This window comes from Ahaetulla prasina, chromosome 6 (assembly GCF_028640845.1).
Source record: "Ahaetulla prasina isolate Xishuangbanna chromosome 6, ASM2864084v1, whole genome shotgun sequence".
NCBI classification, from domain to species: Eukaryota; Metazoa; Chordata; class Lepidosauria; order Squamata; family Colubridae; genus Ahaetulla; species Ahaetulla prasina.
Window position 1 is genome coordinate 31,872,183 of NC_080544.1, and position 132,643 is coordinate 32,004,825.

The following is a 132,643-nucleotide window of genomic DNA, read 5'->3' on the forward strand; positions in this document are numbered from 1 at the left end:
CCATCCTGTACAGAAATGAAGACAGAGATGGAGATGCAGATGGAGATAGTGATACATCGGCAAAAAAATGTTGCTGTGCAGCCTCACTGCCTAACAGGAATACTTCTTGGGATCTCTCCCTGTCTTAATATAATGTGTCAGATTCTTTATTATGATCCACAACCAGAAAGCCTTAGAAAAGCAGTTTGTAAAATAGGGGGGGGGGATCAAAAACTAACAATGGGGAAATGAAATAGGAGATGAACTGGCAACCAAGGAGTAGACCTAAGATAAAAGAGTAAAACCTCAACAATATCCCTTTGAGTGCCTTTGAGTATTCTGCAACATTTAAAGAGATTTTTTAATTGCAGAATTTAAATGTAGAAAATATGACTTCAATAACAGAGTTGTTAATGCCTGGAATGCACTACCTGACTCTGTGGTCTCTTCCCAAAATCCCCAAAGCTTTAACCAAAGACTATCTACTATTGACCTTACCCCATTCCTAAGAGGTCTGTAAGGGGCGTGCATAAGAGTACCAGCGGGCCTACCGTTCTTGTCCTAATGTTCCCATTGATTGTATCCAATTCGTACGGTTATTTCATGCTTATACTTATATATACTGTTGTGTTTGACAAATAAATAAAATAAATAAAGATTGCATCATTCTGCTCAAATGATAAATAAACAAAGATTAAAGGAATTGGTGGGGTGTGGCTATTCTGTCTCCATTCCCATGTGAAGTTGGCGTGAAAGCACTTTCTCTCCGTGTTATATTACTAATCCAAACATTCAAAACAAACTAGACACGCACCTTTTGACAAGCCAAAAGTCAATTTACAACACATCTTTATTGCTAAACCTGTTTTGGATTACAACACATATAAATAGCACAATTTAATACCAATGAAATAAATAATATGGCTTATACTATACCAATGGTTTTCAAATTGACAACCACTGTGTAGATTTCAACTAGCTGGCGAACTGTAGGAATTGAAGTCCACACATCTTAAAGTTGTCAGGTTTGAAAAACACTGAATTATACTCTTACAAACGTTGTACTTTAGTAAGACAATCATGAAAGTAAAAATAATATTTTGATGCTCACAGAATTGACCACCTCATTTTGATTTTATCACCCGTTAAACCTCCAGCAACAGGATTTAATGCAGTCTATTCTTTTGCATAAGCTTATTGGCTGCTTGATGTCACTTGAAATTGTAAAAGGAATTACATTTATCACAATGAATCGGCCCCATGGGTTGGAGCTTTTCTAACAATATCTGATATAATGATCTAGGAATCCTTCTTTAATATGTGTTCTATGTTGAGGAATTTTAATCTTCTTGCTATGTCCAACGGAGTCTCTCCATCCTGAAATAAAGAGATAAAATGAACAAAGGTGAAAAAAACGAATGAAGAAAGCATCAACATATATAAAATCTAACTTGGCCGACCCAAAGGTCCTTTTTCAAAAGGCAACTAGACTTGCTTGGTTTTCTTTGAAGACATTTCGCTTCTCATCCAAGAAGCTTCTGACAGGATAGTTGTTGTGGCCTGTTGGTGCCCAGCAGAGCTAGCAACAGATTTGGACAGTGAGGAGGTTGGGGAGGAACTTGGGCTAGTCCTAGGGGCTGGGGAAAGCTTGGATGAGGGCTCTGCATCGGAGGCAGAGAGGGGGCCAAGGCCATCTGATAGTTATATGCAGCCTCCGGAGTTATTGCATTGTAACTTATGCAGAATGGTTTCATTTTGGATAGTATCCAATAATGGCTTTTGAAGCAAATGTTACAAGTTCTAGGAGGAAAATCTTTTTCTTTCTTTCTTTCTTTCTTTCTTTCTTTCTTTCTTTCTTTCTTTCTTTCTTTCTTTCTTTCTTTCTTCCTTCCTTCCTTCCTTCCTTTCTTTCTTTCCTTCCTTCCTTCCTTCCTTCCTTCCTTCCTTCCTTCCTTCCTTCATTCATTCATTCCTTCCTTCTATCCTTCCTTTCTCCGCCTATCTAACCACAAGGTAACTCTGGGTTGCTTATAATCATGAATACTAAATATAAATATAATAAAACATAAATAAGTTAAAACAAGCCAAAAACTATGATCCAATTAAAGATGCAGAGGACAGGGGCAGGTTAGGGTGGGAGAGTGGTATCTTTTGTTAATCGAACAACTGCCTCCATTGTGGTTACATAATTATGTTAATCTACCATTAGAACTTTTCTCTATTTGCTTCAAAGTTTTGATAATCACTCCAGTGCAAATTTCAGAAGCTCGAGGAAAACTTTGTTTGAGAAATGTTGGAATCCATATAATCTGAAACCAGTGGCAAATGGTAATACAGGTAAGATTATCACTTGAAGTTAATCTCTTCAATGTTAGGTCAAACTAAAAGAATTTTGACCAAAAGGTGAGTGATGGTTGCTATTGGTATGACAAAAATTGACTGTGCCTTATAAGTGAGAAATAAAACTCCTTGTATAACGATTGACTTTCACATAGAGGAAACATCTGAATATTATTTTATGATATTTTTTTGGGGGGGGAGGAACATGTATGCATCTAAAACATCACTTATGTCAGAAAAAGACCCCAACTCCAAGTAAAAACTCCAAAGCAATCATCCTTCAAAGTTCTATTTACTAGGATACGTAAACTGACACATCTGAGAAAACCCAAATCTGAGAGATCCGGGTTTTTCCTCATTAATCAAAAACCCCAAAACCATCCCAACTCCGCAGTCGATCGCATGCTCCAATCTCCATCCGTCCCATCTTGAGACAGCACACCAACCACTCCTTCTCCAGATGCAGAATCGGCCTGACCTTAACCGACAAGAAGAATGCTATTATGTCTAAAGACAACCACCCCTACTAAATCCCCCCTCCTACTTTCTCACACACAAGAAAGTGGCAGTATGGAAGCCTAATATGGCTTCCAAAGCTGATAACTTACTTCTGCTAAGCTACTGCTAAACAATATTATTCTCAAATCATGGCTATAAAATGTTGTCTTCTGCTATCGCGAGACATATAGTATAGCCACATATAGCCACGGGTCACCAAGTTGACCCAAATACCACGTTCAGAGTTTTAGGGTGTCACAGGAATTCTTGTTTTCTGCGGTTCGCTGAAGCGGTTGCCATCAATCAAGTGAACAACTGTATGTCAATCTGCACCTTCCGTGGGCGTAAAGTTTCATCACTGGTTGGTGTTCACACACATTATATGTCTAAGTAATGCTCTCGCTGGACTTTATGCTCTATGTTGATTTTTAACTGTGTTATTATAAGTTTGGTCCTGACGAGTCAATACGAAATGCATTGCATCTACCGTAGTTCATATTTTAACTGCCTTGTTAAAATTGTTAAAGGGGACTAACTGCTTTCAAACTTATTCTCCCTATGGGAAACTTAACTGTAACCATCATAGGTAGCTGAGGTTGCTAAACTTTAATCTTCGTGGCAAATGATTCTGAGGGTTCTAGTCAAAAAGCTTAATGGGAAGTGCTGGATTGCTTACACATGATCTATAGTAAATAAATAAATCTATTTTTAAAAAATATTTATGGATGTTGTATAGCTGATTTTAATTCCTTTTTATTGTTTCTTTTATCCTTTTTGCTTTTTTTTTTCTTGCTACTATCCATATTGACTTTTTCCATGTGTCTTTAAACATCAACTGTTTCTGGACTACATAACCTGTATCAAAATCTCCAAATGTAATTACTTGTAATACATTACCACAAATATTCACAGTTTCCTCAATTAGCAAACTAGAAGAGGAAAATCTTGGAAAATGGTAGAAAAGAAGGTTTAAAGGTTCCCCTATTCAGTTGTGACTGACTCAAGATGTCAATTCTCATCTCCAATTTTCAGCATAGGGATCCTGTATTTTCTGAGAGATGCTTCTATCATCATGTGATCCACATGAAAGTACAGAACACAAAAACCTTTCCCACTAAAGTGGTACCTATTTATCTACTTGCATTTGCATGCTTTAGAACTGCTAAATTGGCAGGAGCTGGAGCGATGGTGATGAAAGCTCACCCTGTCGCACAGCTCTTGGGTCTTCAACCCTGGCTGTCAGCTTTCCAGCTGAGAAGCCCAGCATCTTAACCACTGAGCCAACATACTGCCCTGGTAGAAAAGAACCCCACTTATACTTTTTTCTTTTCTAAAATAAAAATAGATTCCTCTTTCTTAGTAGAGAAATAGTCCAATTCACAGAGGATGAGCTAAAGATCAAAACTGTACCCTGTTTCCCTGAAAATAAGACAGCCCCTGATAATAAGGTAAGCCTGATCAATCGGGCTTTTGAGTGCATGCGCTAAAATAAGCCTCCCCCCCGAAAATAACCTCTCCCAGAAAATATTTAAACGCAGAGCTAGAAATCAGGTAAGATGGCAAGAGGAACCCCATCTTGCTCCACGCGCCCCAAAATAATAAGACCTCCCTGAAAATAAGGCCAAGTGCTTATTTCGGTGTTCAAACAAATATAAGACAGGGTCTTATTTTCGGGAAAACATGTGTTGTGGTCTGCCAGCAGCTGTAGAGCTGGCAACAGAGTCGGACAGTGATGAGGCTGAGGAAGAGCATGAGCCAGTCCTGGAGGCTGGGGAAGGTCCGGATGAGGCCTCTGAGTCGGAAGCTGAGATGGAGCCAGGGCCATCGGGGAGTGAGGTGCGGATTCCGGAGCCTCCAGAGACTGACAGTAGTGAGACAGAGGAACAGGAGGAGCCTGTTCCTAATGCACACATGAGAAGAGCTGCCAGAAGGCAAGAGCAGCTCAAGCAAAGAGGACGACTCGGGAGTAGGGCCAAGAGATGATTGGCCCCTCCCATAAGGCTTAAAAGACCAGCAATGGCGTTTGTGCTCTTTGCCGGAAAACAACGTTGATAGCTTTGTCTTGTTGCATTTGTATCGGTGTCTTCTGAACTTTTGCCAAGAAAGGCTTTTGGCAGTTTGCCTAATTGGACCAAGATTGGTGATAGGACTGAGGAATTCTGTGGGAGGAATTTGCTTTAATTTAGTTGAACTACACTGAGAATGAAGTAATGAAGTAATTCTCAGGGTAGTTCAAATAAAGTTTGTTTGTTCTTACACTGACTGAGTTTCCTACTACCTACTTGGGCCTGGGTCACAACAACATGGTAATAAGACTACTTTTCCATACCTTGTCCTTTAGGGAAAGGTCAGCACCTGCTTCAACTAATAATGGAATGATGGATTGGTTTTTCATTTCACAAGCATAGTGGAGGGCAGTCCGTCCCAACTAGAGAAAAAAACATAATACATATTCTTCAGGAATAAGCTGTACCCTTACCCTAATATCTTTCTCAGTAAGTATAAAATTAAAAAGGGCATTATTTCTTGCAAACTCTTGAATTATTATATATATTTATACTTTTGGTCTATTGTTTCACTCACTTATAGACTGGACATTGATGTAGTGCAGATATCTCTATTCTATTGCAAAATGGCTCCATAAATAAAATAAGCTAAATTGCAAAAATTAAAAATAATTAAAAACTTCAAAACAAAATCATCATAATTGACATATATTACAGAATTTAAATAGTCTTCATTGGGTTGCAACAGTAAGAATAAAATTTAGCAACTTCTTCAAATTATGCATTAAATTGCAACCAAGGATGAATTTACATGGCCTGCCAACTCTTGGCAAAAGTTGGAGACAGGTGAAAGGCTGGCAAAGTGTAACATTTTAGTCTACTTGACCCTGGTTGATCTCATGTAAATTGGCTGGCTTGGGTACTAGACAAAAAGAAAGAAGCAATTGCTCCCAATTCTCTCCATATAAGGTACGGGTATCAAATCTGATCGTGTCACATGATATATTGTGATATATCACAATATTTTTTGCCACTGTGGAGCTGGGGTTGGCTTGACCTGCCTGTGACGCATCGGGCCCATGGGCAGCCAGTTTGACAGGCCCAATATGGGGGAAATCATAGGGGGAAAATGGTCCTGTCCTGCCTCATCCTTAGGAAAATGAAGAGATGTTTATGTGTCATATCCAGCTACCACCCAAACTGTAATCTAGATACAATTAGAGTATATGAATAGATGCACTTACATCATCTTGAGCGTTAACATAGGCACCAGCTCTAAGCAGCATCTTGATGAGGTGTTCATTCTGCTTACTTTTAGAAACCTGTTTAGCAGATTTTAGGAGTGAGAAACGGGAAAAAAAGGAATGTTATTGGAAAATGGATAACGTTGTCATATTAAGCAGTCAGGTAATAAAGACCTTCTCTTATAACTTTTATCCAAATCTGGCTGAGAACATCTAGGTCAGGGGTGTTGAACTCAATTTCATTGAAGGCTGTATCAGGTTTGTGTTTGACCTTCGGGGGAGCAGGGGGCTTGGCCAGCTTGACAGTTACTCATGTCAGGGGCACCTGTGATGGGCCGAGAACTCTGGAAGCAAAAAAGGGCTCTCAAGCTCCGTTTTCGGCTGCAACGGCCTCATGCAACCCTCTCCCGAGCTCCATTTTTGCTGGCAGAGGCATCGCGGGCCAGTCCTTTGCTATTTCCAGGTGGCTCCACAGGCCAGATCTAAGCACCCTGTGAGCCTGAACCAGCCCCCAGGCCTTGAATTTGAATAGAATAGAATAGAATTTTTATTGACCAAGTGTGATTGGACACACAAGGAATTTGTCTTGGTGCATATGCTCTCAGTGTACATAAAAGAAAAGATACGTTCATCAAGGTACAACATTTACAACACATTGACACCCCTGATCTAGGTGCTCTTAAGTTTCCCGATACTAAACGTACTTTAAGAAGAATTAGGAAATCTGATTAGCTGCCTCCAAAGTTCTGTCCTAAGAAACTATGGATTATGCTAAGCAGGTTCATAATGTTTGCAGGATCACAGGGTGAATGATGGAATAGCTCGCCCTGACTATGAATTGGGAAATTGCAATTAGGTACATGGGGAGTATCCATAGCGTGCATAACTACAAGAGTAAACATATGTGCCAGTTACTCAAGAGATACACTTTAATACTTAGACGGTTCAACAGTGGCCAAGAAGCAGCATTTCAATATTGGCTAACCCCATTTTTAGGAAGCCAAGAATTATTACAGGAAGAAAAGTAATGCACCATAGGAATGATACAGATGAGTTGCTAAATGACTTTTTCCAGCTTGGTATCTTCGAGATGCTGTAATTTCCCACATAGCTAGAAAGTCACTGCCACAGCACATCTAGAACACACCAAGCTGAAAGATAATGGTAAATAAACACCTCTTTAATTACTAATGTAGATAACATTCTTTAAGGGAGACATGGCTCTTACAGATAAAAATTAAAAGTGTTCAAATTAGAATTAAAAGTGCTCCTCTAATCAACGGATATGGAAAATATTAGACGGTGTAAACCTTTGAGGGCGCTCTTTGCTTCAAAGAAGATCTGAGCAAAATGTCTTCCTAAATCTGCTACGGAGGTGGGTTTCAGCAGGTTCTGACCAGTTCTGGAGAACCAGGAGCGGAAATTTTGGGTAGTTCAGAGGACCGGTACTAAAAATACTGACTGGCCCCATGTATTCTTTGCCTCCCAAGTCCTAGCTGATCAGGCAGAAATGGGGATTTTGCAGTAACCTTCCTCTGGATTGGGGAGTGAATGGAGATTTTACAGTATCCTTCCCCTGGAGTGGGGTGGGAATGGAGATTTTATAGTATCCTTTCCCTGCCACACTCACCAAACCACGCCCACCAATCCATGCCCACAGAACCGGTATTAAAAAAAATTGAAACCCACCACTGATCTGCTACTGGCAATATGACCCTACACTTGCTTTGTTTTGCCATCCTGTTTGGAAGATAGCTTGTGTGCACAGAACATAGAACATAGATTAATAGGATTGGAATGAACCCTGGAGGTCTTCTAATCAAGCCGCTGCCTGTGGCAGGAAATATACCATTCTGGACAAATGACTGTCCAGTCTCTTCTTGAAAACCTCCTGTGATGTAGCACCCACAGCTTCCAGAGGCAAGCTGTTCCACTGATTAATTGTTCTCACTCTCAGAAAACTACTTCTTAGTTCTAGGTTGGTCTCTCCTTGATTAATTTCTACCCATTGCTTCTTCTCCTGCTCTCAGATGCTTTGGCAAATAACTTGACTCCCTCTTGTTTGTGACAGCTCCTCAAGTACTGGAAGATTGCTATCACATCACCCCTAGTTCTTCTTCTCATTAGACTAGACATATCTTGTTCCCTAAATTATTCATTGTATGGTTTAGCCTTCAGACCCTTTCATCATTGTTGGTCTTCTTTGCATGCTCAGGAGCCTCTTCTGATTTTAGAGAGAGCTGGCTAATCAGTGGTGAAATCCAATTTTTTTTAATACAGGTTCTGTGGGCGTGGCTTGGTGGGTGTGGTGTGCTGGGGGGGGCGTGTCAGGGGAAGGATACTGCAAAATCACCATTCCCTCCCCACTCCTGGGGGAAGGATATTGCAAAATCTCCATTCCCACCCCACTCTGAGGTCAGCCAGAGGTGGTATTTGCCGGTTTTCCAAACTACTCAAAATTTCCACTACCAGTTCTCCGAACTGCTCAGAATTTCTGCTACCGGTTCTCCAGAACCTGTCAGAACCTGCTGGATTTCACCCCTGTGGCTAATTCTAAAAAGATGCTCTGGAGATGTTCTAAATTTTCTGGCACCTAAAAAACCTGGGAAGAGTGTGGAACTATGAAGCTCCTACCAAAAGCTTTTGGGTTTTCTTTGCCAGAGACAGAAGAAAGAGATAAGAGACCTTGGGAGGGCTGCATGGCAGATTTTACCAAGCAGAGAAGATTGTAACCAATAGGACAGGATCACTAGAATTCAATATCTTCCGATAAGAAAAATTAGAAAGTCATCATCAAGAATCCCTGCAACTTTCAAAAGAGGCGTGCATAAGCACACCCGCGTGCCTACCGTCCCTGTCCTAATATTCCTTTTTTACTTACTCTTTTCATGTATCCAAATTAAGTTTATACTTTTATCTGTTATCTTCTATATGACTGACAAAATAAATAAATTAAATAAAGAAAAAAATAAACTATATAAAGAAAAAAAATCCCAACCTCTCAGAAAAACTTCTTCTCATTCTTGTCCTATATTTGCTAGACCAATTCTCGAATACAGCTCATCTGTCTGGAACCCACGCTGCATATCGGACATTAATACAATCAAACAAGTCCAGAGATATTTCACAAGAAGAGTCCTTACTCCTCTGCTCACAACAAAATACCTTATGCTACCAGACTTGAAATTCTGCATTTAGAAAATTTAGAACTATGCCGCCTTCAGTATGATCTGAGCATAGCTCATCTCCTACAATGTCTTTTCTATCAGTGACTACTTCAGCTTCAACCACAACAATACACAAGCACCCAATAGATTCAAACTTAAAGTGAACCACTCAAATCTCGATTGCAGAAAATATGACTTCAGTAGTTAATGCCTGAAATGCACTACCAGACTCCGTGGTCTCATCCCCAAATCTCCAAAACTTTAACCTAAGACTGTCTACTGTAAACCTCACCCCATTCCTAAGAGGTCTGTAAGGGGTGTGCTTAAGAGCACTAGCATGCCTACCGTCCCTGTCCTAATGTTCCTTTTAATTGTATTCCTTTTATGTATTCAGTTCATGCTTATAGTTATATATATTATTTAATATGTATTTGACAAAATCAATCAATCAATCAATCAATCAATCAATCAATCAGATTATCTAGCCCTGTCCTTTGAGTGGACTGATTTGTTCCCATCTGTTCTTTGTTTTTTCAGTGCTATCATATAATTTTTCAGTACAGGTAGTCCTTGACTTACAACAGCGTGTTCGAAGCTACAACGGCGCTGAAAAAAGTGACTTACGACCGTTTTTCGCATTTATGACCTTTGCAGCATCCCCATGGTCACCTGAATGAAATTCAGATGTTTGGCAACTGGCTCACATTTATGACGGTTGCAGTGTCCCGGGTGTGTGTGTGTGTCATGTGATCACCTTTTGCAAATGTCTGACAAGCAAAATCAATGGGGAAGCTAGATTCATTTAACAACCGTATTACTAACTTAAGATCTACAGCGATTCGCTTAACAATGGTGGCAAGAAAGGTTGTACAATGGGCAGCATTCACTTAACAACTGTCTCGCTTAGCAACAGAAATATTGGGCTCAGCTGTGGTGCTAAGTCGAGGACTGCCTATATTGTGTAAGGACTAATTTTCACATGGAAACGATATGAAGTGTTTCATTGAGATGAATCACAGTTACCTCTTTGAATCAGAAAGAGAATTATGGTAACCCCTGGAGCCCAAAACTCCTTGCTGAGTTAAATCTAAACCTAAAACAACGTAACTGTTGTGACCCAGACCCAAGTAGGTAGCAACAAACTCAGCCCATGACAAAATAAACTTTATTCGAACAGCTGGGAATTATTTCATTCCCAGCGTCGTTCAACTCAAAGTAAAACAAATGCCTCCCAAACACAAATTCCTCAGTTATCTCACAAACCTTAGTCCAATTAGGTAAACTGCCGAAGGCCCTTCCTGGCAAATGCCCAGAAGCCACAAAAACAGAGACATACATGAAGCAGATGACGCAGCTACAATGTTGTTTTCCGGCAAGCTGAAACACCGGTGCTGGTCTGTTATTAAGCCTTATGGGAGGGGCCAATCATCTCTTGGCCCTACTCCCGAGTTGTCCTCTCTGCTTGAGCTGCTCTTGCCTTTTGGCAGCTCTTCTCATGCATGCATTAGGAACAGGCTCCTCCTGTTCCTCTGCCTCACTACTATCAGCCTCTGGAGGCTCTGGAGTCCGCACCTCACTTCCCGATGGCCCTGGCCCCACCTCAGCCTCATTGCTGTCTGACTCTGTTGCCAGCTCCGTAGGCTGCTGACGGACCACAACAGTAACTACAACAACCGTGGTAGAAAGGATAGGGCACACGGATATAACTGTAGGCATCATTTGATATTTGCTTGTCCTGGAACTTACCATGAGAAGATATCCTAGTAGCATAACAGGCATTAAAAGTATGATGAGCAAATAATCAAGGAAACCAAATCGTTTTTTGACTGCGTAGTGCAAACAGGTTCTTTCTTTCTAGAGAGAAAGGAAAGAGTTTTAAGGCAGTTTATCATTCCATCGACCATAAATTATTTGCGATTTGTTTGATGTCAGTTTGGAAAGGTTTTTCGATGCTTTCCCATTGCAGAAATTACCCTGGGGATATTCTCAGTTCCAGGAGAGTTACCCTCAGTTAAAAGGAAAGAAAGAAGGACTTGGTTGAGAAAATAATAATAAAGAATAAGGAATTGAGGAAAGACTAGAATGTATCTGAATTGTTATCAGCCTGCAGCAGGAATGGGACAACTTGCCACAGCCAACTTGCTGCGGCCAACTCACCATGGCCAACTCATCATGGCCAACTCGTTGCAGGACAACTCACCATGGCCAACTTGCCGCAGCCAACTCATCACGGCCACCTCACCATGGCCACCTCACCATGGCCAACTCACCATGGCCAACTCACCATGGCCAACTCATCATGGCCAACTCGTTGCAGGACAACTCACCATGGCCAACTTGCCGCAGCCAACTCATCACGGCCAACTCACCATGGCCAACTCACCATGGCCAACTCACCATGGCCAACTCATCATGGACAACTTGCTGCGGGATAACTCACCATGGCCAACTTGCCACAGGACAACTCACTGCGGTACAATTTAACAATTCTATTTAATTATTTAAAATAAATAAAAATTATTTTAATTTTTGCCATTCACATTTCATTCTGTCCCTCCTTTTGCATCCTTTCTTTAATGATTCTATTGCACTATTTCTTCGGTCTTAGTGTAACTCTTGTCCCACAGTGAGTTGTCCTGTGGTGAGTTGATCATGGCAAGTTGGCTGTAGCGAGTTAGCCATGGTGAGTTGAGAGTGGCGAATTGTCATAGACTCGCCTGCAGCCTTCTTCTTTTTTCATAATTTATACATTAATAATGTATGTATAAATTATAATTTTGTGTGTATCGGAGAAATAAAATCTACTATATGTTGTATTGATCCTTACCTCACATGGCTTTTATCTATTTACCAGAAAGCTTTGGGAGTTGGCCGGGTAAACATTATTAATACTTCCCTGAGGGAGGGGAGGTTTCATCCTTTTTAAAGCCATCTTCAAGAAGTCTTCACTTAATCTCTTAAATAATGTAATTAAGATCAACTTCTAAAGTTTCATGCTTTTCAAAGCAATCAAAGGTGGTATCTCCTTAGTTTCAGGAAGTGCTAGATGGAATCAATTATATTTCAAACTAGTTTTAAGGCAGGCAATGGGATTCAGGTTGCCTTAATCATCTTGAAGTATGATGCTCATTTGGAGGGAGAGAGAAAGGAAGAGTACGATTATGTTGGCCCATCTAGCAGCTTTTTTCAGATCTGCCATCAAACCGCTTCAGCCCAGCTTCGCTTCGCTTTGATGGCAGCCTGCCATAAAATGTGTGTGTGTGGGGGGGGAAGGAAAGATAGGGAGGGGGGGAATGACAGGATCCAGAGGTGCCATCCAGAGACAACATTTGAACGATCCAAGGACACAAGCCTGGAAATGGAATGTGAAATGCCCATTCAAAGAGGCACCAAATGTGGAACTGTTACCAAAACACCTAACTGGAACCTTATTGGACACAACCAAGATGACCAAAAGGGGAGGGCCTGGGAGAAGGGAAAACTACCAGGGTTATGCGGGAAATCCTCAGATCTGGCTTTGCTACATTGTAACCACTTGTCTTCAGTAAAAATTATACCTTTCACTACAAAGGGAGTCGAGGATCTTTCTTTCCTGAATATTCAAGCTGAGACAGGCCTGACAGCTATTTTCTTCCTGATATTTTGAAACGTATAGTTCATATGAAACTGCTGGAGATAGCATCAGAAGTTTGAGCTTGAATAACATTCAAAGCAATGTCTCTTTCTTGAGGCAATAATGTGACTTAAAAATCCTTTTTTTAATACTAGACTGGATGAGGGGCAATACATTGGATCTAGAAAGGATGAAGGTTTTATTTGTTTATATTTATTTGTTTGTTTGTTTATATTTCATGTTTCTTAACCACCCATCCCCCTCAGAGATCTATTTATTTATTTATTTTTATCCCACCCTTATTACTTTTATCAAACCTAATTCAGTGTTTGCCATATAACTGCCCTTTCTCAATGGGATCACACTCTCTTAAAAGATCACTTGGGCAGTAATTCTGAATCTAGATCTCTCCTAATCCCCCAGAAGGAGGTAGAAGACTCCCTGGCTGATAGCTGCACCCATTCCTAGATACAACTGGCTTTAAAACAGTACTACTTTATACAGATAACTTCCAAGCTTTATTTCTCTAATGTGTTCTACATGCATGGAACTTCAGCTGGTACACAGTGTTGCAGCAGATTGGTCTCCATAGAAACCATGTTGCAGCAATTTTGATATCTTTATGTAGTTATTATTATCTAAAAAGCCTCAAACAATTTGAACCAAGAACCACTGAAAAATACCTTCTCCTTGCAGATTAGCACCACCCACTTAGATCCTACAAAGTTTAGCTCCAACAAGTCACCAGAGCCAGGATTTCCCCATGGTTACTCCACATTCATGCAATTTACTTCTCAACATAGTACAAATATTACCTCAACTTTTAAGGAAGCTTTATAAATGCCTCTCTTTCACATTTTTAATCATTTCCAATCTTTGTGATCCATCATAATGTACAACAATTTTAAATAATTCTTAGAAGCAAAAGCCCTCTGCCAATTCTTGGAATTTTACTAAAACATTTTGATGTCATAACCAAAAGGAAGGCTAAAACTTTATTTATGTATTTATTTATAAAATGTATTGGCCACTCATCTTATCATAGGGTAACTCTGGGGAGATTACAGCCATAAAAATACGTCTATACATATACAATCACACATAAAGTCAATTGAAATCAAACATTAAAATCTAAGGACATGTGGGAAGGGCTGGAGGGAAGGCAGAGTATGGGGAGATGGGATCTATTGTTTGATTGCTGTAAATAGAGAAAGAGGCTCAGTGCTCTGAGAGAAAAAGAGTCCAAAGCTCCTCTATTTTTATTTTTTATTTTTTTTAGAAATGCTCATTGTGTTGCTAACTGCGTATAAAACATATAATGAACAAACCCTAATCAGTTATTCATTTTTTTGATATGAAAGTGCAGCACTGTGTAAAAGTTGCAATAAAACTATTTTCATATTTTTTTTCTGGGGAAAAAAAAGAGAACTGTGGTGGCTCAGTGGTTAGAATGCAGTACTGCAGGCTAACTCACTGCTCACTGCCAGGAGTTCGATTCTTACCAGCTCAAGGTTGACTCAGGCTTCCATCCTTCCGAGGTCAGTAAAATAAGGATCCAGATTGTGGGGGGCAATATGCTGACATTGTAAACCCCTTAGAGTGGTCTGTAAAGGACTGTGAAGTGGTATAAAAGTCTAAGTGCTATTTCTATTGCTATTATTACTTGATCAACCATCTCCACTGTGTTGCTCCCCCACTGGGGCTCCAGGCAGAATCTGGTCTTTACGCCCTTATAAAAGAATACAAGGGTTGGAGCCAAGCAGTGAGTTGTTACCAGTTCGCTACCAGTAAGAATACAGCAAAGAAAGAGAAAAAAAATGACTTTCTATAAAGAATTTTAATAGCCTTCTCTTAAAACGAATTTTAATAACCTTCTCTTAAGGGCCTCTGGTGGCTCAGCAGACTAAGTCTGTCTGTTATTAACACAGCTGCTTGCAATTACTGCAAGTTCAAGTCCCACCAGGCCCAAGGTTGACTCAGCCTTCCATCCTTTATAAGGTAGGTAAAATGAGGACCCAGATTGTTGAGGGCAATAAAAGTTGACTTTGTATATAATATACAAATGGATGAAGACTATTGCTTAACATTGTGTAAGCCGCCCTGAGTCTTCGGAGAAGGGCGGGATATAAATTAAAAAAAAAAAGATCTCTTCTTCTCATTATCTTATCTATAAACAAAGATATAGGTTACAAAAAACACTAGTTACATCTCCTCCATGTCTGGAATTCCTGCCTCACCCTTCAGAATTCAAAAAGGAAATCTACATGCCTCCAAAGCTTAGAGGTGATTTTAAAGCAGTGTTTTTCAAACCTGCCCACTATAAGATGTGTGAACTTCAACTGCCAGAATTCCTCAGCTAGCATATCCTTCCTCTATTCCAGGGGTCTCCAATCTTGGCAACTTTAAGCCTTGGCGGACTTCAGCTTTGCTGGCGGGGGGATTCTGGGAGTTAAAGTCCACCAAGGCTTAAAGTTGCCAAGGTTGGAGAGCCCTGCTCTATTCTCTTTCTACATCAGTCCTGGTTTTATCAACCTATTGCAGTAGCTGCTCTCACCTTATTTTTTATGTTTACATCAGCATTCATTTTCAGAAGGTAACTGACGATTCTATTGTGCCCTTTTTTGCATGCACAGATTAATGGCGTGTCTCCACCAAAATAGTCCTGGATATTCAGATTATTTCTGTCTTCTTCCAATAGGAGCTGAAGTTCATTGAGGTCATTATTATAAGCTGCTTGGCAAATGGGCTGAGGGAAGGAAAGAGAAAGGCAGGAGAACCTCAGTAAGTAGTTTCAACAACTTTTGATTTAAGACAAAATGATAAATGCATTGTGAGTTGTTACTTCATCACATACACCCACCCTTTTAAATTGTACATCCACAAATCTTTTTTCAACGCACAGGTAGCCCTCGATTTCCAACCGTTTGTTTAATGAGTGCTCAAAGTTACAACGGCACTTATGACCATTTTTCACACTTACGACAGTTGCTGCATTCCTATGAGCACATGATCAAAATTCAAATTCTTGGCAACTGGCATATACCGTTTTTTTCAGAGTATAAGATGCACTTTTTTCCCCCAAAAAAGAGGGTGAAAATCTGGGTGCATCTTATATTCCGAATGTAGCCCCACCCAGCTTCTCAATCGGAGGTTTTAGAGGCTGAAAAAAGCATCAGAAACTAAGCTTCAGACAAAAAGCCCCAAACAGAGCTTCAGAGGCTTTTTTTCTGAAGCTGTTTCGGAGGCTTTCAGAGGCAGAAAAAAGTTTTTTCTGAAATAGAGTTTCAGAGACAGAAAAAAAAGCAAGGCACAGAGCTCACAACCAAGGAACCTGTTGCTAAAATTCACCTCTGAGAAAGAGCTGATTGGGGGTATTCCGGGAGGCCAATCCACCTGCCAATCAGCTTTTTTTCTTATTTTTCTCCCCAAAAACTAAGGCGCGACATATACTCCAGTGCGTCTTATACTCCGAAAAATGCGGTATGTATGATGGTTGCAGTGTCCCCAGGTCATGTGATCCCTTTTTGTGAACCTTCTGACAAGCAAAGTCAAATGGGGAAGCCAGATTCACTTAACATTTTAAATGGGGTTTTAGTTTATTATATATTTTAAACTTTTTAGGCCAATTATAAAATAAGTTTTTTAATTTGCATTTTAAATTGTACATTGTATTGCCTGTTTTTTATTTTTGCCTGTACACCGCCCTGAGTCCTTCGGGAGAAGGGCGGTATAAAAATCAAATAAATAAATAAATAAAATAAAATAAATAAATAACAACTGTTTTATTAACAACTGTAGTGATTCACTCAACAACTGCGGCAAGAAAAGTCATAAAATGGGGCGAAGTTCACTTAACAACGGTCTTGCTTAACAACAGAAATTTTGGGCTCAACTATGGTCATAAGTTGAGGATTACCTGTACTTCTAATGCAGGCTAGGTAAATGAACTTTCACTGATAGATGATTACTGTAAGTTGAGAGCAGCCTGAGATCTCTTTCATGAGGTAAAGCACAAATTGGTGTCTCCAGTTCTATAAATTTAATACACATGGGTCTTATCATACATATACAACTTGTTCTTCTGAAAGCTCTTTACTATCAAAACCCTGATACCAGCATTACCCCTCTAAGATGCCTCTTTCCTAGGGCTAAGAGAAAGTGACTCAAGCTAGCTTTTGCGCCTAAGGCAGAACTAGAAATCATAGTCTCCCAATTTTTAGCCTGATGCTTTAACCGCTACCGCCAAACTGACTTTCACAGAGCATAACTTAGGATCATCCTAAACTATTAGAGGTAGACAAAGAAACCAAGGAGAAGAGAAAAGGAATTGCAGCAATGCAGCATTCACCAAACTCTTGGTGAAACCAAGAACACATTTTTTAAAAAAAAAAAAAAGTTGCAAACATCCCTTATTTTTATTTCCAAAGAATGGCTCTTGGGTCTTTGTGATATCCAAACACTCTCTTGGAAATAAAGGCAACGGGCTATCAACGTGACGTCTTCCATTTCATCGTTTTGTTTCATCATTTCATTGATTTTGTTTTATTGTAAAATCAAATTAAATCAGCACAGCACCTGGGGAACACTCTTGGAAACATCATAGGAGATTTAACATACAGTATATAGGCATCACACTGGATATAAATGTGTAATGAATAAATTTCATATATATGTTAAAAGAAAGTAAAATAGTTTTTAAAAGTGTGCAATTTAGGGACAACTTGAAAAAGTATTGCATCAAGGCTGCAGTTCTGCATTAAATCCACAAGGTGGTGCTAATAGATTAACACTTAATCTAAAAGTACAGGTGTGACAGCTTCAAGGACTGCTGAGTTACCAATCACTCTTGTTTTTTCCCTGAATCATCCCCCCCCTCCCCCCGTAAAGCCCAATAGGCAGGATACACTGAGATCTCCGTGCTTTAGCATCCCATTCTTCGAATAAGAATTCTTGAGTCATTTGGTACATAATTGCTATTGCAAACTATAAAACTGATTATGGTATGAGATCCATCATAGTTAACCAAGGCAAACGGCAGCACTTAGATGACTTTGAAAAAAAAGATACCTAAGCAAGGTTAGTTCCAGGGGTGAAATGCTCCCAGTTTGGACCAGATTGCCCAATCCGGTAGCGATGGCAGCAGATGGTTCGGAGAACCGGTGGCAAAAATCTCCGCCCACCCCCACCCCAGCTGAGCCGCGCGATCATCAGAGGGTGTTTTTTTACTTTTAAAAGCATTTTTTCTTTGGCCAAAAAAATGCTATTAAAAGTAAAAAAAAATCTCTGATGATCGCGTGGTGCAGCTGGGATCGTCAGAATCCTTTAAAAGCATTTTTTCTACAACCTCTTCAATCAAAGAAGTTGTAAAAATGCTTTTAAAAGGTTCTGGCGATTAGGCAACTCAGCTGGGATCGTCAGAACCCTTTAAAAGCTTTTAAAAGGCTCCTCTGGTGATCCCAGCTGAGTTGCCTGATTATCACAGGCTTTCAAAAGCATTTTTTTACAACCTCTTCGGCTGAAGAGGTTGTAGAAAAAATGGTTTTAAAAGAAAAAAAAAGTTGGCCACGCCCATCCAGTCACATTACCCCCCCCCCAAGCTACGCCCACAGAACCAGTAGTAACAAATTTTACATTTCACCCCTGGTTAGATCTGGTTAGTATTTGGAGGAGAGACCACCCATCAAGAAATCATCAAGAGTGTATGCTTGATTGGGAGTCCCAAAGATAAATTGTTTTTGTAACTCAGGCATGCAGTCATCTGGAATCAACTTAAGGGCAACTATTTTTTCAAAGATCTAAAACAGGGAGGGATTTCAAAGAGGGATCGACAACATTGGCAAGTATTGCGGGCCCAATTGGTAAAAGAAAGCTCAGGACCATATTGGTTGGAAGCATGCAGAAGAGGCCTTCATCCTGCAGTGGATAGACAATGGCTGAAAGGAGGAGGAGGAGGAGGAGGAGGAGGAGGAGGAGGAGGAGGAGGAGGAGGAGGAGGAGGAGGAGGAGGAGGAGGAGGAGCAGGAAGGGTGGGATTCTTTAAAGTATGCAGCAAGCTAGGCACATGAACTCTCAGGGCTTGACATGCCATAAAGAGATCTGCCCTTCCCACAAGGCATAATCTGGCCAACGCATGCCATAAAGAGATTTGCAGTCTCCAATTCATACACATAGACTGTTGCGTCAAAGATCTCTAAGTCTAATTGGCTGTGATGTAGAGAGCACTGACTTCTACTTTTAATGAATACAAATTGGCAGTCCTCTAAGGAATGTAAACTGTTTAACAAAAGGCTAGTGAAAAAGTCTGTAGGTTATGTTAGAACTGTTGTTGTTTTATCATAATGAATCAAAAAGTAAAAGTCCATACGTCCTTTCCTTCTCCAAGCCTAGAATACTTAAGTTTCAGAAATTGCGTAATTGCAATCCAAAATGGACTATCCACCTGTGTGAAAAAAAAGAAAAGAGGAAACTGCTGTGGTCCGCCAGCAGCCTGCGGAGTTGGCAACGGAGTCGGACAGCGATTAGGCTGAGGAAGAACATGGGCCAGTCCTGGAGACTGGGGAAGGCCCAGATGAGGGCTCTGCATCGGAGGCAGTGGTAGGGCCAAGGCCAGGGCCATCTGGGAGTGATGTGCGGACTCTGGAGCCTCCAGAGTCTGACAGTAGTGAGGCAAAGGTACAGGAGGAGCCTGTTCCTAATGCACATGTGAGAAGAGCTGCCAGAAGGCAAGAGCAGCTAAAGCAAAGAGGTCGACTCAGGAGTAAGGCCAAGAGATGATTGGCCCCTCCCATAAGGCTTAAAAGACCAGCAACGGCATTTGGGCTGTTTGTCGGAAAACAACATTGATAGCCTTGCTCCTTGTCTTGTTGCATTTATTTCTTGTCAGCGTCTTCTGCTTTTGAACTTTTGCCAAGAAAAGCCTTTGGCAGTTTGCGTAATTAGATTAAGGTTGGCGATAAGACTGAAGAATTGTGTTATGAAGAATTTGCTTTGATTTAGTTTGGACGACGCTGAGAATGAGTTTAATTCTCAGCTTTTCTAATAAAGTCTGTTTGTTTTTGAACTGTCTACTACTACCTACTTGGGCCTGGGTCACAACAGTAACTACATAAAGGCAACTATAGAGATCAGAACGGTTTGACTCTATGAGTTATTTCAATTCAAGTTAATTGTCATAATAACTTTCAGTTCAGCCCTAATGCCGGCAATTATAAGATCCCACTAAGTAGGAAGAACTTGTGTCTCGGTTTTCTTGTTTTCTTTCTCCATCCTCTTAGCGCAGGGTTATTTCATTTTGAATTATACAGATAGTCCTTGACTTACAACTGTTCATTTAGAGATGGTTCAAAGTTACAACAGTGATTTATGACCATTTTTTGCACTTACAACCATTACAGAATCCTCGTAGTCACATGATCAAAATTCATATTTATAATTCATATAAAGAAGACGGTTGCAGTGTTTCAGAGTCATGTGATCCCCTTTTGTGACCTTCTGATAAGCAGTCAATGGCACAGCCAGATTCACTTAACAACCGCATCACTAACTTAACAACTGCAATGATTTACTTAACAACCGTGGCAAGAAAGGTCATAAAATGAGCCAAGATTCACTTAACAATTGTCTCACTTAGCAACATCATTTTGGGCTCAAATATATTCATAAGTTGAGGACCACCTGCAAATCCAAGGGTAGCCAACTTTTCTGAAGGATCAGCTGTAAATACTCTAAATCAGGGGTGTCCAAACTACGTCCCGCGGGCCAACTGCAAATTCTGAAAATATAATTGAATATGGCCCGCACATGGCGCTTGAGCTCAACTCTGTAAAACCCCGTTAGCATCTCCTGAACACGCTGGCCAGCCCTGCCCCCCCTTCCCCAAGCAGGGCAAGGTCAGGGCAGGGGGCCCCACTCCCCTGTGCGGGACCCCTGGACCCCGCAAGCTCCTTACACAACCGCTCGGCTTGGGTCGGGTCTGCGCGTGGGGCGGGCGATTGGCGTTCCCACGCGGGCTCCACATGCTCGCTGGCTGGCTGGCTGGCTGGCGCGGCCCCCACCCCGCCACCTACCCGCCCCCCACCCCACCCCACTCGGGCGGGCATGCTTCAGCCGCCCGCATTAGGCTCCGTTACAGCCTGGCAACTCCCTCCCTGCGCAAAGCCGGAGCGGCTGCCAACGGCTCCATTAGCTGCGAAGCAGCAGCGAAGGCGAGCCAGTGTCGGCCGCGGCTGAGTACCTGGCATCCCGCCTGCCTCCCGCGGGCCGCCCCCTCGCCCTTCGCCGGTGCCGGATGGGCAGAGGATGAGGAGAGATGGGCCAAGCTTGCGGGTACTCCATCCTCTGCCGGAGCCAGCAGTACCAGCCCGCTGCATCTGACCTGTGAGTTCGGCCGCGGGCATCCCTGCGCGGAGTTGGGAGACTTCGGGGGAATTGGAGGAAGGGGCAGAGGAGGAGGAGGAAGGGACGCCCGCAGGACCAAGACTGGGAGCAGCCTCGTCCGGAGGGGGTGGGTGGGAGCCGGCAGGGAGGAAGAGAGGCGGGTCGGAGCCTCCGCGAGCGAGGCGACTTAAGCAAGGCAAGGAAGGAGTTGGGGAGACGCGGCGTGGAAGAACAAAAGGATTTGCCGGAGGTGGGGATGGGGACTGAAGCGGGGTGGGCAGCGAGCAGCCCGCGCCGCTTTTCCCAGTCAAGAACGTGCCGCGCAAGAGGCAGCAAGGAAAAAAAGTTTTCCCGTAGGCAAAAAGACGACACAGGACGCGGATTGCCGCCTGGAGCTGTCATGTGGCCCAGGTGGCCAGGGACACCTTCCCACGCAGACCAGGGTCGCTCTAAAGCGGCCTGGAGAGACCCACTTGGGCGCGCGGTCAAGAAAATCAAGAAAAAAAGTATTGTACGTTACTTCCTTTATCAATCACCTTGCTGACATTTGCAAAGAAAAGTATAATCAAAAAGTATAAAACAGTAGTCCGTAGTGCAATTTTGTGACTGGATCAATTGAAGTGCCACTGAAGGTGTCTTCTTACTCTTGGTCTACAGAAGCCACCTTCTGAGGTCACACCAGGGTCTCTGAACATGGGTTTTTGTAAGGCTGACACAGGGCTGATAGCGGGAAAACTCAGGCAAAATTGTCTTTGCGTGGTAAGCGGTTGTGTGACTGCAGAAAGTAACCCCCCCCCCATTTCATATTCCTGTAAAACACAACATCCGCAGCTTGCAACAGGGTGGACGTAAAAGTCCGTCTTGACTCAGACACAGCAAATTGAGGATGTAGTTTGGCATCAGACTACATCAGACTGTGTTTGGTCCTACACAGAGTTCTTGATCTCTGTTAGAAATACACACAGTAATCATGTGTCAATATGTCACCTCTTGTGTGTGGCCCGGGCCACACATGAATTTACTAGGCTTATATACTGCTTGTTGTCCAGCCGCATGCCTTTCTGAATAATTATATTTAAAAATATTACATTAAAAATCAACATAACACAAACACACACGTACACAAACATAGAGATACACACGCACATATATATAACTCACACACATATAGTATACTTAAGCCTAAACTGTGCATAGGGACTACCCAGACGGCTGAAAAAAGTGATTTCTGACAGGTTCTCACACTTTTGACCAGTCCTCACACTTATGACCGGTCATCATTTATGCCTGTTGCAGCATTTTGTGCATAAGGACTACTCAGAGGGCTGAAAAAGTTATTTTTGACCTGTCGTCACACTTTTGACTGGTCCTCACACCTACAACTATCTTTACATTTTGCACCCTATCTTGTAACCGTGGTGAAGGGAAGCAGTTGTGAAATGAGTGATATGGTTGTTAAAAATGCTGCAATGGGCATAAATGTGAGGATGGTCATAAGTGTAAGGACTGGTCAAAAATTACTTTTTTTAGCCCTCTGAGTAGTTTCTATGCCCATAGCCACATCCACTCAGTCACATGAGCAGTTAGCCACGCCCACCAGTCACATGACCACCAAGCCACACCCCAAAATAAGCCACGCCCAAAGAACTGGTACAAAAAAATTTCAGGCCCCCCCCCCCCGGTGGCCCGGGCCTTTGCTTATTTTTCTGTATTTGGCCCTCACTCAAAAAACTTTGGACACCCCTGCTCTAAATGAATCGGTGACACTGCTTAGGGGTAGTATTTTTCAATGGTGTGTTCTTACAGAAAGAAAAAGAGAGGTAACATTTATCCTGGTTATTTTCTGATACCATGATATAAATATATATTGGTGGCATGGGCATCGGGAGAATGGGAGAGAATGGCAAAGCCAGGAAAGGAAAGGAAGGGAAAGGAAAGGAAGGAAAAGGAAGGGAAGGGAAGGGAAGGGAAGGAAAAGGAAGGGGTGTGGTGTGGTGGAACAGAATAGAACAGAATAGAATAGAATAGAATAGAATAGAATAGAATAGAATAGAATAGAATAGAATAGAATAGAATAGAATAGAATAACAGAGTTGGAAGGGACCTTGGAGATCTTCTAGTTCAATCCCCTGCTCAGGAAGGAAACCTTCAGACAAATGGTTGTACAATCCCCTCCTAAAAACTTCTACTGGAATATCCTAACGATGCGAAGTAAACTCCATTCCTTATGTTTTAGTGTGCATGGTCATGACACTAATATGAAATGGTGGAGCTTGTATTATGATGACACAAACCATGTTTCATCATTCTGGCGTCTTCATGACAAGGTGTGGGCCCCTCTAATTTAGAGGGCACGTGTATCATCCTAACTTTCTCCTTTGCCTGAGAATGTTTTATAGACAGGAGTTTCATTAGCATGGATTGTGCTTCAGTATCACCACATGTCTACATTTTGCAATTCAGGACAGTGGATGAACAAAAGCCACAATAACCCAGGTGAAGGATTGATTCAGAAATCCAAATCATTTCTGAAATGGAATGCAGTTCAACTGGATATGCTTATACTACAAACCCGTGTGTTTATAGATTTAGTGGGTTTGGAATCCAAATTGCATTTTCTCTATTTACTTTTAACAAATAGGGATTTCCCCCCCCCCTCAGTTGCAGAGTTTTCATAAGAAGTTTTTAAATGTAAAATTATTTTTTCTTGAACAATGACAGAGAGTTGCATCCGTTAGCCTTGTGCAGTAATCCAGGAAAGAAGCACAGCCAAGAATTTTAGCTTAACCTTTATTGTAAAAATGCGTTAGCAGAATCTTGCAAGTGTGAAAGGACCTCTTCCATCCCTCATTTTTACTTTCCTAAAAACTACATATGGTTCCTTCTGAGATTCTTTTACTATCCCTCCCAGTGGTGAAATTCAATTTTTTTTTACAACCGGTTCTGTGGCTGTGGCTTAGTGTGGCTTGGTGGGCGTGGCTTGGTGGGCATGGCAGGGGAAGAATACTGCAAAATCCCCATTCCCTCCCCACTCCTAGGGGAAGGATATTGCAAAATCTCCATTCCCACCCCACTCTGGGGCCAGCCAGAGGTGGTATTTGCTAGTTCTCCGAATTACTCAAAATTTCCGCTACCGGTTTTCCAGAACCAGTCAGAACCTTCTGGATTTCAACCCTGATCCCTCCTCTTTTTAGACTAAAACTTCATTTATCAGGCTGTGGCTCTTCCTCATGTCTCTCAAGATCATTGCCACATACTGTATCATTACAAAATCCCAAAATATACATATCGGTTTACTATTCTTTAAGCTTGGAATTGTAAGCCGGTTTGATGTAATCAGTAAAAGCTCTGTGGAAGTGAAAGTTGGATTTTGAAGAGGAAGGATACTTGTGAACTATATTATTGGAGAAGACTCCAGGGAATATCAGGGATAGCTATATAAATGTAATTATAAATTATATAAATATAGCTATAGCAAATATATCGTGAATAATCAGCGTCCTCACTTAAAGCGCAAATGACCAGGCACCAATTATGAAAATATATATTAATATGAAACATATTATGCAAAGACATAGCTCTGGATAAATCTATAATTCTGGGAAAGGTAGAAAGTAAGAGAAGAGGACAACTATTCACAAGGAGATAAGGAAAGACTCATTAAAGCAATAATGGGTGCACCATTGGAAAACCTGAAGGATCAGGAAGAAAATAGATCATTGTGGTTGATAAGAGTGAACACATACTTGAGTGAGTGAGCACATAATCAAGTTTGGAATTAAATGTAGACATAGGAACTTAGAAGAGGTTTTTGCAATATACCTATAACCACGGAGGAAAGTTTCTGTTTTAGATACTGTACATACTTTCTAATGTAAACTGAAACCTTTAGTTAGGGTGATGAAGCAAGATATTTCATTATCATGTTGACACATTTTTCTTTGCTAACTCAAATTCAACATTCTGTTCCTGGTAGAGAGCTTTTGAACATGTTCCGTCCTTATTGGACTATTTTAGAGACTGGCAGATGCTTTAAATAGTCATCTAGATTTAAATAAATCTAGATGACTAGATTTGTCATTAGAACATTCACTAATTTATACAGATACTGGGGAAGTAAATCTATTTTTTTTTCTTAGTGGTTTTTTTTTTCTTAGTGGTTGCAAGCAGGCACTTGATAGAACATTCATTGCTGTTGTTGGAGAACATTCTCCAACCACCAACTTTAACCAATAGCTCCAAAATCCTTGAGTAAGAGGTCACACACGGGCCACTTTTTCTGATTTCCATAAGCCACACAACCCTGTTGTGTTTCCCTCTTCTAACTTCAATTCAATTCAATTCATATTTTAATGGGAAACTGTTGATTTTTCCACTAGCAACTGATTCCCCATAAAGATGCAATTTCTCAGACTGGATAAGAGTTGCTTGAATTTGATAAAAGCAAAATCAACCCCTTTGAAAACATATCAGACTGCTGTTGAAGGTCATTTAAACAGTAATAAACGGCTACAGAGTACTTACCTGTGAATACAGTATCCCCATGTTTTTCCTTTTGATGCCGCTTGAAATCCTTTCATTAAATTTCTTTAAAATGTGATCCACAAAGGCTTTTTAGCGGAATTTGGTGAAGAGCAAACTAGCCCAAAGACTTTGCATTTTCCTTAAGTTCCCTAGGTACTTCCCATGCTTGGTGTAAGTGCTTTCTTAATCAGACAAAGAACAAGAGGCTCCACCCGGTGAAGTAGAAGTATGTGTTCACTTCCTGCAAGATCTCACAAATCTGTACAAGTTACAACAGAGAAGGTATTGGCACACTTTGTCAGTGAAGCAATAAAAAAAGTGGTTGGCTTAAGGAGGTTTGCAAACAGCCACAAAGATAAATTAACATCCATACAGTTTAACTCTATCTCTAAAGAGAGAGGAATGAAGCCTCAGAAATGCTGAAATACAAGACTGTGCAGGTAGGGAGTTTAAAAAGCTCTCACTTCCTACATAATAATACCCTAATCCTTCTTTATATGAGTCCTATGTTTAATCTGTCTACTTTTATAGAGGGATGAAAATGAAGTCATAACATGTTAACAGCAGGTCAAAGCCCTAATGGCAGTTGCAACAATAGTTCAACAAGGGAGGGAGGGAGGGAGGGAGGGAGCGAGATGAACAGTAGAAAAATCAAGTCATGAAAACCAATACATTATTGTAATGTTCCAACTTTAAGATATCCCAATGACAGATCTTAAAGGTAGGTCCATCTAAAGCATTATTTTTGCAAGGTTACCTTTGTCAAAATAGTTGGGATTACAGCTATCCACCCACCCATGTTATCTATATTGGGGTGGGGAAATTTTGGCGGGTAGGGGTGTGTCTGGGGATTGACATGTGTGTTGGGCTTGGTCTCTGGGTGTTATGTGAATTTTGTTATATGGGTATACTGTGTATATATGTAAAATGACAATAAATTATATATATATATATATATACATATATATATACATACAATACAATATTATATATATATATGTGTGTGTGTGTATGTATAATATAATAATATATATATACTATGTAGTTGAATATATAGTATGTATATATATATATATATATATATATATATATATATATATATATATATATATATATATATATATATATATATATATATATATGTAGGTCTTTGGTTGTTCGGGTTTTCTCCGTGTAAAATTGGAAGTGTCTTGGCAACGTTTGACGAAGTCTCATTCGTCATCTTCAGGCTTCAGCCGTGCTTCTGGGAGCAACATTGCCAAGACACTTCCAATTTTACACGGAGAAAACCCGAATAACCAAAGACTCATAAACACCCGTGAAAACCTCAGAAAACAAATATATATATATATATATATATATATATATATATATTTCCTTAGGTTTTCGTGGGTGTTTGTATGTAGGTCTTGGTTATTCGGGTTTTCTCCTGCGTAAAATTGGAAGTGTCTTGGCAACGTTTGACGAAGTCTCATTCGTCATCTTCAGGCTGGTGTTTACAGCTTCGTGCTTCTAGGAGAAAGAAAAAGCTACAATCACACATTGCCCCAAGAAGCACAAAGCTGTAAACACCAGCCTGAAGATGATGAATGAGACTTCATTGAAACATCGCCAAGACACTTCCAATTTTACGTGGGAGAAAACCCGAATAACCAAAGACCTACATATACATACATACATACATACATACATACATACATACATACATACATATATATATTTGTTTTCTGAGGTTTTATATATATAAAATTATATATATATATATATATATATATATATATATAAAATTATATTTATATATATATATAAAATTATATTTATATATATATATAAAATTATATATATGTGTGATCGCAGCTGTTTCTTCCTTTTAACTGCTAGTGGGGGTTTGAACTGATTGGGTGGGAGCTTGGCTGTACTCTGATTGGATGGGGTTTTTCTGTGCTCTGATTGGCTGGGGTGTCCTGTGTTGGTGGGGCCTTGTTTGTGCTCAGTTTAGTCTGTGTTGCAGGGGGATTTGAGCTGGTGAGCTGCATAGCTGTTGTTTGGCTTTGTGGTCGTGCTACATCTTCATAGTGGGTGTCAGTCTGCTGCATGAATGGATTGGAGGGGTTTGAAATGGCTAATGTTGCAGCTGTGGTCTGGCTTCTGGTCCTTGGTCGTGCTTCATGATCAGTGTGGGTTTGGGTCTCCTTTCTGTGCGGTGGTGACATCCTGGGTGGACCTTGTGAGTGTGGGTCTGGTGTCATTCCTCGTGTTAGGGACTCGTTTGTCAATAAGGCGGGTTTCCAAATGGCTGGTAGGCGGAGGTGTCATCTCGCTTTGTTCATGCTGTGTGGGCGTTTTCTATCTCAATGGCTTCTCTGATTATTCTGTTGTTAAAGTGTTCAGTTTTGGCGATAGTTCTGGTCTTTTAAAGTCAATATCATGTCCTGTGACTTTAAAGTGTTGGACCAGGGAAGAAGTTGGTTCCTCTTTTGAATGAGTTCTTGTGTTCTTCAATGCGTGCACTTATTCTTCTGTTGGTTTGTCCAATGTATGTGGTGGGGCAGGTGGTGCATGGGATTTCATATACTCCTTGATTTTCTAACTCAATTTTGTCTTTGGGGTTTCTTAGGATGGTGGATATTTTTCTGTTTGTGCAGAATGCTGTCTTGATGTTGTGTTTGTGGAGGATCTTGCTGATTCTGTCTGTGGTGCCTTTTATATATGGGAGGAGGGCTGTGCCGTTTTCTTGTTCTCTGTCTTGGATTTTAGTGGGGGGTTCTTTTTGGATTAGCTTGGTAATCTTATTTGTTTGGAATCCATTGGATGTTAGTACGTTAGTGAGAGTGTCTAGTTCGGGTTTTAGGTGTTGTTCATCAGCTAAGCATTTTGTTCTGGAGATGAGTGTCTTGGCTACGGAGTTGATCTGTGCTGGGTGGTGGTGTGAGAGTGCGTGCAGATAGCGGTTTGTGTGTGTTTTCTTCTGGTAGATGGTGTGTCCTAGGGAGCCATTGGGTTTTCTGTAGACTAAGACATCCAGGAAGGGAAGTTGGTTATTAACTTCTGTTTCCATGGTGAACTGTATTTTGGGGTGTAGGCTATTGAGGTGTGTGAGGAAGTTGTCAAGTTTTTCTTTCCTGTGTGGCCAGATTATGAAGGTGTCGTCTACATATCTGAGCCAGAGTTTGGGTTTGTGATCAGATTTTTCTAGAGCTTGGGTTTCTAGAGATTGGCAATGACAGGTGAGAGGGGTGATCCCATGGGTGCTCCTTCTACTTGTTTGTATTTTTGTCCATTATAGATGAAGTATGTGTTGGATAGGCAGTGGTTGGTCAGATCTAGGATGTGCTTGGGGGGGTTATATTTGTTTTGGATAGCTGTCAAGGCTTCTTTGATTGGCACTTGGGTGAAGAGGGATATGACATCAAAGCTCACGAGTAGGTCACTGGGCTGTAAGTTTTGTTTCTTTATGATCTCTATGAACTGGAATGAGTTTTTTACGTGTGAGGTGATGGATTCTGCATAGGGCTGTAGTTGTTTGGCGAGAAATTTGGCTAGGTTTTGTAGAGGTGAGCCTATGGAGCTGACTATGGGTCTGAGTGGGGTTCCTTCTTTGTGTATCTTGGGGAGGCCATAGAGCTTAGGGCATCTGGATGATTTCTCTCTGGGAATGATTCTTTGTTGGATTTCTTCGCTGAGGGGGGAGGCTTTTATTTTGGATCTAGTGGTTTTTTCTAGGTGGGTGGTGGGGCCTGTGTTTAGGGGCTTGTATGCAGGGTCTTGGAGTAGGTTGGTTAATTTGGTTTGGTAGTCAGATGTGTTCATAACCACCGTGGCGTTGCCCTTGTCTGCTGGTAGGATTATTATGCTGGTATCTTTTTTCAGGTTAATTAGTGCTGTCTGTTCCTCTTTGGGTAAGTTGCTTTTGGGTGGCTTGCTGGTGCAGAGGATGTTGGAGATCTCGAGTCTGATTTTGTTAGCGTCATCGGGGTTGATTTTGGTCAGGCTGGTTTCAACTCCGCATATAATGGTTTCGGTGGGGATGTATTTGGGAGTGACTGCAAAGTTGAATCCTTTGGAAAGGACATCGGTTTCAGCTTTGGTGAGGATCCTATCTGAGCCCCCACCAACACAGGACACACCCCCAGCCAATCAGAGCACAGAAAAACCCCCATCCAATCAGAGTACAGCCAAGCTCCCACCCAATCAGTTCAAACCCCCACTAGCAGTTAAAAGGAAGAAACAGCTGCGATCACACATTGCTCCCAGAAGCACAAAGCTGAAGCCTGAAGATGACGAATGAGACTTCGTCGAAACGTCGCCAAGACACTTCCAATTTTACGGGAGAAAACCCGAACAACCAAAGACCTATATACAAACACCGTGAAAACCTCAGAAAACAAATATATATATATATATATATATATATATATATATATATATATATATATATATATATATATATATATATATATATATATATATATATATATATATAAAAATATAGTATATAATATATATATTCAACTATATAGTCATCTGCATTTCAGTATTGGAAATGCTTGGAAACATTTTTTTTAAAACTTGCTTAGTGCACCTAATCAACTTTGGCTGATCTCAAAAGGCCTAGCTGGGAATTTGAAAAAAACCATACAGGAGAAAAGCAATATCTATATTGTTGCTTTTTTTTCTTGAAGGAACATAATAATCAAAAGTTGACCTTAACTCAAAGATCTTCTTGATGTTAATTAACTGTGCATCTGTGCTTTTGGGACCAATTGGAGAACGTACCGTATTTTTCAGAGTATAAGGCACACTTTTTCCCCCATAAAAAAGAGTGAAAATTTGTGTGCATCTTATACACCGAATGTAGCCCTGCCCACCCGCCAGCCCACCGGAAAATGGGGTGCGCTGAGGCAGCAATAGGCTATGGCAATCCCTGCAGCCTGAAACAGCTGATCTTTGGGAGTCTGATCCAACTGACAATCAGCTGTTTGTACTAATCAAGCTCTGGTAAAGCTGAAATTGAAACGGGCTGCTTGCTGCAAGGAGGCAAATTGCTGGGAGGCACAGGCAGATTTTTTTTCTTGTTTTCCTCCTCCAAAAAGGTAGGTGCTTCTTATAGTCCGGAGCATCTTATACTCTGAAAAATATGGTATTTAAGCAATGTCTGGGGGAACAAACATAGACTCTCCATTCCTACCCCACGCACCCCTGAGTAATATTGTATAACCAGATAAGTACTGAATGCAGAAGTAAATTAACAGATTAACAGAGTTGGAAGGGATCTTGTAGGTCATCTAGTCCAACCACTCCCCCCAACATTTCTGACAGATGGCAGTCTGGTCTTTTCTTGAAAGCCTCCAGTAATGAAGCTCCCACAACTTCCGAAGGCAAGCTGTTCCATTGGTTGATTGTTCTCATTGTCAGAAAATTTCTCCTTATTTCTAGGTTGAATCTCTCCTTGATCAGTTTCCATCCATTATTCCTTGTCTGGCCTTTGGTGCCTTGAAAAATAGCTTGACCCCCTCCTCTCTGTGGCAGCCCCTCAAATATTGGAACACTACTATCATGTCTCCCCTGGTCCTTCTTTTCAGTAGACTAAATAAGCAAGCGTTGGGTACAGTTTGCTTTAATAATACATTAGGAATATCTGTAGCCATAAATCAAAAATAGACGCAATACCTCTGATGAGTCAAGTGGCCTATACTCATAACTGGATGATCCAGATTAAATACCTAACATAGGTGGAGTTGTGACTTTGGTCTAAAATTTAACAATTTCCCAGATAGTTCCATCTAATGCAGTTTCAATAATCACATTTATTATAACAGAAGCTGGTGGTGGTGTTTTTTACAGGGTTGTACCACACACACACAGGAAAAAACAACTTTGTTTTGGTTCCTTGAGCTCTAAGTTAGATACTAAAAAGGAAAATTATTAAATGAAGGTGCAAACAAGTTTCTATAAGGTGGTGAGAAAAATCATGATTTTGTTTTTTTTGTTTTTAAAAAGCATGCTATTTATGACAATTTACCTGTCTTATTGGCTTCTTTAGTTAATTAACATAACTGAATGCCATCATGGTTCCATTGCAATGACCACACATTGTTCCACACACCTATCTATGTGGACTATGTTCTTCATACCATATGCAATTATGACCATCTTATAAACTAAAATCCGAAATAAGTTTTCTTGATTTATAATGTGAAATCAAGAGGAAACAAATTCTGTGGGAAATGAAAAATGTTTTGATAGAGAAGACTGCAGAGAAAAAATCAAAGATTACCCAACATTATTGTCTCTTTTGTGGTTGCCTTTTCCCAAAAGAGAGAGAATTATTTTGTTTCATTCAGGTTCTGACTCGTTAGAATATGTGATTAATTTTCTTTCTAATTTGTTTACAATATGCACTTAATTTGCTTTGATTGCATTAGTCTGCTTTAAAATTGTTTGTGATTTGGAAGTACACTTTTCAATCGAAAAGGGCTCAGTGATATCTTAATGAATAAATACAGCTAAATAGCTCTCTCTCTCTCCTAAGCATTTAATTCAAACTTCAATAATTTGGAAATTCCATCATTTAATTTGGGGAATTTAACATGGAATAATGTAATTGTCTAACTGTTAATAGATGAATTCTGTCAAGCATGATCCTTTAGGAAAAGTTCTGGCTTGTCTTGCAAACAATTTTCATTTTCAGAGGAAGTCTGAAATGATTTTACTGTTGGCCTTTGGCAATAATGTTTTTTTATTTGACTTCAAAAGCCACAAGAAGACTTGCTATCCTTGACTGAACATTAACCAAGACGAAAACGAACCTAAGGTGTCTAGGAGTTTCTAAAAAGAAGATTCTGAGGGCATATTTGCAAACAATTCCACTGAGAGGAAGAAATGGAAAATGGCTCATATGTGATTGCCAAAAAGCTTCATGACTATCCCCAAAACAAAACAAAACAAAAAACAAAAAAAGGACACAGACAGCAAGTAGAGAGAGATTAGATCGTCAAGGAAGAATAGTAAGGAGGTAATCTAGAACTTATAGAGAGATTGGCAAGGATATTAAGAATATTGAGCTGAGATTGGCAAGGATATTAAGAATAACAAATGAGTCTTCCTTAGATATATAGGAAGAGGGTCAGTATAACATCTGCTTGGGTAACAATGCTAACAAGTGACAGAGAAAAAACAGAATCTTCTGTATCAGAGTTTGTTGCAGAAATCACACCCAGAAAGCACACCCAGATAACTGCTTCAGCAGGATTCATTAACTTCTCTTTATATACATAATAACAAAGACAATGCCAACAGCAGATTCTTCCAATGTAGTAGAGAGTTACAGGCAAAAAACACAGGCAGAGGAGAGAACAGCAGAGATGAGTTTCAGTTTCAATTTCAGTTTCAGTTTCAGTTTCAGTTTCAGTTTCAGTTTCAGTTTCAGTTTCAGTTTCAGTTTCAGTTTCAGTTTCTAAAAGAAGATTCTGAGGCATATTTGCAAACAATTTTCATTTTCAGAGGAAGTCTGAAATGATTTTACTGTTGGCCTTTGGCAATAATGTTTTTATTTGACTTCAAAAGGCACAAGAAGACTTGCTATCCTTGACTGAACATTAACCAAGGCGAAAACGAACCTAAGGTGTCTAGGAGTTTCTAAAAGAAGATTCTGAGGGCATATTTGCAAACAATTTTCATTTTCAGAGGAAGTCTGAAATGATTTTACTGTTGGCCTTTGGCAATAATGTTTTTTTATTTGACTTCAAAAGCCACAAGAAGACTTGCTATCCTTGACTGAACATTAACCAAGACGAAAACGAACCTAAGGTGTCTAGGAGTTTCTAAAAAGAAGATTCTGAGGGCATATTTGCAAACAATTCCACTGAGAGGAAGAAATGGAAAATGGCTCATATGTGATTGCCAAAAAGCTTCATGACTATCCCCAAAACAAAACAAAAAAAGGACACAGACAGCAAGTAGAGAGAGATTAGATCTTCAAGGAAGAATAGTAAGGAGGTAATCTAGAACTTATAGAGAGATTGTAAGGAAAGCTCAAATTGAGCTGAGATTGGCAAGGATATTAAGAATAACAAATGAGTCTTCCTTAGATATATAGGAAGAGGGCCAGTATAACATCTGCTTGGGTAACAGTGTTAACAAGTGACAGAGAAAAAACAGAATCTTCTGTATCAGAATTTGTTGCAGAAATCACACCCAGAAAGCACACCCAGATAACTGCTTCAGCAGGATTCATTAACTTCTCTTTATATACATAATAACAGAGGCAATGCCAACAGCAGATTCTTCCAATGTAGTAGAGAGTTACAGGCAAAAAACACAGGCAGAGGAGAGAACAGCAGAGATGAGTTTCAGTTTCAATTCAGTAGACAGACTAATTTCAGTTTTAGTTCTCAGCACAGCACTCAGAGCTTAATATAGAGCCATGCCCAGGTTCCTTTCAGTTTCAGTTTCTAAAGAGTCCTCATTGGCCAACTCAGATGCTATGCCTATTCATTGGCTGGCCTTGTTACCATGTCTCCATTCCAGTTCATGAATATTCTGACAGAATCCTTTATCTTCTCTTTCGTCTCAATGTTCTCCACAAGAAAGTAAATGTTTCTCCAGGAAACTGGGAAGAGAGGACTGAAGGGTCAGTAATGAAGCAGGACATTGATAGGAATATGATCAGGGCGTATCTTCTTACTTCAAGTAAGAAGCCGTAAGTACCCAGGCTTAGGGCCTGGGTACTTACGGAACCGCCTGCTGCTACCACATGCCTCCCACCGACCCGTACGCTCTCACAGAGAGGGACTTCTCAGGGTGCCGTCCGCCAAGCAATGTCGGCTGGTGGCCCCCAGGGGAAGGTCCTTCTCAGTGGGGGCTCCCACACTCTGGAACGAGCTTCCCCCGGGTTTACGCCAAATACCTGACCTTCGGACCTTCCGCCACGAACTGAAGACACATCTTTTTATTCGCGTGGGGCTGGCTTAAATTTTATCGATCTTAAATTTTATCGATTTTAAATTTTTAGTATTAATTTTAATGGGGTTTTAGTTTTATATATTTTAAAGTTTTTTAGGCCAATTATAAAATAAGTTTTTTAATTTGTATTTTAAATTGTATATTGTATTGTCTGTTTTTACTTTTGGCTGTACACCGCCCTGAGTCCTTCGGGAGAAGGGCGGTATAAAAATCGAATAAATAAATAAACTTCAGATGAATTTAAATTCCAGGCTTAGGGCCTGGGTACTTACGGAACCGCCTGCTGCTACCACATGCCTCCCACCGACCCGTGCGCTCTCACAGAGAGGGACTTCTCAGGGTGCCGTCCGCCAAGCAATGTCGGCTGGTGGCCCCCAGGGGAAGGTCCTTCTCAGTGGGGGCTCCCACACTCTGGAACGAGCTTCCCCCGGGTTTACGCCAAATACCTGACCTTCGGACCTTCCCCCACGAACTGAAGACATCTTTTTATTCGCGTGGGGCTGGCTTAAATTTTATCGATTTTAAATTTTTAGTATTAATTTTAATGGGGTTTTAGTTTTATATATTTTAAAGTTTTTTAGGCCAATTATAAAATAAGTTTTTTAATTTGTATTTTAAATTGTATATTGTATTGTCTGTTTTTACTTTTGGCTGTACACCGCCCTAAGTCCTACGGGAGATGGTGCGGTATATAAGTTCGATTAATAAAATAAATAAATAAATAAATAAATAAATAAGCCCAAATGTCTACTCCTGCTGTGTGCCAAGTAAAAAATAATGGATTTAAGTCACAGGAGGAAAGTTTCTAATTCATTGTTAGAGGAAGGAAAATCCTTTCTGACAGGCAGTACCGCTTGGCAGTGGAACCAATTATCTGGGGAAGCGGTAATCTATTCTTTACTGGATGTATTCAAGCAGAGACCAAAAAGTCATTTATCAGAAATGCTTTAATTTAGATTCCAGCCCAGAGCAAGAAGGAAAACTCAACGTTTCTTTCTCTTTCCATCCCTCTGATTTTGTTGAACTTTCTTTAATTGCTATTAATCAATTAAACATATTAAACCTATTAAACCTAATCTTGCAAAGCTTCTCTGGTAATATTTTACTGCAAACTAAGGCATACAAAACCTTTGCTAAACCAATTCTTGAATACAGCTCGTCTGCCTGGAATCCATACTATATATCGGATATTTAAACAATTGAGAGAGTCCAGAGGTATTTCATGAGAAGAGTCCTCCACTCCTCTACTCACAACGGAATACCTTATGCTGCCAGGCTTGAAATTTTGGGCTTGGACAACCTTGAACTATGTTACCTATGGTCTGACCTAAGCATAGCATACAAAATTATTTGCTCCAATGTCCTACCTATCAATGACTACTTCAGCTTCAACCATAATAATACACGAGCATACAATAGATACAAACTCAAGGTAAACCGCTCCAAACTCAATTGCAGAAAATACAATTTCAGCAACAGAGTGGTCAATGCACTACCTGATTCTGTTGTTACATCCCCAAACTCCATAACTTTAACCTTAGACTGTCTAAGACCTCACCCCATTCCTGAGGTCTGTAAGGGGCGTGCATAAGCGCACCAGCGTGCCTACCATCCCTGTCCTATTGTCTCCATTTATTCATACCCATTTACTGTGTTTATATTTATGTTTATACTTATACCTGTTATTTTGTACATGTTTGACAAACTAAATAAATTAAATAAATAAATAAATTAGCACTTAAACCATTTTTAACAGAATTGGACAAAAATTTCAGGCCCAGAAATTCCTTCTGAGGGAATGAAATATGACACACTTCAGGCCAGTAACTGAAGGCAATTCCTACTCAAGTGACTTTTATTATTACATTTTTCTGTGAACGGATTGATTTTCCCCCCCAACTTGTCAGCAAAAGTGGATGTTAACAGACATAGTACCAGTAGTTGCTTTTCATAAATCTGCTTATGAGGCAAAATTCTTTAGTAGCCGGGCTACTTGCGGGACCGTCTGCTGCCACCGACTGCATCCCACCGACCCGTACGCTCTCACAGGGAGGGTCTCCTTAGGGTGCCGTCTGCCAGGCAGTGCCGACTGGCGATGCCCAGGGGAAGGGCCTTCTCTGTGGGAGCTCCCACCCTCTGGAATGAACTTCCCCCAGGACTTCGTCAACTTCCGGACCTTCGAACCTTCCGCCGCGAGCTTAAAACACATCTATTTATTTGTGCAGGACTGGACTAGTATTTTAATTTTAAATTTAATTTTAATGGGGTTTTACTATTTTAATTGTAATTTTAAATCTTGGCTTATTTAAATAAGTTTTTTAATTAGTTTTTATCTTGTATTATATTTGTATTTTTATCGGGCTGTAAACCGCCCTGAGTCCTTCGGGAGATAGGGCGGTATAAAAATTTGATTAAATAAATAATAAATAAATAAATAAATAATAAAAGGAAATGTTAGGATTTTATGTATAAAGGTAAAGGTAAAGGTTCCCCTCGCACATACGTGCTAGTCGTTGCCGACTCTAGGGGGCGGTGCTCATCTCCGTTTCAAAGCCGAAGAGCCAGCGCTGTCCAAAGACATCTTGGACATCTGTGGTCATGTGGCCGGCATGACTCAACACCAAAGGCGCACAGAACGCTGTTACCTTCCCACCAGAGGTGGCCCCTATTTTTTCTACTTGCATTTTTATATGCTTTCGAAACTGCTAGGTTGGCAGAAGCTGGGACAAGTAATGGGAGCTCACCCCGTTACACGGCAGCACTAGGGATTCGAACCGCTGAACTGCTGACCTTTCGATTGACAAGCTGAACGTCCTAGCCCCTGAGCCACTGTGTCCCTTTATGTATAGGGAGAAGTTAAAAAGGATTCTTTCCATTACTGTAGATATTTCTACAGGAAATATCATGGACCGGCCCTAAGATGATAACACATACCATTTAAAAATAGTTCAGTTCAAGAAACAAGGATGTTTTGGATCAAGAATTCTTGGCCTAACTTAGCTGCCAATATAAGGGAAGAGGCAACTAGACTTCCTTTGTTTTTCTTTGAAGACATTTCACTTCTCATCCATGAAGCTTCTTCAGTCCAAACTGGAAATCTTCTTGGATGAGAAGCAAAACGTCTTCAAGGAAAAACAAAAAAAGTCCAGTTGCCTCTTGAAAAAGCACCTTTGGGACAACCGTGACCCGGATGACTGAGAATCTCCCTAGACATAAGGTAAGATCAAATGCACTGTTATGTACTTGAAGATACAGATGTGCTAAAATAATAAAATATTTTGTTTCTCTGGCTTTCTGCTTATTCCTTCTCAAAATGTCTGTAGGGAAGGATTTTGGAGGAAACAGGAAAGAAGAAAAATATTGAAGAATCTATACATTTGAGTTCCTCCTTTCTTATCTATCCATTCAACTGAACTCAATTCAGAAATGGCCTTTGTTAAAAACCTTTGAAGTCTGGAATTTTTATTGTTTGATGTATTGTTTGGCAATATTCAGCCCTTACTCTAAAGTGAAGTAACAATAGCAATAGCATTTAGACTTACAGGCATATACCGCTTCATAGTACTTTATAGCCCTCTCTAAAGTGTTTACAAAGTCAACATATTGCCCCCCAAATCCTCATTTTACCAATCTCGGAAGGATAAAAGGCTGAGTCAACCTTCAGCCAGTCAGGATCAAACTTTTGACAATGGGCAGAGTCAACCTGCAATACTGCATTCTAACCACTGCGCCACCATGGCTCTTATCTGTGCCACTACATAGCCACTCATCTTCTTATTTTTCAAAATTGAAAATACCACATTTAATGATGTTTGCAGTTTATAAAACAAAGAATCTGGGACATATACATCAAACTGTCTTGTTTTGATGCAACTATAATAAAGAATTAGCATAACAGAATGTGTTTTAGTTACATTGTGTAGATTGCTACAGGAGTACCACTGCAAACTTGAATAATAATAATAATATATGGTACATTGTCATGACTCAACTGATAGCAGTCCCACTTACTATAAATGTGTGGGATAATTAGTCTAAAATGCAGTGGAGTTACTCTTCTTCGGAGATAGGTGTAAAGTGCAAACTTTTTTATATTGGTACATCAAATAATATATGTAGCTTATATAACTAGATAGGTAAGTATCTATATATGGATGTGTTTGTGTACACATATGCAGTACACACACACATGTATGCATAGTGACATGAAAAGGTAGTTTGAAAGAAGATGAGAGAATAGAATAGAATAGAATAGAATAGAATAGAATAGAATAGAATAGAATAGAATAGAATTTTTATTGGCCAAGTGTGATTGGACACACAAGGAATTTGTCTTGGTACATATGCTCTCAGTGTACATAAAAGATACCTTCATCAAGGTACAACATTTACAACACAAATGATGGTCATAGGGTACAATATAACACTTAATGATATAACACTTAATGATAATCATAGGGTACAAATAAGCAATCATGAACAATCAGTATCAATATAAACCATAAGGATTACCAGCAACAAAGTTACAGTCATACAGTCATAAGTGGAAAGAGATTGGTAATGGGGAAAGAGATTGGTGATGGTACAAAAGGTAAGTCATTTAGAAACCCACATATTAATGGGATTGGTGTTTGGTGAGTAGTAAGTTGAATGAAAAAAATGAATAGTCTGAAAACAAAAAAACAAAAAACCCACATTGAAGTGCGATTTCTTTAGAGTGTAGAAAAGTTAAATATCACCACCTGGTGTGAAGCTGTGAAATAACAAGCTATCATTTGAGAATCATTTGTATTGGACATTGAAGAACAGAATGTCTATGGATTCAAATAAAGTCAATATTTGAACTCAAATAGAGGAGGAGAACTGAATTACAAAACAAGAATTTGAAGCGAGCGAGAGTAAATGGTTTGAGGAAGAAGAGAGGAAGAGTGAGAAACTCGTGGTCGGATGGAGCTGATAAGTTCTTCAGAAAGAGGTGAGATGCTTAAAAGGGACAATGCATGGAGTTGGGAGAAAGCAATGGATTGCCAGGACAGAAAAGTTTGGAGCTATGCAGTGAATGGTATTGGTATAAACTAGATTCTCTTTCCTTTTCTGCTCTTTGCCATTACTTATTTCAAAAAGGGTATAAATTAAAAAAAAATCTGTTGGGTTTTTCTGCATGATAACCAGTCAAGCTCAACTTTGGCAAGTCTTTATTTTTCTACTAGTATTGCAAAACTGCAATGAGCTGATTGCATATGACATAAGTAGAATTATTATAACTTGCTTTTTGCTAAATCTATGTACGGGTGGCATCCAATATGAGGTATACTATACTGTATGCTTCGGCATCATTAACTAATAGATTATAGACCCTCAAAATGTATGTAAAGTTACTTTAAAAAAACATGATATTCTGAAGACTTTTGGAAGAAAAAAAAATCAAAATAGTAGGCAGTATCTTAGCTGTATGGGCATGAATGGTGTGTGCACGGGAGTGAGAATTTAGCAAAGATCTAATTAACAATTAGAACAGCAAATAAGTACTTTCTTACATCATCAGAAAAACTCTACTGGAGATAACAAGGAAATAAAACATATATTCTGCCCTCCTCCACTCCCTGCCCAGCCCAAGGTGACGAATGGTTTCCTCCAATGTGAAAAAGAAAAGAAGTGGGTGGAGAGTAAGCATTTATTACACAGGGAGGAAACCTCAACAGCAGATAGCATTTAATGTCTTTCAGAGTACAAACCCTTATGGGCAGGGAAACAGGTATTGCATGAAAAGAGTAGAAGGAGAAAGGAAATTGCAAAAGATAGCAGGTAGAAATGCTACCTAATCCAACATGTGCAGGTGACAAGTAAAAAAAAAATATTCTCTCACTGCCTGGGGGATGGAAAAAGTCCCCAAGGATTTAAGCTAATGCTTGGTGTCATGACATTGGTTGCAGATTTTGAAATGGGTGCTGCCAGTGGCAAACAAGCCAGAGACTCATTCTTCCATAATCACTAAACTATACCATTCATGACAAATCTGACCACTTGAACTAATCTGAACCAAGGCTGAAAGTTGGAAAAGATGCGTAGGAGAGATATAGATGTGGCCCTCTGCATTTGCTTTTTCATACAAATAATTTCATTGGGTTTTCTCAGGTTTCTATATGATCTAGAAGGAAGTTAAATGGCCTTCAGCTATTTTGGACCAAGCTTTCTACATAGGAATTATACCCATATCATATTAAGTGTTTTGTTGCTTTTGATCTCCATGTCATTTGTGTTCTCAACTATCATATTTTAACATTGATTTTCATATAAGGAAATTAGGGTGCATATAAGGTAAAGGTAAAGGTTCCTATCGCATTTTTGTGCTAGTCGTTCCTGACTCTAGGGGGCGGTGCTCATCTCTGTTTCAAAGCCGAAGAGCCAGTGTTGTCCGAAGATGTCTCTGTGGTCATGTAGCCTGCATGACTAAATGCCAAAGGCACACGGAGCGCTGTTACCTTCCCACCAAAGGTGGTCCCTATTTTTTCTACTTGCATTTTTATGTGTTTTCGAACTGCTAGGTTGGCAGAAGCTGGGACAAGTAATGGGAGCTCACCCCGTTAGGTGAGTACTAGGGATTCAAACTGCTGAATTGCCGACCTTTCGATCAACAAGCTCAGCATCTTAGGAGACAGACAGACATATAACAGCATAGGAATATTTCTTGGCTTGGAAAAATGAATGAGATGGGTCTATATCCTCCAGATGTAATGGAGTGTGAGAATAACCTTGGGAGCTGCAGCCAGGCAAGATTAGGTAACAGACATCTCAGCCCATCTCAGAAGGCATCTCAGAAGGGACTCTCCTTAATTCTTTGGAAAGTAAAGGCAAGGAAAGTAAAGGCTGTCAAGTAAAGGCAAGGAAAGTAAAGGCAAGGAAAGTAAAGGCTGTCAAACTTACACAACATTTATTTTTATTTCTTTTATTTCTATATCAAATTTACAGACCATCCATCTCACTCACAGATTAACTCTGGGCACTGTACAAATTGAAAGCATACATAAAAGCTATGCAAATATTTTATGTCAATAAAAGGCAGTTTAATTAAAGTTTAAAAAGATGGGGGGAGGGCCTTCAACATCCTACACCTTGGCTAAGCCCAAGTAAGTTAGCAAGAGGCAGGTCTTCAACTCTCCATTCCCTTCCAAAGGTGCTTTTTTCCAAGAGGCAGCTGGACTTTTCCTGGTTTCTCTTTGAAGGCGTTTAGCTTCTCATCCAAGATGCTTCTTCAGCTCTCCAGATGCCTCTTGAAAAAAAAAAAAAAAAGCACCTGTGGGACAACCATGACCTGGGTGACCGAGAATCTCCACAGACCTCTCCATTCCTTTCCAATAAAGGTTTCCATGTTTTCGATGCCCTCTCTGGTTTACACTGAACAGCTGACATCATCCTGCCTCTGGTCCTCCTTTGGCACTGCTGCTGCTTCTCCACCTGATCCCCGTATTTTGGGGCTGACTTAAGTGGTTACCCCAAAGTTTTACTCCCCGCCCCCAAAGTTTCGCTCCCCCCAATTACAATAATGCCAACGCCAGTCTGGGTTCCCTGCGGATGGAGGGAGGGGAAAACAACAACAACCTCCCCCACCCCAAAAGCAGAAGCTGACATGTCTCATGTCTCTGCCGAGCCCGCCGTTGGATCCCTTTCCTCTGAGGTGTCCGCCTTTTGCCCCACCCCATCCCCGTTAGCTCGGTGTAACTATAAACCCGAGCGCGGCGCCACCCCTTCGCCTCGCCCAGGGGAAGAAATGGGGGCTTCTTCCCCGGCGAGACCCTGCCGGCGGGACGGGCGGCCTGTGGCGTGAGAGGAATCAGCGCCCCGGCGTCCCCGGCGGCTTGTGGCACCGCCGCTCAGGGCAGGAAGCGAGGCCGGGCGAGCGGGTGCAGCTGTGCTGGGCCGGCCTCGGCCCTCTCATTGTTTTAAAGAGGTTGTGGCGGGGTGGCAGCCGCGGCTTTCATCATCCGAAAGGAGGCGAGCGCCAGGCGGGCAAACCTCGCCGCGTCAGGGAGAGTCTGGCCACCCTGCACAACGGCGGTGGCGGCGGCGGCGGCGTCAGGGTAAGCGAGCCTCCAGGGCGCCGCCCGCCTCCTTTGTGTATCTTTCTTGAGCGCGTGGGAAGGGGTGGCGGCAAGGAAGACGGGCCCGCGCGGAGATGCCGCCGGGAAGCGAAGGCAGAGGAAGAGAGCGGGAGCGGCGGGAAAAACGCCGAAGCGTTGCGTGTTGCGGCGGCGGTGGTCTCCATTGCTCGTCGCTTCGCTCGGAGCTTCCGGAGGCTTTGTGGGGGGTTGGCTGCTTTTCGCCTCACCTAGCGGAGGCGACCCATGTTTTGTAGCACTGCGCTGCCAGGGCTTATGCGGGGGGCGTGTGGGGGGATAACAGTGGGCTTCGACGACAGGAAACTGCCATTTCCCCCCCCCACCCTCTCCCTTCCTCAGTTGCGGGAAATTGGTGCAGCGATTTTTCAGAGCGACAAGGAAGGGCATGGAGAGAGAGAGAGAGAGAGAGAGAGAGAGAGAGAGACCCGTTGGTTGTCGTTGTGGTTGTCTTTAACATCTCTCTCCTCCTTCTACCCGTCAGCCCACAACGGGACCGGCGCTGGCTTTAGTTGTTGTCCCACGGGGGGTGTATATCCAACACCCACCCACAACCCGGGGAGTAGCAATTGCTATGATTTCTAGTCCTAGCAAGCAGGTGGTGCCTGCGACTCGAGCTTCTTTTTGAGCTCGTTCTTCGCTTCCAAGACTGCGGCTTTCTCTTTGCTTGCCCTCAGCAGTTTTTAGCGTGTATTGATCGCGAGGAGTGTGTGGGTTGTTTTTTGTTGTTTTTTTAAAACCATGCTCTGCCTTTGAACGCAATCGGATGCCTGGCAGAGCAAAAGGATATCGGGGGGTGGGGGGTTGTTAATGTGTAAAAACAACGTTGAGAAGATCCAGGACCAATAATTGACTTGGAAAGCCTTGCTGGAAACGGATGATCTATAAATTGCATGAATGGGGGAGAAAGCTTCATAATTCAAGGTGACTTGACATTTTGACAGAATTAAAGCCCTATTCTATTTCCATTCAGGTTCAAGGTACCAAAGATGAAATTCTGGTTTAGCAATTATTCTTGCCCTGTTTTTATCCTAGGTGATTCAAAACGATACATAGAAATCACATTATGACATTCTACATCAGCAGAAGTTCCAGGCAGTTACATTGTCTTGAATGGGGTCTGTCCTTCCTTGTAAATCCTCCAGATGTACTGGAACTTAAGCTGCTGGAATGCTTTGAAATACATTCTGGATGGTTCCTGGTTGGAAAATTTATTTTATTTATTTTATTTATTTATTTAATTTTGTCATAACAATATACCCAAGCATAACACAAAAGATTATATAATATATAAACATATATATGAGGAGAAACAAGGTAGTATAAGCATATATATATATATAGGGGAAGAAACAATAGGACAGGAACGGTAGGCATGTTTGTGCTCTTATGCACGCCCCTTAGAGTCCTCTTAGGAATGTGGTGAGGTCAACAGTGGATAGATTTTGAATAAAGCTTTTGGGGTTATGAGAAGAGACCACAGAGTCAGGTAATGCATTCCAAACATAGATAATTCTGTTACAGAAATTGTGTTTTCTGCAATCTAAACTGGAGCGGTTGACATTAAGTTTAAATCTGTTGGTAGCTCTTGTGTTATTGTAGTTGAAACTGAAGTAGTCATTGGCAGGAAGGACATTACAATGATGATTCTATGAGCTAAACCCAGGTCCTGTTGAAGGCGACTAAGTTCCAAGTTTTCTAGACCCAGGATATCAAGTCTGGTGGAATAAGGTATTTTATTGGTTACGGAGGAGTGAGGACTCTTCTCGTAAAATACCTTTGGACACGCTCAACTGTATTGATATCAGATATATGGTATGGGTTCCAGACAGGCGAGCAGTAATCAAGAATTGGCCTAGCAAATGTTTTATATGCTCTGGTCAGTAGCGTGGTGTTTTTGGAAAAGAAGCTACGTAGAATTAAGTTAACAACGCTTAGAGCCTTTTTTGCTGGTCTGCGAGGCTGGCCTACTTTGTCCTTCTTAAGATTTTGAACAGACCATATTTTCTCTTGAAATAATGTATTTAAAAAGGCCAATGAAATGGAAATGTTACATAATTCACATTACATAAAGGAAGCTTTGCCATTTCTATACTGGATCCATCAAAAAAGATGCATTGTTTCATATAATCTCTAACATGACTGATACGACTAGGACTGGATTAAAACTGAAGGGAGACAATCATCTTGAACAATTCAGCAATTCAGAATCATAAGAGCACAGTACAGGGGATAATGCCAAGCATATGCTTTTAATAAACAGGCAAAGTTCAATTTTAATCATAAAAGCGATACATTTTAGATATACGTATTTGCATTGGTTATATTAGATGCATAAAGCCAATTTTACCCAGTGCTTTGCCTTCAGCTTTTACATTTTAAAATAAACTGGCTGGTTTCTCTCTACATTTCTTTTCCATCTTATACCAGATGGAATTCTGGCTGCATCAGGGTAAGAGGCTGGCTTATCATTTATTTGGTTCATCATCAAGCAGCCTTGTAGCCATTATTTACCTACTGTAGCACTTCCACTAATTGGGATGTGGTGGCTCAGTGGCTAAGACGCTGAGCTTGTCAATCAAAATTCAGCAGTTTGAATCCCTAGTGCCACGTAACAGGTTGAGCTCCTGTTATTAGTCCCAGCTTCTGCCAACCTAGCAGTTCAAAAGCATATTAAAAATGCAAGTAGAAAAATAGGGACCACCTTTGGTGGGAAGGTAACAGCGTTGAGTCATGCTGGCCACATGATCATGGAGACATCTTCGGACAGTGCTGGCTCTTTGGCTTTGAAACAGAGCATTGCCCCCTAGAGTCGGGAACAACTAGTACATATGTCTGAGAGGAACCTTTTACCTTTATCTTTCACCTTTAGCACTTCCACTGATGAGGAAGTGCCAATTGAGGAGTTCAGTGAATTGGAAATGCCATCATCTGGAAGTTGCCAGGTTGGAGAAATACTATAAAGAAAGTCTGATTTGTTTATTTTAAATTTATCTGTTAATTTCTTTGGGCTTATAAACTACATCAGTCATGAATGACTCTGAGTGGTATACATCCCAACCTTCCCAAATCAGGCTAAAAAACATACAGTACACATCAAGTATCATCCACATGAAGAGCCTGTATGGTATAGTGGTTAAGGCAGATGGTTAGAAACCTAGAGAGTTCTTGTTCCTCCTCCAGCTAGATAATCTTGGGCCAGTTACTCACTAGGAAGGAGGAAATGGCACATCGCTTGCAAGAAAACTGCAGGGACTACTCAGGAATCAAAACTGACTCAAAGGGCAAAAAGAAAAAGAAAAAGTGCAATCATATTGCTTTAATTGATTATGTGCCACCGACTCAATATAGCATCTTAGTAACTATACAGATAGATTTGCTTCCTCCCATTGTGATCTTTCAGGGTCAGGTCTACCAATGATGCACCTCTTACAACTATAACTGAGGTGAATCTTCTCTTTCCTACCATCTTTTCCACCATTATAGGTTGCTCCAGAGAGCTAGGTCTGCAATATTAGGTCTGAAATAAGATAATTTGAGTCTGATGTTTTCTCAAATGAGAATTGTGGTTGATTTGTTCAGTGATCTAAATTTAAGTTCAGAAACACCCCAACCTACAATCATTTGTTTAGTAACCATTCAAAGTTACAACAGCACTGAAAAAAAGTGACTTATGACAGTTTTTCACACTTCCTACCATTGCAGCATCCCCATGCTCGTGTGGTCACCAAAATTTGGAGGCTTGGCAACCGGTATATATGACAGTTGCATGGTATTGGAGCCCTATGTGATCACCATTTGTAAGCTTCCTAGCTGGCTTCTGACAAGCAAAGTCAGATACTCCCAAATGTGATTTTTTTCAAGAGGCAACTGGACTTTCTGGTTTTTCTTTGAAGACGTTTCACTTCTCATCCAAGAAGTTTCTTTAGTTCTGGCTGGATGGTGGGGAATGGAAGAATTTATATTCCTTGAGCATAAGGAGTATAAGAAATATAAATCCTTCCATCCTTCCATTCCCCACCATACATCATACATACTCATATTTAAATAATTGTCCACCAAGATCTCTCTCAGCTATTGCCATCTGACTCAACATTTGTTGTTGTTTTTAATATATACTTGTACCTTTGACTTTTCCTGCTCAGGTGTAAAACCTTACTTTTGTCAGTATTGAATTTTATTTTGTTGATAGGGCCCAGTGTTCAAGTCTGTTGAGGTCCTTTTGGAAATTGAACCTATCTTCTGAGGTGTTGGCTATTCCTACCACCTTGGTGTCGTCTGCAAATTTGATGAGTTCCCCTTCTATTCCCTGATTTAAATTGTTTATAAGTTAAAGGCTACCTGTAATTTTTCTAATCCATTTCGTCCAAGTTCAGCATTATTTTCCATGGAGTGTCACAGAGAAAATTATTGCTATGCACTTCGGACCTTTGCAATCTGAATATCTTTCCCAATACCTTCACTCCAAGTTCTAGTATATAGTGCATTTCTTGACTGCTGGTTCTTATACTGTTGATAAAGGTAAAGGTTCCCCTCACACATACGTGCTAGTTGTTCCTGACTCTAGGGGGCAGTGTTCATCTCCGTTTCAAAGCCGAAGAGCCAGCACTGTCAGAATATTTCTCTGTGGTCATGTGACCAGCATGACTCAACACCAAAGGCACACGGAATGCTGTTCCCTTCCCACCAAAGGTGATCCCTATTTTTTCTACTTGCATTTTTTACGTGCTTTCGAAATGCTAGTTTGGCAGAAGCTGGGACAAGTAATGGGAGCTCACCCCATTATGCGGCACTAGGGATTCGAACTGCTGAACTGCTGACCTTTCGATCAACAAGCTCAGCGTCTTACCCACTAAGCCACCGCGTCCCTTTCTTACTGTTGATAGTTACTCCTAAAAGGCAAGAGGTATACATCACTTCATTATCATTCACTTCATTATCTTTCTCGTAAAAATGCAAGTAGAAAAAATAGGGACCACCTTTGGTGGGAAGGGAACAGTGTTCCGTGCGCCTCTGGCATTGAGTCGTGCCAGCCACATGACCACTGAGATGTCTTCGGACAGCGCTGGCTTTATCTTTATTTTTTCGTCTGTACTGTAGCACATTGAGTGCCATCTTGACCTGAGGGGCCCATTATCCATCACTATATCAATCATCATTTTATATAGTAATACATTTGTATCATGCTCACTCTAAAACATAGTATAGTTGAGCCCAATTTTCATATATTTAGACTTTTCTTTCTGCGCAGGGACCTGACCATGCCTGGAGTTTTTGACTTCAGCACCATGAACAGTATTTTTCCTCTGCTGTTTTTCTCTTCTTATTGGAAATTTACCTGGAAGTCTTGAAAACATGCATATTTTTAGTGATCTTTGAGCGGGGTTTGTATAATGTATTCCCCAATACAGATTTTATAATATATAAAATGTTACTGAAGCTTTCTAACATTCTTGTCTGTAGTCATATTCCAGTTCTTTTACTAAAATAAGTAAACAAAGCATATCCAAGATGTATTGCTAGGCAGCCAATATATTTTGGTTCTAGCTTATTTTTTTTAATGTGGAATTTGGGATTAATTTGTAAAAAAATATTTTGGAAGAATATGAAGTGTTTTTGAACATTGCTTATAAAAGCCTTCGTGCATCCAGTGAAATAGCCAGAGTGTAATAAACTGGCTGGGGAAAGGAATATGGAACTTATATTTCCATGTGCTAAGTTCAGAGCTGATTGTCATGGATGTTATTAGCAGTTGAAGCCATTGCTGATAGTTGTAATATTACTTATAGTGTTTACACGCTTGTGACAATCACACTTTATCTTCCTCTACTCTCTCTGGCACGAAGAATTGCATTTCCAATTATGTTTGGCTGGATTGAGTCCATTTTCTAATTGAAAGTAGAAATTAATCCCTCCAGGGATTCATACAACTGTACAAAACACTAATTGTTCCTTTGGGGGACTAAAACTCTTACCTTCTACTTTCTGTTTTTCACTGCTTAGAGGAAGTGGGATTGCACTTTTACGCCTGCCTGAACAACCCAACTGTGATTGGCTAAAGTATATGCAGAAATGAACAGCAATGCATGAACAGCTTGCTTCTGTACATCCTGAATATTAAGACACCTCCACATTTTAAATATGGCTCATCAAATTGCCCGCAGTATCAGAAACAAATGAAGCCTAATTGGTTCATAAAAGTAATTGTTAATTGAAAAAGAAAATAATAATAACTTTTGGACAGAAATTAGTTCCTGGGAGTCACAAAGGTAAGTTAAAAATAGTATTGAATATTGGATGAAATTAGTTTTTGATCAGGCCCTTCAGTGTTCGGATTCTTGTTCTGCCATGAAATATACTCTTTAATGTTGAATTAGCTGCTTATTCACTAATTTAATTCACAAGACTGCAACCGTGAGAACAGAATAATTTTCATATGTCACTCAGTAGTAGAATGTATATGCTCTTTGCATATGGAATAAAATCAGATAAGTTATATGAGTTTTTAATGTAGTGTGTCATGTGTTGGAAATGCTTTGTTTAAGCACTGTGCATTTTAAAATGGGAAATGTATTATCTAGAAACCTTTTGTTTTGAATAGAAGTTATGTTGGTTTTGAGTCCAAAACCAGAACTCAAAACCAGCATAATGTCTGTTCAAAACAAAAGTTTCTAGATCATAATTTTCCTATTTTAAAATGCATAGTGCTTAATCATAGCATTTCCAACACATGACATTAAAACCAGTGATGGGATTCAGCCAGTTCGCACCACTTCGGGAGAACAGGTTGTTAACTTTCTGAACAGTTTAGCAAACTGGTTGTTGGAAGAAATCATTAGGGCAGAGAACCTGTTGTTAAATTACTTGAATCCCACCCCTGATTAAAACCCATATAACTTATCTGCAGTTCTTCCAGGTTTGATGCTGAACCTCAAAGGCAGAACCTGCTATGATGTCACTGGAAGCTAGATGACCCCTCCCCCCCAACCCTATTTAAAAAATAAATCTTGTTTCTTGTTTCCTGTACCGATGGAATAAATACTGAATTTTTCATGAGAGATATGTGGGTCAAACCTGGTCAGCTTCCCCCCCCCCAAATCTTCAATTATTTGGTTTCTGTATGTTTCATACTTGTACTATTCTTGGAGGAAGATGGTACATAGTGACAGGATTGAATAGAATGTTAGCTTTGTGAGGGCAGAATGACTCTAATTGTTACTTGTTTTGTTTTTAATAAAGTGATGATTTATACAGATGTCTTATGATTAAGAAAAAGATTATGTAAATAGCACTGGAACAGTTGGGAGGAAGGATGATAAAAAAATAAGTAAATCACATTGGTACAGAAGTGGCCTATACCTTGCCTTATTGTTTGAAAACTGTGTTCATTGTCAGTTTTTAATGAAATTAAAAGGGCTTGGTTGCCAGATTAAATGAAGTATTATATTTAGATTCTGTGAAAAATGATAAAAAATCCATCTTCCACTATAATGTTTTTTCCAAAATGTTGTGGATTGCGTTAGTGCCCAAGTACTACTAGCTAATAACATAGATATACGTGGCTTGTAGTTAAGGTTTTGAATTAGGATGGAGGTCACCCTCACCAATATAAGTTCATTGAGTGACTGGGCTGATCATTCTTGACAGTCCAACCTATCTCACAGGGCTGTTAAGAGGAAATTGTGAAGAAAGAGAATGTGACATATGCCGTCTTGAATTTCTGGAGAAAAGGATGGGATGTAAATCTAATGACTCCATAAAATAAATCATCTTCAATGTCTCTACAGAAGTAAAAAAAAAAATCGCATGGAGACAATGTATTAAAGCGTTATTTTAGATGAAAATACATGACTTAATACTGTACAGTACAGTACAGCAATGCAATACAATTTTTATTTTAACACCTTACACCCCTCCTTGGTAACCTCCAAAAATCTTGGAAGGTTATTAAGGCAGACAATTAATTGTTCATCCTGAATCTAGCATTAAGAGGCCCTCCTTGAAAGTGATAGGCAGTCTAGAAACACGAAAAATAAATAAATCTGAAGTATTCCAGTACTGCTGAATATTAATATAAATCAGAAAGGCTGAAAAACATTTTCCTGATAGGAAAAGACTCTGAAGGTCCCATGAGTTTTGGCACAGAGCAGCTTTTAGAATTAGGGAAGTTTTAATAGTATCTAAGTTCTAGTCCCTGTTAAGGAAGAGATTGTTGATGTCTATCAACAATGGAGGAACAAAAGAAGCTCTATTTAAAAAACAAATGCAGGCAGTCTTCAACTTAAAATAATTGGGATCAGAATTTTTGTTGCTAAGCAAAGCAGTTCATGCCCAATTTTATTACCTTTTCTTCCATAGTTGTTAAGCCTATCACTACAACTGTTAAGTGAATCATACGGTTGTTAAGTGAATCTGGCTTCCGCTATCGACTTTGGCTTGTCAGAAGCCAACTTGTTAGAAGGTTGTAAATGGTAATCACATAACGTGATGTATTGCGACTGTTGTAAATATGCCAGTTGCCAAGCATCCAAATTTTGATCATGTGACCATGGGGTTGCTCTGATGGTTGTAATGTGAGAACCGGTCATAAGTAGCTTTTTTCAATGCTGTTGTAAACTTCAAATGGTTGCTAAAGGAAAAACTGTAAATTGAGGACTGCATGAAAAGCAATGGAATTGGCGAGTTTCTGACTCAAGGTTTGCTCCTGCTGAAAGCCTTATTTAGCGAAACAGCTGTTTTCTGGAAAGTGAATATTGCATAGTGTATTGTTTACTTTCTTATTCATTGCTAAACAAAAATACAAAATCACTATTGCAAAAATGTCTCCAAAGGAAGAAAAAAATGGTTGGTACTACCAAACTAATATTGGAAATGGGAATAATGGATGGGGGAAAAGTTCTGGTCACCGAGATTAACTATTGTTTTACAGGATGTAGGTTTATTAGTTTTTATTTTCCCATAGTTGAGTTCTGCAATCTTCCTGGTCTACATGAAAAAAAATATCTCAAAATAATTTCTGAGGGGTAGTGAATATCAACTAAGAATTTTTTACTCCAGTGTTATACTGCAAATGGTATCCACTTGTGGTTAGTATCCTGTGACCCTCCAGTTATTACTAAACTGGAATTTCCAACATCCTTCCTCAGACCAAATTCAGTCCAGCAACATCTGGAGAGCCACACCTTCCCCATCTGTGCCCAAGAAATAAAAACAGTGATCCTCTGTGTTGGAACAGACAGCTATTAGAGGCTACAACTAATTGTTTTTTAAATGTTGGGGGCCACTGGCCACAATAGTCAAGTTATTGGCAGTGGCTTCACCCGATGTGCTAGAGCAGGGGTGTCAAACTCAATTTAATTGAGGGCCGCATCAGGGTTGTCTTTGACCTCAGGGGTGTGTGTGTGTGTGGCCAGGTGTGTGTGGTCACTTGTGTCAGGGGCGCCTGTGGTGACCCGAGCGCTCTGCCAGGGAAAACAGGCTCCTGAGCTCCGTTTTTGGCTGTGACGGCCTCCTGCAACCCTCTGCCAGTGAAAAAGGAGATCGGGAGATCCGCTTCATTTTCACTGGCAGAGGCACCATTGGCCAGTCCTTCCCTGTTTCCAGGGCAGCCCCAAGGGCCAGATCTAAGCACCCCGCAGGCTGGATCCGGCCCTCGGGCCTGTGATAGAAGCATGATTTCCAGTTTGCTTTCTCACTATGGGAATGGCGGTAATCTGAAATACAGTGTGACTCACAGACCATTATATCTGCTTTTTTCCCCCCTACTAAAACATACAGTAGTAGGAAATTGCATTGCTGGCATTTCTTGGAGTGTTCTGCCAAAATTCAGCCATGTGATTTTTGGAGGTTCAGAGAGAGACGTGAAAGAGCCACATGGGAACAGATGCACTCGGTGAAGAACTCGCCTTGCTTTGTACGATAAAGCAAGTTTGACTGCAAAATGTGAGACTACAATGAAACCAAAAGCAATGAGATCTTGAAAACATTCAACCAGACTGTGAAGTACTTTGGATTTCATCTCCAAAAAAAGAACAGCGGAGAAGGCAAGAAGAAAAGAAAGCTGTGTTTTGGGGGAAAAGCATGGAAACAGGAACTATATTTGTGCTCCTGTGTGCCCTGAAGCACTTTTTGGAGATTGAATCCAGAGCTCTGTGCAACTCTTAATATTCAGTGTTGCAAGGTGGCTAGCACTGATAAAGGTTTATCTTGTATTTCCCACCCATCAAAACAACCCCCCAAAAAAGTATCCTGTTTCACTAATATTTTACATGACACTATCTATTATAAAATCTTCCCCTCTTTAGCTAGCAGCATAATAATAAATAATGTAGGGAGCCAGGCGGGAAATTGAACACATTTATTTAATAAATTCATTATTAAACCCTGGCAAATTGTCAGCAATATGTTGAAATGCCATGTTGAAATATGTTAAAATGCCATGTTTCATGTTCCTTTACCATGGTATATAGTGTCCTTTAAAAATACAGTATAATGGCACAGATTTTATAATGTTGGTGGGCAGTACTTTGGTTTCGTCTTAGGAACCAAAATACATCAGGTTACTTATGAACATCATGCCTCACATTGCTAAAGACAAATATTGCTTTGTCAGACTTGATGACAAAATGGTTATTGCTAGTGGCTGCTTTTACCTCTTATATTCAAGCTGTTCCATCTGAATCATTGCCACCAAGTGTCCCAAAGTGCCACTTGCAGCATGGTGCTCTAAATGGACAAAAATCTACATCCATGGCTTTTTATATCAATTGGAAATCCATTTCTTTAAGATACCTGGTCCTTAGGACCTTCAGATCTTCAAAGTTATCTCTTTCCTCACAAGTAGACTCAGGCTGGAAGAACGTTGTGCTGTAGGGTTATATAAGCATCTTAACGTGTCCACAATTGCACGCGGACATCTCATTGACTTTACTATGAATTGTAGCTATGGAGAGTTACAGTTTTCTACTAAAACCTCACATTCCAAACTTTGGTTTGATAAGAATTATGTTCAAACCAAGACTATGATAATTTCAGCCTGTAAAAACACCCAGTTTTATCATGATTAAAAAAAAAACACGACCCGCTAGTGACATGACATTGTTCCAACAGGTAGTAACAAATTAAGATGATCATCTGTTCTGGCATCTTATTTCTTGCATTTGGATAAACCTGGTTCCAGTGTGAATGATTTAATCTGTTTGGAACCCTGGGTGAGATATTTTGGCAACTTAGTGTTCCTTTGGTGGTGATTCTCTTGAGCCTTCTCTCCCACTTGGCCCCTGGTTTGACAATCAGAAATCCAAAAACCAATTCATCAGTTGTAAAGTGGCAAAGCTCCAGGTAAAGCAGGGGTGTCAAACTCGAGTCGTCACGTCAACATGTGATGTATTGCAACTTTTTTCCCCTTTGCTAAAACAGGTGTGGATGTGGCCAGTATGTGATGCATCTGGCCCATGGGCCACGAGTTTGACATCCCTGAGGTAAAGATATGATAGTGTTGTTGAAAATAACTGACCGACTGATTGGCCTCTGTGTTGGTCCCCATGTTTATTGCTAGTAAGTAACTCTTTTTTGTTGTTAGTTGCGAAGTCGTGTCCGACCCTTCGCGACCCCATGGACAACGTTCCTCCAGGCTTTCCTGTCCTCTACCATCCTCTGGAGTCCATTTAAGCTCACGCCTACTGCTTCAGTGACTCCATCCAGCCACCTCATTCTCTGTCATTCCATTCTTCTTTTGCCCTCAATCTTTCCCAGCATTAGGCTCTTCTCCAGTGAGTCCTTCCTTCTCATTAGACGGCCAAAGTATTTCAGTTTCTGTATTCAGTGTATTCTGTATTCTGTATTCAGTATTTCAGGATCTGGTCTTCTAAAGAGCCATCAGGGTTGATCTCCTCTAGGACTGACTTGTTTGTTCGCCTTTCAGTCCAAGGGACTCTCAGGAATCTTCTCCAGCACCAGAGTTCAAAGGCCTCGATTCTTTGGCGCTCAGCCTTTCTTATGGTCCAACTTTCACAGCCATACACTGCAACTGGGAAAACTATAGCCTTGACTATACACACTTTTATAACTCTTTATTGGTCTCCAAAGAATGACGTAATTGTGTCATTCTTCCTATATACTAGAAAGGCAACACAGGAGGCAGAATCTTGCTAATTATTGTCCAATGGTAATATTGTCAACAATCAATAAACTCTATCCTTGATCTTTATACCATAAATGTTTAGATTAAAATATTTTAGTTTGGGAACAAGCAGGTTTTAGTTCAGAATATTCTACCATGGATCAATGTGCAATTTTGCACAATTTAGCTGGGAAAAAAACTCCTGGCATCGTTGTTGCCTTTCTTGATTTAAGGACAGCTTTCAGTCCAATTGCTTTTAAGGTACTGTGGAGGAAATTAGCTGCAACCTCAAATAATCATTGTTTTCCCAGGTTGATCATTTTATTACTTGAAAATATTGCAATATAGATTAGAGGCAAATGTCTCAGTGCATCTGCTCAGATACAGCGATTGAGTCAATATCTGTGTATAATGATATACAGTGCCCTGTGCACCACCTATGGCATCTGGCATTCATTTTTTTAAAATTTGAATTTATATCCCGCCCTTCTCCGAAGACTCAGGGCGGCTTACACTGTGTTAAGCAATAGTCTTCATCCATTTGTATATTTGTATATTATATACAAAGTCAACTTTTATTGCCCCCAACAATCTGGGTACTCATTTTACCTACCTTATAAAGGATGGAAGGCTGAGTCAACCTTGGGCCTGGTGGGACTTGAACTTGTAGTAATTGCAAGCAGCTGTGACCCTGATTATCAGAAAGTTGCTATTTCTCTGATCAAGGAATTACATACAGTCTTCCTTCTGCAAGATGTAATCTAGATAAGCATTATAAAGGTTTCCAGGTTTCTAGCAATAGCTATAGCTTGCAGAAGCTGGTTAGTATCCATTTTTCATTATTAATTGTTTCAGGGCTGATTTTTCTGTATTTTAAAATTTATATTTGTGCTTTATTGTTGTTCTACTCTGAATAATATGATAGGATTTGATTTCATTTGCTTACATTTCTTTGGAATTTCTCCAACGGCTACTAATTTGTGTAGTTTGCTGTTTGCACAGAGTGCTGTACATTTTCCCATTCTCTTTTGTGACTAGATGGCATGATCGGAAAGAAGAAAAAGGATAAGCTGGGTTGCTGACACAACATGGAAGAACCATTCACTGTGAGTTCCTTGGTAAGGATGAATGCTTTATAATATAGGGAAAAACTGCTGATCAGGCAACATATCTGCTGGGCTTTTGTAGAACAAGCATTCTATTCAAATTCAAATACGTCCTGGGATGCACTGATTCCCCAAATCTAGTAAAGATGCATCTACGTTAGTCCCAGTTTGTGGTTCGTAACGTTGTCCTTAAATGCTATTGCTATGAAGATGCTGTTTTCAATAACAGTTTCTTAACCTTAGGCTTTTCAGCATGAATCATGGTTGGGTTTTTTTTTATTTCTCATGGTCATCTCCATTAGAGAATAATAGAGGGCTAGTTCACATTGATTTTAAAAATAGAGACCGAAAGGTTCATTGTTAAAATACATTTGCAAAAGGAAAAAACCAGGGAAATGCACCACAACGGGCTTTACTTTGGTTGCATGTCAGTTGCAGTAAGTGTCAAGGTAATTATGCTTTTGATGAGTGTGTGTGTGTGTGTGTGTGTGCGTGCGTGCGTGTGTGTGTGTGCATGCATACAGTGTAGTGGAAATGTTTGTTTTAGCGTAATCATTTTCAGGGATATTATGGAAATAGCTTCTTCTTAAAAGCATGGGGTGTACTTAGCCCATAATTTCATTTGCTGATCAGAAATATTGAACATATGTGAATCAAAGTCACCGGTCAAATTAAAAATCACACTGATTTTAAAAGTAGAGACCAAAAGGTTCATTGTTAAAATGCATTTGCATAAGTGTACACGAAAGAAAAGAAAAACCAGGGAAATGCAACACAGGTCTTACTTTGGTTGCTTGTCAGTTGGAATATGTGTCAAGGTAATTGTGCTTTTGATGAGTGTGTGTGCATGCATGCATACAATACAATGAAGTGCAGAGATGAAATTCAGCAGGTTCTGACAGGTTCTGGAGAACTGGTAGCAGAAATTTTGAGCAGTTCAGAGAACTGGCAGAGGAAATTTTGAGTAGGTCAGAGAACTGGCAAATACCACTTCTAGCTGGCCCCAGAGTGAGGTCAGAATGGAGATTTTATTTATTTATTTATTTATTTTTCGCATTTTTATACCGCCCTATCTCCCTAGGGACTCAGGGCGGTTTACAGCCAGAATAAAACATACATATAAATACAGGATAAAACAACAATTAAAAAACTTATTAAATAAGGCCAAATATTTAAAATAGAAATACAAATAATAAAACCCCATTAAAACCAAATTCAAAATTTAAAAATTCAAAAATTCTAGTCCAGTCCTGCATAAATAAATAGATGTGTCTTAAGCTCGCGGCGGAAGGTTCGAAGGTCAGGAAGTTGGCGAAGTCCTGGGGGAAGTTCGTTCCAGAGGGTGGGAGCCCCCACAGAAAAGGCCCTTCCCCTGGGTGTCGCTAGTCGGCACTGCCTGGCCGACGGCACCCTGAGGAGTCCCTCCCTGTGAGATATTTATATTTTGCAATATCCTTCCCCCAAGAGTGGGGAGGGAATGGGGATTTTGCAATATCCTTCCCCTGCCACACCCACCAAGCCATGCCACAGAACCGGTAGTAAAAAAAATTGAATTTCACCACTGATGCAGTGGAAATGTTTGTTTTAGCATAACCATTTATTTTGCAGGGATTTTGTGGAAACACAAAGACAGCTTCTTCTTAAAAGCATGGGGTGTACCTAGCCCATAATTTCATTCGCCTATCAGAAATATTGAACATACATGAATCAAAGTCACCTGTCAAAATAAAGTCCAATGTATGACCTCTGCTTTAACAGAAAAAGCTAGCAGCTATTCCTGACCACACAGATATTTCCTTGAGCCCAGAGGAGCGTGTCCGTGCCTTAAGCAAGCTTGGCTGTAACATCACAATAAATGAAGACATTACACCCCGACGCTACTTCAGATCCGGTGTGGAGATGGAGCGCATGGCTTCTGTCTACCTGCAAGAGGGAAATCTTGAAAATGCCTTCGTCCTCTACAATAAATTTATAACGTAAGGATCAGTTTGTAAATACGTACTTTAAAATTTAGAAATTGTAAGTATTTTATTGCCTTGGTGCAGGACTAGCAGAACGTACTGATTAGGATTGTGCAATCTTTTGGATTCAATTTCAGAAAGGTTTTGGGACAGGTGAGGCAGGGGTGGGTTCTACTTACCTTTACTGTCGGTTTGCATTGTGCCTGCACGTGTGTGCCCGCTTTGATTGCAAGTGCCTGTGCCGTCCTGTGCAGACGCAGAAGAGTTTTGATGACATTTGAGTCAGTGGGTGGAGCCTCTCGCCAATTTTACTACCGGTTCTATAGAACCGGTCCGAACCTGGGGCTGATGTGAGGTCATGAGAGAAAGCACTGATTTGCAACTGTCTAGTCAACTGACTAATCACACCCCATTAATCCATGGCTGCTGCAGAGAGCAGCAGAATAACCCCATGAAAAGATGCAACTGCTTCCAAAATATGCAAACAGGTGCTGCGCTTCGTATGCTCAGAAACTGAATATGAAACTTTGCATAGTCTTAATAACAAGAAGTCTAAATCTGGTAACTCCTAAATGATTGTGAGTTAAATATCACCATAAACTGGAGGTCATCATTAAAACTGTGGATATGTTTGCTCTGTCTACAATTATACGTACATACATACATACAAAATCCCTGGAAAAAGTTCAATTCAAGTTTGAATTCAGTTTTATTAGTTGACTATTCCGGAGGTGTGGAAAGTCAAGCACGCTACTATGCCATGCATCTGACATTGTTGGTATTTGAGGGAAATAATATTAGGGAATCAACTAATGCTTGCTATATTTGAAAAGGAGAGAGTAACGTGGTGAAACGAAAGATTATTTTTTAATAAATGTAGACATGCAAAAATACCTTCTGAAAGTTGGCATTGAGTATAATTTACAAGCCATTTCTTTCAGAAGAGTTCCACTAAAAATAGTGAGACTGCACCATAATAAATAATATGATTCCAAACAATTATAAGGTTTCCTCTGTCCTGTGGTATCCAACTCCCAGGAGCAATGGTCATCTCCATGTCCTGTCCAAGGAAGCCAGCATTGTCCAAAGACTCTTTCTGTGATCATGTGACCAGCATGATTATACACTGAGGGGGACTTGAACCCTGTTACCTTCTCACCGAAGTGGTATCTATTTATTCACGTGCATTTGTATGCTTTCAAACTTTTTTTTTTTTGTTTACATTTATACCCCGCCCTTCTCCGAAGACTCAGGGCGGCTTACAGTGTATAAGGCAATAGTCTCATTCTATTTGTATATTTTTACAAAGTCAACTTATTGCCCCCCCAACAATCTGGGTCCTCATTTTACCTACCTTATAAAGGATGGAAGGCTGAGTCAACCTTGGGCCGGGCTTGAACCTGCAGTAATTGCAGGCTTTGTGTTCTTAATAACAGGCTTTACCAGCCTGAGCTATCCGGCCCCTGCTAGGTTGGCAAGATTGGGAGCTCACCCCTTTATGCAGCACTTGGGTCTTGAACTACCAACCTTCTGGTCGCCATCACAAGACTCTCGGCTTATGCCTTCAAGGGAGCAGTACTTTGCATTGATGAGGCCCTTCACAATTTGTATCATTAGATGCAGGGGTACCACGGTGTGCATCTCACATGGAAATGAATCTCCCATTCATTCAAGGCCTCTTCTGGTACTTCCAGTTACCCTCTGGTTGAAGTGGAAGAGGCTTCTGCCCATTCATCATTTCCAACTGTTGAGATGGCCAAGTGAAGCTTTGGTGTGACCATTTTGTGTTTAGAAGGAGGTGGGGGTCCTTTTCCTGAACAGTTTCAGAGGGCCACACGCTATGGACTTTCAGAATAGCAAAATATCCCTTCAAAGCTCTGAATATTCTGTTATGGGGACTCAACAATAGAATAGCAGTGCTGCTAATTTAAACTTCAAAGATACAGAAAGCTTCTGTGAATGAAAGAAGAAGAAAAACGTTCCTTCTAACCTCATTTATCTATTTTGCAGTTGTCTCAGTGGAAAAGCATTAGTGTTGTTCATCAGGCTTGCAAAGGGATAAATGTGTGTGTGTGTTTTTCAGGTTGTTTGTAGAGAAGCTGCCATGTCACCGAGACTACCAGCAATGTGCAGTTCCAGAGAAACAGGATATTATGAAGGTAGAGTGTCTTTTTCAAAAGAAATGGCCATCTAGGGGATTTCTCTCTCTTTCAAGAATGACTAATGAAAAAAAAAACCCTGACAGTAGCCTGAGAATGTTGAATGCTCTTATTGAGCCCATTAAGGTTCAGATTTACAAACTGTGATCAGTAATTTGATTTTTGATGCTAGGTTCAAGCTTGAGTTTTTTTAAAGGGCCAAATCCTGAAAGCTAGCAATCTATAATCTGAGGAATGTTTTGTCTATTATCCAAAGGTGGAATGCAGTGGATTTACAACCACAATTAACCCCAAAATCTCTGTTGCTAAGTGAGACTTGTTAACTGAATTTTGCTCCATTTTATGATCTTACATGCCACAGCTGTTAAGCGAATCACTGCAGTTAAATTAGTGACATGCTTGCTAAATCAATCTGGCTTCCCCATTTGCTTCTCAGATAGTCACAAAAGGTGTTCACTCCACCCCAGGACATTGTAACCGTCATACTTATGAATCAGTTCCAAAATGTCTGGATTTTGATTATGTGACCATGGGGATGCTTTAATGGTCGTAAGTGTGAAAAATGGTCATAAGTCACTTTTTTCAGTGCCTTTGGAACTTCAAACATTCACTAAATGAGTGTTTGTAAGTCAAGGACTACCTGTAGTTGCATATTCCTTGTGTTAATAGCAGAGAAAAGATTAACCTGCCATTTAATTTCAACCTTATTGATAAATACTCTGGAGCTGGAGCTGTTTCGTTGTCCAAAAGTGCTTTTTTTTGTTTTGGATCAAATTGACCACCCAGTCTGTCTGTCAGGTCTACAGTATTATCATTGGCTGAGAGAAAGGCTGGCTCAAAGTCATCCAGCTGGCTTTCATGGCTAAGGTGGGACTAGAACTCACAGTCTCCTAGTTTCTAGCCTATATTTATATATATATAAATATATATATAAATTTAATACTATATTTAATATTTAATATTTATATTTAATATTATTTATATAATATTTATATTTAATATTAAATATATATATTTAATACTATACTAGTAAAACATTTATTCTACCTGTAGGATTAATATATTTGGCACATGAAGCAGCAGAAGTATTTATGTATGTGTTTGTATATGTTTAAGTTGCATTTTATTTCTCTTATTTTCTCTCTAACAAAGAAACTGAAGGATGTAGCATTTCCAAGGACTGATGAATTGAAGAAAGAGTTGTTAAAGAAATACAATGCAGAATACCAGGAATATATGCAAGATAAGGTACCTTTCACTTTTTAGCTATAAGTAGAGAGTTTAAGGTTTAAACTTTCTAATACATCCTCTGAATAGCAGTGCTAAAGCAAAATTATAAATTTATGTGGTGAAAGCTACTATAAACTAAATAGCAATTTTAAATCTGTTGTCATTCATTTTGGTTTAGGCAAAGTGACTGCTTCTCCGGTGTACTGGAAGGTTAATCCAATCATATGGGTGTAGACTCCTCTTCCACTTTGGAGACTGAGTCAATCAGATCCTTGGTCATGCCTCTTTCAGCTGGGCCTAAGAGACAGAATCTTGCCAGACTAAAGCCATATCTTCTAACCTAATAGATATATCTTAAGATTCTAGGGAGGCTATCCTGAATCTCTTCCTACCGCCCACACACATCTTGAAACTGAATAGTCTCTTAATTAGGTTTCTCTCCTGAATGTACTGCCTCCTCCCTGAGAAATCATGGTGCTCCTGAAAATCTCCCCCCCCCTTCTCTTCCTACCACATGCTAGTCCTTTTTGTGTAATGTGTGTGGGAATGGCTTTGGCAGATAGGAGGAATTGCCACAGACAAGACAACAGTGAGATAAGAAGCATCTGTGTTTGCAGAAGGATTGTGGGTGTGGTAGTTACGTCAGAACGGACCTCTTTCTAGTTTCTTGGATTGTAAAAACAAGGGGAAGGGGAAAGATATAATTTAAGACTTGCAAGTTTCTGTTAATATAACCTTACAATCAAGGTGGAACTGAGTGTGCTTTTTTGTCTGGACTAACTCCCAAGGCTAACATTTTTCTTCTTTCACATGGGGGTATCCGCAGAGGGAAAGGGGACCAAAGGCCAAGGTGGTAGGTGCAACTATGTGATCCAAGCCCTTCCTCTTCATATGTGTATACAATGTCACATATGTGCCTAAAGGCCTTTACCATATTTTTCAGAGTACAAAAAAGAGGGTGAAAATCCGGGTGTGTCTTATACTCCAAATGTAACCCCGCCCAGCTTCTCAAATGGAAGTTTCAGAGGCTGAAAAAAGCATCAGAAATGGAGCTTTAGAAACAAAGCCCCAAACGGAGCTTCAGAAAAAAAGCCTCAAACAGAGCTTCACAGAGCTTAGAAAAAAAAGCCCCAAACAGAGCTTCAGAGGCTTTTTTTCTGAAGTTCTGTTTTGGAGGCTTTCAGAGGCAAAAAAAATGTTTTTTCTGAAACAGTGTTTCAGAGGCAGAAAAAAAAGCAAAAAAGAAGCAAGGCACAGAGCTCACAACCAAGGAACCTGTTGCTAAAATTCACCACTGGGAACAGCTGATTGGGGGAATTCCAGGAGGCCAATCTACCTGCCAATCAGCTTTTTTCTTATTTTCTTATTTTCCCCCAAAATTAAGGTGTGTCTTATACTCCGGTGCGTCTTATACTCCGAAAAATATGGTAATTGTCCAAGTACAGTCATTATCTTGGTTTCTTATCATTCCCCATCTATGGACACTCAATTAAGCTGATAATGAATGTCGCACTGTCAGCATCAGAGAACCAATTTTGTCTAGTGGTTAAGGCACCATACAGGTAGTTCTTGACATACAACAGTTCATTTAGTAACCATTTGAAATTACAACAGCACTGAAAAAAGTGACTTATGACCATTTTTCACACTTGTGACCATTGCCGCATCCCCGTGGTCACGTGATTTACATTCAGATGCCTGACAGCTGACTCACATTTATGACAGTTGCAGTGTCATAAATGTGTCATTTTGCAGCTTTCTGACAAGCAAAGTCCATTGAGGAGCCAGATTCACTTAACAACCATGTTGCTAATTTAAGATCTGCAGTGATTCGCTTAACAAGAGGCGAGAAAAGTCGAAAAATGAGGCAAAACTCACTTAACAAACTTACCACTTAGCAACTTAAATTTTGGGCTCAATTGTGGTCGTAAGTTGAGGACTACCTTTAGTTGTCCTGTGAGTTGAAGTTCGTGAGTTGAAGTTCGGCCTTAGCCATGAAAGCCAGCTGGGCAGAGGTAGGTTCTAGCAGGTTCTGACCAGTTCTGGAGAACCGGTAGCGGAAATTTTGAGTAGTTCGGAGAACCGATAGTAAAAATTCTGACTGGCCCCGCCCCCATCTATTCTCTGCCTCCCAAGTTCCAGCTGATCAGGAGGAAATGGGGATTTTGCAGTATCCTTCCCCTGGAGTGGGGTGGGAATGGAGATTTTACAGTATCATTCCCCTGCCACATCCACCAAGCCACGCCTACCAAGCCACACCACGCCCACCAAGCCACGTCCACAGAATCAGTAGTAAAAAAAATTGAAACCCACCACTGCAACTGGGTGACTTTGGACCAGTCACTCTCTCTCTGAGCCCAACTTATTTATTTATTTTATTTATTTTATTTATTTTATTTATTTTATTTATTTATTTTATTTATTTTATTTATTTTATTTATTTTATTTATTTTATTTATTTTATTTATTTAACTTAAATAAATAAGTTTATTTACAACCCATTAAGTTAAACTTAGTATTTCAATAATCATTAAGACAGACAATAAAAAAAACAAAAGCAGCAGCCAGAGCAGTTAAAAGTTTCTGTGCACCATAAATATGAATAATTAACATATTGATATAAATGAAAAGGCCTGAGAAAATGAAAAAAATATTTCCTTGTTGCTAAAAACAAAGAAAGTCAATGCCAAGAATATTTCTTTGTTGAAATATTGCAGAAATGTGGAGTTATTGTTGATATTTACTAGAAGTAATCATATATGACTTTGTAGCCTAATATTATATTGTTGGTGAGATTGTATTTGCTTTTGTATATGGAGTCTTCTTCCAATACTACCGTGCTTCCCTGCAAATAAGACCCTGTCTTATATTTTTTTGAACCTTGAAATAAGCGCTTGGCCTTATTGCCATGCACTCAAAAGCCTGATTGGGCTTATTATCAGGGGATGTCTTATTTTGGGGGAACAGGGTAAAAGATTACAAGTTAAAATGTATAATGAGTATAATGAGTATGAAATGTGCACCAAGACACAGCTTCTTCTGGTACTTTTTTTATGAATGCAATGTAAATTCTAAAATGCAATGTAACTCTCCAGATTTATTTCACATAGGCCTAATGATTTAGCTAAGGTTACAGTCCTTTCCTGATATACCTAATATATATTTATGATATAGATTTTTATTTTTGTTTCCCAAATTCAGACTAAGCATGATGGCAAAGATTTGAATAAATATGACCTAATAAAACTTGCAAAATGGGGCAGAGGGTGGCAAATTCAGACATTAGAGTGGTATTGAATTCTAGCAGTCTATTATTGAGACTTCAATAATCAGAATAAATTAAGCTGGAGAAAATCTCTTGTCCGAAGAATTAATCATCTTCCAGATCCAGATCCTTTGCTTTTAAAATCTATTTTAAGTATAGAAACTTGACCCTTTAGTCTTCCAGATGTTCCTGATTTGCAGCTGTTAGCAGTCCTCATCTTAGCCATGCAGAGCTAAGTCTGGAGAATGATGTTGCAACATCTGGAGAATGATGTTGCAACATCACTTTTCAGATACTGATAACATCTGGAGATGTTCTTGGTAGATGCAGCGGATATTAAAGTATTCAGATCTATTACGATTAATGTTGTTTAAATGCATTGTACCTTCTCACTTGGATTAACCCTGTTTTAGTTGACAACATGTTCTTTTAATGTATTCTATTTTCCAGAACAAAGGCAAAGCTGAGTTACTGAAGAAACTAGAGCAAGAGAAATTAATTGAGGCAGAAAAGAAGCGGATTGCACAGATCCGTCAACAGCAACTGGAAACAGAACAGTTTCAATTCTTTGAAGATCAGTTAAAAAAGCAAGAAATAGCTCGTGGTCAGAAAACTAAGAATAATTCAGTTATATCAGAGCCACCAGATGGGAACACGTCATCAGCTCCACACCTGAACAATACTTTCCCCAAAATAATAGCAAACAAGTGTGATGCTTCTGCTAGTCAATCTCCTCCAATCAGTCGGGCCTTAAAGCCAGCTGCTACCTTAAGTGCCGTTCAGAGTAAGAAAGTACATTTTTTTAATTGTTTACCTTTCAAGTTATTGGCTGGATAGGTTTTATAGATAATTCTATAGCAATAGCAATAGCACTTTAGCAATAGCAATAGCACTTATACCCCACTTCACAGTGCTTTACAGCCCTCTCTAAGCGGTTTACAAAGTCAGCATCTTGCCCCCAACAATCTGGGTCCTCATTTTATGCCCCTCGGAAGGATGGAAAGCTAAGTGAACCTTGAGCCTGGTGAGATTCGAACTGCCAAATTGCAGGCAGCCGGCAGCCAGTAGAAGTAGACTGCAGTATGGCATTCTAACCACTGCGCCACCGTAGCTCTTAGATTTAGACTTATATACAGCTTCATAGTGCTTTATAGTCTTCACTAAGCAGGTTACAGAGTCAGCATATTGCCCCCAACAGTCTGGATCCTTATTTTACCGACTTTGGAAAGTGTCAACATTCAGCCGGTTAGGATCGAACTCTTGGCAGTGGGCAGAATTAGCCAGCAATACTGCATTCAAACCACTCTGCCACCATGGCTCTTATAATTTCTTAGTATGTTTGCTTTGCAATAAAGAAATAAAAAGTGCCCCAAAAGTCTGTTCTGATCAGGATACGTCAGACGTAGAGTCTTTAGATCGGCTGTAGTGCTGAACACTTAAACACCCACTCTAAAACAGTGCACTGCCCACTGAGGGCTTTTCAGATTACGTGGTATGAGAACAGTTCACACTAGACTGCTGTGTAAGTGTCATTCTCACTTCTCTTTGTTAGACGATGCTACTGAAGGACTGCGAAGTGTGGTTCTACCCAGTGATCTTTGTCACAAGTTTTTGCTGCTTGCAGACGGAAACACCGCGAGAGGAATAGAGACATGTGGCATTCTCTGTGGAAAACTGGTACAATAAAACCTTCACATTTGTATGGCAAAGGCACTTCGAATGGTACTGTGACTGGAATGAGTTTTTGTTATGACAACATAATGAAGGTAGATCTGAAACATCAGTGAACTGATGTGATAAGTGAGGGGTTTTTTTCCCCACCTCTGTGAGGGTCGTTTCAAGAAATCTTTTTGTGCTGCTTGCTACTTTCGTGGCAATATTGTTGATCTTAATGACTGGAAAGCCTATAACTATTGAACTATTTTCCTGCTATGTGTGCAGGAAAATCCTTTTTATGATTCTGCATTGCATTTCTCTTAGTTTTTGTGAAATTTTATTAGAAACAAAGTGATGTTAAATACAATGATGGGTATGTTATGCCAGATTCTTGGGAGGGAAGGAAGAGAACCTTCTAGCAAATATAACTTGGATATTTTCTTTTCTTTTTTTCTTTTTCTTTTGCTGTTGAATAATGCTTCTATCATTAGCAGTGAAGATTTATTTATTTATTTGTCACAACAGTATATGTAAGCATAAGCATGAAATAACTATATGATATATAAGCATATATATAAGCATAAGTATAAAAAAACCTATACGAATTGGATACAATCAAAGGGGACATTGGGACAGGAACGGTAGGCACGTTGGATGAAATGAAATCTTAGTTGGATGAAATATGAAAGGCTTAGTCCAGGCCCTAAGGGCATATGCGTATCTGTATTAAAATCATTATAACCAAACTAAAACTAAAAAGAGTTTTAAAATCCAGTCTGTAGCAGCTCTATCCTGTATACATTAATATGGAGTGGAGTTATCTGAGTTTAATAATATTTCTGAAATAAAACATTTAAAAATTATTTTTTATTTATATTGATATTTATAAACTAGCCTCAAACAATTTTAAGATAGTCTAGGACAGGGGTCTCCAACCTTGGCAACTTTAAGATTTGTGGACTTAAACTCCCAGAGTTTTTATTTATTTATTTGCATTTATATCCCGCCCTTCTCCAAAGACTCAGGGCGGCTTACACTATGTTAGCAATAGTCTTCATCCTATTTGTATATTTATATACAAAGTCAACTTATTGCCTCCAACAATCTGGGTCCTCATTTTACCTACCTTATAAAGGATGGAAGGCTGAGTCAACCTGGGGCCTGGTGGGACTAGAACCTGCAGTAATTGCAGGCAGCTGTGTTAATAACAGACTGTCTTACCAGTCTGAGCCACAGAGCCACAGGGGCCAGCAAAGCTGGCTGAGGAACTCTGGGAGTTGAAGTCCACAAGTCTTAAAGTTGTCAAGGTTGGAGACCCCTGGTCTAAGAAAAAATCAACCATATCTGATAAAATTACTACAAAACTAGACCAGTGATTCTGACCACACTTTTAGAAACTTCTGGATTCTGAAAAAAAATACAGATAATCAATGCTGAGACCTTCCTCGCATTTTTCCCAAGATCACATCAGCAGTAAACCTGCTGGAATTCAGGAAGGCCACCTGATCAGAAAAGATATGAAGATCAGTAACATGATGAGGGGCCTATCCATAGGAAGTGATTGTTGCTATGATAAATGATTTTCCATGGTGTGATGGAGAATGGGAAGATTTTGTTATTGTTCTTGGCTATCTGGTTTGTATTACAATTTTTGTGTTACTGGGGAAGTGGGGGTTGATGGTTTTGGTACTATATAAGCCTTTTGGGTGATAGCAGACTATGTACATTCAGTAAGAAAATATATAATAAAATTTTAAGCTGTAGGGATTTATTTAGAAGTTCTGTAGAACTAAATCATTTGACTCATCATTTGTGTTTGGGAATATTAATACCTCGGTGAATCTTTGCCACTTAGCAAAGAGACCAATTATCTGTTATTCTTAGTAATGATTTTGTAAAACTTTCAAGCTGGGGTAAACAATCCTTCATAGCAAATGATGTAAAACAGGGGTCTTCAACCTTGGTCCCTTTAAGACTTGTGGACTTCAACTCCCAGAGTTCCTGGGAGCCAGCTTTGCTGGCTGAGGGACTCTGGGAGTTGAAGTCCACAAGTCTTAAAGGGACCAAGGTTGGAGACCCCTGATGTAAAAGGAAGAACAGCTCAGAGAACTTCAGCAATTCAGTATCTTTTATTTGTTGGTTAAAGAACCATTTGGGTCTCTAAGACTTTGGGATGTTTGGCTGCAGTGGTTTAGAATGTGGTCTAGAAAAGTATCCCATTAGGAATCAATCCGTCTATTTTAAAATTAATTTTATTTTCAGTATTTCTTTACCACCATTACATTTCCCTAGACGACTTACAGATAACGGAAACAATTAAAGCTATAAACATAATCATAACTCTCAAAAAATAAATAAAATACAAAATAGTCCACTGCAAACTGGGCAGGAAGGAAAGCATAGCTGTTCGTCTCCAGACATGTGTTGAAAAAGACATGTTTCTATCAGTTTATGTCCAAAGTAGAGCCTAGTTCGATCTTGGAAATAGGGAGAATGTTCCAGAGATTAAGAATTGAATAATATCCAAAATCCATATGGGCACATTTCTAAGAAGCTGTTAGAATGCAGTATTGCAGGCTGATTCTGCCCACAGCCCAGAATTCGATTCTGATGAGCTCATGGTTGACTCAGCCTTCTATCCTTCCGAGATTGGTAAAATGAATTCCCATATTGTGGAGGGGGGGGGGCAATATGATGACATTGTAAACTGCCCAGAGAGTGCTGTGAAGCACTATGGAGTGGTATATAAAACAAAGTGCTATTGCTATTGGCATTGCTAATTGTAATGCAAATCATGGTCTCAAATTTTGATACTGTCAGAGACTTAATTGCCTTCCCTCAACATGGATTCATTTGAACCTTCCAGGATTTTGAGGCGTGAAAAAACTTCCATATCTCTAAGCTTGTTTGATTGTTCCCATTTTTTGTCATATATGTTTGTGTTGAGCTGTTCTCTTCATAAAGATCATAAATGTGACTTTTCTATATAGCCAATAACCTAATTCTTATCTGAACAGAAGGAAGCAGCAGTTTTAAATTATTCCCTAGTCCAGGAAGAAAGATTGAGAATATTGCTGTTGCTTCAGATTATAGAAGTACTAAAACAGCCCGGCTGTGTGGTCATAAACCAATTCTATAATGTAAAAAAAACTAAAATAGTAGCATAGACCAAATACCATATTTTGCACAGCTTTAAATTCAATTCAAATCATTTTCAATTGAAATGCCTCATTCTGAAATGTGAAGTTCCCTAATTTGAATGAAAAATAAATAGCTGTTTTGAGATTAAAACAATATTTTGATGTGTTTTGAACAAGTTGTGTTTTACACTCAGAAGAGAAATGTTAATACTAGAAAAAACCCTTCTAAAATTTACAAAAGGAGTCCATCATATTTTCAGGGGCAGACGCTTTGCATTTGAAATAGGGTATTCTAAATTCAAAAGTATTCACCTCAAAACACTTTGTGCACTTTTACTTTGAACTATTGAACTGCTTTTATGAGACTTATGTATTCTGGGCAAGAAAATGGAATTTAAATAATAAGAATAAGGAAATAATAGTGTTTATTAAAAAAAAACATCTCCCATCTTTACAAGAAAATAGATCCATATCCTTTAGGAGTCTTCAGTAACTTACAGTATAACTATATAAATAAATAAGAAAATAAGCTCTATGGTGGGCCACAAGATTTATTCTTGGAATTTCCAGGTAGGAATGGTAAACTTTTGTGTTATCAATCCATACTGAACTAGAGCAGGAGTCTCCAACCTTGGCAACTTTAAGACTTGTGGACTTGAACTCCCAGAATTCCTCAGCCAGTTTTGCTTTGCTGGCTGAGGAATTCTGGGAGTTGAAGTCCACAAGTCTTAAAAGTTTCCAAGGTTGTAGACCAGGGATGTCCAAACTTGGCCCCTTGAAGAGTGGTGGACTTCAACTTCCAGAATTCCCCAGCCAGCAACTTGCTCATATTTATAGCTCATGCTGATTGGGGAATTCTGGGAGTTGAAGTCCACCACTCTTCAAGGGGCCAAGTTTGGACACCCCTGTTGTAGACCCTTGAATAGAGTCCAGTGACGTATTTTTTTTTCTCTAGACATTTTTATATGTAGTACACAGTGCCTCCCTAGTACAGGAACCTCCAGGGCCCCTGTTCTGTCTGTTGTTTTGATGATTCTTTGGCATTGATTGGGTTAAATGTGCACAGCTCCTGTGAAATAAATAGTTTAAAAAATTGGTTGATGCCAGTGCTGGTCTGGGGATTGAAGTCCTTAAGCTATTTCCTTGGGCTTGTGTCTTACAGACTCATAATGAATTCACTATTACTCACATAATCGTACCAAAACAGTCTGCAGGACCAGACTATTGTGACATGGAGAATGTGGAAGAGCTATTCGGTGTTCAAGACCAACATGATCTTCTGACGCTGGGATGGATCCATGTAGGTAGAGATAAGTATGCTTGGCTAGATAGTAGACATTTCTTGCAGCAGGAGGAAATTCCAATGTAAGGTTGCATTTTCTTTAAGCTAATGTTCAGAGCTGCATGCCATCTGGTAGTAGACCAGATCAGCTTTTTTTCTCTCAGACAAACCTATCTTTGCATTTTACATATACATACATGCATGCATACATACATACATACATACATACACACATACACATATGTTTGCTTTTTATATTCATATGTACATTCTAACAGATGACATAGATTGGACTTGGGGCAAAGTATCTTCCTTGATCCAAGTAGACCTAAGAAAGTTTTATATTGAAAAATGTTTCCAAATAAGATCACTCCAGAAGGAGAGGTGATGTCAGTTGTGGAATGAGTGATAGGACGTCAGGTTAGAAGGATGCAATGTCCTATATCAATGATCTTCCACTCCACTGTTAGAGTAACAATATTTAAATATATTGTTTGGATAAAGTTCAAATTTGGCGATTGTCTTTTCCCCTCCTTTTCCTTAAGTCTCAGTCAGTTCTTTTAAAATGAGATACCGTATATACTCGAGTATAAGCCGAGTTTTTCAGCACGTTTTTTGTGCTGAAAAGCGCCCCCTCGGCTTATACTCGAGTCTACGTCTTGATGTACTTCGGGAACCCCGCACAGGAGACGCCAAAGAGGCGGCGAGATCGTCCGGCGGGATTTGCCCAAGGCTGAGCAGTTCGCCGCGCGGACCTGAGCCAAGCCGGTCGCAGTCCAGCCGAACGGTGAAAGCGACATGCGGCGCGCTCCGCTTTCACCGTTCGGCTGGACTGCGACCGCTTGGCTCGGTCCGCAGTAACTCCGCCAGGCTGTGCGCGAAGAAACCATTTAAAAGCCCGCCAGGGCTTTCTTCTCCTCCGTGCTTCAGAAGTTGGGCTTTTAAATGGTTTCTTGGCGGCACAGCCTGGCGGGAGTTACTGCGGACCGAGCCAAGCGATCGCAGTCCAGCGAGCGGTGAAAGCGAGCGGCGCCGCATGTCGCTTTCACCGTTCGGCTGGACTGCGACCGGCTTGGCTCGGTCCGCAGTAACTCCGCCAGGCTGTGCGCGAAGAAACCATTTAAAAGCCCGCCAGGGCTTTCTTTCTTCTCCTCCGTGCTTCAGAAGTTGGGCTTTTAAATGGTTTCTTGGCGGCACAGCCTGGCGGGAGTTACTGCGGACCGAGCCAAGCGATCGCAGTCCAGCGAGCGGTGAAAGCGAGCGGCGCCGGCATGTCGCTTTCACCGTTCGGCTGGACTGCGACCGCTTGGCTCGGTCCGCAGTAACTCCGCCAGGCTGTGCCGCGAAGAAACCATTTAAAAGCCCAACTTCTGAAGCACGGAGGAGAAGAAAGCCCTGGCGGGCTTTTAAATGGTTTCTTCGGCACAGCCTGGCGGGAGTTACTGCGGACCCGAGCCAAGCGGTCGCAGTCCAGCGAGCGGTGAAAGCGGGCGGCGCTCGGCATGTCGCTTTCACCGTTCGGCTGGACTGCGACCGGCTTGGCTCGGTCCGCAGTAACTCCGCCAGGCTGTGCCGAAGAAACCATTTAAAAGCCCAACTTGAAGCACGGAGGAGAAGAAAGCCCTGGCGGGCTTTTAAATGGTTTCTTCGCGGCACAGCCTGGCGGAGTTACTGCGGACCCGAGCCAAGCCGGTCGCAGTCCAGCCGAGCGGTGGCGACATGCGGCGCGCTCCGCTTTCACCGTTCGGCTGGACTGCGACCGGCTTGGCTCGGTCCGCAGTAACTCCGCCAGGCTGTGCGCGAAGAAACCATTTAAAAGCCCGCCAGGGCTTTCTTTCTTCTCCTCCGTGCTTCAGAAGTTGGGCTTTTAAATGGTTTCTTGGCACAGCCTGGCGGAGTTACTGCGGACCGAGCCAAGCGGTCGCAGTCAGCGAGCGGTGGCGGGCGGCGCCGCATGTCGCTTTCACCGTTCGGCTGGACTGCGACCGCTTGGCTCGGTCCGCAGTAACTCCGCCAGGCTGTGCGCGAAGAAACCATTTAAAAGCCCGCCAGGGCTTTCTTTCTTCTCCTCCGTGCTTCAGAAGTTGGGCTTTTAAATGGTTTCTTGGCACAGCCTGGCGGGAGTTACTGCGACCGAGCCAAGCGGTCGCAGTCCAGCGAACGGTGAAAGCGAGCGGCGCCGGCATGTCGCTTTCACCGCTCGGCTGACTGCGACCGCTTGGCTCGGGTCCGCAGTAACTCCCGCCAGGCTGTGCCAAGAAACCATTTAAAAGCCCAACTTCTGAAGCACGGAGGAGAAGAAAGCCCTGGCGGGCTTTTAAATGGTTTCTTCGCGGCACAGCCTGGCGGGAGTTACTGCGGACCCGAGCCAAGCGGTCGCAGTCCAGCCGAACGGTGAAAGCGGAGTGGCGCCGGCATGTCGCTTTCACCGCTCGCTGACTGCGACCGCTTGGCTCGGGTCCCGCGCGGGGCGGGGAGCCGACTTTGGCCCTTTAGCAAGGAGGAAGGTGGGAGGAAGCGGAGCTGCCGGCTGTGGCGCTCTGCTCGAGCCGCCGCCGCCGCCTGGAAGAGGGAGGAGGTGACCTTCACGCGGAGAGGGTGGGGATGGGGGTTGAGGCGTGCAAGAGGAGCGGCGTGGAGGAAGAGGAGGAGGCGACGGCCCCGCCGACAGCGCGGCTTCTAAGATCAGCCCACGCTCCGAAGAGGAAAGGGAGCGAGTGGGTGGGTGGCTGGGACGAGACCCCACCACAAACACACACACAGCCGGTCGGACGGCGCGTTCCTTTCTCTGCTCTCTCTCGCTCTGCGTCAAGGCGCTGGAAGGGGCGGAGAGCGAAACAGCAGCAGGAGCAGCGGCGCCGCATGTCGCTTTCACCGTTCGGCTGGACTGCGACCGGCTTGGCTCGGTCCGCAGTAACTCCGCCAGGCTGTGCGCGAAGAAACCATTTAAAAGCCCGCCAGGGCTTTCTTTCTTCTCCTCCGTGCTTCAGAAGTTGGGCTTTTAAATGGTTTCTTGGCACAGCCTGGCGGAGTTACTGCGGACCGAGCCAAGCGGTCGCAGTCCAGCGAGCGGTGAAAGCGGAGCGGCGCCGCATGTCGCTTTCACCGTTCGGCTGGACTGCGACCGCTTGGCTCGGTCCGCAGTAACTCCCGCCAGGCTGTGCCGCGAAGGAACCATTTAAAAGCCCCGCCAGGGCTTTCTTTCTTCTCCCTCCCTGCTTCCGAAGTTGGGGTTTTAAATGGTTTCTTCGCGGCACAGCCCGGCGGGAGTTACTGCGGGCCCGAGCCAAGCGATCGCAGTCCAGCGAGCGGTGAAAGCGGGCGGCGCTCGGCATGTCGCTTTCACCGTTCGGCTGGACTGCGACCGCTTGGCTCAGGTCCGCAGTAACTCGCCAGGCTGTGCCAAGAAACCATTTAAAAGCCCAACTTCTGAAGCACGGAGGGAGAAGAAAGAAAGCCCTGGCGGGGCTTTTAAATGGTTTCTTCGCGGCACAGCCTGGCGGGAGTTACTGCGGACCCGAGCCAAGCCGGTCGCAGTCCAGCCGAACGGTGAAAGCGGAGCGGCGCTCGGCATGTCGCTTTCACCGTTCGGCTGGACTGCGACCGCTTGCTCAGGTCGCAGTAACTCGCCAGGCTGTGCCGCCAAGAAACCATTTAAAAGCCCAACTTGAAGCACGGAGGAGAAGAAAGCCCTGGCGGGCTTTTAAATGGTTTCTTCGCGCACAGCCTGGCGGGAGTTACTGCGGACCGAGCCAAGCGGTCGCAGTCCAGCCGAGCGGTGAAAGCGGAGTGGCGCCGGCATGTCGCTTTCACCGCTCGCTGGACTGCGACCGCTTGGCTCGGGTCCCGCGCGGGGCGGGGAGCCGACTTTGGCCCTTTAGCAAGGAGGAAGGTGGGAGGAAGCGGAGCTGCCGGCTGTGGCGCTCTGCTCGAGCCGCCGCCGCCGCCGCCTGGAAGAGGGAGGAGGTGACCTTCACGCTGGAGAGGGTGGGGATGGGGGTTGAGGCGTGCAAGAGGAGCGAGCGTGGAGGAAGAGGAGGAGGCGACGGCCCCGCCGACAGCGCTTCTAAGATCAGCCCACGCTCCGAAGAGGAAAGGGAGCGAGTGGGTGGGTGGCTGGGACGAGACCCCACCACAAACACACACACAGCCGGTCGGACGGCGCGGTTCCTTTCTCTGCTCTCTCTCGCTCTGCGTCAAGGCGCTGGAAGGGGCGGAGAGCGAAACAGCAGCAGGAGCAGCCGCGCCGCTTCCTCCTCCTCCTCCTCCTTTCGTGGCGGGCTGCTTCCAAGTCTGGAAATCTGTTTTGGGAAGTGGTGGTGCAGCGGCAGTTCAGCCCTGTCGGCCGGGGAAGGAGGCGGTGGATCGGATTCTCGCGCCACACAAGTCGGCTGGAAAGCTTGCTGCTTCTTCTTCTTTTGCTTCTCCCCCACCCCTCTTTTCGGCTCTCTTGCAACGTTGCTGCAGCTCCTCGGCTCCTTTTCCCGGCGCCCCAGAAGGCTCGACCCTCCGCTGTCGTCTGCATACTAAAAAAAAATAAAAACGGGGAAGAGCAGGCGCGCTTTTGGTGTCCGCGTCCCTGTCGCCGCCCGGCAGGACGCGTTTAAAAAAGGCGGGAGTTGAAAAGAGGCTGCCTTCGGGTTACCTCAACATCCATTCCAGAGCCGCTAAAAGAGCGGCTGCTTGGCCCGCCCTGGTTGGGGAACGGGCACAAAAAAAGGGTCCCTGGTGACCCAGAATTCATCCTAGCCCCATTGACTGGCCCCTTTGACTCGATAGGATTTAGCTGACGGGATTGTTAAACAGCGCTCGCACCTTTCTTCTGGGGAGAGAAGTCACTCTAATAAATATTGGGAGGTGTTTTCAAGGAAACATAGGGGTCCACCTTCTGCCCACAAGAAATGTAGGGAAATGCCACCATTCCCAGCCTTCTGAGCACATCAGCTTATCCTGGCAGAGGATGAGGAAAGTCGATTTCAAAGCCTTTGGAAATCACCAGCTTGGAAAAAGCTAAATTATGTAGGGCTATTCAGCTACAACTTCGTGTTTAGGTTTTGTCTTTTGAAGCGAGATAATGATAGCTAGCTAGCTAGCTAATTAGATAGATAGATAGATAGATAGATAGATAGATAGATAGATAGATAGATAGATAGATAGATAGATAGATAGATAGATAGATTAGAAAGAAAACAGAACAAAAAAACAGAATAATAGAGTTGGAAGGGACCTTGGAGGTCTTCTAGTCTAACCCCTGCTTACGCAGGAAACCTTATACCACTTCAAATGCTTATCCAATATCTTCTTAAAAACTTCCAGTGTTAGAGCATTCACAACTTCTGGAGGCAAGTTGTTCCACTGGTTAATTGTTCTAACTGTCAGGAAATTTCTCCTTAGTTCTAGGTTGCTTCTCTCCTTGATTAGTTTCCACCCATGCTTCTTGTCCTGCCCTCAGGTGCTTTGGAGAATAGTTTGATTCCCCCTTCTTTGTGGCAGCCCTGAGATATTGGAATGTTCCTATCATGTCACCCCTAAACTAGACATACCCAGTTCACATGCCCGTGAGGCGTCTTGCTTGCATGTCACACACGCACCGCTCGCTGGGAAAAAAAAAGGATGGAAGGAAGGAAGGAAGGAAGGATGGATTGATGGATGGGCGACCGCTTTGAGCGCAACCCTTCTCCCGCAACTAAGGGGGGTCAATGTTTTCCCAATCCTAGGGTGTGGGAAACAGTCATTCTTTCTTCCCCTAGTCTCTCCCGAGATCGCACTGCAGCGCCCATCATCCCCAGCCGGCAATCTGAGCTCGTGCCATCGATGTGGTCCTTGAACTTCCCCTCCTTGTTTCTAACCCAGCCTAGGATGGCGGCGTGGAGGGTATGGTGGTGGTAAACGACCAGGAGAAAGCTTTCGCTCTTTTCGAGAGGTCCTCTTGGAAGGCTGCCTTGGAAAGGGAAAGTGGGAGGGGGCAGAGATTTCTCCCTCAAAGGTCCCCTTGGAAGGCTGGGTTGGAAAGGGAAAGTGGGGAGGGGGCAGAGATTTCTTCCTCGGGTCCTTCTAGAGTCCTTGAGAAACTGATATCATACAAGGTTAATAAATTATACTCCTCCTCCTCATTGATGAGTTTTTCATCCTGAAATTGATTGAAACATTGTACCATCATATGCTGCCATAGTATAGTGTTAACAACATCTGTAAAGATGATATATGAGCATGACACTAAGTTTTTTCTATATTTCCCCCTTTATTGAAAAACTTCCATCATGCTTCTTTCTGAAAACAAAGGTCATTATAATATACCTCATTATATATTTGATTTGATGATATTTCAGTTAATAAATACCATTTAAGGTGTTAAGCTTCCTTTCTTTTTCAGCAGCAAAGTGAATTACAACTTTAAAGAACTTTATTACTTTATATTCATTTATTTTAAGTATAGATTTTAGATTTTTAAACAAATATGTTTAGAGCTTTTATATCTTTCAAGTTATTCAAATTATCCCCTCAGCAGGTATATAATGGCATCCAATTCCAATATCATGTTGGGGCTTTTGAGCAAGGGAGGAGGAACGCGAGCACCACCTTTCGCGCTGGCATTCCGGGATTTCCCTTTGTTTAGAGCTGGGAATCCTCCTTCCCCCTTTTGCACTTTTATTGTTTTTCGTTCAAATAAATATTCATGTTATTTTACTTGGCTCTATCTTTATTTTTTACATTGACCAGTAGCTGCCTCATTTCCCACCCTCGGCTTATACTCGAGTCAATAGTTTTTCCCAGTTTTTTGTGGTAAAATTAGGTGCCTCGGCTTATATTCGGGTCGGCTTATACTCGAGTATATACGGTAACTGTTCTTGGGATGTGGCTTTGAGACTTGCTGATTTAGGTATATCTCTATCGGTTACAACATTAATGTTGTATGGCATCAAGTCACTGTGTATGAGTAGGGTGGCTAAACGTGTTTAATAAATAAACATGGAAAGCTGTCCTGGGTCAATATTAAAGAACATTTTCTGTTCTGGTATCAGCTATTTGGAACATCATCGCCATGGTGATTAGATTGCCCCAGCTCCATCGGCCTTTCTTAAGGCCTTGAAGACATCTCTATGTCACCACAGATGGTAGCTGGGCTGTATAGCAGAGCCTATGAGGTGGTTATGTGTTGTGATCCGCCAGCAGCCTGCGGAGCTGGCAGAGGCGTTGGACAGTGAGGAGGCTGGGGAGGAACATGAGCTAGTCCTAGTGTCTGGGGAAGGCCTGGACGAGGGCTCTGCATCCGAGGCAGAGATGGGGCCAGGGCCATCTGGGAGTGATGCACAGACTCGGGAGCTCCCAGAGTTGGACAGCAGAGAGGCAGAGGAACAGGAGAAGCCTGTTTCTAATGCATACATGTACAGAGCTGCCAGAAGGCAAGAGCAGCTAAAGCAAAAGGGACGACTCAGGAGTAAGGCCAGGAGATGATTGGCCCCTCCCATAAGGCTTAAAAGAGAAACAAAGGTATTTGGGGCCTTTTGCAGGAAATCAACATTGCTAACTCTGTTTCCAGTCAGCATTTCTTGTTTGTTTCTAAACTCAGTGGGCCAAGTAAGGCCTTTGGCAGGGTGTCAAAGAAGATAAAGGTTGGTGATTATCCTGAAGGACTTCTTCCGAGGGACTTGTTTTGCAACTAATTGGGACTCAGCTTGGAATGAACGTAATTCTCAGCTGTTACAATAAAATAGGTTTTTTGGGGGGACTGTGTCTTGTAACGATTCAGTAAGCCTAGGTCACAACATTATGTAAAAGTTGACTTGATAGTGTTTGGGTTTTATTTCAGATGCCAATTACCGTTATTTTTCAGAGTATAAGACGCACTGGAGTATAACCTTAGTTTTTGGGGAGGAAAATAAGAAAAAAGCTGATTGGCAGGTAGATTGGCCTACCGGAATACCCCCAATCAGCTGTTCCCAGAGGTGAATTTTAATAACAGGTTCCTTAGTTGTGAGCTCTGTGCCTTGCTTTTTTTGGCTTTTTTTTCCTGCCTCTGAAACTCTGTTTCAGAAAAAACTTTTTTCTGTCTCTGAAAGCCTCCAAAATAGAACTTCAGAAAAAAAGCCTCTGAAGCTCTGTTTGGGAGCTTCTTTTCTGAAGTTCTGTTTGGAGCTTTTTTTCTGAAGCTTCGTTTCTGGTGCTTTTTTCAGCTTCTGAAACCTTCGTGTGAGAAGCTGGGCGGGGCTACATTTGGAGTATAAGACGCACCCAGATTTTCACCCTCTTTTTTGGGGGGAAAATGTGCGTCTTATACTCCGAAAAATACGGTATGTATTACCTTTTTGTATATGTCATTTTTAACTTTTGATAGCTACCTGTAGTCATGTTTTGAGAGAGGATTATGAGAGGATAGGATGCTTACAAAATGGCCACCATCTATGATTGCTGTCTCTTTAAGACTCTTTGTAGCCAGCACAGCAATTGCCGGCTATAAAAGTTGAGCAGAAAGACAGCTGGGTGTGGTGGTGTTTCTGTGTGGGAAAGAGAGAGAGGAGGTAGGTGTATGTTTGTAAAGCAACCTGAAGCTGATAGAAAGAGATACTATTCTCCAGCAGTAGGACTCACAAGTAGTAATAGTTGGAGAAGCAGTAGGAGGAGGTGTAGCAGCAATGGGGAAGAGTGAACATAGAGAACATAGAGCCTATGTGTGCTTGGGAATGGACTACCTAAGCATCTGTGGTGTTGTGTTAGCTCTCTTCTGTTTTGAAATCCACTGACTTGGGTATACTTAAAAGAACCTGTGATAGAGAGGATGAAATAAACAACATTTGTTTATTATTTAGTAAATAATAAGTGGGTGCAGCTAATTCTGACTTCTTTCTTTTGTATTAGTAAAATAGAACAAAGGTCACACTCTATGTAAAATGTTGCCTTTCTCTGCAGTCTCATCCAACCCAGACTGCGTTCTTATCCAGCGTTGATCTTCATACACATTGTTCTTATCAGCTGATGCTGCCAGAGGCCATTGCAATTGTTTGTTCACCAAAACATAATGAGTGAGTCTGAGCTTCCTTTTCCATCCTCAGATAACTATGTTCAGATAATTAGTTTCTTGTGTTCTATGCTATGTGTTCTTAGTTTATTGTGTTCTTCGTCAACTGTAAAATGTTCAAGAAGACAAAAGAAAAAAAGGGAAAAATACATATTGTATGAATTTCAACCTTTACAGATAATGGTATACATTTTTAGAATCAAATTTAATTCCTGAATATTCTTTGTTATGTTATGCCTTCTGTTATGCCTTCCCATACTGTTCTCTCTCTCTCTGTTTTATTAAACCTGAATAGTTTTATTATTGAACCTCAGGTTCTCAAATCGCCTATCTCACTTTTTAGTTTTTTTGGGAAGAAAATATTAGGGGTAGATCAGTGGTGGGTTTCAATTTTTTTTTACTACCGGTTCTGTGGGCGAGCTTGGTGGGCATGGCATGGCTTGGTGGGCGTGGCAGGGAAAGGATACTGTAAAATCTCAATTCCCTCCCCAATCCAGGGGAAAGTTACTGCAAAATCCCCATTTCCTCCCAATCAGCTGGGACTTGGGAGGCAGAGAATAGATGGGGGTGGGGCCAGTCAGAGGTGGTATTTACCAGTTCTCCAAACTACTCAAAATTTCCGCTACCAGTTCTCCAAAACTGGTCAGAACCTGCTGAAACCCACCTCTGGGGTAGATGCATAGTTTAATAAATGTCTTCCTTCTCCTCCATGGGCCATAGAACCTTTGTGAATCCTGCTCTATGCTCCAACCCATGTAGTTATAGTCCAGAAATGTCTCATTAAATGGTAGTGACACTTTTATATTTGTGGTCTTCTCTATATTTTTTTATATTTTTTTACATCCTTTACATTAAATATGCCAGGGATTTACCCTTTTCGTGTAACATGCAATATTTTTAGCCTATTTTTAGAACTATTTTTGGTTCCTTTTTAAGTTGTGGATTTTTCAAAAGTGGGATATTTTATTTGTCATTTTAACATTTTTGTGAAAGCAATCAAAATACTGTAGGCCCATCATTTCAGAGATCACTTAAATCATTTTTGATGCAATTGTTCTATAGAAACGACTTAATTCAGGGAAAGTTTATCTTTGTAAGGAAGCCTCTCGGCATGAGAAGGAAACTTATTTCTGAGCATTAGATAGTCCTTGATTGTCATAGTATTGTAGTGACAGGTTTCTCAACAACTTCATTACTCTTCATTAATGTAATTTTCAAAAAGTGACTTGAGTTGTTGAGTAAATGGCTTCTCTCAGTACTGTATGTTGTGTCTCCATTAGTAGCCAGCTGCAAATTCAATTTGCAGGCAGATTCTGTGAAGTTATTGTATTCTTTGTGCGACTGAGATCAGTATTATCTGCTATAGATGATTGTTGGGTTAGTGCTGCTTTCTTAGATGTAATATTTCTTTTGTTTTCTAGGATGGGAATCTTCAGACTTACTAATGCTGGCATGTTGGAAGTTTCTGCTTGTAAGAAGAAGAGCTTTCACCCTCATACCAAGGATCCTAGGCTATTTAATGTAAGGGTAGCATATTAATTTTTAACATTATGTACATTCACTGCCACACTATTCAAACATGCAGGAATGCGAATGTAGTATAAGTTAAAATCCGTCTTCTCCAATCTAGTTTATTCAGATCAGGGTTGTCAAACTCAGGGCCTGTGGGCCGGATGTATCATGCGCTGGCCACAGCCGGTTTAGCAGTCATGTGATGACACCATGACAATGCAAGTTTGACACACACACCCGATCCAGATGGTCCAATTCATATCACCACCCAGATTGGAGAAATCTCTGATTTATATTTTGGCAGGAAGATTGAAAAGAATGGCACCAGGATGGAGTTTAGTCCAACAATATTTAGATACGTGTTGCAAGCTGTTCATTTCATACATCAGTATATTTGTTAATTTGGATAGGAAGTGGAAATTCAAATGCTAATACAAATATGCCTGCAGTGAAGATATAGAAATTTTGGCAAAACTGCGAAAGGCAAATATTACAACGACTAGTGCCTACTGAGCATGTCCAAGATGGCGCCGCCCTGCTGATCGGGGGAGCGGCGGTGGGCCTTTTCGGGCCTTGTCCGGTTCTGGGGGGGGGCCTTGGTGACATCTTGGGCCCCCGCCCTGATGGAAGAACATCCAGTCACCCAGAGGAGGGGTGACTTGGTGCAGGACGACTTCGGGGGGCGTTGGGAGGAGCCCCGGAGCGTCCTGCTGCAGCGGTGATCCTGGCGGCTTGCCGGGCGGCTTGCCGGCTTGCCGGGCGGCCGCGGCTTGCCCCCGGCCTTTTCGGCGGTCTGGCGGCGGCGGGGGCGGGGGCGGCAGCGACGGCGACAGGGGGTCTCTGATGTTCAGAGCCCCCTTGGACCCCGCCCGTGGGAGGAAGCAGTGGCGGCCCTGGCAGCTAGCCGGGCGGCTTACTGGGCGGCCTGCGGCTTGCCGGGCTGCCGCCGGCCCTTTTTGGCGTTCTGGCGGCGGCGGCGGCGGTGGGGGCCTCTGACACCTTGGGCCCCCTTAGATCCCTGCCCTGATGGAGGAGGCTTCAGTCGTGGAGGAAGATGGATGATGGGTGACTTCGGGGGCGAGGGGAGGAGCCCCGGAGGAGTTGCACCCAATGGAGATCTGGAGGGCCTATCGGGCCCCCGTCGGCCTTGTTGGCTTGCTGGCGGCGGTGGCGGCCTGGCTTCTTCGTCTGGCGCGGGCGTGGAGTGACTGGCGTCCCTTCCTAGATGGGGGGGACGTCGGTGGCCTCATGCGGCGGCGATGGGACGCTTTCGGCGGCGATGGCCGGGCGGAGGTGGCCGGTGGCGGCGGCCTGCCTCGGCGCTTCAAGGCGGCGGACGGCCTGTTTAACATCTCTACCATCGGTCCGCCCCCCCTCCTTCTTCCTTAGTCCACCCCTGACTATTTATAGGGGGTGGCGAACTGACTGAATGAGTGGTTTTGTCCTCTACTCCACGAGGATCACTATTTTTTTTTTTTTTCAAAAATTTTTTATTTTTCCATAATAATTCCCACAATTTGACCAGTGTACAATACAATCACTTATCCAACAATCAGTCCTATACTCAAATTATACTCAGTCAGGGCTGCTCGACTGCCACTCCCCCCTTTAATCCTTTCTTCCCTTCTCATCCTTCTTAAACTTCCCCCACCACCTTCTCCTCGCTTTCCTACTTCCCCTCCTCTTTCCCACTTCTCACTACCATCCTTTCTAACCCTCTATCTCCTTCTTCTCCTCCTCCTATCCTTTCTTCTCCCTTCCTTCTTTCCTCCCTACCCACCTACCTACCTACTTTCTTCCTTCTTTACTCCTCTTTCCTTTCCCTTTCTCTTCGGGAGTGTTTGCCGAGCAGACCCGACATTACACCATTCCAACTTGTTTAATTCTACCATTATTCCTGTACAATGGCAACCAATCAATTTATAGTCTTCCTCTTCCCCACCTCCTTCCCCGAGACTACCCAGAACAGAATACAGGGTATTGTAACTAACAAACATAATCTAAAATATAACATAAAACATATTCCATTTCACACCATCACACTATCAATTCCCTTCTTTCTTAAACTAATACATAATAATTCCTAACTTCACTCAAAAACTAATTGATATTTTTTAATCTGATACTTATTTTGAATATAATCAATCCACTTCCTCCATTCCAATATATATTTTTCTTGTGTACAGTCTTTCAAGTAGGCAGAAAATTTGCCATTTCTGCTAAATTTGATACTTTACTAATCCATTCTCCAATTGTGGGTAAGTCTTCTTTCTTCCAATATTGTGCAATCAATAATCTTGCAGCAGTTATTAAATTCAGAATCAGTTTTGTCTCTATAACAGTGCAATCTGAGATTATTCCTAATAAAAGAACTGTGGAACAAACTTGATCTTCTTTTTCAAAATGTTCTGCATAATCCACCATATTTTAATCCAAAAGGCTTTAACTTTTTTGCAAGTCCACCATATATGATAATAGGTAGCATCCTCACAATCACATCTCCAACATTTTGCTTTCACATTTGGATACATACATGACAGTTTTTTAGGATCTAAATGCCATCTATAAAACATTTTATAAAAATTTTCTCTTAAATTTTGTGCTTATGTGAATTTAACATTCCTCACCCAAATTTTTCCCATGTTTCTAACATTATAGGTTGTTGAAAATTTTGTGCCCATTTTACCATACAATCTTTAACCAACTCCATTTCTGAATCAATTTCAACCAATACATTATATAATCTCTTTATATGCTGTTGACCTTGATCTTTTATTTGTTTTACCAGATTATCATCACTTTGCCTTATACCAATTTTCTGATCTATTTTCCATCTAGATTGCAATTGTCCATACTGGAACCATGTATAATTTCTTCCTTCATCCTCAATTTCTCCCTAGATTTCAACTGTAATTCCCCTTTTCCATAGTCAAAAGCTCTTTGTAAGTGATAACTTCCATTTTTTGTAATATATTTATATTCTCTATCATATGTCTGGGGATGGTCCATATTGGTATCTTTCCATCTAACTTATATTGATATTTTTTCCAAATCCTCAACAACGCACTTCTGACCATATTATTCTTAAATGTCTTATCAATTTTCTTGTCATATATTACATATGCGTGCCATCCATATAACAAACCATAACCTTCTATATTCAAAATCCTTTCCTCTGTTAAATTAATCCAATCAGAAATTAAAGTTAAAACAACTGCATCATAGTACAATTTCAAATTAGGCATTTTTAAACCCCCTCTTTCCCTAACGTCTTGCATTATTTTTAACTTTATCCTCGGTTTTTTACCCTTCCATACAAATTTATTAATCCTTTTGCCATTCTTGTAAATTTGCATCTTTCTTCAAAATTGGAATCATTTGAAACAAAAATAAAAATCTAGGCAAAACATTCATTTTATAGCTGCCACTCTTCCCAACAATGATAATTGTAACTTCTTCCATTTCTCCATTTCTTTAATTACTTTTCCCCACAATACCTCATAATTGTTTTTATATAATTTTACATTCGATGCTGTAATGTATACTCCTAAGTATTTAACCTTTTTAACTACTTCATATCCAGTTATTCTTTCTAATTCTTCCCTCTGATGTGTATTCATATTTTTAATTATCATTTTTGTCTTCTGTTGATTCACTTTAAACCCAGATACCTTACTATACTGATCAATTGTCTCCATCAAATATACAGCTGAATGTATTGGTTGAGATAAAGAAACAACCAAATCATCTGCAAACGCTCTTAATTTATAATCTTGATTTTTAATTCTAATTCAAGGCGGCGGACGGCCTGTTTAACATCTCTACCATCGGTCCGCCCCCCCTCCTTCTTCCTTAGTCCACCCCTGACTATTTATAGGGGGTGGCGAACTGACTGAATGAGTGGTTTTGTCCTCTACTCCACGAGGATCACTATTGACTGCTTCCCATCAGGACTGACGGACAGACTGGTTGTGGTCACTGTATCATCTGTTACCATCTTGACCGGCCCAGGATGGGCCTCCTGCCGGACTTTCTTGGTGATGCGAACGTTTACGGCTGCTGACCTTCTTGCCCTGCGAGATGCCCCTCTCTCGCGGGTTTGGCCCTCCATACTATCGAGGGCCCACCTTGAGGACGGGCTTTGGAGCCCCGAGAGGTGGCATGCTAAAAATAGGAGGCTTAGGGGCTTTTTAATTAGCTGTTTTAAGAGATTTTTAAGGGAGTTTTAATGGGGATTTTAAGGGTTGGGAGGGGGGGAGGGATTCGACGGGTAGGGGAGAGAACCCGTCGGGGAGGGGGGGTGGGAGGGTTAGGGCGGGTATTGGGAGTAGCCCGCCGGGTGGGGAGCCAGTCCTTGCGCGTGCTCGTGGCGGTTCTGTAATGGGTTCGGAGGTTATGGGGGGGGATTGCGTTCCTTTTGGTGAGGGTGGTTCCATTTGCACGGTAAGTGGGAGGGGCAGATATGGCGGAAGGGGGGGACCGTATCGTTCTGGGGGGGCGCGCGCTCGATGTCTGCAGGCGATCGCGCGCCCCGATCCCCCTCCCTTCTCCCGTTCCCCGGATGGTCAAGACCCTCAGAGCCTGGGCCTTCGTCTGATGTTATGCAACGCACGGTCCGTGGCCAATAAGGCCCCCCTAATACATGATCTGATTCAGGGGGGTGCCGCGGATATTATAGGCGTTACGGAGACCTGGTTGGGCACTGAAGGGGGCATGCCCCTGGTCGAGATGTGCCCACCGGGTTTCCGTGCATTCCATCAGCCGAGGGCCCAGGGTAGGGGTGGGGGGGTGGCGGTTGTTATTAAAGAGAGTCTAGAGCCGAGGGAGACCACCGTACCTCAGATTGCCGGGTGTGAATCCCTCTTTGTGAGGTGGGATCATAGGTGTCAGATGGGCTTGCTGGTCACGTACCTGGCTCCTTGCTGCGTGACAGCCGCCCTGCCCGAGCTCCTGGAGGTGCTTGCTGGGGTGGCAGTGGAGACCCCCAGACTTTTAGTCATGGGGGATTTTAACTTGCCATCTGCCGGCTCGTCATCGACAGTAGCTCGGGAGTTCATGGCTTCCATGACGGCCCTGGACCTGACTCAAGTAGTGGATGGCCCCACTCACATCGGGGGAGGCACACTGGACCTGATTTTTATCTCTGGTCGGTGGTTGAAGGATCTGGACTTGAGAGATATAGTCACGGAACCTTTGTCATGGTCAGATCACTCGCTCCTTCGCCTAGACCTTCTGACCGCTACCCAACACCGCAGGGAGACGGAACCATTACGTTGGTACCGTCCCAGGCACCTGATGGACCCGGAGAGGTTCCGGACGGAGCTTGGGCCACTTCCTGAGGGTCTGGCTCACGGCACGGCAGAGGAACTAGCCGCAGCCTGGGAACGGGCTGCGGCTGGGGCTTTAGACCGTGTCGTGCCTCTGCGGCCTCTGACCCGGCGCAGATCCCAACCGGCTCCTTGGTTCTCCGAGGAGCTGAGGGGGATGAAACACCGGAGAAGACGCCTAGAGAGTTCTTGGAGGTCCAGCCGCTCAGAGGCTGATCGGACACTAGTTAGATCCTATACTAGGACCTACCTAGTGGCACTGAGGGAAGCGGCGTTGCTCGCCTCCTCCCTCATTGCGTCGGCAGATAACCGCCCAGCTGCCCTGTTTCGGGTGACCCGCTCCCTCCTTCACCAGGGGGAGCGGGATGACCCGTTGCAGGGACGTGCTGAGGAGTTTAACGGTTATCTATACGATAAAATCGTTCAGCTTCGGGACGGTCTGGACCAAAATTGTGGCGATTCGGACGGGGCGTCTGAGGGCGGTCTTGGTGATATTGTCTGGGATGAGTTTGACCCTGTGGCTCCCGAGGACATGGACAGGTTGCTGGGTAGACTGAATGCCACCACGTGTTTACTGGACCCGTGCCCCTCCTGGCTGGTGCTGGCCACTCAGGAGGTGACACGAGGCTGGCTCCAGGCGATTACAAGTGCTTCCTTGTTGGAGGGAGTCTTTCCCGCCGCCTTGAAAGAGGCGGTGGTGAGGCCCCTCCTCAAGAAGCCTTCCCTGGACCCGGCTATTTTAGGTAATTATCGTCCGGTCTCCAACCTTCGCTTCGCGGCGAAGGTTGTAGAGAGTATGGTGGCATATCAGTTTCCCCTCCACCTGGAGGAAACTGTCTATCTAGACCCGTTCCAGTCCGGCTTCCGGCCCGGTTACAGCACTGAGACGGCTTTGGTCGCGTTGGTGGATGATCTCTGGAGGGCCAGGGATAGGGGTTATTCCTCTGCCCTGGTCCTATTAGACCTCTCAGCGGCTTTTGATACCATCGACCATGGTATCCTGCTGCGCCGGTTGGGGGGACTGGGAGTGGGAGGCACCGTTTATCGGTGGTTCTCCTCCTATCTCTCCGACCGGTCGCAGACGGTGTTGATGGGGGGGCAGAGGTCGACTCCGCGGCGCCTGCCTTGTGGGTGCCGCAGGGCCGATTCTCTCGCCTTCTGTTCAACATCTACATGAAGCCGCTGGGTGAGATCATCAGTGGCTTCGGTGTGAGGTACCAGCTGTACGCTGATGACACCCAGCTGTACTTTTCCACACCGGGCCACCCCAATGAAGCTATCGAAGTGCTGTCCCGGTGTTTGGAAGCCGTACGGGTCTGGATGGGGAGAAACAGGCTCAAGCTCAATCCCTCCAAGACGGAGTGGCTGTGGATGCCGGCATCCCGGTACAGTCAGCTGACTCCACGGCTGACTGTTGGGAGCGAGTCATTGGCCCCGATGGAGAGGGTGCACAACTTGGGCGTTCTCCTGGATGAACGGCTGTCTTTTGAAGACCACCTGACGGCCGTCTCCAGGAGAGCTTTCCACCAAGTTCGCCTGGTGCGCCAGTTGCGCCCCTTTCTAGACCGGGATGCCTTATGCACAGTCACTCACACCCTCGTGACGTCTCGTCTGGATTACTGCAATGCTCTCTACATGGGGCTCCCCTTGAGGGGCATCCGGAGGCTTCAGTTAGTCCAGAACGCGGCTGCGCGGGTGATAGAGGGAGCCCCTCGTGGCTCCCGCGTGACACCTATCCTGCGCAGACTGCACTGGCTACCTGTGGCCTTCCGGGTGCGCTTCAAGGTTCTGGTGAACGTCTTCAAAGCGCTCCATGGCATAGGGCCGGGCTATTTACGGGACCGCCTACTGCTACCGAATACCTCCCACCGACCCGTGCGCTCTCACAGAGAGGGACTCCTCAGGGTGCCGTCGGCGCGACAGTGTCGTCTGGCGACGCCCAGGGGAAGATCATCAGAGGGGGCTCCCGCCCTCTGGAACGAACTCCCCCCGGGACTCCGTCAACTTCCGGACCTCCGAACCTTTCGTCGCGAGCTTAAAACGCATTTATTCATCTGCGCAGGACTGGGTTAGTTTTTTAAATTTATGGGTTTTAATTGGGGGTTTTAAATGGGGTTTTAAATTGTATCTAAATTTTTAGGCCGTTATTGAATCAGTTTTTTATATAGTTTTTAATTTGTATTCTATGTATTGTGTTTTTTATTGGCTGTGAACCGCCCTGAGTCCTTCGGGAGAAGGGCGGTATACAAATATAATAAATAAATAAATAAATAAATAAATAAATAAATAAATACCTTGCAGACACATTGAGAGACCCTTGCAGAGGGTCAGATGCAGGATGTAGAAATTAAAGTAGGACATACTAATTTGCTATAGCTGCTATTCCCAACCCATCACCTTCCAGATATTTTGCACTGCAATCTGTAGAATTCAAGAGTTTACTAACAAGATAGTCTTGAGAGCCTTTTCTTCACTATTCCTGTCTTGTTCATATTCTAAACCTCTGTAAAGGTAAAAGATATACTGCTCAGTGTCATTCTATGAGTGAGATGGATGCTCTCTCAATGAGTATGCTTACCACAAGGAGGTAGAGAGTTTAGTGAACTGGTTTAACAAAAACAGCCTCAATTTAAACGTAGACAAAACTAAAGAGATTATGGTTAATTCCAGAAAAGACAGGCACAGCCATATACCTCTATGTATAAATGATTCACCTGGTGGAGGTAGTTAGCAACATCAAGTTTCTGGGTGTGCATCTTACAAGTAGGCCAGTTTGGTCACTCAACAGTGAAATACTGGTAAGACTGGCTGAGCAGCACCTACATTTTCTGTGTGACATGAGAAAAGTACATATTCCTTCCAGTGTCCTTACCACTTTCTATAGAGGGATAATAGAGAGCATCCTGTCATATGGCATTACAGTCTAGTTTGGAAGCATTACTGCTTCAGACAGGAAGGCGGTGCGAAGAGTGGTGAGGATGGCAGAAAAGATCATTGGCAATTCACTTCTGTTTATCCAGGACATAGCATATAAGTGATGCTTGAGCAAAGTCCACAGAATTGTCTGGGATGCTACACATCCTCTTCATGACCTGTTTTCCTTGTTACCTTCTGGGAGGATGCTTCGTGGTATTTAAAGCAGAACCTCTAGATCAGGGGTGTCAAACAGGCAGCCCACGAGCTGGATGCATCACGCGCAGGCCACCCCCACCCTGGCTCCACAAAGGCAAAAAATGTTGTGATACATTGCGATACGTCATGTGATGTGATCGAGTTTGACACCCGTGATCTAGATTCAGTCAATTTTGTTGCGTATAGCATCAACCTTGTGAACTCTCAAGTTTCCTCTTTCCATTACCAATTCAAAATGGACAGTGATTAACATATATGTATGTATGTATGTATCCATGTATGTATATGTATATGTATATTATATATATGTATGGTGCAGGTATATATTTATGTATGGATATAGCATGTGTATATAAGTGTGATGTATGGGTTTGGGTAGATATAGACTTTCTCTTGAGAGCAGGCAACAGAATTTCATTTTTAATGAAATTCGAAATGAAATTCTGGTGTGTTTTTAGTAAAAAAATGACAAGTTATCTTATCTCTAAATTTGATAAATGTCAAATCATTTGCTCAGAATTGAAATGTAAGAATACCCTGCAAAATGTTGTACTGTATTAAAAACTAACATAGTTGCCAAGATTGTTGGACATGTGTGTGGAGAAAAGGGTTTGTCTGTTTCCATATAACAAAGATATAGATTTAACAGATATTTATTCATTTTCAAAATGAACTTACTCCTCTTCTTACCGTAGAAACTAAGATTGGTTGATAGCCATTTGTCGCATGGAACTGTTTATCCTACAAAAAAAGTAAATTACCTTTCTTACAGATGATAAACCTTCCTACAGCCCAGCATTCTCATGGTTTATTATGGAAAAAATTAGATAATCAGAAGAACTAGGTCTGTTAAATCATGGATACCACCAAACCCGATGAGCAATGTGGTTAGGTTTGACCAGAAATACTGGAAGTAGGTAACAGTACCTAAATAATGTTAGCTTTTACTATCTCAAGAACTAAACCAAGTTAGACCTTAAAACAGAAAAAGTTTCAGTTTATCAAGTTGCGTTAAATAAAATCCCATAAGCTGATAAAGAAAATTATATAGATGTGTGAATGAAATCGCTAGGAATCCATCTTAACTCAAGGAAATCTTTATCTTCTTCAAAAGAAGGAAGAACAGAAGATGGTTGTTTGAAAATGCACCTTTCAGGTTGCAGTTGGATCGCAGCCTTAGATCGCAGTTGGATCGCACCTTCGTCCCTAGATGAATATCCCAGTGAAATAAATCCACATTTCCCTTAAATTGTTGCAGATTTAAATTATTTAATTTTGCAGCAGCTGCTTAATGACAGATAATCTAAGACTAATCTGGTGTTTTCTTTTGCAGATCTGCAAACATGTCATTGAAAAAGAGATAAAAATAACTGTGCTGGATCTGAGGTGATACAGAGAGAAGAATGCCTTCGGTGAAACACAAGTCCAAAGGAAAAAAAGGCTGCCCGGTTTTCCTAGCGTTTTCCAAGTTACTGACATTTTATATTTGTATGTTTTGAATTTAACAATTTGATATTTATTGCCCTTTTCTCATTTTGAAGTTATTTCATTGTACAGTCAAAATGAAGCTCACAGTGGCATTCAGTCCGGGTATGTTATTTTATTGGAATAATATGACAATAAAGTGAATTTGACACAATGACAGTCTTGATTCCTTTGCAATTTTTTTTGTTCTTTTTCCCTCTCTGGAGTGTATATGATTGTTTTCCTGCCCTACAGGTATTCAGGGGTGCCTAAGTATGACATGTGAATGTTTACAGCATGTTTAAAACTAACACTAGCTATAAAACAGAGTAGGAAATATGAAAGAAAGAATAGACTTGCCAAGAGGAACAAAGCAGGTTCTGCTGAGAAACACACAGAAAAACTCTGATGAAATAATAAAGTGAACAATGAATGTGTGAGCTCATAAACACTTAATTCCTTCTATTCAACTAGCTTCTGTCCCAAACACCCGCTACTGCATTATTAAAGGGCCAGTATCGCCTCCCTATAAATTCACTGTAGAAGAAAGAACCTTAAAATAATTCTGATTGTTCTGAGTCACAACAGGTAGAAGTCAGAGGGCATGGAGAACTGAAAACTAGATATAACCAGAGGATTTAGGGAGGCATAGCAAACAATTCTACTTATGCATTAAATTACAGTGTGTTCATCTAAGTCTAAAATGTAAAAATAGCTGCTATCTTTGTGTGTTCTCCAGTGGATGATGAAAACAAGCATAAACTTTCTTTAATCAAGATTCACGTTTTCCACTATCCATGGAACTTTAATGCAAATATTGACTGCTATAATGTTGATCTGCCATGTCTCACACTTTTTCCAGAGGAGAAGGAATACTATTTACTCCAAGTAGAGTATGAAAAAGTTGAGGTTTATTAATAAAAAAAATTCAAAGCACCTGAAAAGCATGTTTACAATTCTTTCCTCCTCTGCCCCCTAAAATCCTCAAATACATCTCATTGGAAACCCAGCTAATTGTAAGGAAGGTACTTGGGGTAGGCTAATTAGAATATTTTTCACAGAAGGGGAAGCAACTCAGAAGCATTTGCGGTGAACAATAGATGGGCCAGCTTCATCATACTCTGGTTTGCTGATCCACATCTGTTGGAAGGTGGAAAGAGAAGCAAGAATAGATCCTCCAATCCAGACCGAATACTTGCGCTCAGGTGGAGCAATAATCTGAAGGAAAAAGGATTGAACAGATCTAATTGAACCACTTCAAACAGAGAACATTACAAATCATGCAGGCATCATTTTTCACATTGCAAAACTTGTAACAGAGGCTTCATATCTGTATGTAAGTAATGTATCTAACCCAAGCAAATGTGTTTATTTTTGATGTTGCACATCTAAGGGTGAGATTACATAAATCATTTTGGACAGAAAAATGGGCTATACTCAGTTACTTTAGATCAAGGGTGGCAACCTTAAACACTCAAAGAACCACAACTGGAAGCCTCTCGTTCAATTCTGGAGCTGACTGGAAGTCCGGTTCCCCCACCATAGAGTCTCCTCCTAGCATGGCATCCTTTTTCCCTCTGCCGACCAGAAATGCAGTTCTACCCACCACCACCATAGAGTCTCCTAGTATGGCGTCCTTTTTTGTCTACCTGTGCTAACCGAAAACCCTATCAATTGTGGAGCCGACTAAAGACGGGGAGCCGCACTAGTGGGATGAAAGAGCGGCTCCAGAGTCGCGGGTTGCTAACCCCTGCTTTAGACTCTTACAGACCTTATTTACTCAGGTTGCATTTCTATTCTATTTTTAAAAGCAATGCAATTCTATGAAGACTCTGTGTGAAAATAGGAACCTTTTTCCCAAGATTCACTGTAATAAAGAAACATGATAGGTACTTAAAAATGACACTGACAACTTAAATCCAGTCACAACTGATACGATAAATCTCCTTATGGGAACTTTCTTTCAACATCAACCTCTTCAATTTAGGAATTCAGATTAGGATTTAATTTATCCCAATGAGATGATTAAAAAGAAAATCCCATTGATGCTTAATTTTGATTTTTAAAATATTAAGTTAAATCCAAATTTGCTTATTTCAATTTATAATTTTCATTTGATTTTCATTCAGATTCCTTTTGCTGGAATGTTAGTGCTTTGCACTGCATTTTGTTAGCATTTTCATTGACTTGTATTTGAGTGCATGTTGCTGCATTCCCTCATATGGCTACTGTGAGATAAAATCCATTTCATGCTGAAGATCCAATTTTCTCAAGGCAAAATAAAAATATCAAATCAAATCAAACAAAAAATACATTTCCAATAACCATTCCCAGTTCAGGGGTAGAACTGAGAAAATGATTGGCTTAGGATTTTTCGGGCCTTCAACTCGCTGATGACTCCCAAATATTGCTGAACTATAATTCCCAGTGGTCCTAGCCAGCATGGCTAGTGGTGAGGATGCTCACAGCTGCAGTTCACCAACATCTGGAACATAGCAGATTCCTCATCTCTAGGAGTCCTGGCATATCATGTAAACATAGCCATCTCTGGCACAGTGAATTATGTAGTGATCAATCAAACAATACCTTTATTTTCATAGTGCTGGGAGCCAGGGCAGTGATCTCCTTTTGCATACGATCTGCAATGCCAGGATACATGGTGGTCCCACCAGATAGGACATTGTTTGCATATAGGTCCTTTCTGATGTCTATATCACACTTCATGATGCTGTTGTACGTAGTTTCATGAATGCCGGCAGATTCCATACCTGACGAAGATTTCAAAAGCAGCACTTGTTAAATATTCTTAAATAACGAATTAAACATGTTAAATCTTTTGATTTACAGTACCTCCTGAAAATGATTTACAATCAAATGTTGAAAGAATTTATAACCTTTTACAAATAGAGCAAACGGAATCTGAAATAAAATTGCATGAAAACTTCATACAGGTAGATTCATACATACTTAAAACTTATTTATTTTGTATGGCTGGACTAGCTTGATTTTTACCTTAAATTTTAATTGAATTTGATGGGTTTTTAAAGTTTTGTAATTTTATGGGGGTGTATGTTATTTTAATATTTGGGCAAATTTAAATCAGCTTTTTAAGGGATGTTTTAACTATTGTGTATATCTGTATTTTATCTGCCTGTTCACCGCCCTGAGTCCTTCGGGAGAAGGGTGGTATACAAATTAAAATATTCATTCATTCATTCATTTGAGATTGCTGAATACCAGAAATCTGGATGAACAAATCGACTTTTTTATAGCTGGCAAAGGGCAGTCTAGCCATATGACATGGTATGGGGACAGGTGATAGATAGATAGATGGATGGGTGGATATGATAGAGATAGACGATAGAGATAAATCAGGGCTGTCAAACTCATGGCCCATGGGCCAGATGTGTCACACACTGGCCACGCCCATGCCAGTTTAACAAAAGGGGGGGGGAGTCACGATATGTCACATCATGATGCCATGATGAGGCATGTTTGACACCCCTGAGATAGATGATAGAGATAGATAAATTATAAAGATAGATAGATAGATAGATAGATAGATAGATAGATAGATAGATAGATAGATAGATAGATAGATAGATAGATATTGTGTAGACCAAGATTAGAGCCAATATGGTGTAGTGGTTAAGACACCAGGCTAGAAACAAAGAGATTGTGAGTTCTAGTCCTGACGCTGGGCCAGTTATTTTCTCTCAGTATTAGAAACCACTTCCAAAAAGCCTTGGTAAGAAAATTTCAGGAATAGTCTAGGCAGGAACCATAACATACACAAAAATATAATATTATGTGTATATATCAACGTACCAATGAAAGAGGGTTGAAAGAGAGTTTCTGGGCAGCGGAATCGCTCATTTCCTATAGTAATCACCTGACCGTCAGGCAACTCATAGCTTTTCTCTAGGGATGATGAAGAAGCAGCTGTGGCCATCTCATTTTCAAAATCCAGGGCAACATAACAGAGTTTCTCCTTGATGTCACGGACAATTTCACGCTCAGCTGTGGATGAAATTTGAAGAAGAGATGTCTGCATGAACTCCTGTTCCATCAGATACAAGAAAAAATGTAGTCTTGTGGTGTTTGCTTTAGCTGTAGTTTAATATTTATGCTGACTGAAATTAAATAAACCAATTCAACATTCAGCATTTCTTATCATAAATGTATTATCCTGCAAATATTCTGAATTTGCTAAACATTTTTCATGTTTTTCCCTTTAATTTGTCAAAATTAAACATTCTAGATGGACTTGTCCAGTGGTGGAATTCAAATTTTTTTACTACCGGTTCTGTGGGAGTGGCAGGGGAAGGATACTGCAAAATCTCCATTCACACCTCATTCCAGGGGAAGGATAATACAAAATCTCCATTCCCACCCCACTCTGGGGCCAGCCAATTACTCAAAATTTCCATTACCGGTTCTCCAGAACCTGTCAGAACCTGCTGAATTTCACCCCTGGATTTGTCTAACTTCAGGAACTGGTAGTTTGGAAAATAAAATTTGTGCTACTATTTGGTTGCTATTATATTGCAATCAAATGTCAGGCCTGAAAGACCAGGTCCATAGGTGAAGATCCAATTTAACTGGTTTATTCAATTCAATTCAATTGATTTATTGCTAAACAATTTAGGCATAGAAATCTTTTCAACTACAGTTTAGCACCTGCTTGGAGTTAGATAAGAGTCCACAGAATTCAAGGGGTGGGTGTGGGGATTGGATTTGTGGCCACATAAGGATTCTACTCAATGAAGTTCTCCAAAGCCACAGAACTGGTATGCAGTAATGCAAGCATAATAAGGAACCTATCCAGTGGTGGGATTCAGCCAGTTCGCACCACTTCGGGAGAACCGGTTGTTAACTTTCTGAGCACTTTGATGAACTGGTTGTTGGAAGAAATCATTAGGGCAGAGAACTGGTTGTTAAATTATTTGAATCCCACCACTGAACCTATCCTACGCTCAGATAGACACTATTGATTACAATCCCCTATAAACAAGGATACCTAATTCAGAGCCTGTACGATGCAGCAGGGATTGTCTATAGTAGACAATTCTGATTTTATGTGCCCAGAGGCGATGGGTTAGCAGACAATGATTCAGAGGTAAAGAAACTTAGCAATGCAATTTCTCATCCAGTGCCGGACTATAATTTGAATTACTCTGGGCAGAAAATAATTTATTGTATCTGGATAGGTGCCAATTTCTGCTCCACTTTTTTTCAAACCGTAAGTAGGGTGTGTTTTTTTTCTTGAGGTTTCCGAGAAACTAGCTGTGGTTTTGTCAGGAAAACATTATAAATTGCAACACATTTTTCCTCTAGGAGAATTTGGTTCGGCGATCTGTCTGTATTCTGACTGCCAACCACAGTCAATTTGAACCCAGTCTCTAGGTCACTCTTTTGAAATATTGATAATATGTACCAAATTTTACATCAGGAAAATATATAAATTGGAATCCTTGTGAGAATATTTGAAAATAATTTGTTTTATATACACGGTAGGAGCATATAAAGCTTTATGTCAGTGACAATCTCATGTCATTTCCTTACCAGTAGTAACAAATGAGTAGCCTCGTTCTGTCAAGATTTTCATGAGGTAGTCGGTAAGATCACGGCCAGCCAGGTCCAGGCGCATGATAGCATGGGGCAGAGCATAGCCTTCATAGATTGGCACATTGTGGGTGACACCATCACCAGAGTCGAGCACAATCCCTTGAGGTAACACAAAACAGGTTTTGTTTGCCTTCAGGTCAACTCACCCTCATTCATGTTCTGAAGGCCCAAAACAGTTTCTCATTCTTCTTACCTGTTGTACGTCCAGAGGCATAGAGAGACAGAACAGCCTGAATAGCAACATACATGGCTGGAACATTGAATGTCTCAAACATAATCTGAAAATAATACGGGGGAAAAATGAATAAATCCTTCCCTTGGCTTATTTTAATTTGAACATTTGTAGGCCATTTTTCTAAACCAGGCTAGGGGCTTGCAATGTTATAAAATATTTTGTGACTGTATTTAATAGGTAGATCACTGGCAGTAGATGCTTATTAGAGGTATACAACTACACCTCCCACAGTTCTGCAGTTCCATGCAATGACTGATATGTAGTGATAAGGGCATTCTCAATCTCTGAGGGAGATGGGAAGTTTAGAAATAGGAAATATAAATAGATGATGGATGGATGGATGGATGATAGATAGATAGATAGATAGATAGATAGATAGATAGATAGATAGATAGATAGATGATAGATGGATGATAGATTAATAGGCAGATGAGAAAGAGAGATGAGAGAGATATAATGGATGATGGATGAGAGGTTAACAGGCAGATGATAGATAGATAGATAGATAGATAGATAGATAGATAGATAGATAGATAGATAGATAGATAGATAGATAGAAACAGACATGATAAAAAAATTCAACCATGTTTGGCAGTTCATCAATTTTTCCATCTTTTTGTTTGACTATTTTACTTTTAAATGAGTATTAAGTTTTTTTAAATGTTCTGCTGGAAAATCACAGCACCTGTGATTTTCTTGAAAGCCCTGTGGGCCATATGGAGCTAACAGATTGCTCATTGAGGAGACTGGTGGGCACTCTTTGACTTACTGGGTCACAATTGTGCAGACTGATAAAATTACTGTAAAAACAAAAATTAGAAGGCTCATTCACAAGCAGCTAGGACGCAAAGACAATTTCAGAAGGAATACAGGATTTTGTAAAAAGTAAAGGAGGGAGGGAGAGAGGGAAGGAGTTAGCAGCGAGACATTAGTATTGTCTGAATGTTTTGGCTCCATTCTTTTTCTCAAAAACATAAGTAGGGATCACATTCCACAGGTGTATAGGGTAGACCCACCACTTTGACAGATTAGCAAAACATGATACATATACCAATGATGGCAAACCTATTCGGCACCGAATCCAAAAAGGTCGTGCGGAAATGTTGCACATGTGCGCGCGCTCATCTGGGCCACGCTCCAGAAAAGCCGAACTTCCAGGTTCTAGCATGCATATATGCCCAACAATTAGCTTGGCTGCGCGCATGCGCAGGACAGTTTTCGGCACTCCTGCACAGGTGAAGGGATCACACTCCGGAAAAACCGAATTTCCGAGTTCTAGCTTGCATTCGCACCCGACAATTAGCTGGCCGGTGCGCATATGCACACTGGTTTTTGGCACTGCTGCACTCATGAAGAACAGCTGATCATCGCATGTGCATGAGCGCCAGAATCCCGGAAGACAAACAGGCAAGGCCATGCATGCCGGGCAACATGGCTTCACATGCCACTTTGGGCATGTGTCCCATAGGTTCGCCATCACGGCTATATACCATTTACCTGTGTCATTTTTTCTCGGTTAGCCTTTGGATTCAAAGGTGCCTCTGTAAGCAAGGTTGGATGTTCTTCAGGAGCCACACGGAGTTCATTGTAGAATGAATGATGCCAAATCTGGAATAAATGGCAAAATGAATTAGTAGCATTTATGAGAAACATCTCTAACTCATCCCCACCCCTTGGACATTTAACCAAAAATCCAAGAACAACGTAGTGCATTCTGAATTTCCAGAAAAAGGAAAAAGAACCCTTCATCAAAAATATGTAAACAATTAGAAACATTTTTGCCATTATGCTGCATAATAAAATTCTAAACGTTAAGACATAATATTAAGCCATCTCTGATAAGCATCGCTAAATTTTAGACAGGTAGATAGATTAAATGGCAATTTAAATACCTTCTCCATGTCATCCCAGTTTGTGATAATACCATGTTCAATGGGGTATTTCAGGGTCAGGATCCCTCTCTTGCTTTGAGCTTCATCTCCTACATAGCTGTCTTTTTGGCCCATTCCTACCATTACACCCTAGAAGTTAAAAAGAGGAAAAAGATACATGAGCACATCTGGCTTAGAAGCAAACAGGGACAGAAAGCAAAGTTAACATCATTTCATAGTGTTACTTTTCTCCAGCATGTAGCTATGATTCAGGGCTCATCCACATTAAGCCATAGCTTGTGACTCCTTGAGTGAGATGATAATTGAGGAGCACATGACATCCAAACCAAAACCAAGTATGCCACATAATCATAAGAACAATTAGCAGAATAACCAAACACAGAATAGATAAACATAATTATGTATCATATAAGAGCCAAGGTAGCACCGTGATTAGAGTGCAATTCTGCAGTGTAGCAGCAGTTCGGCAGTTCGAGTCTCACCAGGCTGACTCAGCCTTCCATCCTTCCAAGGTTGGTAAAATGAGGACCCAGATTGTTGCTGCGGGCAATATGCTGACTCTGTAAATCGCTTAGAGAGGGCTGTAAAGCACTGTGAAGTGGTATATAAGTCTAAGTGCTATTGCTAAGTCCTATTATATATATTATATATTATTATATATAAATAATGTAATATATGTTATATTATATACAGTGTTACATTATACATTATATGTATGTGTATGCATATATATATATATATATATATATATATATATATATATATATATATATATATATATATATATATATATATATATATGAATGATGCGGTGGTTCAGTGGTTAAGATTCTGAGCTTGTCGATCAAAAGGTCGGCAGTTCAGTGGTTCAAATCCCTAGTGTCGTGTAACGGGGTAAGCTCCTGTTACTTGTTGGGGTTTCTGCCAACCTAGCAGTTCGAAAGCACGTAAAAAGTGCAAATAGAAAAATAGGGACCATCTTTGGTGGGAAGGTAACAGCATTTAGTCATGCTGGGCACATGACCATGGAGATGTCTTCGGACAGCGCTGGCTCTTCGGCTTTGAAATGGAGATGAGCACCACCCCCTAGAGTCGGGAATGACTACCACATATGTGCAAGGGGAACTTTTACCTTATATATATATATCACAAGTATATGGCATGTGTTAGCCAGGGATCACCGACGTGACTAGCTTGCTCTGTGAAAGGAATTTTTTTAGGCAGTGTTATCTTACCCGCAGGACACCTGAAAGCCAGTAGGCAATTGGGGGAAGCTCTTTTCCTATCCCTATGTGGTTTATTCGCTCACGGGAATTGAGCCGTCGAGCTGCCAACCTCGGCAGAGCATAGGCTCAGCATCTTACCACGTCAGCCACCGCGGCCCCATGTAATATAATGATACGATACAATACAATATGATGAAATGAGATGGTGATGGTGTTGGTGATGGTGATAGTGATGGTGATGGTGATGGTGATGGTGATGGTGATGGTGATGGTGACATGACGTGATGTGACGTGACGTGACGTGATGTGACGTGATGTGATGTGATATGATATGAAGGTATGATATGGTATGGCATGATATATAATGTTCCTATACTGTATATTGTGTTTAGTTATTGTGTTAATGTGGCATACTTGCTTTTGGTTTGGGTGTTATGTGCACCTAAATAATTACATCACTCAAAGAGTCACAAACACACATACACTGCCCTGGGTCAAAACAGCACTGAACCATTTAGCCTAATGTAATCTGAGCTATTTTCAATAATAGCTTTCCTGAATAAACACTTTTCCCATTCCATTTACTGGAAACGAGAAGTGCCCTTTAGATTCTTCTGGGCCTTTCAACCTGAAATCCAATATGGATTTACTCATCACTATTTTACAATCGATTCAATTTACATTCATCCAATCAGGGTCCTCCTTGAACTGTCACTAGACAGCAACCACAATAGAGAACAAAAGGGTCAGTCAACCAGGCCAACTGAATAAGTATCTGCATAGGGTTTCTCTTCTGAATTGCATCCAGCAACTTATTTTGAAATAATTAGAATTAAAGCTTTCCTCTTTTTTATTTTTTCTATTTTTTTTCCTATTTTCATTCCACCTGTAATATATCATTGAGATAGTCAATCTATAGACAAATATTAATCTTCTCACCGATTGTAACATAAATTACTCTGGGACTCCCTTTTGACTAAAGAAGAGAATAAAAACAATTCACTGAGGTAAAATGAGCAGAGAGCCATCTAACACAAACTTTCTAGTCTACATGATTGTAGTCTATAAGATTATCCCAGATCAGCCCATGCATGTTTATCTAGAAGTCAACCCAGGTACCTCATACTACTTCCAAATAATTGTATTTAAAATTGCAGCTTTTGACAGAAAAAAGAGAGAGAGAGAGTAATACAGTATCATCTTCTTCTTCTTCATCATCATCATCATCATAAATAGACTACAATATATGTATTCTTCATCCCACTGAACCACAAGAATTCATCAGACTATTGTATTGTTGGAATATTAGTGTGGGTGATTTCCGGTTTAGTTTGTAACCTGCGCAGTCCTGGTCAACTCCTATATCCAGATCTGAGCAAGAATACTCTGCACTCTACTTTTGTTCAGCTGACAAAAAATATAGCTTGAGGTTTATTTAAAAAATTAGTAAATTTTAAAATCAGCTAACGGCACAGAGGGGAGACAAAAACAGGGAAAGAGAGAAACGTAAACAAGGAAGAATATAGTTATAAAACAATATCAAAACACATAGAGCTTTTCAAAGCCAATGGAAACCATACTGTAGGCAATTAGCATGGTTAACTCCAGAGGGAAGGGCCTTTGATTATTCCAGCTTTGAGCCATTTATGTACATAATGACAGCTGAATAGGAAAACAGCAAATGGCCCTTCCTCTACTTTACCACACAAAGGAAACAATTTGGTGGATAGGGATGGTTTTATCGAACATACGTCTCTTATATTTTTAAAAAAAATTCAGCAGCTTCAGAGTTTCTACAACCAATGACTCTGTAATGTAACATCTGTGACTATTTAGAAAGGGGGTGTAAATAATTTTATCAGATTTGCCGCTATTTTATAATTTATTTCCTGGCAATCCTAAAACCCATCTTTACCTCCATTCAGTGGTGGGATTCTACCGGTTCGAACCAGTTCGGGAGAACTGGTTGCTTCAACTTTCATCCATGAGCAAACTGGTTCTCTCTCTTTGAAGTGGGCCCGTCCACCCGCCCCTGCATTACACTTACCTATATTTCTGCTTCCGAAGCCCAGCTGATCAGGGCGGCAGAGTAGATTGCTGCTCCTTGGCTGTTTTCCTTGCTCTCAGCAATGCGGAAGTTCAGTTTTCTGCAAACTGTGCACAAGTGCACAGTGCGCGAAGCACGCTCTCAGTGAACTAGTTGTTAAACCAGTAGGATCCCACCACTGCCACCATTTGTGTGTATTCCACCTCCTGTCATACCACTTAAAATATATTTGTTATTTGTAATCAAAAGCAGCAACAATCTTTTCTGAAGAAGAAATTAAAAGAGGTTCCTAATTTCCGGTGAAAAATTATTAATTTCTAAGACAATTTGTAGAGATTCTCAGTCATCCAGGTCCCAAAGGTGTTTTTTCAGGAGGCAACTGGACTTTCTTTCTTTTTTTTCTTTTGAAGGTGTTTCACTTCTCATCCAAGAAGCTTCTTCAGCTCTGACAGAACAGTGGGGAATGGAAGGATTTATATTCCTTGCGGACAGCTGCTTATTTGCATCCTTTTAGAGGGTCATTGAAGCACTTGGAGGTTTATCTGTGTCCTCAGAATATAAATCCTTCTATTCCCCACCATCCAGTCAGAGCTAAAGAAGCTTCTTGGATGAGAAGCGAAACATCTTCAAAAGAAAAAAAAACAAGGAAGTCCAGTTGCCTCCTGAAAAAGCACCTTTGGGACAATTTTTAAGACACCTGTTCAGGAATCTGATTGAAAAGTCTTCTTTATATCAACTGTACTAATCTAAAATAAATGACATGAAGACTGTGTCATGGAGTTGAACGTATCTACAAGTTTCCCATAGTTTCATTTCCAACGACTTTTGATTTCTTTGCTGAGCCATTGAATTGTTCATTTACCTGATGCCTTGGACGTCCTACGATGGAAGGGAAGACAGCCCTGGGAGCATCGTCACCAGCAAAGCCTGCCTTACATAGGCCAGAGCCATTATCGCAAACCAGTGCCGTGCTGTCTTCTTCCTCACACATCTTCTAGAGTCACTTTCTGAGGCTTTCCACACAGGTATTGTCCTACAAAGAGAAGGGAGAAGATCCAATGCAAATATCCAATCAATATAGAATAGAATTTTTATTGGCCAAGTGTGATTGGACACACAAGGAATTTGTCTTGGTGCATATGCTCTCAGTGTACATAAAAGAAAAGATACCTTCATCAAGGTACAACATTTACAACACAATTGATGACTGCAGAAGGTGGAGTAAAACATGTAGCTTCACGTTCTGTTTGAACAGGCACAGGGAAATCAAAGAACAATAAAGGAATTGTTTAAACCCTTAACTTAAACTTCCTAACTTAAAGCAAAGGTGAGACACTTGGAACAATATTCCTAAATGCAACCTGATTAATGGAATCTATGGGTCTTCTAGATGGAAGCGCTTAGGATTCCTGATGAGCGTACCTTTTCTTTTATGTACACTGAGAGCATATGCAGCAAGACAAATTCCTTATGTGTCCATTCACACTTGGCCAATAAAAAAATTCTATTCTATTCTATTGAGGATTTTTTCCCATACCTTACAAGAGGACAAGTGAACTAGTGTGAGTTCAGTTTATGGATACACTAGTAAAAATCTCACATTTGCAAATAATAATTTGTCATATTTTCAGGGGACACACATCTCAAAATGTAATGTGTAAATGAATCCTGTGTTGAATATTCTGTAGTAAAATTGCTCTTTAATCACCGTTACTTTTTTGAGAGAGTAAAATTGAATGAGAATGGATACTGTAGTTCAGGATAAATTCTTGGACAAAAAGAAAGAAAGAAAGAAAGAAAGAAAGAAAGAAAGAAAGAAAGAAAGAAAGAAAGAAAGATTTTCCAAAGAAATGCTGAAAAAATGCATTTTATAAGGATTATTCACTTAGATAAACATTTACTAAAAACACAGAATCTGCACCTATGCTGAAAACCTCTGGCTGATTGGGAACAAACTATTTCCTAATTAGGAAACAAAGCCTTTTAAAAGCCTGTTTTTGGAACACAGCAGAAAAGGTCAAGGGTTCCTTGCCTCAAACTCTACTCAACTGAGCCAAAAAGGGAAATAATATCCTTAAAGGGAGGGGGAAGAAGGGAATGCTGCATTTCTGCTTGAGCATGGAGAACTCTAAATAAAAACCATATTTAGTAACTACCCGAGCTCAGGGAAAATCAGGGAAACCAAACATTTAAGGCAAGACTTTTAATGACAGCCAAGCAGTCATTTAAAGCTCCAGGAAACTCACATTAACTTGCAGAGCCCAGAACTGAGCACTAAACCTGAAACCTGAAAACAGGCGTGTGTGTTCTGCATAAGCTCTGAAAATAATTGTTGTGCTTAGACACAAAGTTAAGTACAATTATGGCATTCAACAAGAAAGACAAACTTTATTATAAATTCATTGATTGTCATCAGTAGGATTGCCAGATCTGAGCTGCAAACATCTCAATGACTACTAAAAGCCAGAAACTAATTAGAATTTTCTGTGCTTTTTAATTCCATCTTTTTGGAACTCAAATCTGGTAACCTTAAGGCATTGCTTGCTGGGACTAATAAGAACAACAACAGCAACAATGACACTTTCTAGCCAAAACAAGCTACATGTGTCAAAACAAAACTAGTGATACATGATATCTAAATCTAATATTTAGATACATGAAATCTAAACTGAAGCAGTTGAAAAGGACACCAAAAAAATAAGTTCAAGAACAAGGGGAATAATTCAAATTCAGGTTTAATATCTGAAATAGTCTCCCTTTAAACAGATAGTCTCCATTGGCCGAGAATTCTGCAAAAAACGTGTAACCATGGGAAAGGTTCTGGGTTTTGTGTTACCCTGAATTAAATTGTGTTCACACAGTTTTCTAGACAATCAATCAGTCAATCAATCAAGTCATAGACTAACAGACTTCTAGACAATAAAACAATTTGTTTGCAGTGACTGTAAATCCAGGGTTATTATTTGTAAACCATGGCTCATTACTAACAATCCATTATTTTCAAAAGTGTGACTTATCATGGCTTACAGATCTCAAGAGTGGAGTTCACGTGTTAACCAAACATAAAGCATACAAGCCAGGTTATGGCTTTACCTTTTACCATGTGTGAAGTCAGTCTTTAAGAAATAAAAGTGACAATGAACTCAAAGACAATGAAGAAAAGGCTGGGTGCAATGAACAACATTCAAATGCACATAAATACCACAACCCTCTTGCTTCACTGAATCGCAACTCCTATACTGTTTCTAGTATTAGCGATTATTATTTATAATAATTTAATTAGAGTTAAAATAATAATGCTGAAAATAAAAATATAATGTATGTTACAGAGATGCACAGCTTACCAAAAGCATGTAAATTAAAATAATATGAAGTTTGATGAAATATAATAATATTGTATCACTGAGACAAATGACATTTCTGTTCTTCATATATTTTTGTGTTTGGATTAATAGGATATAGAGGAACAGAGTTCCAAAGACGTTCATTGCAAATCCCCCCTCCCTCCCCCCCTCCCTCTCCCTCTTCAGTTTGAAGGAGATTATCTTTGAATATATAGTACAAGGGAAACCTTCCATTAAGGACCTGTATACTACACGAGTCAAAAAGAGGGCTGTGAAAATATCTACAGACCCCTCACATCCTGGACATAAATTGTTTCAACTTCTACTCTCATAAGGACACTATAGAGCACTGCACACCAAAACAACTAAACACAAGAACAGTTTTTTCCCCAACGCCATCACTCTGCTATACAAATAATTCCCTCAACACTGTCAAATTATTTACTAAATCTGCACTACTATTAATCTTCTCATCGTTCCCACCACCCATCTCCTTCCACTTATGACTTATGATTGTAACTTTGTAGCTTGTATCCTTACGATTTATGTTGATATTGATTGTTTCTTGATTGCTTATTTGTAACCTATGACTATCATTAAGTGTACCTTATGATTCTTGATGAAGGTATCTTTTCTTTTATGTACACTGAGAACATATGCACCAAGACAAATTCCTTGTGTGTCCAATCACACTTGGCCAATAAAAAAATCTATTCTATTCTATTCTATTCTATTCTATTCTATTCTATTCTATTCTATTCTATTCTATTCTATTCTATAATTGATATAAATGCGATGAATATTGTTGTAAATATTATTTACTTTACTTTACTTTACTATTTACTTCCTAAAATGATTTATACCCATACGACACACTGTTCAATTGAAGTTGGGATTTTTATATATTAATAAAATGAAAACTTATTACAAAAAAAAAGAATGTCTATTAAAAGTAAATAGGAAAAATGTCTGTCTTGTATCATGCCAGACAAAAGACTTTTAGACTCATTGGAAGCCTTTATTTGGTTGACACTTATAAGCATCCCCTTCCATTATTTTTTGTAACGTTTCCTGCTCAGAATTATCCTTAGGTGTCATTGACGTAGTAATAGGGTGATGGTATGTTTATTTCTAGTGAGCTCTCACCAAAGGATACTAAGCATGGCTTCTATTCTCATACTTAAAGAGCAGAGCAGGCATTTCCATACAAAATAACCATCAAGCAAGCACAGGTTCTTACTTACACAGGCCCCTTGAAGCAACTGAACTCAAAGTTAGCCCCTGCCTTCTCGGTAATGCAACTGTCAACTAATAAATACGCTTAGATCCCGGGGCTTCTGGTTTGTCTGAGTTGTGGGGATGCAGATGAAGGTTTGACAAAGAAGGTACCAAAAAATGAAAAGTTCTTTCTCAGCTCCCACCGTGAAAAACTGAACTCATGATTTGTAGTTACAGCTTCAAAAAACCGAAAGCCTCGTATTATGGATCAGTTTGAACTGCGAGAAGTCAAGAGCGGGGAAACTGTCCATCAGGATGACCCACACCAAGAACAATGTAAAACAAAAGATCGCACTACCAAAACAGATGGAAAGCTGTGCGGAAAATTAATTCAGTTGTGCAAAACCTGTTAGCCCCGTAGCTATTTTATCTCTGCCATTTTAAGGATGGAACTAGAGGCTAGAAATGAGATCAATGCAGAAATCAAATCCAGTAAATCTGCTTTCAACCTCACTGATTTCAGCAGGAGAAAACAGTTTGGAAGGTACTTAAATCTTTAAAGGAGTTAAAAATGCTCAACCAAGAGGTGCCAATCCACATAATCCTATGTGTGTCGCAAATTCACTCAAGCACAAGCCTCCCTGTGTTAGAAGCTTCACCCCTACAAAATGTCTAATGCAGGGAATCATTCCTATGGAGGTCAGTTAAAGAGTTACTTCCAGGGACATCTGCAGAGCTGAGGCTATGGAGGAACTGTGCTTCTTTCTTCTGAACCCAAGAGCAAAACCTATTAACCGTATTATGCAGCTGAGACAGAGATTGTTCTATCTGGCGAGACCTCTGAAGAGCCAGTTCCCCAATTCTTAACTCAGAAGCCAGTTTCCACCTTCTCCACTCTATGCTGGGTTTTAATGCCACTTACCCTTCTCAGCTCAGGGCGTGCCGTTCTGGGATGGTGCCCTGAGAAATGGCATATTCTCCGACTATATAGCCTGTCTCCTCCCACCAGCTCACCAAACAAGGAGCAAAGCCAGTCTCCATCTCCATCTCTCTGTCAAACAGAACCATATAGGGGCTTCTCCACAAATCCTCCAGTTCTGGGTGGCTGCTGGTTGCTCGGTCTCCTCCACTCGGCATTCCTTTCTGCTGTTCACAAAGCCAGGAGAAGCTTTTTGGCTGCCTGCTATATAAACACAAGGAGAATCCAGGCTAGCTGCTACTGAGAGACTTCCTGGGGTAGTTGGTGCATCAGGGAGAGTTTCTGGCATGGAGCAGATGCTTTGGCAAGATCCACGTGTACTATATGTACGGAGCTGTCAATGGAGCACAGGAGGAATCATTAATCCTGCCTTGAGTTGGCTCCATGCTGGAAAGATCTCATTCACAGAGTAAGGGGAGGGGTGGGACCAAACGTTAGAACTGCCAGAGAGATTAATGTCTCGTTTGTGCACAACAGGAAAGCAAAGCTCTGATTTGATCTTAGAACTATGTGGCCACCAAGAAAAGTGGTAATGCAGAGCAGATGCCTTATCAAACATATGACTAAGAGATATTCTGGGTTATAATAGTCAAAACAAAAGGAAAGGAAAACTATGCTCATGAGATTACAAACATATGGATTATTGCCATCCCAAAAATGCTTTTTTTCCGAAAGGCAATTTGATCTCCTTGGCTTTTTTTCTTTGAAAACAGATTTAACAGATTAACAGAGTTGGAAGGGACCTGCAGATCATCTAGTCCAACCCCCTGCTCGAGCAGGAGACCCTACACAATTTCTGACAAATGGCAATCCAATCTTTTCTTGAAAGCCTCCAGTGTTGAAGCTCCCACAACTTCTGAAGGCAAGCTGTTCCATTGGTTGATTGTTCTCACTGTCAGAAAGTTCCTCCTCATTTCTAGGTTGAATATCTCCTTATTCAGTTTCCATCCATTATTCCTTGTCTGGCCTTCAGGCGCTTTGAAAAATAGCTTGACCCCCTCCTCTCTGTGGCAGCCCCTCAGATATTGGAACACTGCTATCATGTCTCTCCTGGTCCTTCTCTTCACTAGACTAGCCATGCCCAGTTCCTGTAAGCGTTCTTCATATGTTTTAGTCTCCAGGCCCTTAATCATCCTGGTTGCTCTCCTCTGCACTTTTTCTAGAGTCTCAACATCTTTTTTATAGTGTGGTGAGCAAAACTGGATGCAGTACTCTAGGTGTGGTCTTACTAGGGCTTTATAGAGTAGTATTAGTACCTGACTTGATCTTGATTTTATCCCTCTGCTAATGCAATTTAGGATTGCATTGGCTTTTTTGGCTGCCGCTGCTGGCTCATATATAGCTGGTTGTCCACTAAGACTCCAAGATCCCTCTCACAGTCACTGCTATTAAGCCTGGTTTCACTCAGTTTATATGAGTACTTTTGGTTAACATTTCACTTCTCATCCAAGAAGCTTCAAAAGCATCTTTAGGAGAACCATAATCTGGATGATTGAGGATCTCCATAGACATGGATTATTGCCCATTTTATAGATTAAAACCTGGGAGACCTTTAGATTTACTCTGAAGTGAATCTCAGTGTTTGCCCCTAAATTTAGTTGAAGTAAGCAACCCAACATTTCCATCAATGACATCTGCAGAATCATAAGATGTGGCCAAACTCTGTTCCTTTTCGGGCTGCGAGTAGTGTGACTATGAGCAGTATGACTGCTTGTATCTTAATATCTTTCTTCACACCATTGAAAGTCCAAGGGCCTCTTAAAAATTTTACTAAATGTTTATAGCCAATTTTGCGGAACTGAATGGAATTTTCCCAGGCTCTCATATTAATGGTGGGATTAGCGCGTTCTTTACGTCAATTTAGCAATTGATGTAGAAATAAACAGACTTGGATATGAAATCCATGTTGTAGTAGCTCAAGTTACTAAAATTAATATTGTTGGGAATCAGGGATACATTATCTAGGCCAGGGGTCTCCAACCTTGGCAACTTTAAGACTTGTGGACATCAACTCCCAGAATTCCTCAGCCAGCTTTGCTGGGAGATGAAGTCCACATGTCTTAAAGCTGGGAGTTGAAGTCCATATGTTTTAAAGTTGCCAAGGTTGGAAACCCCTGATCTAGACTGCCTGCAGTTCTTTGTGTAGTTACAACAAATGTGTTTCAATCTAGAGCAATGTCCCTTCACACACAGCTGGTTTTTCCCCACCAGCAGTTGTTGACTACAACTCCCATTAATGGTCAGAATGAGGGGAGTTGTAATCCAAACTATCTGGAAGGACCCAAATAAGCTGAAAAATGTGTTAGAGTCTGAATTCTTCAGGTCATTTCCTCAGAATTATCAGTTATTAAAGAGCACATTTCACACGGATCTCACTAGAATAAAAAGGCTTTTCAATAAATTTGAAATACTGTTTGATTTAGCCTCCTTACAAAGCTTGATCCAAAACATTCCACTAGAAAAGGGCGGGAGAGGGGGAACCTAATACATGCCTTTGCTTTATAAGGCAAAGCAGTTGACTCGGGGCCTCTCGAGAACCAACTCCTAAAACTTAAGCAATCCTGCTAAAAAGCCTTTATCCTTTTTACTTAAAAATCATGTTTCTCTCCACAGGCACACCAGTTTCTGAGTCTGCAAGTACCATTCCTAAAAATCAACAGGAACAATCGGCTTTGTTCACAGAAGAGAAAGAAAAGAATTATGAGAGAAAAAGAGATATTTTGAATTTGTTGCAGCAATCACATTCTTTAAGGCAGGGGTCACCAACTTGGAGGTCCAATTGTTAAGTGGAATTTTATGACTCAGTGAGGACCCCTCTCAAGAAAAGGCCCCAGAGTAGATGTTACTAATATAAAACAACCTTCTGGGGTCATAACCACTCAATTCAGGGATGATATCCAGCAGGTTCTGACAGGTTTTGGAGAACTGATGGTGGAAATTTTAAGCAGTTCGGAGAACCAGTAACGGAAATTTTGAGTAGTTCGGAGAACCGGCAAATGCTACCTCTGGCTGGCCCCAGAGTGAGGTTGGAGTGGAGATTTTGCAATATTCTTCCCCCAGGAGTGGGAAGGGAATGGAGATTTTGCAGTTCCCTTCCCCTGTCACGCCCACCAAGCTACGCCCACAGAACTGATAGTAAAAAAAATTGGATTTCACCACTGACTCAATGGAACACTTGTCCCCCCCACTCTTTTTTTTTACATGGGTTGCAATATAAAGTAAGTGAGAATTTAACTGCATGAGTGCAGCCACTATTTTGATTAGTTAGACATTCCTTGGAGAAGTCCCTGAAGCCATCACTTGATGCAAAACACTAGCAGTCAGAAGACACGATGACACTTCTTTAATTTCACAACATATAGACCAGATTTAACCAGTGGTGGGATTCAATTTTTTTTACTACCGGTTCTGTGGGCGTGGCTTGGTGGGCGTGGCAGGGGAAGGATACTATAAAATCTCCATTCCCTCCCCACTCCAGGGGAAGGATACTGCAAAATCCCCATTTCCTCCTGATCAGCTGGGATTCGGGAGGCAGAGAATAGACGGAGGCGGTATTTACCGGTTCTCTGAACTACTCAAAATTTCCGCTACCAGTTCTCCAGAACTGGTCAGAACCTGCTGACTACCCACCTCTGGATTTAACCATAGTTTCAATTGGGAAAATGTGATGATCCTAGACCTGTAATGGTGAACCTATGGCACACGTGCGGGAAGTGGCACACAGAGCCATCTCTACAGGCACACCGGCCATCGCCCGCATGCACGCTGGCCAGTTGGTCTTTGTGCACTCATGCATGCCAGAAACTGGAATACTAGGTGACCGGCCTGCATGCGCATGCTGGAAACCGGAAGCTATGGCACACGTGCCAGAAGTGTCATGCAGAGTCATCTCTCCAGGCATGCTAGCCATTGTCCGTTGCTCTTCTAGTTTCTGGCACATGCATCCATGCCGGCCATATGGTTTAACTGCTCTTCTGGTTTCCGGTGCTCCCTTGCGCACTCCTGAAACTCCTGTTTCAGCACTCAGTGCCAAAAAGGTTCACCAACACTGTTCTAGATCAGGCCAAGTCCAAAAATGCCAGGAAATTTCTAGAAGCCTGGCGCTCTGTCAAATTAGCCATCAATAGACACAAGACATTAACAGCATCTATAGACTATGCAAAAGAGACAATCAATCAGCCAAAAAGACCCAAGTACCTCTCCACCAGCAATCAGCACCCAGATCAGCATGGATTAATTCCAAGGTTAACATCCTTGGAGTTAATCTACTTCCTAAGAGGTCTGTAGGGGCGTGCATAAGTGCACCCGTGTGCCTACCATCCCTGTCCTAGTATTCCTTTTTTACTTACTCTTTTCATGTATCCAAATTATGTTTATACCTTTACCTGTTATCTTATATATGATTGACAAAAATAAATCAGATCAACAATCAAGTATCCCCAATCAAGAAACTGCCAAAGAAGTCAACAGCAAACATCCCAACCAAAGAATCTCTAAGACCCTTCCCAAGAACACTGACAGGGCAAGTCACCAGAATATAAACTGTCGGCAAACCCCATTCCTGACTAGCCCTGATGATGTTACCTAGTTTGGGTAATGAAACATCTGCAAGAAAACAAGCAAGCTCAGGGGGCACCAAGGACCCACCCCTCATGCAAAACACAAGACTGGGCTATCCTCCACTTTATTAAGGAGCCCTTGGAAGTCTAAGGGGGACCCAGAAGCATGCCTAGAAGTACAGATCCCTTGAAATTGGTCTCTTGCTTGATTGCCTGCTGATTTTCCATTTATTCGTTTTGGTAATTAAGGGCAAGAAACTTGGCACACTCCAAGGAAGGGTCAATAGGCACATTATTGAGGACAAGAGTTGTATCTTGTAAAGGATAAAAGAACTTCTAATGTAGCCCTCTGATTGAATGAAGGAGAGAGTGAAAGCAGGAAGTGGGAATAAAAGGCTTCACAGCAGCCAACCAAAAGCAGTAGCATTTTTATTTTATTTTATTTATTTTATTTGTCACAACAGTATATATAAGCATAAGCACGGAGTAACTATACTATATATAAGCATATATATAAGCATAAGTATGTAATAACTATATTAATTGGATATAATGAAAGGAAACAATAGGACAGGAACGGTAGGCACGCTTGTGCTCTTATGCACGCCCCTTACAGACCTCTTAGGAATGGGGTGAGGTCAATAGTAGACAGTCTTGGTTAAAGCTATGGGGATTTTGGGAAGAGACCACAGAGTCAGGTAGTGCATTCCAGGCATTAACAACTCTGTTACAGAAGTCATATTTTCTACAGTCAAGATTGGAGCGGTTCACATTAAGCTTAAATCTATTGTGGGGTTGTGTATTGTTGCGATTGAAGCTGAAGTAGTCTTCAACAGGAAGGAAATTGTAACAGATGATTCTATGAGTTAAGCTCAGGTCATGCCGAAGGCGGTGTAGTTCTAAATTTTCTAAACCCAGGATTTCAAGTCTGGTGGCATAAGGTATTTTGTTGTATTCGGAGGAGTGGAGAACTCTTCTTGTAAAATATTTCTGGACACATTCAGTTGTATTGATGTCAGAAATGTGGTATGGTTTCCAGACAGTCGAGCTGTATTCAAAAATTGGCCTAGCAAATGTTTTATATGCTCTGGTTAGTAGTGTAGTGTTTCTGGAGAAGAACTACGCAAGATTAGGCTTACAACTCTTAGAGCCTTTTTTGCAATGTAGCTGCAGTGGGCTTTGGCACTTAGATCATTTGATATGAACACTCCAAGGTCTTTAACAGGGTGGGGGTCATCTGTAAGGTAATGTCCATCAAGCTTGTACTTAGTATTTAGATTCTTTTTCCCAATGTGTAAGACAGAACATTTTCTAGTAGAGCTGAATAGGTAATAAACTGAACAGAATTTTGGTCTTTTGTTAGAACGATGGATGGTTTCTGATAAGCAAAAGTTTCTAGTTTATACTGCTACACCTTTTGAGAAGGGAACGTCTCACTCTGATGGGAATGGCCTGTCCCAGTGACACCAGCAGATGAGTCATATTGCAGATCCCATCAATCAAGGAATTTGGGCTGCCGGGATCTAGGTCAATGGCCTTCTCTGTTGTGGTTCCTGCCCTTTGGAATATCTTACCTCCTGAGGTAAGATCAGCTCCTACCTTTTGACCTTCTGTAAGGGCCTAAAGACCTGGGTTTACCAGGTGGTTTGGGACCCCAATGGGGGAGTATCTTAATGAAGGTGTTTGATTAATTGTTAATTCCCCCTCCCCCCCTGCATCTGGCTCCTTCCTTCCCCATCTTGTGACCACGATTTCATTTTTATTGTATTGTCATTTTATTGGGCTATGAATATTTATTTCATATTGCTTTAATGTTTTTATACTATAAACTGCCCAGAGTTGCTCAGAAATGAAATGGGCAGCAAATAAATTTAATAAATTAATTAATTAAAACTTGGATGTGCTATTTGGCTTGGAGCCCAGAGGGAGGCACTCATCACTGGAGGTGGTTGACCGGGTAAGAAGACCTCATCCCCATGATGCCCATCTCCTTGATGTTGGGTTTTTTCCCATAGTTTTAAATTTTTAATTTGCGTAGTTTTAAATTTTTAATTGATTTTCTATTTATCTTTTTATGATCTGTAAGCCACCCAGAATTGCCTTATCAGATAGATTGCCAGCATATCAATTTTATAAGTAAATTCACTTCGAATATCACAATTTCTTGTGCTTATGTGAAACGGAGACAAAGCTAAAAGATACAATGCATTAATAAGCAGGAAACAGGAAAAGCTTTCTGTTGGTACAATTCATAGTCTTAAAATATATGTGAGTAGATACTTGGTTCATACTCATAAGTACTTACATACTTACATACTTATAAATACTACATACTTACGTAAGATCATACTCATAAGTATGATCTTACGTAATTCTAGTTTACACGTCCGTATATTAAAGCTACATCATAATTCTAAGTATTAAGAGTTCAATCAATCTTAATTCGGGAACTATGGAATAAGACTATGGAATATTAAGGAAAAAACTCAGTTTACCATTTTGATATTGAGTTTCCAAAGTGATCTTTAAAACCTTTTTATCACACCAGATATTTTATCTGATTATGTATATATAGTGCTGTTTCTAACAGGAATCATCTGTTTCATTATATTGATGTTTTAATATGTTCTTGTTCTTTTCATACCGCTTCCCCACATACATTTGTGGGATGGATGGGTGGGTGGATGGATGGATGGATGGATGGATGGATGGATAGACATTTTCTCCAAATACTAGAGTACCTGCCAGGGCTACTCCATCTTTGCTCTTTATTGAACCATACCTATTGCTACGTAGGAAAACAGTAGATTTGTCAGATAATCGAAGGCTGTGAATGATATTTTATCTACCAAGTCCCAGGTCAACTGATAAGTTACTACCATAACAACTTGAACCCATACCTTCCCTCACCCATCATGACATTCAGCTAAACTGTTGAAAATGATAACACTTCTATTGACTTAGAGTTTACTTTTCTGTTGTTGAAACTTCCTTGTAGAAATAAATAAAAGGATGGCCACTAACACAGTATGCGTGCTGGTTTTGGAAAATCATTCCGTTGCACCCTTATTTACACAAATAAAGCATTTCCATTGTCTCTTCTGGTGTGTTTTTTGGCTGCTGCATTCCAGGATCCACGAGCTCATCTTTTCTTGGAACAACAATACTTCTAGGTATGTCTTAAATATATTGGAAACTTATTTCCTATATAATGTCCTTTCATTTGTTTTTCTCAGTATCCTAATGAATTCTCTGTAATGCACCACAGCTTTGCTATAGAAAGAATGCTTTTTTGTCCAAGTATATATTTTTATATAATTTACCCCTTAGTTATAAAAACAAAAGACATAGGAGAAGGGGAGGAAGGAATATCGACAACCTCCAATGAAAGAGTGCTTCACAGCCATTACTCTTGTATTATGTAATCATATTAATACTTGCAGTTTTATGAATCTTTAATTTATTACGTTTAACCTCTCATCTAGAGTTTTAAAATGTAATATAAATATATTTGATTTCACTTCCTTTCAACTATATTTGACTTTCCACCTAGGGCTTTAAAATGTAGTATAAAGGGACCAATATAAAGGACCATTTTATGCATATTTGTCTCTATTTCTATGTACGTGGGACCAATGTGGGCTCAGAGGTGCTGGCATTACCATTTTAAAGGCTGAATCTTGGTAGCATTCCCAGAAGATCAGATAAAGGCACTCTACTCTATTCTTGCTGATCACTGCAAATAAGGAAATGAAAATTTTTTTACGCGGTCGTAAACTCTCAGGAGCTGTAATATAACCGTTAAGCCAGTTGCACTTCCTTAATGTAGTTAAACTGTATTCCTCGTGTTAAACTGCAGAAAAAACAATTACTACCAACCTGCCTTCCATTGAGGACCCGTATACTACATGAGTCAAAAAGTGGGCTGTGAAAATATCTATAGACCCCTCACATCCTGGGCAAAAATTGTTTCAACTCCTACCCTCAAAACGACGCTATAGAGTACTGCACACCAGAACAACTAGACACAAGAACAGTTTCTTCCCGAATGCCATCACTCTGCTAACCAAATAATTTCCTCAACACTGTCAAACTATTCACTAAGTCTGCGTTACTATTACTATTAATCTTTTCATCATTCCTATCACCCATCTCCTCTCACTTATGACTGTAACTTTGTTGCTTGTATCGTTACGATTTATACTGATATTGTTTCCTGATCGCTTATTTGTACCCTATGACTATCATTAAGTGTTGTACCTTATGATTCTTGATGAATGTATCTTATCTTTTTATGTACACTGAGAACATTTATTTATTTTATTTATTTATTTATTTGTCACAACATCATACAAAAAGATTATATAGTATATACACATATAAACATATATAGGAAGAAGAAAAGAAAAACAATAGGACAGGAACGGTAGGCACGTTTGTGCGCTTATGCACGCCCCTTATGGTCCTCTTAGGAATGGGGTGAGGTCAATAGTAGAAAGTTTTTGGTTAAAGCTGTTAGGATTATGGGAAGAGACCACAGAGTCAGGTAAAGTATTCCAAGCACTGATGATTCTGTTGCAGAAGTCGTATTTTCTGCAATCTAGATTAAAGCGGTTTACATTAAGTTTAAATCTATTTGTTGCCCTTGTATTATTGCAATTAAAGCTGAAGTAGTCTTTGACAGGAAGGACATTACAATAGATGATTCTGTGAGCTAAACTTAGGTCTTGTCGAAGGCGACGGAGTTCCAAGTTTTCTAAGCCTAGGATTTCAAGTCTGGTGGGATAAGGTATTTTGTTGTTTTCAGAGGAATGGAGAACTCTTCTTGTAAAATATTTCTGGACACGTTCAATTGTATTGATGTCAGAGATGTGGTGAGGGTTCCAAACAGGTGAGCTGTATTCTAGAATTGGTCTAGCAAATGTTTTATATGCTCTGGTTAGTAGTGTGGTGTTTTTGGAAAAGAAGCTACGCAAAATTAGGTTTACAACTCTTAGAGCTTTTTTTGCTATGTAGTTGCAGTGGGCTTTGGCACTTAGATCATTTGACATGAAAACTCCAAGGTCTTTAACGGGATGGGGTCGTCTGTAAGGTAATGTCCATCTAGTATGTACTTAGTTTTAGAGTTCTTTTTCCTATATGTAAGACTGAGCATTTGCTGGTTGAAATTTGGAGCTGCCAATTTTAGACGAAGCGGTTAGATGGTCAAGGTCGTTTTGAATGATAGAAGTGTTGTCTGTGGTGTTAAATAGTTTGACATCGTCAGCAAAGAGAACACAATTACTTGAGATATGGTCACAAAGATCATTAATGTATAGAATAAAGAGTGTTGGTCCAAGGACGCTGCCTTGAGGAACGCCACTCTTGACAGGAACAGGATTTGATAAAGCATTGCCAATTTTGACCACTTGTTGTCTGTTAGACAGAAAAGCAGATATCCATTTGTGGAGGGGTCCTGAGATGCCATAGGATGTTAGTTTAAGGAGAAGTTTATCGTGTACTACTGAGTCAAAAGCTTTGCAGAAGTCTATGTAGATTGCATCTATTGATTTGCCTTGATCTAGATTTGAAGTCCATATGTTTTTGCAGTGGAGAAGTTGTAAGTTACATGATAACTTTTTCCTGAAACCAAATTGTTTGTTGGAGAGTAGGTTGTTAGTTTCTAAGTGTGAGGTAATGGATTGATTGATGATAGATTCCATGACTTTGCAGGTGACGCAGCAAAGGGAGATCGGTCTGTAGTTTTCGACTAAGCTGGGGTCTCCTTTTTTGAAGACGGGGATGACTGTGGCTAGTGACCAAAGTTTGGGAAGAGAACTGGTAGTGAAAGCTTTATCAAAGATAATACTTAGGGGTTCAGCTATATTAATGGAAAGTTTTTTTAAGAAATATGCACATAGACCATCAGGTCCAATAGAAAGCGATGGTTTTAAGTTGTGAAGAGCTTTACCAACGTTGTCTTCTGTGAAATCTATATGAGTTAGATCATCATAGTCATTGCTGGTTCGTTTGTGGAATATTGGATATGTGTTATCGGAGTTAACAAAAACTGAGCCAAAGAAAATGTTGAAGAGGTTTGCTTTGACTGTTTCGTCATTGCATTCTTTGTTGTTAGAATCTTTTAGTGGTGGGATGGATCTTGAATCTTTAAGTTTACTGTTGACAAAATTATAAAAGGCACGATTGGAATTTGTGCGTAGAAGGTTTTCTTCTTGCTTGGTGTGGTAATTTGTGCATTCAGTTTTAATTTGGTTGCATATGTTTCTGTAACGGTTTCTGAAGTTTGTAACATAGCCTTTTTTGTTTCTTTTCCAGAGGGATTTTTTTTTGATTGAAGCTTTTTTATTGATATGGGTAGTTTGTTTTCTTGGACATGGTAGTCATTCGTGGTACATATAATTTAATGACTCTATTGATTTCAAGTAGGAAGATTCTATAGAGGTCATCAGCGGTTATGCAGGTTGCAAACAGATTTTGCCAGTTCAGAAGTGAAAGATCGTTGTTTATAAGGTCGTAATTGGCTTTCTTGAAGTTGTAGTTGGGAGTTCTGGTGTTATGACGAATTAAGTATGGACGTATATTGAGACGAAAATCAATCATGCAGTGGTCACTGTTTGAAAAAGGTTCTTTAATTTGTATACCGTAAATTGAGTTTGGATTGTTGCAGAAGATGAGGTCAAGGCAGTTGTTGAGTCTTGTATTGTTAGTTACAAGTTGTTCAAGACCTAGGTTTGTAACAGCGTTGTATAGTGTAGTATGGATTGGGTCAGTTGAACATTCATTGGTTGTCCAGTTAATGAGAGGTAGATTTAAGTCACCAAGGAAGATAAGAGGGTATGGGCAAGAGGTAGTCCATGTTAGCATTGAGGTTAGCATATTTGCGTGGGTAATGTCATAGTCGGGGGCTCTGTAGCATAGTAAGAATCGAAGAGTAGTGTCAAGGGATAGGTCGCATACTATGGTTTCAGGAAGAGAGAGTTTATGTGCTACTTGGATATTTTTTAGATTCAGTGTCTTTTTGTAAAAGATAGCCACTCCACCACCTCTTCGGTTTTCCCGATCTGATCGATAGACTTGATATTCTTTGTTTGAGATAATGGAGTCAGGAAGGGATGAATTCAGCCATGTTTCAAAACAAAATGATATCAAATGTGCCACTGTTTAATAAGAGGATAAATTCAGGTAATTTGTTGACTATGCTTCTTGCATTTATCAATTTGCATTTGAGATCTGATATGATTGGTGTTGAAGAGGTAAGGCGTGCATACCTAGTTTTGGGTGTTAGTAGGTTGGGGGTTGTGGACAATAGATGGTTGTATAGATGGTTGGATGGTAGTTTGGGTGTTTGGATGGATGGTTGTTTGGATGGCTGGTTGGGTGGATTGTTGGGTGGCTGTTTGGATGGCTGGTTGGATGGCTGTTTGGATGGCTGCTTGGATGGCTGCTTGGATGGCTGTTTGGATGGTTGGTTGGATGGTTGGTTGGATGGCTGGTTGGATTGTTGATTGGATGGCTGTTGGTTGGATAGTTGGTAAGATGGTTGGTTGAATGGGAGGTAGGGGGATGGGTACTTGGTTGAATACTGGGATGGCTGGTTGATTGTTATGGGTGATGGGGGGTTTGGAGGTGATTTTTTGATTGCAGGTTTTATTTTTTATGCAATCAGCATGGTAGTCGATGTATAGGTTGGATTCACCATTGTCTTGTCTTCTTTTAAGTTCTGTGCGAAGTTCACGAGAGCGTATCCTTTGTAGAAAGGATAGGTCAGGACGTGATCTAAGTTTACTGTAGGTAGGGTTGGATTTAGCAATTGAGTTTATAGTCTTTATGAATTTGCGTTTGCTGTCCTCATTAGTGCATATAACTCTACAAAATCTTGGTGCTGTTGTCCCATCGCTGTTTTTATATTCTGGTCCATCTCTGGAGACAGCAATTATTTCATTTGGGGAGATGGTTGATGAATTATAATTTCCAATGATGTTGTGAATCTTATTGATATCTGGTTCATTTGAGTTTTCAAGTCCAAATAATATTGCATTATTTATTTTTTGTCCTCTCTCCATTGCATATGCGCCAAACATATGCAATGTTTACATATGCAAACATATGCGCCAAAGACAAATTCCTTGTGTGTCCAACCTCACTTGGCCAATAAAGAATTCTATTCTGTTCTGTTCTGTTCTGTTCTGTTCTGTTCTGTTCTATTCTATTCTATTCTATTCTATTCTATTCTGTTCTATTCTATTCTAATAAGCAGAAAGAAATATATTCGTAAGAAACCGCCCATCTGTATTTGAAATGGTGAAAGAAGGCATGTATTTTAAATGGCTTATTTTTAGTATTTTAGTGCCATGATTCTTTCAAAAGTCTAGGATAAAATGAATCTGAAGAGATAACTCATAGACCCTAAACTACGAAGTGGCATTTGAGAAACAGGACTCAATTTTGATGGTGCAAAACGACTTAGGGCCAGTGGTGGGTTTCAAATTTTTTTACTACCGGTTCTGTGGGTGTAACTTGGTAGGCATGGAATGGCTTGGTGGGTGTGGCATGGGAAGGATACTGTAAAATCTCCATTCCTATCCCACTCTAGGGGAAAGTTATTGCAAAATCCCCTTTTCCTCCCTATCAGCTGGGACTGGGAGGCAGAGAATAGTTGGGGGCGGGGCCAGTCAGAATTTTTTCTACCGTTCTCTGAACTACTCAAAATTTCCACTTCCAGGTTTACAGAACTGGCCAGAACCTGCTGAAACCCACCTCTGCTTATGGCACTCTGTGGTTTAAAAGGACCAATTTTTTAGTTTCTCTCCCCAGCCTGTCACACATCCTGGTAATGAATTTAGCAGATGAAAGTGGAGTTGAAATCCAAGCCTCACCACACTGAGTCATTTGTAGAATGGCAGTTGGGTTTTGTTTTTGTTTTTCCCAATGAAAAGCCACTAGCAGGTATGACAGGGGGAGGTTCCTCAAAGCAAATTGGGGTAGAGAGGTGCCTCTGCTGAGGCTAAAAATGTGGCTTTTTCAGACTGGCCGTCAACATCAGGAACAGCCTCCCCTGAAATGAGTTGCAAAGAGACTCATTGTCACCAGTGGGTTAACCGTTTGTGGTTCTGTCCTTTTCAGAAAATTATGTAAGCCTGATTTTGTCTTCGGTGACTGTTTGGGGTAGTCTGGTTGCTGCCTGTTTATTATTATAATGATGGACATTTTAATTGTCTACTGTGTCTTTTTGTTGCTCTAGACAGTCAGAAGTCTGTAAGGATTTGGCAGCATACCAGTTTGATGAATAAATAAATAAAACACTGCCATCTTGTAAGTACCTGGTTATCATTTTTCTAAAATGGTCAGGGGGGGCAAATTCACAGAAGGGATAAAAAGCTGCATCTTGAAAGTTGGCTGGGTTTCCTTAGGCCATTCTCACACACACTTTCTCTCTCTCTCTCAACCCACCACACCCCACAGGATTGTAGCTGTGGGGGGAAAAGAGGAGGAAGAAGAACAATTATTGTTCATCGCCTTGCGTAATTTATAAAAATAAAAAAGGAACTAAATAAAAATACAGATAGATAGATAGATGATAAATAGATTGGTGATAGATAGGTAGATAGATGATAGATAGCTGGATAGCTAGATAGATGGATGGATGGTTGGATGGATGGATGGATGGATGGATGGATGGATAGATAGATAGATGGATAGATAGAATAGAATAGAATAGAATAGAATAGAATAGAATAGAATAGAATAGAATAGAATAGAATTTTATTGGCCAAGTGTGATTGGACACACAAGGAATTTGTCTTGGTGCATATGCTCTCAGTGTACATACATTATATATATATATATATATATATATATATATATATATTTGTTTTCTGAGGTTTTCGCGGGTGTTTGTATGTAGGTCTTTGGTTATTCGGGTTTTCTCCCGCGTAAAATTGGAAGTACGAAGCTGAAGCCTGAAGATGACGAATGAGACTGAAACCTGAAGATGACGAATGAGACTTCGTCGGAACGTCGCCAAGACACTTCCCATTTTACAAGGGAGGAAACCCGAATAACAAAGACCTATATATATATATATATATATATATATATATATATATATATATATATATATATATATATATATATATATATATATATATATATATATATATATATATATATATATATATATATATTGTTTGTATGTAGGTCTTTGGTTATTCGGGTTTTCTCCCGCGTAAAATTAGAAGTGTCTTGGCAACGTTTCGACGAAGTCTCATTCGTCATCTTCAGGCTTCAGCTTCGTGCTTCTGGGAGCAATTCTGGGAGCAATTCTGGGAAGCACGAAGCTAAAGCCTGAAGATGATGAATGAGACTTCGTCGAAACGTCGCCAAGACACTTCTAATTTTACGCGGGAGAAAACCCGAATAACCAAAGACCTACATATATATATATATATATATGATAGATACAGTAGATAGATAGATAGATAGATAGATAGATAGATAGATAGATAGATAGATAGATAGATAGATAGATAGATAGATAGATAGATGTGATAGAGATACACAAATACAGACAGCTGAGAGAGTGAACTAAAAGATGGCTAGGTGGCTCAGTGGCTAAGCCACTGAACTTGTCGATCAGAAGGTCGGCAGTTCAGTGGTTCGAATCCCTAGTACAGGTCTCATAAGTGATCAGGGGGTTGGACTAGATGACCTTCAAGGTCCCTTCCAACTCTGTTACTGTTAAATTTCCTTCTCCTATACAGCCCTTTCCTCCTATACTTCCTTTATCTATCCTTCCTTCCTTCCTTCCTTCCTTCCTTCCTTCCTTCCTTCCTTCCTTCCTTCCTTCCTTCCTTCCTTCCTTCCTTCCTTCCTTCCTTCCTTCCTTCCTTCCTGAGTTCATGCAATCTATCTTGTCAGCAACAAGCTAGTTGTTCTATCCTATGGACCAGGGGTGTCAAATTTGCGGGCTGTGGGCCGGATGCGTTACACACTGGCCACTCCCACCCCTATTTTAGCAAAGGGGGGGGGAGTTGCGGTACATCACATGATGACAATGTGTCGTTGTGAGTTTGATATTCCTGCTGTGGACGATCGAGCCAACTTTTTACATAGAAATGCCATTTGCTGCTTTGAAAGTCAAGGCTAAAGAGTCATTCGTAATGTGGGGGGGGGGAGAGAAAAATCAGATTTCTATTAAGAGATTAGCAAAAGTGTGGCAGTGCATTGTAAAGCTCACACCAAGTGGGAAAGCCTCAAGAATGAAATCCTGTGACTTTAGCTAAAATTATAGGTAGCCGTCTTCAAATAGCTGGCTAGGAATTGGGGAAAGGACCAGTTTGGAACAAGTTGCTCTACTCGGTGCATTCTGCATTAGAAATGCATTTACATTTATGGTTAACATTGCAGCGATTGGCTGTGAGTACATTCAGGCATCCAGCCAAATTACTATTCCATTTGGAAGGGAATGCTTAAGCTATGCGTTGTGAAAAGTTGGTTCCCCTGTAGACAATCAAGCTGATTTTAATATATGGCTATAAATGAAAGGGGATAGGAAGAGATTTCAATAATAAGCTGTGCAAGAGACAGCCCTTGCAAATTCTCTCCAGCAGAACAGTAACTTGCTTGGAGCTCTAAGCACCTCACTTGACCCAAAAACACCAAATAAGGACAAAATTGAGTTTTTTAGCTGCATTGATTTTATGCAATGTTGGATAGATTGATTTATGGATCCACAAGATATGGTCGGGGATTACAAGGACAGACAAAAACAGTTGCATGCAGAAACTTAGTGTGTAGGCAGTCCTCGATTTACAGCCACAACTGAGCCCAACATTTCTCTTAAGTGAGACATTTGTGACGTGACTTTTGCCCCATCTTATGACTCTTCCTTCCACAACTGTTAAGGGAATCGCTGCAGTTGTTAAGTCAGTAACATGATTATAAAGTGAATCTGACTTGCCTGTGGACTTTGCTTGCCAGAAAGTCACAAAAGGAGATCACATGACCTTGGGATATTTCCTACAATTAAGATTAGAGTGAATTACATTGAGTTTAAATCTTTTGATAACCCTTGTGTTATTATGGTTGAAATTAAAGTAGTCATTTACAAGTAGAACGTTTTGGTAAATAATCTTATGAACTAAGCATAGGTCAGAACGTAGACAACGTAGTTCAAGGCTATCCAGACCTAAAATTTCAAGCCTGGTGGGATAGGGAATTTTATTGCGAGCAGAAGATTTGAGTACCCTTCTAGTAAAATATCTCTGGACCCTATATTTAGTCCTATAGTTCAGGGATGTGAAACTCAATTTCATTGAGAGCCACATCGGGGTTGTGTTTGACCTCAGAGGGCCAGGGTGGGCGTGGACAGAGTGGGCGTGGACAGCATGGCATCACTCGTGGCAGGGGCACCTGTGGAGGCCCAAGTGATCTCCCAGCAAAACGGGCTCCAGAGCTCCATTTTCAGCTGCAACGGCCTCCTGCAACCCTCTGCCAGGGAAAATGGAGCTCGGGGGGTGGGGATGGGGCATGCGCAGCCATTTTTGCTGGCAGAGGCACCACAAGCTGGTCCTTTGCTGTTTCCAGAGTGGCCTCAGGGGCCAGATCTAAGCACCCAGGGGGCCGGCTTCAGCCCCCAGGCCTTGAGTTTGACACGCCTGCTATAGGGTGTTTTTTTTAAAGTCTTCTTCCCGTTTGCATGAACGCTGAAGTCAGCCGAACATGAAATGAGAGGAATGAGATCATTAGAACTGCCCAATTCTTGGAAATGCACACCACAAAACAAGCATTAGCAGCTCGTCTTTAACATCCCTCTAAAGCAGCGGTTCTCAACCTGTGGGTCGGGACCCCGTTGGGGGTTGAATGACGATTTGCCAGGGGTCGCCTAAGACCATCGGAAATATGGGAAGTATACTTGCGAGTTGAAGAATCGCGCTCCAATGGTTGACTCCACAAGCCAGCTGCAGGCTCTTCAAATCACTAGCCGAATTTGGCTTCAGGCGCGATGAATTAAAAAAGAAAGAAATCTTTGCTCTGATGTCTCCCTCTCAAGCCAGCTGCAATCACTCCCAATCGCTGGCCTAATCTGGCTTCAGGTGTGATAAACTTAATAGGGGAGGAGTCTCTGCTTTAATGCCTCTGTCCTCAAGGCAATCGCAAGCAGTTCAGATCGCTAGCCAATATGGCTTCAGGCGTGACAAATTCAAAACGAAAATAATTTTATGGTTGGGGTTGCCACATCATGGGGAATTGTATTAAAGGGGTCGCCACATCATGGAGAATTGTATTAAAGGGGTCGCAGCACTATAAAGGTTGAGAACCACTGCTCTAAAGGCATCACAAACCATTTTGAAAAAAATACTTGTCTTCAAGGCATTTCCTTCACCTCATGCTCACCTCTATGGCAGTAGCTTAAATGTTATGCCAGTTGTCCCACTTTTGAACTACTGTTTTCCTTCCTCTCCTGATGAGAGTCTTCTTTTGCACACAATCGCAACCTTTCATAGAAGATGCTAATGATGATGTGGTCAGGCCAAGATTCTGTCCAATTCTTATTGGCTATTCTTGTAAAAGTAAAGATTTCCTCTTTTCAGAGATGGGATTCAGTGGTTCGGACCGGTTCGGGTAAGCAATTCGCTCCGACAATCAGGTGGGCCTGCCCACCCACCCCATGCTTTACTTCCATTTATCCTCTCAGCTGATTCGCATGGAAGAGCGGATTGCTGTGGCTCAGCTGTGTTACTCCCCAGAAGTAACGTCGAAGGTTAGTATTGTTAAAACTGTGCATGTGCGTGCACCGTGCATGCACACGCAAAACACATGATCACCGAATCGGTTGTTCAGCCAGCAGGATCCCACCACTGCCTCTTTCCAATTATATCTGACTCTACGGGTTGGTGCTCATCTCCGTTTCTTAACCGAGGAAGCCAGCATTGTCTGAAGAAGTTTCGGTAATCATGTGGCCAGTATGACTATACGCTGAGACACACAGAATGCCTTCGAACCAAAGTGGTATCTATTTATCTACTCGCATTTGCATGCTTTCAACCTGCTAGGTGGGCAGGAGCTGGGACAAGAATGGGAGCTTGACATGGTCACATGGCGCTTGGGTCCTGAACCCAGGCAGTCACCTTTCCAGCTGACAAGTTCAGCATCTTTAACCATTGAGCCCCTGCACCAATCTAAGCAGCTGAAATTAGGCTTCTTTCCTTTCTGTTGTTGAGTACCTGGGTTTTAAGAGAAATCAAACACCTGGTTCAACAGGTGGCACCTGCATGAACCCTGACCAGTGTTTTTAAAATTGGACTCTCCCAGAAAATATTAAGTTCATGTTCAGAAATACCCTGATTCACATATTGGGGACATGGAGAAGAAGAATACAAGCATTCTTCTCCTATATCATTCCTCCGTGCATGTCATTAAGCTCTTGTCTGCAGGGGGTTTATCGGTCAGGTAGCATAGCCCAAGACAGGTTTCCAGCATGAAATAATTGTACTGCCAGCCCTGTGGGTATATGCATAACGGTTATCTTTTGAGAGCTGAATGCAATGAAATTTCATATTAATGTATGCTGATTAGTGTACTTTTAAAGTGACAATAAAGTTCTGTTCTGTTCTGTTCTATTCTATTCTATTCTATTCTATTCTATTCTATTCTATTCTATTCTATTCTATTCTATTCTACTGTACTCTATTCTGTTCTACTCTACTCTGCTCTGCTCTGCTCTGCTCTGTTCTGTTCAGTTCTGTTCTGTTCTACTCTGTTCTACTCTACTCTACTCTACCCTACCCTACCCTACCCTACCCTATTCTATTCTATTCTATTCTATTCTATTCTATTCTATTCTATTCTATTCTATTCTATTCTACTCTACTCTACTCTACTCTACTCTACTCTACTATACTATACTATACTATACTATACTATACTATACTATATTATATACCCTGTCAGTTTGAAAGACAACCAACTCCTCTTCCTAGACCCCCAATCACAATCACCCAATCACATCTAACCATACATTAAGGAGAATGATTAATAGTTTTTCTTACTGGCAGGTGAAACTGGGTGGGAGGGGAAAATGTTGCCAAGAACTTCAATGACTATCCTTAGGTCGAATTGAAACTGTCAGCACAATGTCACTTGCCAACCCCTGTCACTGAAGCAGAATAGAGCTTGGCATCAGGAAAGACACAGCTGTAAGGAAGAGTTCTTGGCCTTTCTTTCTTATCTATATTACAGTGTTTAAAACAAAAATGTTGACTTAAAATACATCCTCGATGCAATAAAAACCCAGCAAATAAAGACTGAATACTGTTTTTTTAACAAAAACCAATAAAATCAAGATATGCCATTTACAATCTCAATAAAAATACCATTTATATATAAAATCCTGAACCTCTACCTACCACTTAACTTTACTAATTTGATACCGCAATATAGCCTTGTAGGAGATGACCAGACTGAGTCGGAAGGAGGGGTCAAGTGCATCATCAGTCTGGAGTCCTTTCACACCCACAAGAGATCTAAGTCCAGACCATCTTGAATTCCACTGACTCTTATCTACTGCCAATTTGCTTTGACTGTTAGTACTTCAGATTCTTTATACTTATTTGAACTGCCTGGATTTTCTGATTTCCCTGGTGCTCAAGAGCCCTTCTGTTATTCTCAGAATCTGCTCACAACCCATCCCACCAATCAATCAGTCTGTTTTACTAAATATATTTTCAAACTCTTCTTAAAATGTATCCAAAGATGTTTTCAGTCAGAGGAGAAGGCAATAAATCCATTCAAAGAAGAGAGAGGCAGCTTCCCTTCTTAACTTCAACAGGGTCTTATCAGGTGTCTTCTTCTGATTCAGATTATTCTTGTTTGTGATCCAGCATGAAGTTCCTGTGAACTGACAAAAAATGTTCTAGAAAGTAAATCTCAACAGACCAGCAAAGGGAGAATGAAGCTTTAGCTATATGTCACAGTTTTGATCCTATTTGAGGGACACAGCTTGAGCCATTTAAATGCATACTGTACCTCATTGCGTCGGCAGATAACCGCCCAGCTGCCCTGTTTTGGGTGACCCGCTCCCTCCTTCACCAGGGGGAGCGGGATGACCCGTTGCAGGGATGTGCTGAGGAGTTTAACGGTTATCTATACGATAAAATCGTTCAGCTTCGGGATGGTCTGGACCAAAATTGTGGCGATTCGGACGGGGCGTCTGAGGGCGGTCTTGGTGATATTGTCTGGGATGAGTTTGACCCTGTGGCTCCCGAGGACATGGACAGGTTGCTGGGTAGATTGAATGCCACCACGTGTTTACTGGACCCGTGCCCCTCCTGGCTGGTGCTGGCCACTCAGGAGGTGACACGAGGCTGGCTCCAGGCGATTACGAGCGCTTCCTTGTTGGAGGGAGTCTTTCCTGCCGCCTTGAAAGAGGCGGTGGTGAGGCCCCTCCTCAAGAAGCCTTCCTGACCCGCTGTTTTAGGTAATTATCGTCCGTCTCCAACCCGCTCATGCGAAGGTTGTAGAGAGTATGGTGGCATATCAGTTTCCCCTGCACCTGGAGGAAACTGTCTATCTAGACCTGCTCCAGTCCGCTTCCGCCCGTTACAGCACTGAGACGGCTTTGGTCGCGTTGGTGGATGATCTCTGGAGGGCCAGGGATAGGGGTTGTTCCTCTGCCCTGGTCCTATTAGACCTCTCAGCGGCCTTTGATACCATCGACCATGGTATCCTGCTGCGCCGGTTGGAGGGATTGGGAGTGAGAGGCACCGTTTATCGGTGGTTCTCCTCCTATCTCTCCGACCGTCGCAGACGGTGTTGACGGGGGCAGAGGTCACCGCGCGCCTCACTTGTGGGTGCCGCAGGGTCGATTCTCGCCTTCTGTTCAACATCTATATGAAGCCGCTGGGTGAGATCATCAGTGGCTTCGTGTGAGGTACCAGCTGTACGCTGATGACACCCAGCTGTACTTTTCCACACCGGGCCACCCCAATGAAGCTATCAAGTGCTGTCCCGTGTTTGGAAGCCGACGGGTCTGGATGGGGAGAAACAGGCTCAAGCTCAATCCTCCAAGAGGGAGTGGCTGTGGATGCCGACATCCCGGTACAGTCAGCTGAGTCCACGGCTGACTGTTGGGAGCGAGTCATTGGCCCCGATGGAGAGGTGCGCAACTTGGGCGTTCTCCTGGATGAACGGCTGTCTTTTGAAGACCACCTGACGGCCGTCTCCAGGAGAGCTTTCCACCAGGTTCGCCTGGTGCGCCAGTTGCGCCTTTCTAGACCGGGATGCCTTGTGCACAGTCACCACGCCTCGTGACGTCTCGCCTGGATTACTGCAATGCTCTCTACATGGGGCTCCCTTGAGGGGCATCCGGAGGCTTCAGTTAGTCCAGAATGCGGCTGCGCGGGTGATAGAGGGAGCCTCGTGGCTCCCGTGACACCTATCCTGCGCAGACTGCACTGGCTACCTGTGGCCTTCCGGTGCGCTTCAAGGTTTTGGTGAACGTCTTCAAAGCGCTCCATGGCATAGGGCCGGGCTATTTACGGGACCGCCTACTGCTACCGAATACCTCTCACCGACCCGTGCGCTCTCACAGAGAGGGACTCCTCAGGGTGCCATCGGCACGACAGTGTCGTCTGGCGAAGCCCAAGGGAAGGGCCTTCTCTGGGGCTCCCGCCTCTGGAACGAACTCCCCCCAGGACTCCGTCAACTTCCGGACCTCCGAACCTTTCGTCGCGAGCTTAAAACTCATTTATTCATCTGCGCAGGACTGGGTTAGTTTTTAAATTTATGGGTTTTTAATGGGTTTTTTATTATTTATCCTAAATTTTTAATCTCGGCCAATTGAATAAGTTTTTTAATTGTATTTTAATTGTATTTATATTGTAATATTATTGTGTATTTTTATCTGGCTGTGAACCGCCCTGAGTCCTTCGGGAGAAGGGCGGTATAGAAATTTAAATAATAAATAAATAAATAAATAAATCTCTTTGCTGACAGAAGCAAAGGAGAAGTATGTTTTGTAAGAAGAACTAAAGTCCATTAGATCACATAACCTTAGTCTCAGTTTAACAAACTGGAAATATGGTGAGCTTGATTTAATAGCATTATTTCTATGTCATAGTCAGCACAGAGATGTTTCTGAAACATGCCAGTGTCAGTTTTTTAATCTTTCTTTCTTCCTTCCTTCCTTCCTTCCTCTCATTCATTCTTTCTTTCTCTCTCTCTCTCTTTCTTTACTTTCTTCCTTCTCCCTCCCTCCTTTCTTCCCTCCCCCCCTTGCCTGCCTTCCCTCCTTCCTTCCTCCTTTCCTTTCCTTCCTTCCTTCCTTCCTTTTTCTTCCTTTCATTCTTTCTTTCTCTGTCTCTCTCTCTTTCTTTCTTTCTTTCTCTTTCTTTCTTTCTTTCTTCTTTCTCTCTTCTTTCTCTCTCTCTCTTTCTTTACTTTCTTCCTTCTCCCTCCCTCCTTTCTTCCCTCCCCCCCTTGCCTGCCTTCCCTCCTTCCTTCCTCCTTTCCTTTCCTTCCTTCCTTCCTTCCTTCCTTCCTTCCTTCCTTCCTTCCTTCCTTCCTTCCTTTTTCTTCCTTTCATTCTTTCTTTCTCTGTCTCTCTGTCTCTCTCTCTCTCTCTCTCTCTCTCTTTCTTTCTTTCTTTCTTTCTCTCTTCTTTCTCTCTTTATCTGTTTTTTCCTTCCTTCCTTCCTTCCTTCCTTCCTTCCTTCCTTCCTGCCTGCCTGCCTGCCTGCCTGCCTGCCTGCCTGCCTGCCTGCCTGCCAGTTGTTTGACACTTGGGAACTGACCAGAGTAGTCCCTGCAGTTTTCTTGGCAATATTTTTCAGGAGTGGTTTGCCGTTGCCCTTTTCCCAGGGCTGGGAGAGAGTGACTGGGCCAAGGTCACCCAGCTGGCTTTGTGCTCAAGGCAGGACTACAGCTCATGGGCTCTGTGTTTTCAGCCTGGTGCCTTAACCACACCACCAAACTGGCTCTCTTTCTATAGAATGTTTAAAATATATCTGCCCATTGGATGCTAACAATGACAAATTGAGAATGATTTTTCCACATCAGTGGTAGAATTTCATATTTATCCCATTCTTAATATATTTGTACTAGAATAGAGGCTTTCTTATTCCTATGAAAATTGGAAAACTTACCCTTGTTCAATTTTAAATAAGTCCCCAAAAGACAAATTCTGTTAACAACTAAGACTGGATCCAAATCTAGCTTTAAGTCATGAAACCATAACCATTGGAGCTGTATTCAGAAAAGTTGCTAAGCCAAAATTAAGTCAATAATGATTTGGAGAACAGATTCCAAATCTGCTGGTTTTCAATCAAACCATTCAATTTAAATGCCATACTGTTTTTTGCTACAGATTCATTTCCTGCGGTGATGTTTATGGTCCTCTAGTGGCACGATATGGAACTGTAAAAATATCTCCTTTCTCTTGCATTTGTACTGTAAATCTTTATTTTTTATTTATTTATTTATTTATTTTTGTCACAACATTATATACAAGCACATATAATGAAAGAAAACAATAGGACAGGAACGGTAGGCACTTTTGTGCACTTATGCACACCCCTTATAGTCCTCTTAGGAATGGGGTGAGGTCAATGGTAGACAGTTTTTGGTTAAAGCTTTTGGGAGTTTGAGAAGAGACCACAGAGTCAGGTAGTGTGTTCCCCGTACACGTCGCCCACATCTTTCAACCAAGCATATCTTACAGTTCTCAGCCTTCCTGCTGAGTTTGCTAGTCTTTAGGCTGGAGGTTTATTAATAATAATAATAATAATAATAATAATAATAATAATAATAATAATAATAATAATAATAATATTTTAATTTGTATACCGCCCTTCTCCCACTTCTTCTTCTTCCTAGCTCAACTCCTTTTTCGCCAGACCCACCCACAAGTTTGATGGGACACCGTCTCCTCAATAGTGGATTTCACTTACCTTTGCTACCAGGTCGCTATTGGGAGCTCCAGCGCGTGCTGCTTCTGTGCATGTGCAGAGCATCTGTGATGATATCCAGGCTGGTGGGCGGAGCCTCCCGCTACCGTCACTACAGGTTCACCCAATCCGGGACGAATCTGTAGCAACCTACCATTGGTTCGCCTGTTAGGGACAAGGGTGAGCTGTTTTACCCAGCCCACTTTCCATATAGCATCAGTGTTCTGGGTGATGAGTTCATTATTCCAATTTTTTTCCTTAAATCTTTCTAAGCTATAACCATCCCCTGTACTGATCATTTCTGTAGATGTCAACTTTATAAGGTAGATTTAGTCTAAGGAAACCAGTGTCACATAAGTCAGGACTATTTTTATTG

At 41.3% G+C, this 132,643-nt stretch overlaps 3 protein-coding genes and 1 long non-coding RNA gene across 11 annotated transcripts; 2 read left to right on the forward strand and 2 right to left on the reverse strand.

The window, feature by feature from the left end:
• Positions 1-811: 811 nt before the first annotated feature.
• On the reverse strand, positions 812-25,951 carry ANKRD22 (ankyrin repeat domain 22). The gene is made up of 6 exons (XM_058188406.1): positions 25,748-25,951; positions 15,402-15,593; positions 10,981-11,088; positions 6,068-6,145; positions 5,147-5,245; positions 812-1,356 (listed from the first exon to the last, which is right to left on the reverse strand). Exons 1-6 carry the CDS (start codon positions 25,766-25,768, stop codon positions 1,279-1,281), a joined length of 576 nt encoding a protein of 191 aa, XP_058044389.1. The 5' UTR covers positions 25,769-25,951; the 3' UTR covers positions 812-1,278.
• A 132-nt stretch (positions 25,952-26,083) lies between these two features.
• On the forward strand, positions 26,084-33,348 carry LOC131201216 (uncharacterized). The gene is made up of 3 exons (XR_009155801.1): positions 26,084-26,187; positions 31,592-31,703; positions 33,314-33,348. It is a non-coding gene; the product is annotated as an uncharacterized LOC131201216 (long non-coding RNA).
• Positions 33,349-39,633: 6,285 nt separating this feature from the next.
• On the forward strand, positions 39,634-91,374 carry STAMBPL1 (STAM binding protein like 1). Of its 7 annotated transcripts, XM_058187707.1 has the most exons (12): positions 42,839-43,749; positions 48,829-49,094; positions 55,985-56,064; positions 57,811-58,028; positions 60,097-60,172; positions 61,325-61,420; positions 65,118-65,451; positions 66,220-66,344; positions 70,626-70,763; positions 79,653-79,765; positions 81,183-81,282; positions 91,066-91,374. In XM_058187707.1, the coding sequence occupies exons 3-12, from the start codon at positions 56,035-56,037 to the stop codon at positions 91,120-91,122; spliced, it is 1,287 nt and encodes a 428-aa protein (XP_058043690.1). In that variant the 5' UTR covers positions 42,839-43,749; positions 48,829-49,094; positions 55,985-56,034; the 3' UTR covers positions 91,123-91,374. The 7 variants fall into 7 exon arrangements, 6 of the variants coding, with proteins under 6 accessions (XP_058043691.1, XP_058043692.1, XP_058043688.1 ...); XM_058187708.1 differs by lacking the exons at positions 42,839-43,749; positions 48,829-49,094 and adding an exon at positions 39,634-39,686; XR_009155674.1 differs by lacking the exons at positions 42,839-43,749; positions 48,829-49,094; positions 91,066-91,374 and adding exons at positions 42,409-42,789; positions 78,920-79,036 and having other exon boundaries at positions 81,183-81,200.
• Positions 91,318-107,940, reverse strand: ACTA2 (actin alpha 2, smooth muscle). Of its 2 annotated transcripts, none has more exons than XM_058187713.1 (9): positions 107,801-107,940; positions 103,087-103,257; positions 98,952-99,080; positions 98,557-98,667; positions 97,018-97,102; positions 96,762-96,923; positions 95,025-95,216; positions 93,783-93,964; positions 91,318-92,414 (listed from the first exon to the last, which is right to left on the reverse strand). In XM_058187713.1, exons 2-9 carry the CDS (start codon positions 103,213-103,215, stop codon positions 92,271-92,273), a joined length of 1,134 nt encoding a protein of 377 aa, XP_058043696.1. In that variant the 5' UTR covers positions 103,216-103,257; positions 107,801-107,940; the 3' UTR covers positions 91,318-92,270. The 2 variants fall into 2 exon arrangements, with proteins under 2 accessions (XP_058043696.1, XP_058043695.1); XM_058187712.1 differs by having other exon boundaries at positions 107,709-107,865.
• Positions 107,941-132,643: the final 24,703 nt, after the last annotated feature.

What these genes read in the sequence shown, in the direction of transcription:
- ANKRD22 (XM_058188406.1), bottom strand. Translation starts at nt 25,768, where the DNA reads ATGGGGATACTGTATTCACAG. An exon ending in TACTAGGATATCTTCTCATG is followed by an intron (nt 6,146 to 10,980) that starts GTAAGTTCCAGG and finishes TCTGCTAAACAG; the next exon opens with GTTTCTAAAAGTAAGCAGAA. An exon ending in ATGTTAACGCTCAAGATGAT is followed by an intron (nt 5,246 to 6,067) that starts GTAAGTGCATCT and finishes TTTTTTCTCTAG; the next exon opens with TTGGGACGGACTGCCCTCCA.
- ACTA2 (XM_058187713.1), bottom strand. Translation starts at nt 103,215, where the DNA reads ATGTGTGAGGAAGAAGACAGCACGGCACTGGTTTGCGATAATGGCTCT. An exon ending in CTACTCATTTGTTACTACTG is followed by an intron (nt 95,217 to 96,761) that starts GTAAGGAAATGA and finishes TTTCATCCACAG; the next exon opens with CTGAGCGTGAAATTGTCCGT. An exon ending in CCAGCACTATGAAAATAAAG is followed by an intron (nt 92,415 to 93,782) that starts GTATTGTTTGAT and finishes TTTTTCCTTCAG; the next exon opens with ATTATTGCTCCACCTGAGCG.
- STAMBPL1 (XM_058187708.1), top strand. Translation starts at nt 56,035, where the DNA reads ATGGAAGAACCATTCACTGTGAGTTCCTTG. An exon ending in AGAAACAGGATATTATGAAG is followed by an intron (nt 60,173 to 61,324) that starts GTAGAGTGTCTT and finishes TCTCTAACAAAG; the next exon opens with AAACTGAAGGATGTAGCATT. An exon ending in TACCTTAAGTGCCGTTCAGA is followed by an intron (nt 65,452 to 66,219) that starts GTAAGAAAGTAC and finishes TCTCTTTGTTAG; the next exon opens with ACGATGCTACTGAAGGACTG.